The sequence below is a fragment of the Rhinolophus ferrumequinum genome, chromosome 27, assembly GCF_004115265.2.
Source record: "Rhinolophus ferrumequinum isolate MPI-CBG mRhiFer1 chromosome 27, mRhiFer1_v1.p, whole genome shotgun sequence".
NCBI classification, from domain to species: Eukaryota; Metazoa; Chordata; class Mammalia; order Chiroptera; family Rhinolophidae; genus Rhinolophus; species Rhinolophus ferrumequinum.
The window spans coordinates 25810026-25934392 of NC_046310.1; the positions used below are offsets into that span (position 1 = coordinate 25810026).

General features: G+C 42.5%; 2 protein-coding genes across 10 annotated transcripts; one reads left to right on the forward strand and one right to left on the reverse strand.

Annotated features, from left to right (window-relative positions):
• Window positions 1-11066: 11066 nt before the first annotated feature.
• Window positions 11067-29969, reverse strand: ARV1 (ARV1 homolog, fatty acid homeostasis modulator). Of its 2 annotated transcripts, none has more exons than XM_033099903.1 (6): window positions 29732-29969; window positions 23379-23498; window positions 16002-16155; window positions 13948-14172; window positions 13072-13218; window positions 11067-11658 (listed from the first exon to the last, which is right to left on the reverse strand). In XM_033099903.1, exons 1-5 carry the CDS (start codon window positions 29939-29941, stop codon window positions 13076-13078), a joined length of 852 nt encoding a protein of 283 aa, XP_032955794.1. In that variant the 5' UTR covers window positions 29942-29969; the 3' UTR covers window positions 11067-11658; window positions 13072-13075. The 2 variants fall into 2 exon arrangements, 1 of the variants encoding a protein (XP_032955794.1); XR_004422297.1 differs by lacking the exon at window positions 11067-11658 and adding an exon at window positions 14424-14520 and having other exon boundaries at window positions 13085-13218.
• A 177-nt stretch (window positions 29970-30146) lies between these two features.
• TTC13 (tetratricopeptide repeat domain 13) lies at window positions 30147-100360 on the forward strand. 8 transcript variants are annotated; one of them, XM_033099648.1, is made up of 24 exons: window positions 30147-30493; window positions 44364-44458; window positions 48097-48172; window positions 51353-51423; window positions 59926-59991; window positions 61489-61581; window positions 64291-64407; window positions 65354-65464; window positions 67907-67933; window positions 71003-71085; window positions 72533-72674; window positions 72927-73101; window positions 74926-75082; window positions 79993-80123; window positions 81524-81656; window positions 82238-82330; window positions 84532-84615; window positions 85441-85525; window positions 92129-92235; window positions 93534-93669; window positions 95652-95731; window positions 97753-97831; window positions 97978-98057; window positions 99623-100360. In XM_033099648.1, exons 1-24 carry the CDS (start codon window positions 30214-30216, stop codon window positions 99735-99737), a joined length of 2616 nt encoding a protein of 871 aa, XP_032955539.1. In that variant the 5' UTR covers window positions 30147-30213; the 3' UTR covers window positions 99738-100360. The 8 variants fall into 8 exon arrangements, with proteins under 8 accessions (XP_032955539.1, XP_032955538.1, XP_032955541.1 ...); XM_033099647.1 differs by having other exon boundaries at window positions 92126-92235; window positions 99623-100352; XM_033099650.1 differs by lacking the exon at window positions 67907-67933.
• Window positions 100361-124367: the final 24007 nt, after the last annotated feature.

Consider the following 124367-nt stretch of genomic DNA (forward strand, 5'->3'; position numbering starts at 1 on the left):
GTGTGACTTCACTCAGTATAATACATTCTCTGTCCATCCATGTTATTGCAGATGGCAAGATTTTATTCTTTTTTATGGCTGAGTAATATTCCATTATGTATATGTACCACCTCCTCTTTATCCATTCATCCATTGATGAACACCCAGGCTGCCTCCATATCTTGGCTATTGTAAATAACGCGGCAATGAACATATGGGTGCACATGTACCTTCAAAGTAGTATTTTGGGTTTCTTCAGATAAATATCCAGAAGTGGGATTACTGGGTCCTTCTTGGTCTCTTGTTATAGCCTTTGTTTTAAAGTCTATTTTGTCTAGTGTAAGTATTGTTACCCCAGCTTTTTTTGTTCTTTGTTTCCATTTTCATGAAATATCTTTTCTCTGTCCCTTTACTTTCAGTCTATGTGTATCTTTCGATCTGAAGTGGGTCTCTTGTAGATAGCATATGTAAGGATTTTGTTTTGTTATCCATTTAGCCACCCTATGTCTTTTTTTTTTTTTAAATAGGCAACAGATTTGTTTTGTTGTTTTTAATTTTATTGGGTAACAGTGTGTTTTTCCAGGACCCATCAGCTCCAAGTCAAGTCGTTGTCCTTCAATCTAGTTGTGGAGGGCGCAGCTCACTGGCCCATGTGGGAATAGAACCGGCAACCCTGTTGTTAAGAGCACGCACTCTAACCAACTGAGCTAACCCGCCGTCCCCACCCTATGTCTTTTGATTGGAGCATTTAATCCATTTACATTTAACATAATTGTTGACATGTAGTTATTGACATTTTATTATGTATATTCCTCTTCTTCTTCTTCTTGTTCCTCTTCCTCTTCCTGTTCTTCTTCTTTTTCTTCTTGTTCATCCCTTTAACATTTTGTGTAATACTGGTTTAGTGGTGATGAATCTTTTAGCTTTTTCCTGTCTGGGAAGCTCTTTTTCTGTCCTTCAATTCTAAATGATAGCCTTGCTGGGTAGAATAACCTTGGTTGTAGGTCGTTGCTTTACATCACGTTGAATATTTTGTGCCAATCCCTTCCAGTCTTTGAAGTTTCTGTTGAGAAATCAGCTGGCAATCTTATAGGAGCTCCCTTGTAAGTCATTAAATGCTTTTCTCTTGCTGCTTTAAGATTCTCTCTTTGTCTTTAATTTTTGGCATTTTAATTATGATGTGTCTTTGGGTTCATCTTGATTGGGACTATTTGTGCTTCGTGGCCTTGTGTGTTTATTTCCTTTGCCAAGTTAGGAAAGTTTTTAGTCATTATTTCTTCAAATAGGTTTTCAATTCCTTGCTCTCTCTCTTCTCCTTCTGGTACCCTTATGATGTGAATATTGAAATGCTTGATGTTATCCCAGAAGCCTTTTAAACTCTCCTCATTTGTTTGGATTCTTTTTTGTTTGTTTGTTTTTGCTGTTCTGACTGGGTGTTTTCTGCTACCTTATCTTCTAAATTGTTGATTCGATTCTCTGCTTCATCTAATCTACTGTTGATTTCCACTAATGTATTCTTCATTTCAATTATTGTATTCTTCATTTCTGACTGGTTCTTTTTTATGTTTTCTGTCTTCATTCTTATATTCTTATGATTCCCATCTCTTTGTTGAAGTTCTCCCTGAGTTCAGTGAGCATCCTCATAACCAGTGTTTTGAACTCTGCCTCTGGTAGATTGCTTGTCTACATTTTGTTTAATTCTTTTCTGGAGTTTTGTTCTCTTCTTTCATTTGGGACATGTTTCTTTGTCTCCCCATTTTGGCTGCCTCCTTGTGTTAGTTTCCATGTGCTATGTAGGGCTGCTGTCTCCCAATCTGAGTAGATTAGCCTTATGTAGTAGGTGTCCTGTGAAGCCCAGTGGTGCAGTCTCCCTGGTCACCTGAGTGGGGTGCTACAGGTATGTCCCTTGTGTGTGTTGTGTGTGTCCTCCTGTTGTAGTTGAGCCTTGGTTGCTGTTTGGAGGGATTGACCCTCAAAATTATTGGTTGTGAGGACTGGCCGTGACTACAGTTGAGGAGCTGTTGTGCAGGGGCTGACCCTACAGAGCAGGATTTGCTTTAGTGAGGCTCTGGTGCCTGTGAAGTCTGCCCTTTGGGTGTGTTGTTTGTGGAGGTGGTTGGGTGGTGCTCTGGTGTGGTCTGAAGCTGGTCACTGGGTGTACTGGTTCTGGGGCCTCTTGGGAGGGGCTCCATTGCAGGTCAAGATCAGTCACTGTCTGTGCCCTACCTGGGACCACTTGGAATGAGCTACAGAGTGGTCTGCAAGTGGTTGCCACTTGTGCTGGGCTTGGAGGTGGCTGGGAGAACTGCAAACTAAGGCCAGCTGCCACCAATGCCCTGCAAGAGGTACAGGGCATGCTGAGGCCTGATGCTGCTTGTTTGGGTTTTGTGAACCTTTGAGATATTTTAGGAAAGTCTGCAGCATGAGTCAAGACAGGCCATTTGTATGTAAAAGCCTGGGAGCGGCTTGGGTGGGCCCACAAGTTGGATAGGGCAGCATCTCAGAGAATCACCAGGGAGGGGCAAACGGTGTTAGCCAGGTTGATGGAGACTCAGATATGGTGGCCTCTCATGTCTGCATGCTGGGAGTGTGGAGGGGTGAGGTTGAGGGCTCAAAACAGGAACAAAATGGAGCCTGCCCAGACAGAGCTGCCCCTCTAGCCCTTGTCCTGCAGCCAGACAACTCAGTTCCTCCCTGTGTGTCCCTAGTGCCTTTCGAGCTGCTTCCCCAGTGCTGGAGCTCAGAGTGAGTGTCAGTGAGTAAGTGTGTGCACTCACCCTTTAGAAGGAGCACCTGGGACTCCTGCCGCCCTACTTCTCAATCAGCCACAATCTCAACTGGTTTTCACAACCAGAACTTATGGGGACTTCTCTTCCCAACACTGAAACCCTGGGCCAGGGAGCCTGATGTGGGCCTGGGACCCCTCGTTCCTCAGGGGATTCTCCGCAGCTGAGATATCCCTTCTGTTTCTTAACTGTCACACGTGGGTGTGGGACCAGCCCACTCTGTCTCTGCCCCTCCTACCAGTCTCAATATGGCTTCTGTATGTCCTTAGCGGTAGGACTTCTGCTTAGCTAGATTTCAGGTGGTTCTCAGTGACAGTTGTTCTGTAGTTTAGTTGTAATTTTGATGTGGTCATGGGAGGAGGCGTGAGCACAGCGTTTACCTATTCTGCTTTCTTGACTAGAAGCCCAATTTGTTTTCTTATCCTGAAGAACTTAAAAGAAGCTTTTTTCCTCTATTGGCTTTTTTGGGAAGTGTTGCAGCCACAGTAGACGACCATTTACAGTGAACACTCCCGACCCCTAGTCCTCTTCTTATTAGCACCTATTTGGGGTCAGAGAGAGAGGAAGTAAACCTCACCTTCGTAGACCACCTGTTGACGGCCTGTTGTCTACCTGACTCTTTGCCAGAAACTGGGGTGAGGTGCCTAGAAGGAAGAGCACTCCTGCTTATTTCCTGTTTTGAAAGTAGTTGTTAAATGAGGCGTAGCAGTAAGTTGCCTTCATCGTGTTCGGGGGGGGGGGGGGACAAGAAAATTGAAAGTGATAAGACCAAGTAAAGTCTGGTCACCTAATCTGCAGGAACCTGCTCCTCCAAGGTTGGGCCGCTGCTTAACTATGAGTTGAACCTTAGGTGAGCTGTCTCAACCCTGATCACATTAGCACCACTTGGGGGTTTTTTAGAAAAATGTGCAGCTTGGCTCAGGACTGCCCCATACTCCTCCTGATTCTTAGGAAGGAGTGGGGCCTGGGCCTGGGTGTGGTTATAGAAGTCCCCCGGGTGATTCTAATGCAGATCTAATTGAGATCCAGCATTCAAAATGTGGTCCATGGAGCAGGTCACCGGAAACATTAGAGATGCACAGTCTCTGCCCCAACTAACCTACCAAAGTCAGGCCCTGCATCTTGAGAAGATGCCGCCGATGAGTCTTTTGCACCGAGTTCAGCAAGCACAGCTTTATGTCAGCCCAGCGCCAACGCTGCAGCGTGTCCTGGCAGCACTGAAGAACTTCCTGGCCTGCCCCAGCCGCTAGCACACCGGTCCCTGGCCCCTGGCGATGGCCAGGAGACCCAGTCCTCTCCGAATGGGCTAACAATCTCAGGGCATAGAGCTTGCGCTGGCTCAGGTTGAAGGAGCCCTCTAGTTAACAGGGCATGGCCCCCTGGGTTTGCGTCCCTGGCTCTTTGGAATCATGATGATTCATACCCTTTGGTTTCTGGGCTCTCGTGTCCTTCCTGCTGGAAAGTCTGTCGGAGTCAGAAGTGGAGGCAAGGAGGGCCTCACCGTACATGGCTCACTCCGACAGAGAAGTGGCACCTATCATAAACCACTGCAGTTTTTAATACACCATTTGAAGTATATGTAAATCACCCCAAACTTTGTCTTACTGCAAGCATAGTGTACTGTTGTAAATAGAGCTTGGCAAGGAATATTAAAATTTACCAAACCATAAAATGTTTTTTAAAATACACTCCTTACAAAGGTTCCACAGATGATTAGAAAATAAATTCAACTGGTGTCTCTTGTTGTTATGTGGCATCAGTCATTACCTGTAGGTTCAGACTGGGACTCTCTCCCTCCTCAGTGGCCAGCAGAGTGCTCGGCAAGCAGAAAGGCTGAAGAAAACATGCTTAACTCTGTCAGGCAACCTGCATGGTCATTAAAGAAAAGCCCCTTTAGCTTTCTAATAGTCAGTTAACCAACCTGACTCCTCGCGTTCTTTTATCTGTAACTGAGGGGGATGTTCACTCAGCCAACATTCATTAGCACTTTTCTGGGTCCTGCGGAGCCAGGCACAGAGAACACAAGATAAATTGCAGGAAGAGTCTGGCGGATGTGACAGTTCCCCAAACAGCCTAACACACGTGGTTAAGTATTGTGATTGGGAAGGTGCCATGGGCCACGGAGGCCTTGAAGGAGACTCAGCAAACACTTGGGATGTTGGCAGAGATGACATCTGAGCTGGTCTGATGGGAGAATAAGTTCTTCACGAGGAAAAGAGAAGGCAAGTGTAACGGCATAAACAGAGTCTCCAGAATCTGTTCTGTGTAGTGTGCGGTTTCATAAAACTTTTTATTTCTATAATTAAAACACATGTTCAATGATTTGCCGAAAGTCACAGCTGAATGACAGCAGCACGAGTTCTCAGATGCGGTTTGTGCTTTATCTGCGTTTAAGGCACAATCCGGTGCTGGGGTAATGTTACACCCAAAGACATTGTCTGGTGCAGCCCCTTAATCCTACAGCACAGTGCTTTATGATTTAGTGGTTTATTGTGCAGTATTTCCTACTGGATCTTGGTCTGACTTCTACGTGCATCGTCCTAATTACTTTCAGAGCCTGTATTGTAAATATCTGCCAAGTGTATGGGTGACAGAAGGCTCTACAGCCACCAACGGCCCTTCGCTATAGGTGTGCTGGCTATTCAGTTTCATCTTTCTGCCTGAAGAACCTTTACTGCTGGTAAAGCCCAAGCACATCTTTTCGGTTCAGAGGTTTGTATCCGAGCCCACTCTGTATGGAGGTGGTAAAACTTATATTGGATGATAACATTGGAGCTTACACCTGAAGGACAGCTGACACCTGCTGCATTATAATTTCATGGGTGAAAATGCTATAGGATGTGTGAGCCTCCTGACCACCTAGAGTGGGTTTTGGAGAAAGTGTTAACGGCTCACCTGGTGCCTTTGTTCTAACTGTGATGGGAGTATGTGACCTTTCCACCTCACTTCTCTGGCCAACTGGGGACAGGTCCCTAGATACCCCGTTTCCTGTCTGGTTCTCTTGGCCCCCTAAAGAACTTGCACAAGTAAGCTTAGCATCTACAGAATATTGAGTAAAACCTTTATTAAGTACACTCACAAAGCAATATTAGCAAAAGAAAAGCATGAGACAGGAAGATTTATAGCCCAGAAAGGCAGACCCCTGGGAGAAGACAGGATGGGAGATGCCAACAGGATAATCATGCACTGCCCGCCTCAGGCAGCAGCTCCCAGGCCCCCTCATCCCATCCTATCTCCAAGATGGAGAAGCTCTAATGAAAGTAAGTGATGAATGGGAACAGGGCCCCGGGAATACAGACACCACTGTTACTGGGGTCGTTGATTTTGGTAGGAGGAGCACTGGAATTAGAAATAAACATAGTTAAAGCCACAGTCACCCTTCGACCTGAGACCATGTCCCATTTCTATGAGGGCACAGCCTCATAGAAGTTAGGACTTCACTCAGCTTTGTTGTGGAACTTAGGGAACAGAGCACCTGACCCTTCGTTCTCTTCCTTTCTCCTGCCATCAGGATGTTAAGATGCCAGCATGGGGCTCCGGAGGACAGAGTGAAAGGAGACCATTTAAGATGGCCTAGAGAACATGCTTTGTTAGAGATGAGAAAGCCCCTCTGAAATGCCCAGGCCCGCACAGGTGGGAAAGCCATGGGATCTGAGGCTGAAGGGCAGGCTGGTAATAGAGCCACTTGTCTGGTGTGTGTCGAAGCATAGGTGCCTCCGAGCAGATGGAGATGAGTTGGGAGAACGAGGAGGCACCCCTCCCTGGACCCAACCAGCAGGTACTCTTCACCATCTGCCAGCAACATCCCCTCAGAACACTGGTCCTGTTTGTCTGACCCCCACCAGCCTTTCTGGCAGAAATACTAGGGGAGACAAGCGCACGTCAATCCCCTGTCGGCATGGGGATTTGAAGCATGGGTGTCCTCTCCACAGTCTTCTGTCGGACATTCCCTAGTGGCTGTCTCATTGCTCATTAGCCTGCGGAGGCTCAGGCACCCCCTGCAGCATTTCCCCTGAGCTGGGACCTCACGTTGGAAGAGGCCCAACCAAAGACCTCGAAGTCGAATTTATCTCCCGTGCTGCCGAAGAAAGAATGGAAGGAAGCCCACCCCATGGCAGTACAGAGAGGGCCTGCTCACACAGTTATTTATTTTAAGTGGGCTGGTGTGATTTATGTACTACCTTTGTTCCAAAAATGATTTAAGGCTGCTTTGTAAAAATTCACACAACACAGTAAGATGCAATTCTTTTTAAAAGTGGGTTAGGGAACCAGCACAAAGGGAATGCCTGGGCAGGGCAGCCCTGACAAAGACAAGTGTGAAATCAGCACATGAGGTGTCTGCTGTGAGGAAAACTCAGCCATGTGCTCGCAGAACACGGCACATTCTGACCCTGAGTTCAAAGTAAGGCCACAGATGGACAGTAACTGCTCAGCACCAGAATAGGTGTTTGCCTCAGTGTCTCCCTGCCAGATGTGTCCCAGCGAGCTGACTTCTGGAAAACGTGGGAGGAGTGACAATGGCAGGCTTTGGGTGTTGCAAGGGAATCTTAAGGCTTCCTGGAATCCCCTCCCAGCCAGCGCAAGGCGGCGTCCATCACGCACGTCCAGTCATGGAGGTCTGCTCCACCAGCTCCACCAGCTCCAGCAGCAGCTGGGTGTGGCAAGGGGCCCTTCAGAGAGCACTTTGCAGCCCTGAACTCTGCCTCCCTGTGACTTCACAGGACAGTCCTGCTCCAATTTGGGAGGGTGTGTATTTGTGTGTGTGTTGGGGGGGGGCTGGTGTTAGCGAGGTGATTTTGTGGTCGGTTGAAAAATGCTACCTCCCCCCCAAGATATCTGGGCCAAAGATATGGTCGCTGGAATGTATAAATATTACCTTATTTGGAAAAACGGTCTTTACAGATGTGATTAAGTTAAGGTTCTTGAGATCACCAGAGTATCCCGCATTATCCAAGTGGGTCCTAAATGCCATCACAAATGTCTTAGTAAGTGGGGCTGAGGTAGATTCGACACCCACAGAGGAGGAGGTGCTGTGAATATGGAACAGAGATCGATGTGGCTACAAGCCAAGGAATGGCAGCAGCCACCAAAGCTGGAAGAGGTGAAGAATGGATTCTCTCCTCGGGCCTCCGGAGGGAGTGTGGCCCTGCCCACACCTTCCCCTGGGCCCAGGGAGACTAACTGTGGACTGCCTGCCTCCAGAACTGGGAGAGAATAGATGTGTTGTTTTAAACTACCATTTGCAACTTGTTACAGCCTCCATAGGAAACTGGTACAGATTTGTACGCACCTGCGTGTTCTTCCTCCCTTAGCTGTTTAGCTGTGTCACAATGGGACATCATCATGCAGTCTGCTGGCCGACTACAAGGTGCTAACCCTTCCGACATACAGTACTCAGGATACATTTCCCGATGGGCTCTTGGAGTCAACTTGAGTCAACAGGCATCTTCCAGGATTATTATGAGGATTAAATGAGTTAATAATTATAGAGCCCTTACAATAGTGCCTGGCACCGGTAATCATGTATATAATTACTGTCAAGTAGGAAAAAATAAATAGAATTCGGTTTGGGTACTGAGTCTCTTGCTTTTGTGATGCTTTTCCTCTGTTGCCTCATCAGGACCCAGAGAACATTTTAAATTCAGTCTTGGGTTAAGAACAGTTAAGAAAGTTCCCGATCTTATAATCAAAGGTTAGGGTTAGATGTGTTAGATGTCAGAGGATACAACACAACTCTTAAGGATCACAGCTGTCCCACCAAGGAAAGAATATAATAAATTGTTAATTTTCTTCCATAGCTTCTTCACTTGGAGACAAAGGACTAATATTTAAATCTGCTTCTAGTCATTTGAGTTCCCTATTTATTTAAAACTCTCTTGTGCTTTATTCCTAACCTTATTTGAAGAACAGTAAATTATCCTTTTCTTAACAAAGGAAGAGAGACCCGGGATCCCTAATTAGACTAGGAGTAGAGGCCAAGGTTTAAGTCCCAATTCTGTCACTATACACTTGTGTGACCTGTAGCAAATCCTTTAACCATTCTAAGCTTCAATTTCTTCTTATGATTTTTAAAATATCTTTTTAATTTTTTATTCATTTTTGTCTTCTTGTAAATATCTGAAAGTACTCTTTCTTTGGCGCGTATACACACCATGATGCTTTCCTCCCAATTTAGCTCAAAGGGCTTCAAACCCTCTCATAGAAAATCTTTTAACAAAAGACCCCTTGTCTGTTTCTCTTGTGCCTTATTAGTCTATACTGTGCTCTCACAAGTTGAGTGCTTCTGGTTCTTGGCTGTGTTGAAAACGGAACAGCCGGCAGTGGGCTGTCAGTGGTCACTGTGTGATGGTAAGTGACCCATGACTGATTATGAAGTGGGTTTTGTAGGATGGCCGAGTGTATGTGCTTGTTAATCAAAATGGGGATTTCTAAAGGTGACTTAATTTTTATCAAGTAGATTTTCATACAGATCCCGCTGTTGTCACACATCTCGATGTAGGGGGACGGGTGGCTGGGAGAGCAGACATCACCCTAAGCGCCTGATGACTTCCCAGTGCAATTCTGCTGCCTCAGAATCGCACTGAAACTTCAAAACGAGGGCAGGGCAAAATCGAACAATTAGAAAATCTAGGTGGTGGATATGTTTTCACTGTACCGTTTTCTACTTTTTTGTATCCTTGAAATTCTTCATGAATACTGTTGGGACTGTAGGGCCACGGACACCACAGAGAAGATGCAGAGCCTGGGCTGGGCAGGGGCACAGTCGCTCTCCACGTGTACCTGCTGCCAGCCCTCGGCCTTATCCTGGAGCCTGGCCCTGTGTGTTCTCCCTCCAGGCAGTGATGGGGTAACTAATACCCTGAATGGAGTCTAAGATCAGAGATGGGTCAGACAGGTTTCCTCTGTCGTCCGGCATATCCTTCAGCCCTGAGCTGACTGCCTCCCACGGACACCTCACTGCCACCAAGGGCAGAGGTTTCTAAAACTTGATTAAAAAAAATCAACAAATACCTTTATGATGATCAAGACTAGGGATGTGTTGAGTATGAATTTCTAAATGGGTGATGTGCTTCTTCACTTACCTGGGTTAACAGATCAAAGATTTGAAAGTTATGATCAGTGTATTACATTTTTGTTGTTTTCTTCTAATACCTGTTTTTTTTTTTAATTTATTGGGGTGACAATTGTTAGTAAAATTACATAGATTTCAGGTGTGCAATTCTGTATCACATCATCCATAAATCACACTGTGTGTTCACCACCCGGAGTCAGTTCCCCTTCCATCACCATATTTTGATCCCCCTCACCCTCATCCCCCACCCCCCAACCCCCTTACCCTCTGGTAACCACCAAATTACGTTCCCCAGATTAATTTTCAAACCCGTGGCCATCCTGTGGTCACCAACTGCCCTCCAATCCCCTCACCCTCCCCCCCACCCCCCAACCCTCCCGCCCATCTAGCAACCCTCAGTTTTTCCTCTTTGTCTCCAAAACTGTTTCTGATTAGTTCATTCACTTATTCTTTTCTTTAGAATCCGCAAATAAGTGAGATCATATGCTAATACCTGTTTTTTAACCGACCCTTTCCTTTTGGTTGGATGCCTTTGAGTCCTGTTTTTCTCCCTCCCTCAGCATTGATGGGCTCCATCTGGTGGTCAACATCCGCCATCCTTCGGCTGTTCTGTGATGTCCTAATTGGATTTGTTCTCCTCTTTTTTTAAGGATTTACGAGTATGCTGGTTCATTGTCCTCAGGATAAATTACGACTCACAAGGCCATTCATAATCCAACCTTGACGTGACTTCCTTGTGTCATTTGTAAAACTCCCATTGCCCACGCCCCACCCAGTTGTGCTGTACACTCTCAGTTCCCTGCACACACGCGTTACATACCCTCTGCCCTCTAGGACTTTGCATGTGTTGTCATTCTCTCTACCAGGGATACTGGAAAGTTCCTTTCCTTTCCCTCTCTTCTTGGAAGACCTTCTCAACCTCTAGGACTGGAATATGTGTTCCTGCTCCGTATTTCCCTAGTCCCCCTACTGCCCCCTTTACAGCACTTATCACGCTGTACTCATATTTCTAAATCCATCACTACTCCGGAAGCTTTAAGAGGCCATGTCTTTTCACTACTGTACCCATAGTATCTGACACATAGTAGGTGCTCAGTAGTTATCTGTTAAATGAATGAATAAACAATGAGAGAATAAATGAATGAAAAAGGGAGAAAAAGGGAACGGTAATGCTTATCTATTTATTTAATAAAAGCTTTATTGAGATATAATTACCCCTATAAAGTGTATAATTCAGATGTTTTTAGTTATTTCTGGGTCAGCTAATTTTAAAGAGTAACTTAGTTACAGGGAAAGATACTGAATTGAAAATTTACAAAAGCTCAGTTTATTCTGATTTTATTAAAATTGTTTCTGTTGTAACAACACAAAATATTATTTTAAATACATTATTTAAAGCCTTTGACATTTAAATTAGGGAAGATACAAACATTCCAAGGAATGAAACATAGATCTTTTATTATGTGTGAATCATGAATTTATGTTCCTCTTTTAATTTATATGTTTAGCTGAAGTAGTCTATAATGTATAAACCCTCACTTTTTGCGACATGGGTCCCTGGGCAACACCCCTCGTGTGTGTGTGTTTGTGTGTGTGTGTGTCTGTGGGATCTGCATGTGGTTTAGTGTTTCCTGTATGTGGGAGAGGGGTCTGTGGTGTCACAGGGCTGGTTTCAAATGCCATAACCATTGATTTCTTTTTCAGGAAGTATATCCAAATCTTTGCTTCATTTTACGCAACAGGAATGAGGAGCTGGTTTGTATTTTTTGTCTTCTCTTTTACAGATGCAGCTGGTCATGCCACAAACAGTAAAGAATAAAACTGTGGATAATAAAAGAAGTAATTAGAATGGCTCGTTCTGCTGAAATCAAATCAACAGCTACTCATTAGGGTAGGCCCTGTACGATGGAAGACACAGAGCAACCTCAGGCATGGTCTCTCTTGGCACCGCACTACCCAGTCTGTCAGGCATAAATGAACATGAGGAATTTTAATATAAGACATGGACAAGTATAAAATGTGAAATAACAAAGGAGGATAATGGTTTGCAAATGACAGGTGGTTTGTTAAAGACAGGTGACCGTATTTTCTTCACCAGAAATCCTAATGGATAGCATGACAAGTAGAAGCACTTGTGGAAGTGGGGCACAGTATGTGGACAGTCTGGGAAGATCCAGGACAAATGCTGTGGTTTGGGCACTAGGCTGGGTACTGGGCACCAGGCTCTGGGTGCTGGGCATTGGACTAGGTGCTGGACACTAGGTACTAGGTGCTGAATACTAGGCGCTGGGTGCTGGGTAATAGGGGCTGGGCAGGTATTGGATGCTGGGTGCTGGGCACTAGGCTCTGGGTACTGGGCTCTGGGTGCTGGGCAGTAGATGCTGGGTGCTAGGTGCTGGGCACTGGGTGCTGGGCAGTAGATGCTGGGTGCTAGGTGCTGGGCACTGGGTGCTGGGCACTAGGCTCTGGGTACTGGGCTCTGGGCACTAGGCTCTGGGTACGGGGCACTGAGTGCTGGGCACTAGGCTCTGGGTACTGGGCACTAGGTGCTGGGCACTAGGCTCTGGGAACTGGGCACTGGGTGCTGGGCACTAGGCTCTGGGTACTGGGCTCTGGGTGCTGGGCACTAGGCTCTGGGAACTGGGCACTGGGTGCTGGGCAGTAGATGCTGGGTGCTAGGTGCTGGGCACTGGGCAGTAGGCGCTGGGTACTGGGCACTGGGTGCTGGGCAGCAGGCGCTGGGTACTGGGCACTGGGTGCTGGGCAGTAGGCGCTGGGTACTGGGCACTGGGTGCTGGGCAGTAGGCGCTGGGTACTGGGCACTGGGTGCTGGGCACTAGGCGCTGGGTACTGGGCACTGGGTGCTGGGCACTAGGCTCTGGGCACTGGGCAGTAGATGCTGGGTGCTAGGTGCTGGGCAGTAGGCGCTGGGTACGGGGCACTGGGTGCTGGGCAGTAGGCGCTGGGTACTGGGCACTGGGTGCTAGGCACTAGGCTCTGGGCATTGGGTGCTGGGCACTAGGCGCTGGGTACTGGGCACTGGGTGCTGGGCACTAGGCTCTGGGCACTGGGTGCTAGGCACTAGGCTCTGGGTACTGGGCACTGGGTGCTGGGCACTAGGCTCTGGGCACTGGGCTCTGGGCACTGCTGGGTATGTAAGGGCCCTAATTACGGTCCGCGGCTTCTGTCTAACCGGAGAAGGAGACCTGTCTGAACGCAGGAACACTCCTGTACCTCCTCAGAAGTCTTGAGACGTATAGATGGCACAGTCACTCCCAACGTCCCATTCCATCCTCTGGAGGAGATAGACCACGGTGCTTTCCAGCAGTAAGCCACTCAAGATGGCCAGAAAGGAGAGCTTCCGGCTGGCGTTCAGGGTCACTGCACAGGAGGCAACTGGTAAGTTCCTCAGAGTTTAGTTATGTTATATTGTAATTATTAAATGATATGTACATTATGGGGCAGTATGAATGGAACTGTTTTGTGAAGCTGTTTTAGAAAATCTCTATTTGTTCCTATTAATCTATGCTGTTACTTTCTCCCACTTTTCCACTTTGGAGAGAACCAAAGTATCTGCTTGTAACAAAAATATTCTTAAAGTCAAGACACAGACTTCCATTAATATTAAAAGGGAAAATAAAAAAGAATAACAGAAAAAATTGATACTCTTGGCTTTACAGTTGACAAGACGATAAGCATCATGATAAAAAGTATCAGGTAACTGAACAGCTCACTTAAAATAGCACTTGTCACGACGTGCGGGGAAATGAAGACGCACCGCGTGGCTTCTCCCTTCCTTTGCACAGTAGGAAGGGTTCTGGCTTGACCACGGCCAGACCACAGAAATGCGGACCATTCATTCACGAGTGGAGGTAAGAATAGCTGCCCCGCGATCCCCTCAGGATAAAGATAATGCATATGAAAGCGTTTGGAAAACTAAATAGCGCCACGTGGTTACACTGACAGCGCGCTCCCTGTAAGGCACAAGAGCAATGTTAGGCCTTGGCATTGTTCTATGAAGATTTCCAATGTTTAACAGGTTATCTAGCAATAAACCGGGAAGCTTCTGCCTGGTTGAAGGCTGAGAAGACAGAAGCAAACACAACGTGCCTCTGATTGCCTGAAAATTGGACGTGAGAACGAAGACTTTAATGAGCCGCAGGCACAGCGCCGTGTAGTCATGCTCCCAGATGACAGCCGGGATCAGCAAGAGTTTCCCATAGCTCGACAATAACAAGGCTTTCAGCAGCAAAAGCAAGTCGGGGTGCTTTTCTTCTGCGATGGGTCGCTCTACCCACAGGAAAGTGAAAATGCCAATAAAAAAGGCAGCTTGTTCTGAGGAGGAAGCAGGACAAAAATATGAATGTCCTTATCCCAACTGTATCCCCTGCAAACAAACAAACCACAATCCCAAATACAGCTCATCAGCTGACTTCATCAAGAGACTCTTTATCAAGACCAAATTTTCTTGTTTCCCTCTCTCTCTCTCTCTCTATTTAATAAACTCCTGCCTTTTGTGGCAAATCTTGCTGGTATGACATCAGAAATATTTCAACAATTCTTTCATGAAGTATTTCATCACTCACTGAAGAAAAGGTAACTCCACCAGAACTGTCATCATCCGTTTTCTGAAGTTCCTTCTTGGAAGTAAGATTCTGTTTAAATGTCTTTGGTGCTGGAGATCTCCATGTAGAGAACACAGAACAGAGACTTTTCAGTCTGGAAGACGGGGCCCAACCTAAGGGCTACACGGGAAGACGTTTTCCTTTGTTTATTCTTCCACTATTTATTGAGTGCCAATTATCTACAGGATTTTGAATACCTAAATCAAAAACTTCCTTTTCCAACTTTAACAAACTGAATGCAACGCCTCATCGTCCCAGGGAGTCATTCACAGACGAGTAGAGGCACTGGTTCCTCTGGTGTCCCACGGTCAGAACAGAGACAGTGCGCCCTGTTCCCACTAACTAGCAATGGGACATTTCTTTTCACTGCGTTATTATTTGTATTAAGTGGTTAGTCCTCTGATTACCCAGCTGTATATGTTTTGAGTGGCCTGTCCCATAAGCTGTGTTACTTAGGTTTCTGCAGAATCAGATTTTTTCTGGAACACATACATCACATTATAGGAGAAACATCTGGATTCTTCAGAAAATGTTTTATAGTAGGTTGGTGCAAAAGTAATTGTAGTTTTTGCAATTATTAACCTTTTAAACCACCATTACTTTTGCACCAACCTAATAACTGAATATAGTCAAACTAAAGAGGTTCCAAATAGAGGTTAAAAGGCTTTGCTTTATGGTTTAAAATTATATTAGGTTCTAGTTCCTGGCCTAGGGGATGTATTCAAAGATATTTTTAATATTATTCTGTACATTTGGAAATTCTCAGCATATACATGAATTTTAAAACCACAGGATGGGGATGAGAGGACCAAAGGAGTGGGGTCAGATAGAGAAGGGGACAAAAGAGGACACATAGGGCAGAAATATGACACTGGAGTGGACTGGAGACTTAATACTACTAGAATAATGTTCCATTATAATCAAAGAATTTTAGAAGCAGAGAAGCATGAAAACCAGTAAGTAATACAAGTCACAGAAATTAATTCAACACAATTCTGACCTAAGTCAAAAATTCAAATACTGAAGAAAAACAATTCCTGAACTTAAGGAATTTGGGGGAGTAGCCAGCATCCCCGCACACAGTCAGATAAGCAATACTATTAAATACATCACGTAGGTACGAGGCCATTAGCACAATATGTTGGCTAATGCCTGGCAGTTATAATCTGTTTGAATAAAGATGGGACCTCAGTCATCTTCTGATTGGATAATTAGAAATCCCATTTAAGAATTTTACCAACAATATTATGTCTCAAAATATTTTATGAAACTCTCTAATCTGATAACATCCATCAGACGGATAAAGACCCTCTGATCTGATGGTATTTCCGTACCATACTTGTGGTAACAAATGAAAAAAATAACAAAGCAGATAATTTAGACAAACTCTCCTAGCAGGTTAGTGGTAGAGCTGAAAACTTAGGCTCAACTCCTGTACAAACTAGCTCCTCTTACCAACCATCAAGGCCACGTGCCTTAAGTTTAACCACAAGAGTAAATACGGGTTAGCTCAGAACAGAAAGCATGGCTTGTTCCTACCTAGAGAAGCAACTGCAAACAGTCTGTAGAAATCCCACTCCTTAGCATATCGGATGAAATCGTCAGGGTCGGGCTTCTGGGTTGAGTCTTGGAGCTGCCACCATCTCAGGTATGCTTCACAAAGCAAACAAAACATGCAGAGCTTTCCATGCAGCTGGTGGTCAGAGAGACAGTGCCATTCAGTTAGGTGAAGACTAGGCAATCGTCCTTAAGACCAACAGGCACAGACATATGAGGGATGTAGTTTGTGCCGTACACAGCATCAAGCACAGAATTTATGTGACTCGTGGATAGGTGGAAATAGCAATAAGAGAACAATTTAATCTGACGATTCCGTGATAAGAAACTATTAGACGGAACAGGAATTTTTTTTAAAATGCCCCTAGGCTGAACGAGTTATAAATTAATACATTGAAAGACAGCAAGTAAAACGTGCAAATCAGCTGGAAATTCTAGAGTCTAAAATTTTGGCAAAACAGAAAATACCAGTCACCAAGAACTGGCTTTTTCCTATCGTTTCTCCTACGGCTTGAACTTTATCGATACAAAGTGGGAACTATAAAGCCAGTGCAGTCCAGGGATGGGTCTCAGTATGGGCTTCTGAGCTCCTCCAGCTGCACAATGGGGCGCCTGGCTGCGTGTGAACCCCCTGGGGACTTTTCCGAAATACTGATGCCTGGATCCCATCCCCATTGAGTCTGATTTAATTGGTTTTGGTTGAGGCTTTGCCGCCCTCTTTCCCAGGCAAAGTTTGATAATCAATGCTCTAGTAATTTAAAAACTGCCCTGGTTCTTAACTTGGGGTGGGGGTGGGGGGCACAGGGATAAATAAATTGCATGGCTACTGTCTGTGTTAGCTTAAACTGAGGCTTGCCAGATTTAGCAAGTAAAAATACAGGACACCCAGTTAAATACGAGTTTCAGCTAAACAACAAAGAATTTTTTTGTATATGTAGGTTCCATGTAATATTTGGGACATATACTAAAAACAATTATTTGTTGTTTACTTGATTTTTTTAATTTAATTGGGTGTCCTGTATTTTCTGTCAACCCGAGCCGAATTATTAAAGAGTTCAAAATCCAATACACTAAGTGTGTATTCTGAAAATTCCACTTTTACAAGTTAGGACTTTTCTGATTAGGCTCAATGTTGTCATTCATCTCAGGCATTCTCTCAAGAGCAAAGGATAAAACGCAATGACTTTGTTTTTCAATATTTTTCTTCTAATGTTTGCTTCTTTTGGGTGTAATTCTCCCCCTACCTGGATATATTTAACTTTTATTCTATTAAAAATAATTGATGTCTGTTTCAAAAGGTAACCTTCTAGATATCATAGGAATGGCGGCAGCGGGGCGCACTTTCTGAGTTCTCCTCCAGATCTTATTACAAACGGGACCTATAACCCATCAAAGAACTCTTTGCTCATCACACAGAACAGCTAAGAGACTCGGGGAACGATCACTTGAAGGTGCGCTAATTGGGTGAGCAGGGGGATCCCAGGGTGGAACGGAGAGCACAGAGACCAGGAGGACCCAGCTTAAGAGGCACAAGATTCCACATATCCAGAGGCCAACTCCAGACCAAACCAGAGTACTACTGGGTTTGACCTACAAGTCACACACCCAGAGGGAATTCTCTGCAGGCACTAGAGCCCATAGAGGCCAAACCACATTTAAGTGGTCAACCCTCACGCAGCAGAACGCCTTGCGGTGGGCAGAGCCAAGTCTCACAACGAGTCAGCCTAGGAGTTAACCCCACCTACTCACAAGCAAAAAGCAATTAAAGATCTTCTTGAACAGGACAATATACACAACACAAGAGTCACCTTTGGAGCACACGCAGAGGAGAAGAACGAAGTAGTGCAAGTCAAATATAAAGGACACATACCACATAAGATAACCTAGCAAGAACTAAGAACTCTAGGGGGTCTACCTAATACATCAAAGCAAACACAGAGAGTCAGCCAGAATGGGGAAACAGATACACGTCCCAAATAAAAGAACAGAAGAAACCTCCACAACTGGAACCAAATGAAGCAGAGGTAACCAACCTTTCAGAGACAGAGTTCAGAACACTGGTGATAAGAATGTTTAAGGAGCTTAGAGAAGACATAAAGAAGGATGTAGAAATCATAACGAACAACCAGTTAGAACTAAAGAACACAATTACCGAAATTAAGAACTCACTTGAAGGAATTACCAGCAGGTTAGATGAAGCAGAGGATCGAATCAGCGACTTAGAAGACAAGGTAGCAGAGATCACCCAAACAGAACAACACAAAGAAAAAAGAATAAAAAACAATGAGGATGGCTTAAGAGACCTCTGGGATAACATCAAGCGCAACAACATGCGCATCATAGGAATACCAGAAGGTGAAGAGAGGAAGCAAGGGATTGAGAACATATTTGAAGTAATAATGTCCGAAAACTTCCCCAACCTGATGAAGGAAACCAACATACAAGCCCAGGAAGTGCAGAGAGTTCCAACCAGGATAAACCCAAACAGGTCCACACCAAGACACATTATAGTTAAAATGGCAAAGCTTAAAGACAAAGAGAGAATCCTAAAAGCAGCAAGAGAAAGACAGAGGGTTACATACAAGGGAACTCCCATAAGACTATCAAATGACTTTTCTACAGAAACATTGAAGGCCAGGAGGGAGTGGCAGGAGATACTCAACGTGATGGAAAACAAAGGCCTACAACCTAGATTGCTTTATCCAGCAAGGCTATCATTTAAAGTTGATGGAGCGATAAAGAGCTTTCCAGAAAAAAATAAGCTAAAGGAATTTATTACCACCAAGCCAGCATTGCAAGAAATACTAAAAGGACTTCTGTAAATAGAAGAAAGATCAAAACAATCTAACTACAAATTTAAAAATGGCAATAACTATGTACCTATCAATAATCACTTTAAATGTAAACGGATTAAATGCTCCAATCAAGAGACATAGGGTGGCTGACTGGATAAGAAAGCAAGACCCTTGTATATGCTGTATACAAGAGACTCACCTCAGAACAAAAGACACACACAGGCTGAAAGTGAAGGGTTGGAGTAAGATATTTCATGCAAATGGAAATGAGAAAAAAGCTGGAGTTGCAATACTTATATCTGACAAAATAGACTTTAAAATGAAGAACATTAAAAGACAAAGATGGGCACTATATAATAATAAAGGGATCGATCCGACAAGAGGACATAACCCTAGTAAACATCTATGCACCCAACATAGGAGCACCTAAATATATAAAACAGGTACTGACTGACATAAAGACAGAGATCAACAGTAACACTATCATAGTAGGGGACTTCAACACACTTCTGACAAGAAGGGACAGGTCTTCCAGACAGAAAATCAATATGGAAACAACAGCTTTAAATGATACATTGGGCCACTTGGATTTAATCGATATTTTCAGAGCATTTCACCCCAATGCTGCAAAATACACGTTTTTCTCAAGCGCACATGGAACATTTTCCAAGATAGACCATATGTTAGGCCACAAAACAAGTCTTGATAAATTTAAGAAAATTGAAATCATACCAATTGTCTTCTCTGATCACAATGCTATGAAATTAGAAATGAACTACAGGAAAAAAACTGGAAGACACACCAATTCATGGAGGCTGAATAACTTATTACTAAATAATGAATGGGTCAAGCAGGAGATCAAGGAAGAAATCAAAAGATATCTCGAGACAAACGAAAATGAAAACACGACGACCCAAAATCTATGGGATGCCGCGAAAGCAGTCCTAAGAGGGAAATTCATAGCATTGCAGGCCTACCTAAAGAAACAAGAAACATCACTAATCAACAGTTTATCTTCACACTTAAGGGATCTGGAAAAAGAACAGCAAAATAAGCCCAAAGGGAGCACAAGGAAGGAGATAATAAAGATCAGAGCAGAAATAAATGAAATAGAAACCAGAAAAACAATACAAAAGATCAGTGAATCCAAGAGTTGGTTCTTAGAGAAGATAAACAAAATTGACAAACCTTTAGCCAGACTCATTAAAAAAAAGAGAGAGAGGACCCAAATTAATAAAATCAGAAATGAAAGAGGAGAAGTGACAACGGACACCGCAGAAATACAAAAAGTTTTAAGAAATTACTATGAGCAACTATATGCCAACAAATTTGACAATCTGGAAGAAATGTACAATTTTCTAGAGGCGTACAACCTTCCAAGGCTAACTCAAGAAGAAACAGAAAACCTGAATAGACTGATTACCACCAGGGAAATTGAATCAGTAATCAACAGTCTCCCAACAAGCAAAAGCCCTGGACCAGATGGCTTTACAGGTGAATTTTACAAAACGTTCAAAAAAGAATTATCACCTATTCTCCTCAAGCTCTTCCAAAAAATCCAGAAGGAGGGAAGACTCCCAAACACTTTTTACGAAGCCACTATCACCCTGATCCCAAAATCAGACAAAGACACCACAAAAAAAGAAAACTACAGGCCGATATCTCTAATGAACATAGATGCAAAAGTCCTCAACAAAATATTAGCGAACAGAATTCAGCAATACAAGTGGGATTCATCCCTGGTATGCAAGGGTGGTTCAACATCCGCAAATCAATTAATGTGATACACCACATTAACAAAATGAAAAATAAAAATCACATGATCATATCAATAGATGCAGAAAAAGCATTTGATAAAATCCAACAGCTATTTATGATAAAAACCCTTAAGAAAGTGGGACTAAAGGGATCATATCTCAACATAATAAAGGCCATATATGACAAACCCACAGCTAACATCATACTCAATGGGGAAAAGCTAAAACCATTCCCCCTAAGATCAGGAACAAGGCAAGGTTGCCCACTATCTCCGCTTCTATTCAACATAGTGCTGGAAGTTCTAGCCACAGCAATCAGACAAGAAAAAGAAATAAAAGGCATCCAAATTGGTAAGGAGGAAGTAAAATTATCATTATATGCAGATGATATGATACTATATATAGAGAACCCTAAAGACTCCACCAAGAAGCTATTACAGCTGATAGATGAATTTAGTAAAGTAGCAGGATACAAAATTAATATTCAGAAATCAGTTGCATTTGTATATACCAATAATAAAACATCAGAAGGAGAAATTAAAAAAACAATCCCATTTACAATTGCTCCAAAGACTATAAAATACCTGGGAATAAATGTAACCAAAGAAGTAAAGGATCTGTACTCAGAAAATTATAAGACACTGAAGAAAGGAATGAAAGAAGATATAAATAGATGGAAACACATATCATGTTCATGGATAGGAAGAATTAATATAGTTAAAATGTCCATACTGCCTAAGGCAATATACATATTCAACGCAATTCCTATCAAACTACCAACGACGTTTTTCACAGAAATAGAACATATAATCCTAAAATTTATATGGGACTATAAAAGACCCTGTATAACTTCAGCAATCTTGAGAAATAAGAACAAAGTGGGAGGTATAACAATACCTGACTTCAAATTATATTACAAGGCTACAGTAATCAAAACAGCATGGTACTGGCATAAAAACAGACACATAGATCAATGGAACAGAATAGAGAGTCCAGAAATAAATCCATGCCTATATGGCTATTTAATCTACGACAATGGAAGCAAGAATGTACGATGGGGTAAAGACAGTCTATTCAATAAATGGTGCTGGGAAACCTGGACAGATGCATGCAAAAAAATGAAGCTGGACCACCTCCTTACACCATATACAAAAATAAATTCAAAATGGCTTAAAGACTTAAATGTAAGATCTGAAACAATAAAACACCTAGAAGGAAATATAGGAAGAAACTTCACAGACATTACCCAGAGTAAGATTTTTAGTGATATATCCCCTCGCGCGAGGGAAGTAAGAGAAAAAATAAACATGTGGGATTATATCAAACTAAAAAGTTTTTTCACAGCAAAGGAAACCATCAATAAAACAAAAAGGGATCCTACTGAATGGGAAAAGATATTTGCCAATGATATATCTGATAAGGGATTAATATCACAAATCTATAAAAAACTCACTCAACTCAACTCCAAAAAAGCAAACGACCCAATTAAAAAATGGGCAGAGGACTTGAAGAGACATTTTTTCTAAAAAGGACATACAGATGGCAAACAGAGATATGAAGAAATGCTCAACCTCACTAACCATCAGAGAAATGCAAATAAAAACCACAATGAGATACCACCTCACCCCAGTCAAAATGGCTATCATCAATAAATCAACAAACAACAAGTGCTGGCGCGGATGTGGAGAAAAGGGAACGCTTGTGCACTGTTGGTGGGATTGCAGATTGGTGCAGCCACTGTGGAAAACAGTATGGAGGTATCTCAAAAATCTGAAAATGGAACTACCCTATGATCCAGTAATTCCACTCCTAGGTATCTATCCGGAGAAATCCAAAACTCCAATTCAAAAATCTTTATTCACTCCTATGTTTATTGCAGCACTATACACAATAGCCAAGACATGGAAACAACCGAAATGCCCATCGGTAGATGACTGGATTAAGAAAATGTGGTACATTTATACAATGGAGTATTACGCAGCCATAAAGAGGAAAGAAATCTTACCGTTTGCAACAACATGGATGGACCTAGAGAACATTATGTTAAGTGAAATAAGTCAGACAGAGAAAGATAAGTACCATATGATCTCACTTATATGCAGAATCTAAAGAAAAGAATAAGTGAATTAACTAATCAGAAACAGTTTTGGAGACAAAGAGGAAAAACTGAGGGTTGCTAGATGGGCGGGGGGGGTGGGGGTAAGGGGGAAGGTGAGGGGATTAGAAAACAATCAGTAACCACAAGACGGCCACGGGGTTTTGAAAATTAATCTGGGGAACATAATTTAGTGGTTACCAGAGGGTTAAGGGGGTTGGGGGGTGGGAGATGAGGGTAAAGGGGATCAAATATATGGTGATGGAAGGAGAACTGACTCTGGGTGGTGAACACACAATGTAATTTATAGATGATGTGATACAGAATTGTACACCTGAAATCTATGTAATTTTACTAACAATTGTCACCCCAATAAATTAAAAAAAAAAAAAAAAAAAGGTAACCTTCTAAAAGGCAGCGATCCAGGTTATGGTTTGTTAGTTTCCTACCAGTGACCACATTCTTAAATATTCACTAAACATTGTACACTTAAAAAACAAAAATTAATGCCTGCTATTTCTAGAAACTTACATATATTGTCAAGATAAAAGAACCACCTTCATTAGAATTTTTTAAAAATAATGTTCTTTAATTCTGTTCAAAATTATTATTTTAAAATGCAAAAACATCAGGTAAAATTAGAAATTATTCTTTTAAAATGCAAATACATCATCAAGCAAAATTAGAAAATAAAAAAATTATCACAACTTACGTTTATTTCAGTATTGAAAAGAATATGCCTGTAGGCCTGGGCTTTGCATAAAATAGCATTAATCAAGATTATAACGGGATCATACTCGACATATTTGTCTACAGGTTTCTGGCAAGACTTCTGAAATAATGAAAGATAATATTAGAACAAGCAAATTAAAGGGCTTCAAAACAGCAGAGTCTATTTTAGGCTTGTATAGTAATAAAGCCATATCAGCATTTACTTAAATAAACTCCCATTCAGACACAGACTGTTCATCTATTTAAGACCTGATTTTAGAAATGACTAAATATAATCTTCTAGGCTAGAAACATTAATCTTTTAATCTCATATTTAAATCTAAAGACATATTTGATTTAAAATCTGATTTTAGGCAGAAAAGTATTCCAGAAAAGTCTAATTTGAAGGCATCGTCATAAAATAAATTTCTAGTGTACTTTCATTGATAAATTGTTGTCTGTTGGCTAGATGGCCTCCAACTTTGTGTCCTTGAAGCATGAACTGGAGAAAAGTAACCTGTACCCAGAGCTTCTGAGAGTTCCAAGCAGTAATGAATTTGGCAGTGCCAACAATCCAGGGGTGGCATTTACCAAGAGAAGCCTGTTTCTTCTCCAAAACATTGAGAATATGGAAAGAAAGTGGTCCTTCTCTGTTCCAGTAGAGACACTAGAGAATGCCGGCTGTGTGCAAGGAGCTGGCTTGTGCAGTGGTTTTAGGTTACCCAAACCAAGCCTCTCTGGGCTCTCAGCAATTCCTATGAAATGTTTTTTTTATTTTTTGGACACAAGTGATTACAATGTTATCAAATCCCAACACCATTAGAACATGTAAAATGTAGGTGTACAAGAAAGAGCAAGCTCTTTAGAAAAGAGACACTTGAAACTGTTAGTTACAAAGTTACATCACTGTGTAAACTAGTGGCTACAATTCAAACACAAAACGTTTTGAAACTGGGAGAGGATGAAAGCAATAGAAATGATGGATATGCGAACATTCTAGGACAGCCTTTAATTACATGGAAATGCAGGAGAAACAAGAAGTGCACCCAAGAGCACTAACCCTGCACCCCAAATAGAAGGCCAGCTCAGATTCACTTCCCTTTTATGCAGTTTCCCCACCTCATTCACATCATTCCGAGAAATGACTATGTTTGTCCAGTCATCAAGTGAACCAATGAAGGGATATGTGCCAGGGCCTCAAATTGAAACCCTAATAATAAAACTGAGGCAGAAGAGGTTCATAATTCTGCAGCCTTTTTGCTGAGCAAAGAGTAAGCCAGTGTGTCTAAACAGAAGCCACAGAATCGGAAATTCTACGTTCATGACAAGAGCTGTTTTCTAGATCCCGTTGCTGAGCTCCCCACATGGAGAATACCTCCTCTCTTCATAGGAACAAGAGTGGAAGACCAGAAATGAATGCTACGTGCTACTTCATTTTAAAATGAAACCGCGGGCTGGTCACCTCTCTGTCCTTTAAAAGTTCTCTAAAACCCACCTTCAGACAGCATCACAAGTCTAAGATAGGATCTGGAATTTTAAGGAGGTAGGCAGAAACCAGCAGCAGGAGACACAGCCATCACTTGTCTGACAAACGTTTTGCAGTGGCTGATACACTCCTAACGACAGCTCTCTTTACCTGGCCATTTCTATGGATCAGGCACTTCCAAGGTGTACGATATTCATCTTGAGACCTACGTATCTTTCCTCAAGGACCTCACATTTTACAAGGGAAGGCAGATAAACATGCCACTGTAGGTGCTACCGTGGCATGAGCCCAGGGTGACATGAACCCAAAGGCAAGCAGCAGCTTCTGGTATCATGTGCTATGCTCTGTGCTGGACCCATCTCCACTTCTTAGCATTCTGAGGATTTCATAAACATTGAGAATTCTTCAAGTCTGCTCGTTCCCTCCCCAGTAGTGTAGGCCTAATTTTTCCTTCTTCTGCCTCTATTATTTACCTTTCCCTGAATGCTTCCTTCACCTTGAATGTAAGAAGTAAAACCATACACACAAAAAACAAATGTAGTAAAACATTCTATTGAGAGATAGCTAAATTTAGTCAGTACTTTTTTTTCTTTTTACATTGGCAAAATTGTTTCATTCCACATCATTTACTACTTAACAGGCAGTGTCCTGAAAGATAAACTTGTCCTGTAATTGCTACAGCACAGGGACCAAGCACATCCTGGGGAATCAAACGCCTCCACCGCGGGTATCTTAACATGTACAACTTACTTTATGCTGCTGTGGTCTCCAACTCCCTAGCGAATCACATCTCTTGCAGAGTGTAAACTGGCCAATTTCCTCATGACCACTCTTGCTGCTGCTTCCTTCCCATCACGTCTAGGACGACTCCCTTCCCCATTCATTCTCAAATCTGTTTAATTTTAGCTCCATAATAAGCAAACATTTATCTTAAAAGTGGAACCCACTAGAATTTAAGCTCAAGGCCAGGGCTGTTTCTTATTCTTCTTTGAACCCAACATGTAGGGGTGGAAGTTGGATACTGTAGTTGAATGGGGCCGACACTTATGAGAATCTCAAAGGAGTCTTGTTTTGTTTTGTTATCATATAAATTTATCAAATATCTGAGCACTTAAAATAGGCCAGGCACTACAGGATATTAAAAGCACTATATCTTTAAGCATAATTATAATAAACTGTGAAATGCTGAAACACAAGGAGTGGCTAAAAGCAAGAGACGTGGATGGAGGAAAATTAGGGAAACACAGAAAGGCAAGCTGGGAGGACCGGCAACAGTAAGACAAGAAGAGCACAGGGAAGGGAGATTAGGATGAAAAGTACAGGGAGGAGATCAGGCTGACCCCACACACAGAGGGACGAGACTGAAGTATGTGTGAGTTACTGGCTGTAAGACCACTTAGAAACTGGATAGTTTTTCACAACAAATAGCCTGATATCTAAAAACTTTTTACTTTTTAATCTCAGGACTTGGAGAGCCTTTAAAACATTATTTATTTTGTGGTATAAGTTTTGAGTCTAGCATCAACTAAACGATCTTTCCCGGGTTATGCTGTTTTGCCTATTAATACGCATTAGCATGATAAAATTGAGGACATTACACACTCTATCTCATTAGGAAATGACTGTATATGGTAATGAATCCACAATGTACTGTATGACCATTCAACATTCCAAATATAACGCTAAAATCTGTCTCCTGGGTGACAGAGTGCAATGTTTGACAAGGGCAGTGGGCGTGGGCGTAGCTGTTTACCTAAACCGCTATCCAATAATTATTTTGTCTTTCCATAAATAAAGGTATAGAGAAGCTGATGAATAGGAAAGGGATTTTGTTGTTTAGCGGACTCCCGATAATTGAGAAAAAAAGATTATTTTATATTATTAAAGATTACTAACTAAAGTGCATAGACAGATACTAGCTTTCTTTGGACAAAAGACTATATTCACTATTATATGGATGCCATCCTTCAGAGGGCTCATTTAACTGGACCAGTCCAAAAGTCATTTAAACCACATATGTAATAACTTACTGTTCTCTACCTCGTACGAGAATTGCCAAGGATATGATCCTCTAAAAAGCTAGAAATGGTTCATGCATTCAACAAATATTTATTGAGTACCTGCTATGTGTCAGGCACTGTCGTGGGTGACCCAGCTACATTACTGAATAACACATACATAATCTCTGTCCTTGTGTAGCTTACATTCCAGTGGGAGAAGATACGTAAGTCAATTATATAGAACGTCAGAAAATGATAGGTGCTCTGGCGAAAGAGCAGGGAAGCGTGACAAGGTGTGCCAGACTTAGGAAGGGATCACAATTTAATAGGGTGGTCAGAGTAGGCCTCTCTGAGATGTTAAAACAAGAAACACTTGAAGGAGGCGAGGGAATCAGCCCGGGAGACAGCTGAGAGAAAAGTGTCGCAGGCAGAGTGCAAAGGCCCTGCAGAAAGAACTCGGCGGGTTTAAGAAGTCCTGGGCGGCCAGTGGGACTGCAGTGGGATGAGGGATGGAGAAAGTAGCAGGAGCTGGTGGAAGGCCTTCCTAAGTCAGAGCGAGGATTCCGACCCGAACTCTAGTGCAATGGAAACACTGCAAGATTTGACCAAGGAATGGTGTCACCTATTTGAAAGTTGCATTTTCAAAGCATCAGTCTGGCTGCTGTGCAAAGAGACTGAAGAGGTGCAAGGGTGACACAGGGAGTCAGTTTAGAGTTATGCTAACAGTCCAGGTGAGACATGGTGGTGACATGGACCATCATGGTAGCGGCAGAGGTAGTGGAACTGGAATGTAATTTGAACGTAGAGCTAACAGGATTTGCTGAGCAACTAAATAAGGAATGTGAGAGAAAGAGAAAACTCAAGCATGACTCCAAGGTTTTTTGGTCTTAGGAACTAAAATGGTATAGTTTCCATTAACTGTGCAAGTTTGAGATGACTACTGAAATCCAAGTGGAGAAGTCCAGTAGGCAGCTGGATGTTTGAGCCTGGAGTCCAAGGGAGGGGTTCAGGTGGAAGTCGACCACAATTTGGGAACTGTCAAAATTTAGATAGAATCTAAGGCCATGAGTCAGAATGGGCTCTCTAAAGGTAAGCGTGTAAACAGAGGCCCAAGAACCGGGCCTTAGGATTAGAACGTAAGGGAGGTTAGGCCGAATCAGAAAGGGTGAGTGGAAATAGCCAGTTAGCTAAGGAGAAAACTAACTACAAGACATGATGTCGTGGCAAGTGCTCACGGTATTTCCACGAAGAGGACGTAATGAGGTCAAATCCTGCTGATAGGTAACTGAGAATGGATTAGCCCAAGTGGAAGTCAGTGGTGATCTTAACAAGAACAGTTTCTAGTGAAATGGTGGGTAGAAAGAAAGCCTGAAGTAGATTCAAGAGAAACTAAGAGAGGAAATAAACATGTTAAGTACAAACATCTCTTAAAGGATTTCTGCTGTCAAAGGGAGGAGAAAAACAGCATGAGCTAAAGGAAGAAGTAGGGTCCAGAATTTTTTTTTTAATGGAAGAAATAGTGGTGTTTATGTTTGTGGGAGTGATCCAGCAGAGAGCAGAAGGGTATTTCAGGGATGTCCTTAAGTAAATGGAAGAGGACGGCATCCAGTGCACAGGGGGAGGCAGTGCCTTTAGACAGCTATGCCAACAGTTGCGCCTCAGTGACCGAAGGGAAGATGGAGCACGTGGATAACGAATGCTAGAACTCCTGGGTTTATGCCAAGGACATGGAAAGCTTGTGGAAGCTTGTTGCAATATTTGTGGAAGGTCTCAAAGCAGGAGAGGACATATGGGCATCTTGAGGACAGAGAAGGAATGTGATGATTGTTCCGAACCATTGGAATGTGAATGGCTAGTGAAACATAAGGTGATGGCCAGATGGCATCAAGAGCCCACATGAGGTTAGTGGTTATGAATTTAAGGTACGTTTCACCAGCAACATACAGTACATGCAGTATAGCTGTAGGGGTGTAGGGACAGATCAGGGAATATGTTGGATTTAACCAGGGTTGACATTTTGCCAAGTGAGGGAAACCCTTTGAGAAAGGAACAGAAATTGACGGTGCATGCACCAGAGTGATTGTACCCGTTGACAACAGATTAAATAGGTACATGTTCACACTTTGTCTACTCCCTTGTATATTCCTACAGGTCATGTTTTTCTAATTTATCAGAAAATCATCTGATCAGAAATGGGATAATGTATTGACTGCCTGTCATGTGACAGGTTCTTTGCTAGTGCCCTCAAAAGAACCTCCAAATTTGTGATTTTTTAAACATAAGATCGTTCCCTATAAATAGACTGAACGCCTTGAAAACAGAATTTTTACTTTCTCTTTTGGTTTTCATATTCCAACGTCTAGCATAGTGCTTTGTACACCATACAATAACCACAATGGACGAAACCTGAAAAAGAAGTATTTCAGGAGAATTTAATACGGGTTATGGAGTGTAAGGATGGTAACACTTATCTATCAAGGGGAGAATACCTAAGAATGAATTAGCTTTGGCGTGAACCCAAATGTCAACATTATCTGATCTTTGAATTTGTCTGCACAAAACCTACATCTATCTCCGCCCGAGGATCCGTTCGCCCGGTTAGGTCTCACCCACAAACATGACCGATATGAACAAAGCAGTGTACGGTAGTGAGTTCTCTATCACCACAGGTATTCATGCACAGGTTAGACAGACAGACCTCGAACGGGTATGGCAAGCATCGGACTGAATGAACACTGTATATTAGAGGATCCTCAAACTTGATTTTCATCACCCTAAAAAGCTACTACAGATTCCACTGTTTCTCACGGTCCCCAAATCTCGCCGCGCCATTTTCTTTCCAAGGACACCCCACACCTGACAACTCACGCAGATGGTTATCTTCAGCACGCCGTGTTTATAGTCTCTGTACAACTCCTTGGCCTCCTGGTTGCATTCGATGCACCTGTACTGGCAGGACGCCAAGGCATCAGTGGCAGCAGGAGTCGCCGTCAGCCCCTCCGTGCTCCCCTTGCCCGCTGTCTCCCCTTCCGGAGTCCCATTGCCGGGCCGTAGCCCACCACGCCCACCAGTGCCCATTTCCACGCCACCCGGGCCCAGAACTTCCGATCCAGTGGCGGGGAAGACGTCAGACGCCGAACCGGAAAGCCTGCGCCGCGCGATGCCTGCTGGGATTCGTAGTCCTGGCACCAGAACCGAGCCCCAAGGCTAGCCCAGCCGGGACTACAACTCCTAGCAGGCAATGCCAACCCCTTCCCGCCCCCTTTCCACGGCCCACCTGCCCGCCGAGGGTGAGGGCTGGGCGGCCGCTGCGCGCGGCGGGGGCCGCCGCACATGCGCCTTGAGGGAAGATGGCACCTGCCCGCTGCTGCTGCTGCTGCTGCTGCTGCTGCTGCTGCTGGGGAGGCGCTGTGGCCGCCGCGAGCGCCGTGGGGCGCGTCCTGGTGCTGCTGCTGCTGGGGGTCCTGTACGCCGGGCCGCGCCCGGGCGTCCTGGCCAGCGAGCACTATACGCCGCTGTCCCTGCTGAAGCAGGAGCTGCAGCACCGGCAGCAGCAGGAGGCCCCGGCAGGCGGCGGCTGCAGCCCGCAGTCTGGGGACTGGGGGGACCAGTACTCGGCTGAGTGCGGCGGTGAGTGGGCGGCAGCGGGCGGGCGTCCGGGTCGCCGCGGGGCCGGACAAGCCGTGGGGGCTGCGCGCCCGGGGCCGACGTGCCGGCAGCCCGGGCCTCTCCGACGCCGCCGTGGCGTGTGTGCCTGGGCGAGCCGGCTCTGGGAGGTGTCACGCCGCGGCCGCTTCCCGCCGCTCGCACCCTCGCCGCTGCGCGCCCTCGTCCCGTAGCCGCCTAGGGGAGGGAGGTGAATAGAGAAAAGAGCTGGCAGCATGCTCCGGGGCCCTCGCTACTGTTGACAGGGTGGACGAGGAGAGCCAGGCGGCGGGGGCAGCCCCGTACCCGCTCCGGACCCGCGCGTGCCGTGGGAGCGAGGGAGGGACCGACGGACTTAGGAGGACGCGGGCCCTGCGGCGGGGCCGCGCCCGGAGCGGGGACGCCTGGCCCGCGTAGGCCTGGAAATCAGGTTTCCTGACTTCCCCGGCTGATGTATTAAATACAGTCGCTGAAAATTCGATCGCTGGAAGAAAGAAGAACAAAAGAGCAAGCCCGTTTTATCTGCTCGTTGACATCTTGCTTCCAATTGTTAACGATTGACCTGTGATCTGTCAGGTGTCTCCCCGAGGGTAAAGGGGCCCCGCAGGCCTTGAGCCTGTGTCAGCTGCGCGCGTCTGGGAACTGGGCCGGCTCATTCATTGAGATGCGGCGCTGTTGGCCTCAGTTTAGTAAGTTATGGCAGACGCGTCAGGAGCAAAACACATGTGTGCGCTTTTTATTCTGACGTGCTGTACTGGGTGTTTTCACCCTGCTGGCCACTCTTTTTCACTTTCGCTGTGTGAGTTGCCTTACTTGCTTTTGGAAGGTCTGGGCCCACCTGACTCAGGTTTTATGAGGTGACTTTTATGGCCTGACAGCAGTGTTCTTTAGCATCCTGTACCTGGGAAGACAATAAGTATTTTTTTGGTTGAGATGACATGTCAAGATTAGCACGCTCTGATTGCCTTTTAGCACAATCTGGCTTCCTTGAGGAAGTCTCACTCACGGAGGGGTATGTTACATCGTATAGCAGGCCTTCGCTAGTAACAGCCTCGATAACATGGCCAGCCTAGCATAGTGGAAAAAGAACGGCTCTTACCTCTGTCACCTTCTGTGACTCCCAACAAGTTAATTGCCTGTCTTGGCAAAATTGCCTCCTCTGTAAATAGAAGACACTATTACCTGATTACAGGATTTTATTTTCTTCACAAGTGTGCTGGGAGGAAAATGAGAAACAGCTAACATGTCTGGAGTGCTTGCTGTCCGCCCGGTGCTGTGGTAAGAGCTTGAGGGCAGTTCGCCTCTGAGTCTCTCAGAACACCCGAAACTGCCTCATGGGATGGCCTCCCCTTTGCTCAGATGAGGAAACAGAGGCACAGTGAAATCATCACTTTCCTGAGATCCCACAGCTGTGAAGGGAGGAGCCCAGGTGGTTAGGCTCCAGATAAAGCTTTGTCTTACACACTAAGTGGTAGTAGTAGGAAAACACACCTCTAGTACTTACTAGTACGTGTTGTGTAAATCTTCATTTCCTCTCTCCTCGCTCATGTAGTCACGTGATGCTCACTGGCGAAAGGAGACCCATATTCTAGGCAATGAAGATAGAAATCCACTTATATTATGGAACCAATAGGTGTTTTTGATCTAGGTGGCTCATTTCACGTCTGGCTGTTCCCTGTAACTTTACTGGCCGCAGCATGTAACTGTGGTAGAGACTCTGAGGATGTCTCTCATTCTCCCTCCTTTATCCTAGACAAGTAGGAGGAAGCTGGACCCTCCGAAACCTGGCCCAGCTCCTCTCTGACCTGAGAAGGACAGATTCACCGCTAACCGTGCGCAGCCTGAGGAGCTCGTGCTCTGTGTCCAGAGCCCCCATGGGATCACCGTAAGGGTCTGGATAAGTGCCAGGGTCCAGAACTAATTAGTTCTTCAGAACCAGACTGACCTGACCTATCCAACTATTAATCATGTCATCGTCACTTGCTGGCCGATCCAACCCCAGACCTGTCCATACCAGGCCAGTCCCTGTAGAGAGGGCAGACGCAGCAGCCTAGCCACTTTTCAGAAGCCTTCCCACAGCTTTCAGATTCAGATGGATGAGCTGATGGCAGTTTGGGTCAAAATCTGCACACCTGCTGGTGAGCTGTATATACATTCTCTTAAGACGGAACCCCGGTGATTGTAGGGCCCGAGACAAGGGCTGGTGGGAGCCCTGGCTCTGAATAGCGCACTGGCAGTGGCTGACGGCACAGTGCGGACCACCATCCAATGGCCCAGGGAGCAGCCGGATGTCAGTGGGCCGGCCCCCTACCCCTCTGCAGGTCGAGCTGCAGAGATGACAAGCATGGATGATCCCTGGTGCTACAGGCTTAGCCTGAGCTTTACTGTCCCCTTCTGCTCGGTCTCTTCCAGCACATTTTCACATGTCACTTTTTATTTGAAAAGCATGTATAAGCACAAACTTCTGACTGTCTGTTTTCCTGTGGTGAAAAGAACTTTTTACTCTTTTAAAAAATGAAAACAAATGTACATATTTTTCAAATAAAAATAAATTTTTCTTGTTACCTCTGCGCTGTTTTTAGTTTGGAATTGTGGGAAGAAATAATGAACAGAAGATTTCCCCCAGTTCTTACACTCAGTTTTAAACTTGTAAACACTGTGTACATTCTTATTTAATCCTCCTGACACTGAAGTACGTACTGTTTTCTATCGCCATTTTATCTACTGTGAAACTGAGACAGAGAAGGTAGGAGAGGTTACACAGTAAGCAGTAGAGTCACGATTTGAACTAGGCCGCCCAACTGACTGTGCCTTTTCTCCTCAGTAATATTTGCATATTAGTATAATATCTTACTAATATTAATGATAAAGTCCTATACCCTGAAGCATGTTTGTTGAAGGTTATATTCTTAAATAACTTCTAGAATTTTGTATTTACGTATGTGCCAGGATGCTTCACTGAACCTAACATTTTGACGCCTAGAGCCAGAATGGATCTGTTCTTTCTCTGAAAGCGATTTGTGTGCCTACTAGATGCTATGCAAGTGTCCTGGACCCTGGGCACACAGCACAGCTGGCTGAGCTCTTGGAGGGGAGCCTGTGCTCTGGTCGGGGAGGACGGCGGTGTACAGCAGGGGTGTGGGGACGCTACTGTGGGAGGTGGCCAGCGAAGGCCCCTGGTCAGGTGACATGAGCAGGGACCTGGCTAGAGTGAGGTTTGGCGAGATCTTAGCGATATCTTAATGCGACCCTGACATTACAGAGTGATAAAGTGTAAATAAATTGTAACTGTCCACTGATTTAAGAATTCAGGTTCTCTGCTCTTCCTGCCAAGTTTAACTACACTTTATTCAAACGTGGCATTCGTCTGTATTAAACATATCTTTATGTTTTTAAGATTGTCTAAGACGTATTTTAGGAGTTCAAACATGCATTTCTAGTAAAACTTTTGTTTCTCCTTTGAAATGTAGTATTAACAAGAACAATGAATTTATGTGATTTTTTTTCCCTCTTTATTACCTTCTTGAGACTTTTTTGTCTGTTCCTAAGTAAGGTAGTCTTGTACTTGATGTCTTAATGGTGGTTTTCAAATACCCACCATCTTCTAACTGGTGACTATGCTTAATGCCTCAGTCAAGTGCAGTGTAATTTACAACCTGAAGTCGTTTTCTTTAGTTTGTTGGAATGAAGAATCCCAGAGTCGAGTTTATTTTCCCTTAGTTCTTTGTGGAGAAAAGAGCATTCGTATCTGTCTCATTTGGGAGTTAACTGCCAAAGAAAAAATGAGGAAGTAGCTCTCAGCCTGGCTCTGTTTTTGACCACGCCAGTGAAACTTCAAGATTGCCAGTGTGCGTGGTATGTTCATCGTTGAGGAATCAGCCGTTTACACACGTGACCGCGGTCTCCCTGCTCTCTGCACTGACGTCGGTGCTGGGCCTCAGGTGAGAAGGAAGCAGGAGGGGGAATTTGTATAATGAGAGCTATTTCCTTTTTTGTTCTGGCTGAGGAAATGAAGAACCACATTTTATGCTCAGTCATGGCCAAGTGCGCTTACTCTGTCTGTTGCTATATTTGCTCAATCCTTTTGTGCCGTGGCCCTGATTTTCTGATTGTCATCGCATACAGTTTTGTGGCACTTCTCTTCTGACCTTCTTTCAGGCACGCACGAGCACATGAGCCAGTGTAGAGTGGGTAGCAGAGACCAGGCTTAGAGTCACGGACGGCCTCCTATGTCGTTCTCCCGCCCGCCCTGGCCGCGGTGGCGTCTCCGGGAGCCGTCTGCCTCTCTCAGAAAGTCCCTGTTGAGGAGTCGCTCCCCCTGGCCTGAGCCCGAGGAGGTGCTCGCCCAGGGTGTTTGCCCACCCCGTGGCTCTTCCATGTGGATCGATTGTTAAGAACCAAATCTACCTCTCCTAAGGTCCATGTGCTCGTATTCGTGTTCAGCTCCTGGTGATGAGGGTCCATTTTCTCTCCCCTCTGGATGAGAGTCTGGGTTTTAGAATCTACCCTACGTGGACCATGACACAGGAAGTGGCAGGGCACGTTCTGTACAAAACCTTTTCAGGAAGTCTGCTATGGTGTGTAGACACAGCTTGACTTCATTGTACTTAATACTCGGCTGACTGAACGACTGACTTTTAAAGCTTCCCCTTTTCACAATGTGATGTTTTAAAGAGGGCATCTTACCTTTTAGTTTGGTCTCGTTTTCTTGCAGGTAGAATATATACAGCACTTATTGAAGTACCATAGCAGGACTTTAGTACTTTTCACTGTGGGTTAGTGTTTTCCTTCTTTCATCTTTTTCCTTTTTATTGAAATAGGACATATGTGCAGAAAAATCTACATATTACAAGTATATAGCTCCATGGATTTTCACAAACTGAACAACTTGTGTCAACGGAAGTCACCCTAAATCAGTGTGGCATCTGTTTTTAAGCTTGCTAAGGACGTCTCCTTGCCTGTTTCCCTAGCTTCTTTGGGAAGCGCTTGGTGTGGCTTTGTCTGATTCAGGACCCAGTACAGTGGACTTCCTCTGTGTGTGTGGGGGCTGGCGTTCCTCAGACACTCAGGAAGCCGGTGTCAGTCACATGGGCCACCCTTTCCCTCATGAAAGACCAGTTAGTGTCCCTTGGGACTGTTTCTGCCTGTTTGGGGTTTTCGGAGTGACTCTCTGTTCCCTGGTCACTGATGTGGCCTCATCACTGCCCAGCTGCTTCAGCTGTCCCAGGAGAGCTGACATTTGACAGTACGTGTGGGTTTATGAGAAAGTCTTCAGCTCTTAAAGGTATACGCCGCTCGGAGCACCTGACACGTCTTCAGTCCCGCGTCTGACCCCAAGCTAGGTGAGCAGCCTCCGTGAGTCGGCCAGCTGCCCAGTTTTTGGCCACCCTCCATCCCGTTCGGTGAAGCCACTTAACTTGCTTCCTCACCCCTTTTCCATCTGTGCCACTGACCAACTCGTTTCTTGTGATTTTATACATTCTTTACATGTGTTAATACTTTTATGTAGGTTAATACAGCTTTGGTCAGATTACATTCATACTTTGTTAAAAAGCCATTCTGTCTCTTTCAGGGGGCTTTACAGATCCTTCTTCTAATGGATGAATGATATATTGATTTTATAATCTAATTCTCAGTAGGCAACCTCTATTTTCTGATTGTTTTATGGTAACTTACATATCCCCAAAGCCGATGAATAATATTTTATTAGAATAAAAGAAGTATATACTTCTTCAGGGGAGAATTTTTCCTGTTATTACTTTCCTGTTATTGCATTCTAAAAGAAATTCACCACTGGGCCCATGGGACAATATAACATACAGTGTCTTAAACAGTGGTTGTCTTACAAACGCAGAAATTGGTGAAAGCAAAAGGCACTGCAGGTTGATGGTGGCTGCTTGGCCTTTAGGGAGCCCCCCTAGGGTTGCTGTCTGCTCTTCGCAGGTTACCCTCCACCTAGGGCTAGAATTGTCAGTAACTACCTGGCACCTGGCTTCTGAGTTCTGGCCTGTCTCTGAGAACAGCTCGGTCATCCTTGTTCTCAGGTGAACTGGGCACACTGTCTGTTACAACGAGCACGAGGTGGTCATGTGATGACCGCAGCCCAGCAGCTGTTGAATTCCTTATAAAATGTTTTCCTTCAGGGATTGGCCATGGGTTTGCTATTTGCAAGCTTTCGTTCAGTTTTCCTTTGCAGACGTGGATTTGTGACGAATACATGCTACTTCCAGTGCCACCTTCTCTAATCACTAGGAGGGAATGCCCTCCTCTTAACTGATTGAGAAAGAAGCAACCAGAAGAGAACTTGCTCCCCACCACCCCAGCCTCAGCCTGCCTCAGCTTCTGCCTTCACTTCTCTCTCCTTCTGGCGGGATGTGCCCCCTCTCGTCTCCCATCAGCATACAAATGGTTGTAACAGCGCCCCCTACCCTTGAAAAAACAAGTAACAAAGACAGGGCCTCATCGCTCTGCTTCCTGTTTCCACAGAATTCCTCCAGATGTTTATGTGTGCTGCCTCCATGCCTCCAGTTCTCTCTTGAACCTACCTAGTCAGCTCTGTCGGGGAGGAAAAAGTTCTCCTCTACCCTTCTAGGTTCTTCTGGCTGGTCTAAGTTAAACTGACATGAGACAGATTCACAGGAGAAAAACCAAGTTTTCGTATGTAAGGGGGTTCCATAAGAATATGAAGCCCACAGGCCGTCAGCAGTGGAGGCTTATGTGCCATCATGAGTGAGGAGAAAGGAGCAGAGGTCTGGGACTTCAAAGCGGAAGGAGACAGTTGACAGGGAGATGGGAAAAGCAAATGTTTGTCATGCCATGCAGAGACAAAGGGACACAGGACTGAACCAGCACATCTTGGCTAAGTTTCTCCCTCAGCTCACTCTTTGTAGCGATCTCTGGTGAGAGCTCCCTTCCTGCTATAGGCCCTCCATCTAAATTCTTTGAGGCAGTAAAGGGAGAGGTAAAGAAAAACTTCCTCAGTCTCTGGTTCTCAAAAATAATTAGCCTAAAATAATCCTCATGCCAAAGAGACTCATTTGGGGTGGCAAATTTTGCTCCCCTCTATCTCCACCCAACAGCCCTTCCAGTCAGCTGTGTGAGGGTTAGAGGAGAGGGGAGAAGTGTGGTGGCCTTGCTGTGCCTAAACCGCTTCCTGCGAGGACCCAGCATTGTCAGAGGGAGTGGTGGCAAGTGTGCCATGGACCTCGATTGGTGCAGAGACCTAGAGCACAGATGTGGCAAGTCTCGGCTCTCTGTTTCTTTGTGACCTTGAACATGTTCATTAACACTGAGCTGATTTCCACGTGTGTACAGTGAGCCTAAGTAAGGTATGTTCTACCTAGTTGAGATGAGGATGGAGGACTGAGAGAAATCATGTTTGTGAAAGCATTTATTAGGTTGGTGCAAAAGTAATTGCAATTTGAAAGGTTAAAAAGAATTGCAAAACTGCAATTACTTTTGCACCAACCTAATAGCAAGCTGTAGTACTGTGGAGACCAAAGTAAACTTAAGGAAAGCAGGAGGAAGAAATTCGCAGGAAAAAACCAGCAGTTTTAGCCTAGGTGTGTATACTGACACTTAGCAGTCGCTTTCTGTGAACTGCGGCCTTAGGTCGTTCCTCACACTAGCCCGACGGGTAGGTGCTGGTAGTTAATGTGCCTGTGCCGTGAGGAACCCGAGGCCAAGCGACATAAGGACTTGCCCAAAGTCAAATAAGCCGGTTACGCTTCTGATCCAAGTCTTTCTGTCCCCACAGCCTGGCTCTGAACAACTCTATTACTTTGCCTCCAAACTAATTAATTAACTTTGAAGTCAGGGAAAGAGTAGATTTAAACATAAGAGTTGATTCTCTGAAAATACTGGTTATGTTTAGACAGTGATCTATTAAGACTAATCAAGAAAAATGAGAAGAAACAAATATTTGACTTTAGGGATAAAGGAGTATAATGAAAAATGAAAATGATAACTTCGTAACTTTATGGCAAAGATGTAGAACAATTCAAAGAGTTGGCTCGTTCTTTAGGAAAAGGTAAATGACCAAGTTGATTCTCCCTCTGCCTCTTAAATATCTTGTCCCCACCAGATCAGCTCTTTTCTTTCATTAAACTTCAGCTTCCTAAGCTTTCTCAGAGACTCTACCAACATTCCCTGCTTAATCATCCACCGTAAGATAATGGTTATCAAGTTCATACGGGCGGCTCTTGTCTCTGTCTGGAACATCCCAGCTATGTGCGAGACAGCATCTCACAAGCTCTTGACTGAATCCCAAAGGTAGCTCTTCCCTCTGAAACCGTTCTTCCTCTTAAATCTCCATTTCAATTAATGGCACCAATTGTCTTCTAGCTGCACAAACCAGATACCGGTAGCTTTTCCCCCTTCCCAGGCCTTGCTTTTCTCAAAGCCTTCTTTTTTACTTCATATATCTTTATAGGCTATGAACATCCATTTCAACCGAGTGGCCTCTGCCTTCGTTTGGACGTTTCCCACTTTTTAATTGGCCACGGCCTCCCACCTGGCCTCCCTGTCCTTCTCTTCTCACACAGCTGTCTGTGCTCTTTCTTCCTGTGTAAGCCTTCTGTGACTTCTTAGTATTAAAGAAGAAAGGGAATAGATGATACATGGACTGGATACTAGAGAAACATGAAGAGGAAGTAAAAGAAATCAGAAGGATTATACAGAACCAACCCAGAATAAATGAATTAGAAACAGAGCAACAATAGAATTCATACAGAGATCCAAGAATTGGTTCTTGCAGAAGATTAAACAGACAAACCTGGGAAGGCTGTCGCGTGAGCCAAGCAAATGTACATCATGAATGACGGGATGTGTGCAATGGAGGCCATTAGAATGAAGACAAAATTAGGAATCTCTGCTAACAAGGTTAAAAATAGGAAGCAATAAAGAAGTGTCCAGGAAGATGATGTAGCAGAAAAACATGAGATTTTGTAATGTGCTTTGAGAATATTTCTGCACCATTAAATTTTACTTGTATGACCTAAGCAAGGAGGAAAACAGGCTTTTCCTAATTCCATGGAAATTACACCATTTAAATACAGTTTGTTGGGTTATTGTTGTAAAATAACTGAAACTATAGTGAGTTAAATATTTGTATGTTGAAGAACAGATTTAACTTTCTGTTCTAGACAGCGCTAATTACAACTGTACTAAGCTATGTCTCTATGGCACACCTTCCCAAACCCAGGAGGAAAACTGATGCTATCATCTAATACAGGTGGGCAGAAAGAAGCTAGAACATAGTTACAAAAATCCTAAGTAAAATACTGGTAAACTGAAGCCAGCAAGCAACTAAAAGAATAATCTGCCTTGATCAATTAGCTTGTTCTAGAACCATAAAAATGGTTCAACTTTTTTTTCCATTCAATTTCTAAAAAAATGGAATTAATCACCTTAATAAGTCAAAGGAGAAAAATCATGTGGTTATCTTAAAGAAATACCCCAAAGCACTTGATAAAGCCCGCGTTCCTGATTTGAAATTTTTGTAAAACAAAGGTGAGTCTTTCTTTTATATAGTAAAATGCATCAATCTCTGCCTATAGCTCATACAGCAGCTTCCCCCTGGGGGTTTGTAAATGTTAAATGAACAGGTTATCATCAGAAGCTGTGGAAATCCCAGGTCATTAAAGGAAATATGAATGTCAGGAGTAAGCATGAGTGCCTTTTATCGCTAGTGTCATCGAGCACCTTTTTGGAGGTTTGATCCAGTACAGTAAGATGCTAAATGAGTATAAATATTAAAAAGACCTGGATGTAATTACATTTGGTGATACAGTTCTTCACTGAATAAATGGAGACATTGACAGCTGTTACAGAGCTCACTCAGCCATGTAGGCAGATGAAATAGTAAGCCAGCCAGTTAAGAAAAAGATTTACAGGGCTCTGTTCTTCAGCCTGCACCACTCCCTGGTCCTGCCAGCCTCCCACGGACCTTCCTGCAGATTTCCACTCTGGTTCGTGACCGTTCGTGGCACAGGCTCCAGAACCAGACTGCCTGGGCCCAAATCCACCTCACTGCTTGGCCAGAGTGAGTGAGGCTTTGGCAAATTACTTAGTCTGTCTGCCTCATTTTCCTTGTCTTTAAAATGGGGATTGGCAGGGTGTGCAAACATGGTCATGATGATACCAGTATTAGTAGATGTTGTTTTTCAGGCCCAGAAGCTTCACCAAGCAGGGCACTTCTCCCCATGATGCTCAGACGCAGCTGTGATTTTGCATCTGTGTGTGACTGGTTGCTGGTGGTTTCCCCACTGAACCATACTTTATATATACAAGGCTGGGTCATTTCCGGTTTCAGCAAACATTGAGGGTAGGCCAGTGCCTGGGACACAGCCGATGCTCAGCTGTGTGTATTCAGTCATTAACCAGTTGTTAAAAATCACAACTAACCTGAGTTGTGTAAATTCTATATAAAATTTCACATGGGTTAATAAAAGACTTGAATAAGTAGATTAAATTTTGTAAAGAAGTCAAGTATTCCTCCCCTCTTTAATCTACAATTTTAATACATTTCCAGTAAAAGTCACAGGGGGATTTTTATTTTTAGGAACCTTAACAACGTGACTGAAGTTTATCTGAAGGAAAAATGTTTATCCAAATCGACAAGAAGTTTTTGAGAAGAAAATTGATGAGGCTTTGCTTTACATTGAGATGTGTGTGTTTATTGTAAGACTACAATAATCGAAACTGTGTGACACCAAAGTCAGAACAAGCATCACTGTGAGGGATTAGAAAGTCTAGAAACAACAACATGCATAATTATTTTAGAGAAGAGAAATTTTATAATATATCAAAAGTGACATATAATCTCACCAAGTTTAACTACTGTAGCAGGATTAACGATGTGGGAAAGTGTTAGGTTAAATTGTTAAGCTGAAAGAGCATGATACAAAACAATTCAGTGCGCACAACCTAATGATAAGAGTAGCAAACACGTTTTGAGGACCTTATTTGTGCCAGAAACAGTACCACTTACTTTACTTATGTTTCCTTATTTAAATCTCACAATCACTCCTGTGAAGTAGATGCTCTTCTTAACCCTGTTTTACAAATAAAGAAACTGAAGATTGAGAAGGCTAAATCAGTGGCCGAGAACTAGTAAGTAGTGGCAGAGAGAAGGAATTCAAAACGGCTGTCTGATTTCAGAATTGTCACTTGGAAGTAGACACCAAAATTTTCACAATGGTTCTCAAAGCAACATCGTATCCTAAATGGCTTTTATTTATGTTTTGTGATTTTTCTGTATTTTCTGCAATGAACATGAATTATTACTATAATTTTTTAGAAGTAAGTGTCCATGTGGAGATTGGACCGTCGTCTGTCAGAGCTTTTGCAGAAGATGAATAAATGTAAATCTCAAAGATTCCTTTTTTAAAAAAATCTATAAACACCCCAGTGCCTATAATGTATTGTGAAGGTGGCATTCAAATTGGTAATTTAATAAGTGGTGCTGGGATAACAAGCGAACCATTTGGAAAATAATTAGAAATTCTCTATCTCTTCTGCCAAAATAGATTCAGATGACTTAAAAATGAGCAAAGGATATAAGCAGTTTACAAAAGAAGAGATGCAAATGGCCAATAAACCAAAAGTTTAATCTTATTAGTACTATTTCAGATTGGGAAAAATAAGAGTGGCGGTCCTCTGAGTGGCAGGAAATAGACGGTCTCGGACATTGCTTGTGGGAACAGAATCGTCAGTACATACTGGGAGGGAAATGGAGCAGCATATATAAAAGATCTTAAAAATTGTTTATACAGAGGCTAAAAATTGTTAGCCTCCGCAATTATATCTGTTAGAGTTTAGTTTAATTGCCTAAGTTGGTAAATTTGCAAAAATATAGGTCAAGGATGCTTACTGAAACACATATCTTAAGGAAAAAAGAAAGGCCGTCCTAATTCCCCAGTGGTTGGAATGTGGGTTAGTTCCATGCAGGGGAATGCTGGACAGCCATTGAAAATTATGTAGGTCTTTACTGAAAGGGAAATGAATTCCACAAAGTAGGATTGCTGGACTAGAATTAGGCAGGGTGTATGCAGTGCTGAACACAGGGTATGTTCTCCAGTGTTAGCTTTTGTAAAAGCAGAAGCAGGTTATAAATTGATGTACTTCCAAAATGTCTTTCATCAAGTCATTATCCTCCGACTACCATTACTGTTTCTTCTTTCCTGTCGGTCTCAGCCTTTCTCTTGAGTCCAGGACTTCCCAGTCTGACTTCTCACCTTCCACCCACACTTTTTCTTTTCAGCACCATCCTCCAGCTGGGGTTGCCACTCACTGCCCCTCTGCCTTGTCTTGCCTTTGTAACATGTGCATGACGCGTGGTAACATGGAGTACCGTTCCCTCTTGTAGCCCGTCCATCCGTCTAAACCCTGCTCGTGCCTTGTGACATTTAACATTCCAGCTTCAGTAACTGCTCACCACTCAGGGCTCCCATGATAGATCATGTCCTGATTCCTGTTGTTAAGGTATATGCACGTGAGAATTTAGCTCAGTTGGTTCACGTGGTTCCTTGAGCGTAATTTCTTGCTGTTTAATGACTGCTGAATTAGAGCGAATCTTTTAGAATAATTTATTGAGGCAAAATTCACATAATATGAAATTAAGTGTTTTTAAGTGAACAATTCAGTACATTCAATATTGTACAATCACCCCAAACGTTCCCATCACCCCAAAGTAGACCCCCGTGCCTGTTAAGCACTTCCTCCGTATTTTCTCCTTCAACCACCGGTGAGCATTCTGTTTCTGGATATGCCCGTTCTGGACATTTCCTATCAGTCGGATTGGACAACGTGTGACCTTTGTGTCTGACTTCTTTCACTTTTTGTTTGGAGGTGTCAGTACTTCATTCTCTCTTAAGGCTGAACAATATTCCAACGTGTGTACTACAGTTTATGTATATCTGTTGATGAACATTTGGGTTCCTCCGTTTGCCTCCATCGTCAGTGCTGCTGTGACCGCATGGTCACGCTGTTGTTTGCGTCCCCATTTTCAGTTCTTTGGGGGTGTATGTATCCTAATAGTGGAATGGTGGGATCATATAGTTATTCTGTCGAACTTTTCGAGAAACTGTCAAACTGTTTTCCAGTGTTCACACCATTTTACATTCCCACCAGCAACACACAAGAGTTCCAATTTCTGTCCCTCCTTGCCAACACTTGTGATTTTCCATTTCCAAAAAAGTTACAGCAATCCGAGTGAGTACGAAGTGGTTTGGTTTGCAATCCCTGGTTAGTAGTGATGTAGAACTTCTTTTCGTGTACACAGTGGCTGTTTTTATATTTCCTTTGGAAAATTGCCTGCTCAAGTCCTTTGCCCATTTTTTAATTGGCTTGTCTTTTTCTTGTTGAATTTTAGGAGTTATTTATATATTACAGATCATAGGCCCTTAGTGCATACCTTTTAACATTAGGTCCCCCTGGTTTGGTTTTGCTGTCCCTTTGGGATTTTCTTTTAACCTGTGGTAAATGCTGCAGATAGGAGGGGTCTAATGAAAGGATCTTACAACTAAACCAATTCCATATGTGCTGTGAGACTAGTATTAGACTAGTACTATTTTTGCCCTGTTGCCTTTAGATAAGTTTCAACCTACCTTAACCTCCTTTCTCTATCCGGGAAGTCTAACTGCTTTGACCGTTTCCAGAATGGTTGTGAGGACAGTCCTCATGGGAGTGCACAATACAGGAAACTAAAACATTGCACAGTTGTAAAGGTGGGAGATGAGATGCCCTTTTGTCCTTATTTTGGTTTTGTGGATTCTTAACATTCCAATGCCTCCTTAAGCAAGTAAGAGCCATCAGCTGAAGGTGAGGAGAATAACAAGGCGTGTTTGCTTTTCAGAGCCCTCCTTCTTGAACTTCCATGACTCGGACTGCGAGCCCAGAGGATCCCCACCCTGTGACTCGCTGCTTTCCCTCAACACCGAAAAGATCCTGGTACGCATCTGCTCTCCGTGCCTTCTGTGCTGGGACGGTGATACTAGTTCCAAAAGGTGGAGGTCACCTCTGTTTATCACCTGGGAGTCGAGCCCAGTGGTGCTACGTGCATAAGATAAACATAGGTCATCTGGCACTTGGTCACATTGAATTATTGTGACTTATGAATTGGATGGTAGATCATTCTGGGCCCTGGAACATTTCACGTTTAAATTCTAAGGGATAAAGGGGGATCGTGGCTGAGTCTTATTTCTAGAAGACTTATGTACTTGAAAGTATGGTATACGAGGTGTGATAAAAAAATATGGTGAATGTTTATTTAAATAAACTTTATTACAGTAAAAGACATTACCATTAATCCCTCTCAAAATGTTCCACCCTCTTGTTTCGAACACACTTATCCCATTGTTCTTGCCACTTTCTGAAGTAGTTCTGGAAGTCCTCTTTCATGAGTGTCTAATTCATCCTCCAATTCATCTCCATCATGACGACACTCCGTGTCACACATCGCTTCTGATATATGGCAATCTGTGTCAAATAAAAACTTTACAGTGTGCCCTCATCCACCTTAGTCACCGGATCTGGTACCTTGCGACTTCTGGCTCTTACCCAAGGTCAAAATGATTCAGGACGTCGAGGCAGCCATGACAGCACAACTAAAGACACTCACGAAAGAGGACTTCCAGAACTGCTTCAGGAAGTACTGCTTGCAGAAAGTACTGCGAGGGAGAGTACTTTGAGGGGGATTAATGGCAATGTGTCTTCTACTATAATAAATTTTTTTAATTTAAACATTCACCGTATTTTGTGATCATACCTCGTCATCTTATTTCCCCAGACTTTGATTGTGTGGGTCCCTTTTATGTTTGTATTTTTTCTTCAGTGGGGTGCGCGAGCGCCTGGCACTGGCACCTTCTGCTTCCACCTGTCCGCGTTGGCACACGTGCTCCTCTAGCCTCACTGCCTGAAGGGGCTCTGCTTGCGGTTCACACTTAATTCTATGAAGCTGAGTTATTCTCTTAGTGCCCAAGGTTATAGTGTTTTCCTCCAGGCCTCTTCTTTCAACATTCATATAGATGTTTTCTTCTTTTGTTTAAAATTCCGCTTCAGGTTACTCTTTCTTTTCCAAACAAAGCTTTCCGTTTTCCTCTAAAAACTACTGAAAGTAGATAGGAATTGCAAACTAGAGAATGATCAGCTAATTTTACCTAACTCGTTGCATAGCTGCCAACTTGATATGTGGAAACACTTTTGAATTAGACTTGTCACAAACCGGACTGAACTATCTTACATCACAGAGAGTTGGCCATCACTGAAACAACTGGTAGAGATTGGATAACCCCCACCTTGGAGTGGCAATTACAATCTCAGAGTTATGAGGGAGCTTCTGACTGATAGTAATTCCAATCTTTTCTACCAGTGGCATTTCCAGTTTAAGATGGCAGTAGTAACCAATGGAGAAAGCTCACCAATCTTGTCCTTTCGTTTTCCCTAGGTTAAAACTATGGGAGTTAGGCAATTCATTCCTTCATTCATTCTCCACGTATTTATTTTGCACCTGTTATGTGGCAGGCATTTCGCTAACAGGTGCTGGGGATACAGCGGTGAGCCCGATAGCCTCAGTGCCTGCAGCCGCTAACTGAATGATTATACAAATAACATGGAAGTACAATTGTGCGAATCGTGTGAAGGGAGAGCCAAGGGTCAATATGATCTTTAAATGAGGGGCCCCAGGCAAGACAGCTTTCAGGAACTGAGACGGAAGCAGGGACCTGATGGTGGATTGGAATTGGCCTCCTGGCGATGTGGGGACCACTGCCTAGCCCCGCTGCCCACAGAGGTGCAGTATTGGAAAAGGGAGGGTCTCGCTGATCAAGCAGCAAGTGTGTCCTACTATACTTTTCCTGCCCCTGCTGTTACAGATTTTATTTCTAATGTAATCAAAACAGTTTTAAACTAGATACATTCTCCGGTATACTCTTGATGTTGCCTGGTACGTGATTTCTGCTTTTAATGGGATTTCACGTCTCTTCTCTTCCTATATCTTTCTGCACAAAGCCTTGGAAAAATGGTAGCCTGTCACTGAGTACTGGATGAAATAATAAGACTTTTTAAGTATTAAAAAAATTATTTATAGACTCCTTGTCTTGGCTCTTAGCAATTTATGAAGCAGAAGAAACTTTTGTATCTGAGTGCTTGTCCTTGAGTCAGCTGACAAAGAGGAAGGACTCGTGTCTGATCACACAGCGCCATGGAGCTGTCACGTGTTGTCAAATGTGCCGCTTCTGAAGAAGCCTTACGAGGTTCCGGTGTGTGGAAGCTCCCAGCCAGAGAGCAAAACGAGGGAGCGGGTTGAGCTTTTGCCTGGTTAGCCAGGTTTCCCCGGAGGAAATAGTGTCAAACCTTCCAATAGTAGAATTCTCACATGATTCATGCTGCCCAGAGTCCTGAAGTGAAGTAAGAACTGTGACTCTTGAGCTGGCATGCCCTCTGACCTGTATGTTTTTACCTGTGTTTTAACCAGAGGTAGCTTATTCTTGAGCTGTCTTATAAGCAAAGCGCATAGCACTCTGTCTGCATCATGAGTATCTAATGGTGCTTCACGGCTGATGGCTAAGTAGCAGACCCATCAGTCAGAAGAGTGTCCCATTGTGCTCGCTTCGGCAGCACATATACTGAGAAGAGTATCCCACGTGAAATTACCTGGCTGTTATCTCTGCCTATAGGCATCTGGGATATGGCTTTAAAACAAGAGGAATTCAATGAGGTTCTAATCCTGTAGTTTTGCCAACAGTGACAGACTGTCTTAGCTTTTCCTATCTCTGTGTGTGTGTACGAGTGTTAATTCCATCTTGGGTGAATCTGGTGTGAAGTTCCTGTGTTAATGTGGATTCTGTAGGCTCAGTGTATCACAGCTCAGCGTCGGCAGCCTAACCTTCTGGGAAGTAGCGGCTGTTCCTTTACCTGACACGACTTGTCTCCAAAACACAGTGGAGCCGTGATTTTGTACGGTGGACAAGCCTGCCTGTGAAATCATTCCAGCTACTAAGCTAACGTGTATAGATTATGTTTTCCTATTCCCGCTGCAGTCTTAGCTCCCCTGCCAGATGTGCGTGTGTGTCTGCATGGTTTCTTCAGGAGTGAATCTGCTGCGTTGTACGGATGCTCGTGTTACCCTTGCTGTGCGTTACTCAACAGACTGTCTTGTTTCTTGGCCAGATTTTGTTGGTCTTTTTATGGTGTCATCTCCGTACAACTTATAGGAAATATTTCTAAAATATTCTTGAGATTTAAAAACAGTCACATTGAAGAAGTGACTGTGATCTTTGCAACATAACTGAGGTCATTAAATCGTCCGTGAAAATGTGGAGGGCTTTGAAGCTGCCGACCAGATGAATCCCTGTGGAGGTAAAAAGATGCTGGTTCTTGGGAAGGGAGTCCTGAGTGACAGGGAGACGAAGCAAGTCGGTTACGCACAGCACTGCCCCTGGACACGAACTGGATGTAACTTCAAGTGAATATTTTCTTGCTTCCATAGAAATCAAATGTAGCTTTAATTTTTCAAATTACAGGTTTTCATTATGTTTTCTCTTCATTTGTGATAAGCAAAAATGTATATTTGTCTTGTTTTATTTCAGAGCCAGGCCAAGTCCATTGCTGAACAGAAGAGATTCCCATTTGCTACTGATAATGACAGCACAAATGAAGAGTTAGGTGAGACTGGAACCCGGGGACACCCCTGTGGTATTTGCCTTGAATTATGATTAGACGCAGAGTAGGTTGGCAGGACGGTGAGGTAGAGAGAGCGCAGAGACCAGCTCGGCTATAGTGAGAGCCCGTGGATTATACGTATGTCACAAATCAAAGGTTTGGATGGAAAGTTCAGGAAGGACTGTTTCATCTGTGTGTTTCTATGGACATGAGTAATTCGGTAATGAGTTCTTATGAGCTGTTACTCACTAAAAGGTTATTTGTGTGCTGTCATCAACAACAAGCAATATAGAAGTGGAAGCAGAAGAAAAGCACCCTTTAATTTGCTGTGTAATAAAATAGCTAATAAAATAGCTAGATTTAGGTTACTTTTACTCCTGAGGACAATCGGTTACTGTGGGGTCTAAGAACGTGGCTGTAGAAAAGTTGAGTTCGTCCAGATCTGCTAATGTGTCGTGTAGTTTGGCTTGTTCCTGGCATGTTTTGAAACAGGCTGGTTCTGCCGTCTATGCCTGACGTGCTTTGGGTACGTCTCCTCCTTTCCTGGTCAGTTCACACTTGAAGGGGTGGAAACGAAAATGAATACAGGACTGAACAGTGCAGCTGGACAGACTTCATGTGGGCACGGGCTTCCGCGGGGGGCCGGGTAGGGACGCACCTGCAGAAAAGCATTTCTGTCTGATTTATACGTAATCATTTTATCCTTTCTGCAGCCATATGCATTTTATATTAAGAGTGAGTGCTTCTGGAATCGGTGCTTTTTCTCTGTTAGTGAGGATAATTGAGAGCTGAGTATTTTGAAAGTATTAATGACTTTTTGGTGATATTCTTTGAGTAGGCTTTGAAAATTAACTGCCTGTTAAGGCGTCAGATTTGCTCTTTTCTGAAGACCTTGGATTCTGTTCAGCCTCGTATTCATTTATTTGAGAATAAATAATGGCTCGTTCTGTGCTGCAGGAATAATCCTCGCAGAGTCTGGGGTAGCACAGGCTGCCTGCCTTGGGGCCTTTTGACCACAGTATTTGTGTTCTTGGAAAAAAAAAGTGCCAGGAGATGTGGAATTGCTGGTTAGTAAGGATTTCTCTGAGAATTCCAGCCATGCCCATTGTTTTCTTTGTCTTTGGACTCCACAACAAACTGTAGTTCCTAACAGTTATTTATATTTGTGCAAGATTTAGATTATTCTTTTTAATGGATACTTTCGGGTTTTTCTCCAAACATGTTTACTTTTAGATGGAAAGATTTGAGAGCTGCATTTGGTTTTATTTGAGTGGAATTGAACACCTAGCCGTGGAGACCAGTTTGAACATGTTGCTAAGTACAATATTTATCCCCTAAAACTGTACTTGTTTTTGTGGGTCACTTATTCATTGTTCATCCAACAGATATTTACTGATTATGGGAAGATAGACAGGAAATGCAAAAAGTTTAGATCTGCAAGGAATCTAAGAACATTTCTACAGGCTTGTGAAGCAAGACGCAGAGAGTAGTGAGAAGTGCTGAGGGCCCGCAATCACACGGCCAGTGAGTGGCCGGGCCAGAATCCCAGCCCAGACCTGGGCTTTCCAGGATAGCATCACCTTCCTGTGTTCAGAAACGTGCACGTTTATGTTTCAGTGCCCGTGTAGTAACCGTCGAGGGGTTCGGCCCGTCCGCAGTAGTTGTGGCCCAGCCTCCCTGTATCTCAGGGCAGCCCGTCAGGGGAGGGTGGGGCCTGAAGCCCCGCAGCAGGCAGAGGACTCACTGCATGTTGTCTTTGCACAGTTGTTTAACTGCTCTGTGCTTCATTTCCGTGCCTGCACATGGGGGTAATGAGCGTACCTTCCTCACTGCAGTTAAGCAGTAAGTGAGTTCCTATGGATAAATGCGTATGATGGTGTCTGGCACGTGTAAAATACAATACACTCACCTGTTATTATTATTGTTTGTTGTTTTTACTACTAAAACTGGTTTCGCCCCCACCAAAGATGTCTCTGATTTTCTCGCTGTTTGATACAACTATCTGAATAGTATCTATTCTTATTGTTCTGAATATGAGTTTGATCTTGATATATCTTTTCAAAGAAATAAGGATAAAAATAACCCTCTTTTTATTTTGAAGAATGCCCCCCAAAAGTGCTTGTATTATTATGATGCTCAGTGTTTTTGAACTTTACTTTTCTCAGGTTAGTTATAAAGATTCTCTAAATCTCTTTCTGCATTTAATGTTTCTACTGCACTTAATTTTATTGCTACTTTTAACTGTCAGGAAGTTTAAGCTCTTAATGACAGTAAAAGTTTTAGTTGCCCATCTTCTTGAACATCTATTAGATCCTAGAATTAGAGAGTTGCAGTACAGCTTGTTTACAAAGAAATGTGATCAAGCTAGTATTATATTGAATGAGGAATATATTTTTTCAGGTATATTAGGGGATTTAGGGAGTTGGGCAAATACAGATGAAAGTGTAATCTGGAAGATTAAAATTGATTGTTCTTTTGGATAGATGAAAAAGTTTAGTCAAAATATTGTCATGTTTTAAGAGATTGTCAGGTCTCTAATTTCAAAATACCACTTACCTTAATGTTTGGATCAAGAACTATTCATTCACCTTTAGTGTATATTGTGAGTAGTGTTTTGACAATATTTTTAATACAAGAGGTAGAAAAAAGACTACCAATGCGTTGCAGTGGTGTGAATTATCTATAGTGAAGCATTATATTAATATATATTAATTTGAGCCTCTGTTTTTGTTCTCACTAGGTAATTGGCAGTAAATTCAGCACCCCCAGGAATCGAGATTTGTGATGCTATTTGGGTATTTGTCATAACTTTACAGTAAAATCACGTTGCCATGTTATGTGGATATTATTCAGGCTTATTACTAGCTCTTGATATATAGATGGAAACATTATAAAGGTTATTTAGTACTGAAAGAGACTGATGGGCTTAGAAAAAGATAATTACTTCTTCTAGGCACATGTTTTACAGATGGCTTTAATAATTAAAATCCAGATAGAACTAGAAGACTGATGAGCAAGTGCAGAGTGGTAGAAGAATTTAATTACGTCTTAATAACTTCTAGGTCTTCTTTAACTGCTTCTAGTCCTTGGAGCTGCCTTTTAAGATTCAGTAAGAATTTAGTTATTGATTCTAATCCGAGACCCTTTATTCTTTCTTTAACATTTTTGTATTTTGTTTCCTAGCCATCGCTTATGTGCTGATTGGCAGTGGCCTCTATGATGAAGCAATAAGACATTTTTCAACAATGCTGCAGGTAAATTTTCTCCTTAATCATGGAACTTCAAGTTTATAGTCATGACAAAAATATGGACTTATGCATAACTTAAGTGCTGCAATAAAACATCTTTATAAAGATTCTATAAGAAAGTAGAGTCAATCAGGCCTGACTGAGCACGTTCTTGGTGCAGGCCTTGTAACACGCCCTCGTTTATCTTTGCAGTATTACTGTAAACGAGGAAATGTGATCTAAGGAGCTCAAGCAATTGGCTTAGAGTCTCCCCATCATCAGGTGCAGACGTGGGGTTCAAATGCAACCTCACAAAAGACAATTATTAGCTTCAGTTTACTTTCCTCTCTACCACGATATCTCCCATGAGATGTGGGCCCCGGAAATTCTCGGCGTTCCAGATGTTTACTTTTTACGCAGACATTGATTTCCATGGTTAACTGAAGTTCCACTCACAGATTTGTTTCTCGCCTTGAAGTATAATTACAAGACTCTTCAGTGGAAGTATTGGGCCTTTGTGGATTGATAGCTGCATTAAAATCAGCTGGTTAATATAAAATGCTTATCTCCATGGGTGAGAGTTGCCGAGGAGACCCTGACTGCAGCCTAACATTGTGGGCCTTCTATCTGCTGTCGTTATTTAACTGGGTTTTTGTAGCTACTTGGCCATTGTCGATGGTGTGTCTGTCCAGTGAAGGAAACACAGGCTTTAGGATTAGAGCTGCCTGAGTTCTAATCCACTCCGCTGCTTCCTCCTGGCTTGTGGGGATGATAATAACTACCTCCAAAAGCACTCTTGTTATGTTTAGATGAAACATCCTATAAAGCCCTTCGTACCCAGCGCCTGGCGTGTGGTAAGCGCTCAGTAAGTCGAGCAGCTCACCGCCTCTCTGGCCTGTGTGTCATAGCTTATCTTCATTTTGAGCTGTTAATTTGAAATTTTTCCTGTGTTTCGTTTTCTCTTTTTAAACATAGCTTCAGTTATGTTGATAATTCTGTCTTTGGTCTCAAAAATCGCTGAGGTAGTCCTACTTCTTACCTAGGTCCTCAGACCCAGGCAGCTGGCTCCGTGTGTTGGGAGGTTTTACAGAACAATGTTCTTTGGTGGGGTTTAAAGTACAAAAGGGTAGATTATAAATAGTGTTTAAAATCACCTTTCTGTTTAGCATTGCAATATTAAAAAACGTAAGGAAGCACTTTTACAGTTAACCCTGGTTTGAAAGGGAGATTTTGATACTTTCATAGGAGCAAATGACAATTAGCTATGGTGACCAACCGCAGAAAACTCTGCGAGCTTTCAGATGTATTACCAGTTCATTCAACTTTGTGAAAAATATGATTGCCATTGTAGTTGAAGGCAATATCACAATGTTAAAGAAAAAACTTTAAATAGTGAAAAGTTTCCTAATTCTGCTATTCTTCCATCATTCGTTTTTTATGACCTTTTCAAAGTATGCATTTGTGTTTTATAATCTAAATAGTTTGTATTACGTTTTTGTATAATCTGTACTATTTTGTGTTACTTTTCTACTTAATTTTATACTGTATTTCTCTACAATCTTATGATTGTAATAGCTGTATAATATGCCCTGTGTTGTCCATTTATTGTTGTAAAACATATTTCTCTTGCAGTTGTGTTCAGAAATTAGATCAGAGTTTCTCTCTTTGTGCCAAAAAAAGATATTAATATATTGAAATTTGATATAACACTTTCATCAACCTGTGATACAATGGGTTGCTTTCAACTGGGAAATTTTTCCTTGAGAATGTGTGGATTATAAAGTTAGACTGCTTCTCTGGTGATTCAGGCAATTGATGGGGCAGGAGTGGGGGCTGGGGGGGCAGCAATAAGATCAGACACTGCTGGCCCACAGAAGAAAGAGCTGAGTGGTCACTCAATACATTTTGACGTGGAGCAAGAGTGCCTTGGGCTCTCCCACTGGCGCTTTTCTTGGTGGTTTCTCTCTTCTTACCTTTCGTTTCGATGCTTCCCAGCTTTTCCAAGTCATGACACACATGGCAGATCCTGTATGCATGGCACACTAGAGTAAACAGAAGCACATATGAAGGTGTTAGGGTAGAGCTTGGTGAATATTCATCACATTGTCCTTACGTGATATAAAGACAAAATGCAAAAATTTATTATTAAATGCCAATCTTTTCAAACATTTTAATAAGAAACTTGATCCTGCTTTTCTATGCCAAACTTTTTGTGTGTTGGGCTTTCTGTTTGAAAGTGATGCACACAATTCCTATTTAAGAGTTTTTCGTTTCCTTCAAGCTCTTGACAGCCCGTGTCATCAAGAAACTGTACAAATAGGTGGAAGCAAGTGTGCAAAGAATAGTTGTTGCTTCTTCTCCAGTTGACTCCAAGTCCGTTTCTCACTGTGAATCAGAATTTGCATAAATCAGCCTCCTTAAATTGTATTTTAAAAGTATGGCTGTTCTCTAACTGCTCTTCCTTTTCTTTCATTGGCAAATGCACTGATAGTCTTTCTTGGAGTAATGAAATTGGTTTTTATCCCAACATTACCTCGTCATGCCCGGTATTCAGAACAGCGGTGATGTGTTCCTTCCAGCGTGCTTGGATGACGCTGTTAAAATCAGGCCCAAACTAAGTATTGCAGGAGAATCATTGTCACCGCATGCTATAGATGTCCACCTGTTCCTTGGGGGACCTTCACAGGTGCCAGAACTCCATTTTTAAGCCAATTAATGGCCTTTAACAAATCTGCAGTAAGAACTGTTCACACACAAACTTTTCGGGTTGAGTTCATTAACTCCTGATAAGCGTTTTCTTGGATAGCCCGTGAACTCCAGTGTGAAGCGGCAGAGAATGGAATCTGATTCCATTAATAGAAAGCTGAGAACAAATGGGACCACAGGGGCTTAGATTTTATTAGAGTCATCATTTTTATAAGATCGTTTAATATGAAGTTTGAGTCTATGCATGAGGGCTAATTAAAATTCCAGAATGAGCTTTTGATGTAAAGTTTTTGTACCTTCCTGCTGTTTTAGCTGCACAATCATGGAACAAACTTATAAGAAATTTCCTTAATCTTTGTTGTTTCAAAGTGTTCATTTGAATGTTTATCCAAATATGGTTTGTTTGGTGCATCTATAAAGGAAAAAAATGTTCTTGGAGCATCAGGGTTTCATCTGAGTAGTTTCCAAGCTGAGTAGATTTGGTAGTCTTCCTAGAAAACGCTTGCTTTTAAGGGCTTATGAAAATGAGTAATCTCTACATTGATGCCCTTATGTCACTTCCACATGTGTCAGTGCATTGATGATAGTGTTCTTGAAAAGTGGAACCATTTCCTGATTTCTGTGCTTCTTTAGTCCCCATGCAGGGCTGGGAAACATAAGTGCTGTGCCATCTTTATGAGGCAGTTGGCAAATTGCTTAATTGTGTGACCTTGAGCTCACCTGATTCTGATCTGATTCTGGTGGAACTGAATTCATGAAAGAACATCGTGTCTTATTTTTCATTAGCAGACAACATTTAAATATTCCTCTGCACGTGATGTTTTAAACATCCTTAATGCAATTATACATGTGTGTCTGCCACTTAGGCAAAGCTTAGTCCTCATTGCATTGCTGTGTAGTTACTTTTTGTTTGCTTTGATTCACTGACTTTAGAGTTTTAATAAAAAAGCCAGCTTTGTGGTGGAAAAATAAATATTTGTAAAATTTTAAGTCACTATAATATAATGAGAATAGTAAATTATACCTTTATGGATTTTTTAAAAAATCAGATTTTTGAGTTGAGACATCTAAGTGGACGTGACTGCAATAAAGGAGCTTATCTTACTCTGCCATGACTTTGCATTGGCATAAAGTAAGTAATATTGGAAGATGGAAATAGTAGTTTCCATGTAATTCATTTGAAATTCTGAAAACTATATAAAATACAAATATTAGACTTGTATATTCAAAAATACTTTGAAAACTTGATTTTCTGAGCCCAGTTAGGTTGTAGAAATAAATACTAGTTTTTATTTGAAAAAAAAATTTATTATGACATTTCATAAAGAAAAACTTTGACTTACTGTTAACATCTAAAGCCAATGATTGATAAAATAATAAAGCTGTATCAATAAAAAAACTAATAAAGCTATTATTTAATTTAGGAACCCTGTAACAATGATAAAAACCACGGTAGTTATAGATCTTTCCATACTGTTGGAAAAAAAAATTCTAGACAGAATATGCATTGAATAGACCCATTCAATTTACTCTTTTTAGAATTTTTCTAAAAAATGTAAAATCCCAAGAGACAAAAGAATGATGCCTGAATTCAGGAAGTTGCCAGTGTTTAGATATTTCAACTGTTTTAGACTTTTGAATGGCTGTATTTTAAAGGATTAAAAATTTTTATAGCCATAAAAATGTAACAGCTGTGATAGCTGGGGGCCCACCGGAAGCCATTCTCCACGGCTGAGCTGTCTTATGACTTTGCCTTACTGAGCCCCACATCTGGCTTTTTTCTTCCATCGGCTGCACCCAGTTGTCACTAACCATGCCATCCTGCTGGCTTCCCCACGGGGAGAACAGGCCAGGCAGAGCTGACTTGGATCTGCTAACCTTTACTATTCGTTAAGGTTTTCTAGCTGCACATTTGGCCAGCGTTTGTTGCTAATAATAACTGCTATGTATTAAGACTTAGCATGTGCCAGGTACTGTGCTAGGTGCCACAAACCCAAACATGAAAAGACATACCCTTGAGGATATGGTATTCCAGTGGGGTGACAAACATGCAAATGCAAAATAATGATGTAGTAAAAGAATTAATTTAATGAAATTATATCCACTTGGAAGTCTGAAAGACATCTTCGACTCAAAAGTTCCAAACCGACCACATGTGCGTCCTCGATCCGCCCATGTGCACCCTCCCACAACTAAAAAGAACCCAGCTGGTTGTATCCCAGAGTCGCCCAGCTCAGTGAATGGCCTCCCTGGAGTCACATGAATCCACATACTCCACACACCCAATTCTATGTATAGGCCTCCTAAGGATCTCCTGTGTCCATCTGCTTCTCCTGGTTCTGTTCAAACCACAGCCAAGCCTACCATCTGCCAATGACTGATGGGGCCATAATATCCCCACACACGCATGCACGTATCCCCGTGCACGTGCACGCACACACACAGCATATATATACGTGCACTTTAAACACACACATATTTTGCTGTTGCTTTTAGGTTAAAGGTAAAAATCCTTAATAGGGTTTCTACTTACCTCTCCAGCCTCATCGTGGGACACATGCCATGTTCCCTGTCTCCCTCGGGGCCTTGGCACACTTGGCTCTCTGCCTGGCCCAGCAGTCACTCTGGGATTCCCCGCCCCTCTAGGTCTCAGGTACCTGTTCCATAGGAAGCACTTCCCAATCTCGTCTAGGTTTTCATGCATTTTCTGAAAGCACCATTTACTCTCTAGCACTTATTGAAGATGTAACTACATTTATAGTTTGCTTCTTTGGCTCTGCTTCAAGAAAGCAAGACTCTTTCGCCTTCTGTGTTGGTTTTTGCTTACGGTGGTATTTTTGGCACATGGAACCAGACATGGCTGAGAGCATGCCATGAGTAAATATTTGTTGAATGAATGACTAACGTCCATATGACATTTAGTAGGAACCAAGGAGAAGGAGCATATTTATTTTCCAGGGGAGGTTGTGAGGGGTCAGAGTAGCTGGAGCGTTTGAGCTGAGACTGAAGTGCTTTCATGGGCACAGAGGCAGTGGGTGTGCCCTGTTTCAGGAGGGAGGGCAGCGTTTCACGTGCCCTGAGCTCTGGGGGCGTGTTGCATGTAAGGAACTGTCCAGAGTGCTGAGTCTAGAGTAGCAGTCGGGAGTGGGGGAGTGGACGAGACAGGGCTGGACAGGAAGGCAGGAAAAGGATCAGTAGTTTTTGCAAAGGCATTTAGATGTTACCTCATTATTTTTCAAATTGTGAGTTGCTACCCTTTAGTAGGACCTGAAATTAACTGGTGAGTCAAAACTAGCGCTGTTTTAAAAATGAAATACATTAAACTAGAAAAATGTTACATTACAGCATGTTTGGTAAGGCTACATATGACTTAGTGGCACTTTTGTTTCTGATAACGTGTGTGTATGTGTGTATGTTATGTATGTGTATACTGGGTTGCAATGTAAAAAGTATTTCTTATTATGGGTTAGAGCAGAAATGTGTTTGAATGTCTCTGTTGTAGATATTGGGGAGCTAATGAATAACTTCAGCCAGAGCAGTGACAGACTTTAGTGTTCGACAGGTGACCTTAGTGTGAGTCTGGAGTTGAGATGGAAAGACACAGGAAAATGTAACAACTGCTGCAATGGCCTATGCGAGAGAGGAAGGCGGCAGTAGGGCAGTGCGATGCCTGGGGAAGGACAGGCACCAGATTTCCCAGGAGGTGAAACTGCCAGGACTTCATGGGTAGATACGTTGGTTGGGGAGATGGGGGTGACTCTGGAGTGGCTGGGTATGTGGAGATGACAGTCATGTCAGTGGAATAACTATTTAAATACACCTTTTCCTGATTCATGTCATGATCACCTGACATAACATTTTTCTCAGTTTCAGGATAAAAGCCTCTTAGATAGTATCTTTTGAGATGTTACAAATCTGAGAGTGGGTTTTCCTCTGACTGGAGAATGTCGTCCTGGGATAAGCTGTGTGGGCTCTCTGCACCCTGCCCAGTCTGGCCGAGATGCTGTTCTGTTCAGTGTCCCATCTTCTGGCTAGGGTTGTTGCTATGGAAAACAGGAAGACAGCCTGACTTGCATTCCTCAGTGGGTGACTGTTTTTCCTGCTCCTCCTCTCCGCCTATACCTGCGTCCCTCTTCTGCCTTCCTTTAAGCAGGAAGGATATTTAAATGTTTCGAGTGTTAACCTCTGAGTGGCAGGATGAGAGGGTGCCTTCTCCTTTCTCTTTGTGCTTTTCTTCATTTTCTAAATTTATAAGAAATTTATTGACCATTCAATAAAATTTTTTATTTATAATAAAATTATCTGTTTTCTATATTCCTTGAAACTGTTAGTGTTTGGAGAGCTTTCTTCTGTGCACACACTGCCCTACACGATCATATATCCGTGTTACTTGTAGCTGCCGTTCCTTTGGAGTTCTGTCACTTGTACTGTTTTTCCACTTAGCAAATAGCATGCCCGTTACACATAAGTTGTAAATCACAAGTACAGAACGATAGGGGAGCCAGGGGAGTGACCTAAGTGAGCAAAGTGCGTTGATGTTCGGCGGACGGGCTTGCGGTAAACTGACAAATACACACCCTTCATCTGAAGAGGCAGCCAGGACTTAGTGCCAGTTACTTCTTGTCATGTGAGAGAGAATGCCAAAATGTGGGTCTGTCTTCATTGAATTTTCCAAGAGAAGCTAGAAACCTGTAATTGTTTACTTGACTTTCCCCAATTTTCCACACACTGTGAGGCCAGTCTGCTAGCTGGCAGTGAGGCAGCAAGTGGTCACTTGATGTACCTCCTTCAGTTTAAAGTAGCTTTTTTTTCCCCCAATGCATGGCATCTTCTCCCACGTGCTCATCCTTAAAGTTGATGTGTCTTTTTTTCCCAATACTGCCAAACACCCTCTCTCAGATTTGAACTGAACCGTAGATCAGCCTGTAAGATGCCTCATCTGGTACAGTTCTGATAAATTCTTTAGCTGTGTCAAGAGTTTCACCCAGGGCCTTATAGCCAGAGGCTGTTTACTCCTTTCCTCAATGTTCAGGGAAGGATCCAGAGATGAGGTCAAAACTGCAGAGGCTAAGTGGAGTCGGGAGGCGTTTCACTCAGTGAGTGGGGCAGCTCAGACCTCTGACCTGGGTGCAGGGCCTGGCGGGGGCAGCAGGCGCTGCCCTTGGTCCTGAAGGTTTTGTGTCTGGTCCATCGGAGAGGAGGTTGCAGAAAGGGTCTGGTTTTTATTCTGACCCATTAGCATAAGGACTGTGTTACCCCCCAGCAGACTGTGGAGCCGACTCGTGTCTTCGTTTCTCACTGTGCTGGCACTGAGGGGTCCTTTCCTGCTCAGATTATGTCATGAGTGTATGAAAGGAGACAAAGTAGGAAGAGACATTACTACCCAGTCCTTTGCTCATATCTGTTTACTTCTTGAGCCTCTACTGTCTCTGTAAGACATGCTTGCTGGTGCTGCCAGTCATAGAGTTGTCCAGGGGATTACATTTTAAATGAGATGACTGTGTGAAAGAAACTAGGAAGAGATCAGTATGGTTCTCCCTATTTTAGTGTGTGTGTATGTATATATATACATACACACACACTAAAATTTTATTTTATATATATATACACACTAATATTTTAATGCAAAACTCTTACTGCATGTCTCATTTAAATGAGCTTTAAGATCACAGACTTTCCTGGTTGGGGACTGAATATGGACTTACGAGTGTGGTAGCATAAAGTACAGCTGTCACTTGTGGCATTAACATGCTTTAAGCAGAAACTGATTTTTGTTTTGTTTTGTTTATGGTTTTTGACGTGTTTCTGTTTTGGTCTGACTAGGAGGAGCCTGATCTGGTTAGTGCAATTTATGGCCGAGGGATAGCCTATGGAAAGAAGGGCCTACATGTGAGTATGGAATAGTGACGCTTGCCGTAGTGCCTACCTGACCTGACGCGGACGAGGGTTTGATGGAACTACTCACTGTCCATTCAGCTCTGATGGAACATGCAGTGTGTCGTTCCACTTCACTAATGAGCAAAGGTCCATAGAGGGTTTTCGCAGGATCAAATGGCCAGGAAACGGGGCCTGGGAAGTTGTACCGAGGTCTTCTGAAGTCAGTTTGGCCATACTTTCTGGTCCACAAGGACAGCCTTTGCCAGCCTAAACTTTACCTCATGATGAAGTGGACATAGATCAAGAAAAGCACGAGACCCTGACTGAGTCCCTAAGAAACATTCCTTAGTAGAAGTGGAGACAAGGCACCAGTTATCCAGCGGGACTCAGAGTTTGAGTTCCGTTCATGATGCTTCAAGGGTGAATAGAAGAACAAAAGTTTTTTTGTAAAATTTATTTTTATTTGTTATCATATATTATACTTCCCCCAGATAGGTGTATCTCTGGAGTCTTATTCCCCTTTTTTCTCTGAGGAATGCAGGAAGAGGGTTATAAGAAGTCTATTTTGCTCAACAGAGGCACCATGGTATAAAAATAAAGCCTTTCCTAAGATTATATAGTAAATAAGGAAATGGTCTAAGATTCAGATCTCCACAGTTTCAGTCTAGAACTTTCTACATAAACTTTTTCTGTTGTCTTATTGTGTATTAAAAGTACTCAAGTGAAATTATGCTTTGAGGGAGAAACATCACTTTTGTATCTTTGCCAATTAAAAAAATTGTACTAATTGGTGCTGGCCTATTGGATAAATTTTATGTAATATTTGTATACTTCTGAGACATAGACGACTGAGAATGAACTCAGGTTTGGGAATGGTGGGGGTGCTTAGGAAGGTAGCAGGGCATCAATAAATGACCAAATTGCCCTAGTGGAAGCCAGAGATAAGCAACGTCTTCCTAACTCTCATCTGTTTTAATTTTATATCTTGACGTGAAATTTGCTTGTATCTTTAATGCATTTTTAATATAAAAATAACATGCTCATATAATTTTAATGTAAAAGTAACTTGCAAATTTTAAAGAGAACTTACCTAGACTTGTTACAGTGGAGGTGTGTGGGCTCAGGGCTTTGCTTGACACTGATTGGCCCCTTCGGTACCCATATTGCCGTCAGTCAGCATCATTTTGCATGCTGGTATCCACCTTCTCACCCCTTGCATTCGTTGATTCAGTGTTTAAATCGGGTAAATGTAGAAACTATCCTGCCATCTGTGGAGCGTGGTATAGGTAGTCAGGCCCATCATGCTGTTGCTGGGTAGGGAAAGTTGAGTAAGTTAAACAAGGGTAACGTAACTTATTTAACTTGGCAGACCTGTCGTCAGAAGCTAAATTCATATTTATTGCTAAATAATTAGTTATATGGTTACTAAATTATGAGTTATTTCAGAAAATCTATTCAAGCCGGTTCTGAGTAACAGTGGATCTCATACTAAGCTAATGCCTTTTCAAGGACATTAAGAATGCCGAGCTCGCTCTGTTTGAACTGAGCCGAGTAATTTCCCTGGAACCAGACCGTCCAGAGGTGTTTGAGCAGCGAGCAGAAGTGAGTGTGGTTTTCTTTCTCCCTCTGTCCTTATTGGATTAGTTGAAATTCAGATTTTTTCCCCTGTTATTACTTGTAAATTTTAAAGCTCCCTTATACCTATTGTATTTTCTTCCTCAGTACTTCATGCTTTTAAAAATGGTTTAAATTACTAGAAAACTATGGGCCAAGTGATACTTCTGATTTAACATATAATACTAATACTTGGCATTAGAATATGCATTTATGATGTGTACTATCAGTGTTCATTGAAAAATATATCACACATGACATTTATTGTATATATACATACTTTAGCAAGACTTAATATGACAGTGTGGTCAAAACGAAATGTATAGCCTTTAGAAATAGGTGTGTGTGTGTGTGTGTGTGTGTGTGTGTGTGTGTACACGTGCGTGCTTATATAAAATATTCATAAAACATATCCATCTGCATAGAGACACAGATCAGGTAAGGCTGACTATAACCAGACCTTCAAGAAACTTCTAACTTGAGCTGGGGACAGATCAGTAACTTGGTGAGAATTCCACGAATTCCAGGTAATTCTTGTGAGAGGAGACACTAAGAGGAGGTGCTTCTCCAGGAAAGGGGTGGCCTGCCGGAAAGGCGTGGCCTGCCGGGAAGGCGTGGCCTGCCGGGAAGGCGTGGCCTGCTGGAGTTCCCAGCGAGTTTGTCCAGGGTGTTGAGGTGTCCGCAGAGTCCTCACTGAGGAGGTGACAGGAGAGCCCATCAGATCCCACGTCCTGGGGGACAAGGTCATTCGGAAGGGTGTGCAGATCAGAGAAAAGAATGTGTGCAAAGGCACTCCTTTTAATGTTTTTAAATGAAAACATTGCTGTTTTCATAAAATAATAGTAAGCTATCCAGGTTTCATGTTGTATTTATTTTACTGCACATTTAGCCATGTTAAATGCTTTAGAGTTTATGTTAATGTGTTTAACCTGAATAAAACTTAACTTTTAACCATCTGATCTGGTGGGATTTCATAGTTGAACTAAAGAGGAAAAATTACTTCTTTTTCCTCTTTTGGGAGAGAAAACTTAGCAAGTAAAGGAAACATTAAGTGTTTTAGTAATTTAAAACTATTTGTGATGTTTTGTTCTCAAAATTATAGGGTCTCAAATTATATAGTTCAGTTTCTGAAAGTGAATTTTATGTTTTATTGGGGATTTGGCTTTCTCAATAAAATTCTTCCTGAATTCATAGTATTATACTTCATGACCTCTGGTCTGTGTCGGACGGTAACTGCAGCGGAGCCTGGCTGGCGCTTCATGCGAGCATTTGGTGGCCAATTGGTCATCATCTGCGGGGGCGGGGGATGAGACTTTTTCTCTCTGTTATTCTGATGTTATGGTAAAATGTTATGATAAAGCATGAATTTAATTTCTAAGTTTTCTTAGAAAAATGACTTAGTAGGCAGATTTAAAAATTTTGTATGTCTAATAAAAAGCTCATTGTGTATCCAAAATAATATTGGTAATTAGAAAAGTAATTTTCATTTATCTTAAAAATACATAGTAATATCCCCCTTTTGCAACGTTATTGGGTAATAATGCCCCTACATAGTGATTTTTCCAGCTAAATTATAGCATACCATTTATATATGTCAGAAATTATTTTATGAGAAATCTTTCACTTTCATACTTTCCGAAATAGTCTATATTTGATGAACATAATTACACATTCTTAGTTACTCAGGTCATTTTTCTGCGTATTGATGACTGTGCTGGGCTGTCATAATTCAGTTATGTACCTAGGGGTTAATAAACTAGGTGGGGATGTTTTTCCTTCCAAAACATAACCCCGACCACTATGCTTTTGAATTCTCAGGCAGCCTTTCGTCTCTTTCCTCTTTCTTACCATTCTTGCTACTGGTAATGTGCCTGCCTGAATCCTCTCTCTTGCTGGTTTTAAGTTCCTGCAGAGTAGGAACCAGGTAGTAAAACTTGACAAAAAAAGACCTATATTATAAGAACAAAATAAACCCTAACTTAAGGACAATTGTTCAGGATAAAATGCTTGAGCTTGGTTGCATGAATGCTGATACCCATGTTGGATTTCCTCATGTCTTTTCGGTGTGCTTTTGTGTTCTGAACTGTCTTCTATATTGTCATGTTGCCTGAACATAACTGATGCTGGATCAAAAGAGCTCTCCAAGCAGGCTTACAGATGTTTTTTCTCCTACTTTGCAGATCATGACTGAAGAGTTAAGACTTGTTAGCACACAGGACTTACAAAACACCTGGAATCTTAGAAATTGTCATTTAGCACTTACTATCTCAGAGGACATAGCTGAAGGTCATGGAGGACACTATCTGTGTTCAACAGTTTCTCTATTTTAATCATTCAAAGTTTTTTTTCAGACTGACTTTGACATGCCAAATTTTGATCTGAAAGAGAAATTATAGGTTGAGAAACAAAAGGTCACATTTCAGGAAAAGCAACATGTGTGATAACCCAGAACATGAAACAATCACAAGGCACTTGCTGCAGTCATGTACTTCATCAGCCTCCCATGGCTGGATGGGCTAGTGGTCCCTCAGCTTGCTGACCTTGAACCTCACTGCTTAGTACGTGGGGTCTAGTCTGCTGAGAGGGTCACACTGAGAGTGGAGAATGTTGAAGTGTAATTGAAAAGTCAAAAACATTGGCAGTTTTAGGGTTGATAATTGGAAGTGTTCTTCCCTAATTACATTTTTGGGTTTATAGATTCTGTCCCCTCTGGGACGAATTAATGAAGCAGTGAATGACCTCACTAAAGCTATCCAACTTCAGCCCTCAGCACGGCTGTACAGACACCGGGGGACCCTGTACTTCATATCAGAGGTGAGTAACTTTTGCCTTGAAACATTTCCTTTCGTGATGGTAAAGATTTCACTTTCCCTTCTACTTCAGAAAGCTACTGTAGATTTGGGTTTGGGGCTGTGTAGTAATATGTTTCTGATACAAGACAGTTATAAGAGCATTTTCTTTAGCTGAAGGTGAAGCCATACAGAAATAATAAGTACCAAGAACACATTTTCTTGCTTGAGGTGTTGGCAATAACTAATTCTGGACTAAGGGGAAGAAAGAAAGAGAGAGAAACAAGAAGTTTGGTTCACAGGTATTGCTTCAGCCTTTCCTGGAGGTGTCAGCATAGGGAAGCAGGTATGCCTGTTATTAGTGTGATAAATTTAGAGGTACAATTTATGTTCTTTGGGTACCACAACCCAAGAACCATCACCTGAACTGATATGGCTTCCGAGACTGTATGTAGCTTCTGTAAGTGACCCAAATCTGAGAAGATTATCTCTTATCATCATAGTGATATTTATGATTGCCACAATTATTTTTGGATTTATAGTAATTTTCATAAGTTTTTAATGCAAAAGAAAATTATTTTTAAAATCTCAGCATAATACATTTTAGGGTTGATCTATGCATGATTATTTTAGAAGTATTCAGTATAATGTTAGTACAGAAAATAATTTTTAAAGTTTCTCTAACAGATTATGACTTCAATAGCAGTTAAAATGGTATTCTTTTTATAACTGAAACAGTATGCTTAAATTAAACCTTTGTGAATTTGTCCCATCAATTTCCTAAGAAAATCAACTATTTCAATAAACAGTATAAGCATTCAACTTATAACATTTATGGTCATGAAATGTTTCCTTTAAAGCCAAAAAGGGCACAGAAGGAATTGGGATTTTTTTCTTACCAATCAAAAATAGGAAATGTCCAAATATCTAATGAATACTACTTTATTTTTTTTCCACTCTCCTTTTTATAGGACTATGCAACAGCCCATGAAGACTTTCAGCAGTCCTTAGAGCTGAACAAAAACCAGCCTATAGCTATGCTATACAAAGGTTTAACTTTCTTTCACAGAGGACTTTTGAAGGTGAAAGTGTTGTGCAGTATGTGTACTGTAGAATGATTCTGCTTTTATTTTGCGGGTGGGAAGAATTTAATTCGGTGTGTTTTAAAATGATATTTAGTATATCTATCTAATTAGTTTCTTTCAGAAGGTAGTTTGAATCAACGTGTTTATTGAGCTCCTACAATTGGGAAGTACTTGGAGGAGAGTCCACAAGGAGAGAGGATAAAATGTTAGTAAGAGGGGGAAATAACGCTTTACACTTACAAAAGATACAATTCTTTCCACATATAATTTATCATATGGTAAATACACTAAAGAAAGTAACATAAGCTATGCACTAAAGAAAGTAAAAGAAACAAAGTGCTTTAGAAACAGAGATAAGAAAGATTCCTTTAAGCTACGGAGTTAGAGAAAGTTCCACAGAACAGGTAGACTTCGTCCGGGGCCTTGCAGGCAGAGAGTGGGATTAGGTGGGGGAAGAAAAGCACTGCAGGCAGAGAGGAAAGCGTTGGTGATGACAGACATGGACATACAGCCCATGGGTGGGACAGGAAGTCAGCGTGAATGTGAGGGAGACGGGCTGGCGGTGGTGGAGGGGAGGGTCTAACGTGCCTCAGCACGATGCTGAGCATTTCACTTTAATTTGTAGGCCCAGGGGAGCTCTAAAATCTAGATCTGGGGAGAAATACATGGTTCGGACCAAATCTGTCATTTAGGAAGTGGACTCTGACACGGCAGTGGCCAAGAGGTTAGGGACAGAGGGACTGACAGGAGACTTGGCTGGCGCCCCAGGTCAGAGGTCATGAAATGACCTGGGCTCCTCCGGAGGCGGTGGAAGCAGGTGGGGGGCATCTCTGAGGTGCATCCAGCACACACTGTCCCCTGAAGACTGCTGTGGGGGGCAGTGAGGGACATAGGAAGGCGTGATCTTAGCGGACTCCACATGTGGGAGAAGTGTCACCTCCAGCCTGTCCCTTCCTCCTGCCCTGGGTTCTGCAATCTCTGAGCACATGTTGAGAACACTGTGCATCAGGCTTATGTTCTGCCAGGAGTGGGCAGGCCGGAGCTGGGGCTGAGACCAGAGCCCTGGGTCCCTCACCTTGGCCCTCTGTGCCCGAGGCCTGGCCCACATACAGTCAGTGCTCTAATGCAGGATACATCAGAACTGCCCAACTGAAGACCTGCAGGCCTACGAGCCCAACACAGGCAGTCTAGACAGGTGGAAAACACATCATTCTGACTCAGACATCAGGAGAGCTTCACAGGGAAGATTGCAAGCTGTGGCGAATTTCCGTAGCATGTGGCAGGGGAGGGTGCACTGGAAGAGAGAACAGCATTTTATTGTTGGAAAGAGCCCTGAGGATTCACACACACACACACACACACACACACAGGGGTGGGGTACCTTTAAAAAAGCCACATGTAAACCTCAGTGTGACGGACACAGCCTGTCACATAGTAGCTGCTCAATAAGCATTAGTGGAATAAACGGATTTCAGGAAGAAAGCTTTGCATTTGGACGCAGAGCTCTCGCTCTGAGTCCTATTAACTACCTGGACAAGTTACCTAAACTCTTTCAGCCTCTCCTTCCACATCTGTCAAGTAGAGATGATTCTACTCTCTGCCTCTTGAAGCGATTGTGAGAATAAAGTAAAATAACGTATGAAAAGTACTTTATAAGGTATAAACATGAATCAGGTATTAATTATTATAGATTATTTTACATGTGAAAATTTAATCTATATTTCATAGACTCTGAAAAACTTAACTCCCGTCCACTAAAAATCAAACCAAAAAGAAGCTTGTAGACTTTACTCCATACACCTCGTACCTTTTTCGCAAGTGTGTGGCAGGCAGTCGTGACCAGGTCTGTCCCTCAGGGCTGAGTCACAGCCGCAGGTGGCTGTTCAGAATGCACCGGGAGCAGCTGCCAGATGCGCCTCTAGGAATTCTGCATGTGCCTGTACTCTTCTCATCCTCTCCCAGTCGCCATCTATTGAAAAATTCAAGGCCACAGTTCTGTGTTCAGAGTATTCCCCTCAAATGTCTGTCTCATGGAGGGGAAAAGATTTGAATACAAAAAAATACCGACTATTAGTATTAAGAGGTTAAAAGCATTTTTTTAAGCAAACAAATGCAAACACATGATTGTATTATAACTGTAAAGCCAGGTTTAGGCATGTGGGCAGGGCTGTCTGTGGTTTTTTCAAAATCAGAACTTTTCAGAAAAGAGCTACAACAGAGACACTAACTACCAATTGGACAAGGACTAAAATTCGTTTTGGTTTATTCCAAATCCACGCAATGAGATCCTAGAAATGGTGCTTTGGTTCCCCAGCGTTAGAAGCCCCTCAGTAAGCCAGGCTTACCAAAATGATGCGATCCTTTCTCCTTTCACCATGCTCATAAACACAGCATTCAATGTGTGTAATAGATGGGAACTTTTTCTTTGCATTTTTATAGATCTGCTGTCCGAGGCGGTCAGAGTGTGTACGTATTGTCTCGTTCGTCCCAACGGCATTCCCATGAAGTATATAGAAGGAGCAGAGGGTGTCCCGTTACACAGATTGGAAAACTGAGACAGCGGTGAAATGCCTTACTTAAATTCATCAACGTAGTTTAGCTCTATCTCTGTTTCTCTTGTTAACTAGACACGAGGTATTAAATGGACCGATGAGTCTGAGCTGTCTTTATGTCCTGAAGGGGTCTCTCCAGGTCAACCGCAATTAAGAAATTAATTAAGTGGGTAATGCCTTATTCGCTTTACGATATACATTAGAAATATATTAGGCAATATTACATGACAAATTTCACAGCTGCCCAATTCAGTAGACATATCAGACATCTTGGATATTCCTAGGGGGAAAAAACCAGCAAGCATTTTTCTATTGAATTCTCTGTTTTATCTGTGTTGCAAGGATATTTCAGAAATGATGCATTCCGAGCACGTTTTCATCACCTTTATTGTGAGAGTTGCCTGAGACGGTTCTAGTTACAGTGAACAGCCTGGGTGGGTGCTGGCCGCCCCAAAACCAGTAAGGAAGACGGAGACTTGAAAGTGGTGCTGAGGGCATTCGCTACACAAACGAATTCAGAGCCAGTTCTTATGCTTAGAGATTGATTCATTCAAACGTAGTTTCTTTGTTCCCAATGGCTTAAAATCTTGATTCTGCTATGTCCCCTCTTTGGCAGAATGAGGTAGAGAGCTGTGCAGTGATTAGACAGGAACCCTGAAACCAAAGCCTCTTAAAAGCTGAAGAGAAATCAGACTGAAGAGCTGTGCGTCCGAGCGTGCTGTAAGTGCCGTGGGCAGCAGGTGTCCCCAGGCATCTCCGCTGGGTGTCCACAGACACTCCAGACTACCGCGCCCGGCGGCACTCATGACCCCTGCCACCCCTCCCACCCACCTGGTCGCCGTCCTTCGTGCTGTCCTTCCTTCTGTTGGTTCGCACTCTCGCCCCCACCCAGGCTCCTCAGCTCCAAAGCACCCCCCTCCGTCTCCCCCTCCCCCCCAAACAGCCACCAGGTTCTGTCTCAGTCTGCCTTTCCAGATGTCTCCTGAATCAGACCCTTTCTCTCCCGAGACACTGTCTCCATTTGAGCTTTCATTATCTCTTGTCTGGACACTGCTGTCACCTCCTCCTTGGTCCCCATTCTCCCCCCTCCAATCTGCCTTCTCTGTTGTTGCCAGCAGAATCCTATAGAGGACATTTAGTGGAGTCGCACACCTACCCACAGCCCCCAGGCCTCGTTGCCTGAGGGGCCGGGCCGGACTGCAGAGCGTGGCAGACGCCCTTCCCTCTCAGGTCCCAGCTGACGCACTGCTGCAGCCCCTGTCTTATGCACTGGTGTGCCCCCCATCTTTTCCCTCTCCACCACTCCCACCGTGCACCCCACACACCTGCCGCCCACGTTGCCCACCGATCCTGAGCCCCGTGCCACTGGCCATACCACTTCCTCTGTGCAAGAGGCCCTCTCTCTTTACCCAGTTCCCTCTCGTTCTCCAAGACCCAATTCAGTCGTCACTTCCTCTCTGCAGCCTGTCCTGGTGTCCCCAGGTTCAGTTAGCTGTTTCTTTCCCTGTATTCCCAAGACTTTGAGTCATGTCTCCACTGTAGTTCTTAGTTTGTGTTCTAATAACCTGGTTATATAGCTTTCTAACTAGACTGAGTTCCCAGAGGACAGAGATAATGACCTGCTCATCTCTGTGGCCCCTGTTCCTCACCCTGCCTGGGCACATAGTAGGCGCTCAATACATGTTTGTTGAATTAAAAATATAGTAGTGAATTTTTTAAAAAATCAAGACTATGCCACAACAGGAAGCCTAATTAACAGTGGTCTTTAACATTTCTGAAATATTAAAATTTGTCTGTTCTCATCTTTCTAACAAACAGTAGATATTCAGCTCGTTTCCTTCACAGTTTGTTGTCCCATTGTTGCCTTTGAAGCATTTTAGAAAGCCAGCCTCTCTTGCCCTGCTGCCCTCTCACCCCCCACCCCGCCACCCAGAGAAACAAGAAGCAGAGAACGAATGACTTTTTGAAAAGACTTAGGATTGTTATCGCTTTTGCAAACCAATTTTGTGTGCCTACCAAATCATTAAATATTTATTGAGTGCCTACCATGTGCAAGGCATGTGATATCTTTAGTAGTTTTCTGCAATGAGTTATCTAATCAGGTACGACATGATTATCACAGAAGTTTTAAAGTCTCTCACGGTACTTTATTGCTGTTAAGATACATCTTTTCTTTGGGAAATGTGTAAAATGTCTTCATAATTTTTTATAATAGTAAATAATCAAATTGTAATAAAAAATACATTCGAGACCAGCTTAAGGCCAGGGTGTTTGTTCTGAAACAAATCGGTACATTTTGTTAACCGTTTTCACAAGGAGAGCCCACGGCAGCCAGGCGCACTGTGTTTCCCAGGGGCTCGTCCCCAACGCAGAGTGCCCGGTGGCCTAAGCCGCAGCCCGGGACTTGTGCCGACAGACGCTCGGCCTCAAGTGCCCCAAGTGTGAGGCATCTGTTTTATTTTGTTTTACTGTGTCTTTCTCCTGGTAGATCATAGGAACACTTCTGATCGCCAATCTAGGAGCCTTTTTACTTATTTTACAAACAATCTCACATTGGGCTTGCTTTTCTCCCTCTTTTGTTGGTATAGTCTCAACGTGCTATCCATAGTTATGATCATTTTGCTTTATTTCACACAGCTGTCAGGCTTGCTTCTGTTCCACGGGGCTTTGATTAACTCAGGAAATGACCCTCATCTGCTGGTGCTGCCGTTAGACTGAGACAGACAGTGAGAAGCCAGGGAGAGGCTCCAGGCTTTGCTGTTGTTCACAGTTCCGTTCATGCGTTTGTCTCCTACTGAAATCCAGTCCTCCTGACCCATAGTTTATTGTACTTTCTATCTCCTTTTTTTAAAAAGTCCTCCTATTAAAAAAAAAATCACTGAGAGACAATGTATAATACATGTTTTAAGTCCTTTAGTGATTTAAGTGAAGTTCAATTTTAACAGTTATGCAAATGAAATAATTCTCTGTATACTTTTTACAGGAAGCTATTGAATCCTTCAAAGAAGCTTTGAAGCAGAAAGTTGATTTTATTGATGCATATAAAAGTTTGGGGCAGGCCTATAGGTAAGTAAAGTAATAACAGTTGGGGATGAGGGAGAGTGTAGAGTGGGGAAACAACATAGCCTCATATAATAGTGACGCATTTTTTAACCAGAAGAAACTGTCATTCTGAATTGCACAGGCATTTTACACACTTGTTGAGCTCTTCTCTGGAATATAAAAGGAACCATGTGTCAGAGGGTATCATGATGCATGTTGTTATATCTTAACACCACCTTGGGCTGTATGTATCAGTCTACAAAACGTTAGTTCTTCACGGGCTATCGTTTTGAACAGTGGCATTAAAGCTATTGCGTTAACCTAGATGCTGCTGTTTTTTAGGCCACAACTAAAGCTGGTACCCACATCACTGTGATCTGTTTGAGGATTCCTAGAATAAGAGAGGCTTGGAGACGTTGCAGTCATGATGCGTCTGTCAGAAATGAAACACTGTGCTGGGCCCTGGCTTCTGACTCCACGCACTGGCATGACCAGGAGAGCAGTTCTGTCTTTGGCTCTGAAAAAAATTATACGCTCTGACTTATGCAAAAGTACTATAAAAGTTAGAACAGAAAGACGCTAATGGAAATCCCCTTCAAAATTCTGTTAGGTACCTCATTCAGGAAAGATTAAATTCAAGAACTTATGTGCTGTGCTACTTGTAGAAGCTCTCTTATCCTGACCTGAAGCAAGTGTGTTTGGAGTCGTTTGAGGTTTAAGGGATGATATTTATCCTTCCTGCCCCACGGAGTTGTTGGGGACATAAGTTAAAAAACAGATTTGAAAGCGCCTAGTAAGTAATGAAGTGCTGTGTAAATGTAAGCAGGTGTTACATTTTTTAAAGTGTTCATTATTTATAGAAAATGATGTATGGGATATTTGGAAGGTACTTCTATTATTTGTAAAAATGTTAATATATTAAAGAAGGTTGGTCAGTAATAACCATTTCCACTCTGAAGAGATCACATTCTAAAATACACTTCTTTTTTCAGAATTTTAAATGATATAACAATATACTAGACTTTAAGTAACTTCAGTGACAGAAAAATACACAATTTTAAGTCTATAAATTTGATTCAGAATTGCTAACCCTCTGTATGATTAAAACCTACATACCTTTTTTTTCCAAAGGAGAAACATATGTTTCTATCCAAATACTAAAATGTATACACAGTGTTTTAGGGGTTGGAGCTCATCATGAATTAGGGAAAGGGATTTGAGTAAGCTATACATTAATTTTCCCCAAAGAATTTCCAGAACTCTGTGGTTATCCTATAATCAGGTAAGATTGAGAAAAAGTAAACGAGCTGTGATGTGTCCAAGGCCACAGAGCTGTAAAGTGGAAACGTTAACAAGGGCCCGCCCACATCAAGGTATCTTGTTGCAGACCAGACCTTAATTCGGAGGGTAACCTCCTTTGTGTTTGCTGACGTGCCTGTGCGGTGTTCAGAACCATTGTTAAATTCCCTAGGGAACTGGGCAATTTTGAGGCAGCCACTGAGAGCTTTCAGAAGGCCCTGCTGCTCAACCAGAACCACGTCCAGACCCTCCAGCTGCGCGGGATGATGCTGTATCACCACGGCAGCTTACAGGAAGCCCTGAAGAACTTCAAGGTGAGACCCTGCATCTCACTGTCACTTCTCGGGTTATTCTTCAACCAAGTCAGTGCAATGAATGGGGCGGGGTGGCATCAAAAAGAAAGAAGCACCAGTGCCTTGTCCTACAGACTAAGTCACAGAGCATGTGTCGGGTGTGATTTAACCTGGAGGAAAACCTCTCTAGTCCCGGACTGAGGAATAAAGCACTTGAACATTTTCTTGAACTGTGTTGATGCTAATATGGCATTTTCTCCTCTAATGCCTCAGCGGTGTCTGCAACTAGAGCCATATAACGAAGTGTGCCAGTATATGAAAGGACTCAGCCATGTTGCAATGGGACAGTTTTATGAAGGGATAAAAGCACAAACGAAAGTTATGCTGAACGATCCTCTCCCAGGCCAGAAGGCCAGCCCAGAGTATCTAAAAGTGAAATATCTCCGAGGTAAGTCAGAAAACTGCAGACTCATTGAAATTTAATTCTCGAAGCTATACAAATCCTGTTGCTTGTCTCTCCTGTGTCCCTATGTCACAGAAGCTCAGTGACTTGCGCGCAGCCACCCCTTGCTGGTGGTGGGATCTGGTCTAGGTGGAGTTCATGTCTGCTAAATACCTGGTCAGTGCTCCTCTCCTCTTCCTACCGTGTTTCCCCGAAAATAAGACGCACCCAGACCTTCAGCTCTAATGCATCTTTTGGAGCAAAAATTAATATAAGATCCAGTATATATTATATTATATATATTATATTATATTATTATATTATAGACCCAGTCTTATACTAAAATAAGACCGAATCTTATATAATTTTTGCTCCAAAAGATGCATTAGAGCTGATGGTCCGGCTAGGTCTTATTTTCAGGGAAATAAAGTACATATTTTCTTTCTAAAGTTAAAAAAAATTTTACTTAAGTAAGAAAATGTAGTTTGAACTAAATGTGGGTATTCATGTCTCATTGTATCCCATCCACAGATTCAGAATGACAGGGAGGTAACCTTTTATGAGGTTTTCACTGCTAAATGGAAACATGGTTTCTTTGCTCTGTCATTCCCTTCTATCACAATTCTCACATAGTTTGGAGAAATTAAATTGGGATAAGGAGGAAAGCACAGTTTTGATTATCCTTTTATTACAATATGGTCATAGTCATACTCACCTTTTCACAGCTGCACATAAACATATTTTTGTTTTTCATATAAAGCCCAAGTTTTTACTTTGGTTTCTTCTTTTTCTTTTGTTGTCATTAGCCAACCAAAAAAAAATTGCAAGCCACATATGTGATTCTAAATTTCTAAAAAAATTGCAAGCCACATATGTGATTCTAAATTTCGATTAGCCATGGTAAAAAAGTAAAAACAAACAGGTGCAATTAATTTTAATAATACATTTTATTTAATTCAACATATATTCACAATAGTAGTTCAACACATAACTAATACGAAAACACTATTCATTAAATATTTTACTTCTTTTGTACTAAGTCTTTGAAATCTGGTGTATATTACAATATATCTCAATTTGGATACTGAATTTTCATTGGAAATATTTGATCTAAATTTAGATGTTATAAAATTTAAAGTTGAAAAAGTAGATTCATATGTGCAAGTTGTGCCCAACATACTGAAGTTTTCTAATAATTGAATCAAATATCAGTTTTTAAGTTTCAATTAATTCAAATTAAATAAAAAATTTAAATTCAGTTTCTCAGGCAGCCTAGCCACATTTTAAGTCCTCAAAAGCCAGGTGGTTAAAGGCTACTTATTGGGCAGCACAGCTATTTACTCTAAATTACAATTCCCTTTTTTTCCTGGTTTAGGAGGACTTGGGAGGCGCGCTCCATCTTGAGGGATTTTTCTACACAGCTTTATAGAGATAAGCAGCAGTTGGTCAGGCAGTTGATGAAATTGTATACGAAGTCGGTTGCTCTTTCAGTTAACCAGACTCTGGCTCTATCAGAGAACCAGACTCAATCTGACACTGAACTTGGACTCTCATACTCTGGAATTGAAAAGTGAGAATTTGGTGGTGTTCACGGAAAGGTGGTTAAAATTTAGCCTAGGTGGACCAGATTGACTTGCTTGTATTTCACCCTGGTAACTCAAGTCAGTAAAATTGTCATATAATAATAGTGACTTACTGAAATTTGGAATCTCCATTTAGAATTCTTATAATAAATAATAGTTTGTTATAAAGTATTTGTATGGCAGCTAGCTACAAAAAATGTTTCCTTAGCAGTATTTGGGTGTGTCAGGTCTCACTTTCTGTCTGCAGAGTATTCTCGGTATCTTCATGCACACCTTGATACTCCCCTTACGGAATATAACATTGATATGGACCTACCTGGAAGCTTTAAGGACCACTGGGCCAAAAGTCTGCCTTTCCTCATAGAAGACTATGAAGAACAGCCAGGGTTGCAACCCCACATAAAGTAAGTGCTTTAAATGAGGGTTTTGGGTTTTTTTTTTTTCTTTTTCAAGCCTGAACTATGAAGTTCATCATATCTCTTAATTGATAAATAGCTTTCTATCCATGTTTTTGATGGATTTATTTTTGGATTTGACATGTCTGCAAATACTTCTTTTAGTTTATAAAGTACCTTGAAACTTATCAGAGGATATCATTTTTCCTTCTAGCCTGATCTTCCCTGCTAATTTTGGGCAACCTTCAAACTTCTGATGTACTTATTGGCAGTCTTTGATATGCATTATTCTTGTGGCATGTTAATTTTTTTTTAAAATTATTTCACATCTTGGAGGTTTTAAATTACTGGCCAACTACTGCTGCAACGTGGTAAAATGGGCATGCTAAAAGACTATCCCATTACCAGTTAGATCTAGAATAGATATTAATTCCTGGGAATCTAGCAGTGCCTTAAATATTAAGAAAAATCTGTAAAGCAACCCCCCACTTCTCTAAATAGAAAGAAGAGGGGAGATTCAAACTAGAGTGGCGAATGGTAAGCACATTTAAAAGGGAGAAAGTTTCCTGGGGGTAAGTGCATCTAACAACTACTGCAATAGAATGCCTTGAGCCATACGCAAGATGAGTTTCCTGAACTTTAAAGGGTAAAGGGATCCTGTATTGGAGGCATTCCCAGGATCTCAACAGAAGCAAATGCAAATCCTTTCTAGGAAGAAACTAGTGCCACTTTGGTTCCCAAGTACTTCTACAGACTAAGGTTGTTAGTATAAGAATCAAAAATCAATATTATCAAAACTATTTGTGAAAAAAAAATGTGTGAGAATCAACAGAAGCAACAAACAACAGATTTAGACCGTCAAGGACTTCAGATATTGGAATTGTTGGATACAGACTCTAAAATAACTCCAAATGAAACATTTAAATAAATTATGAAGAAATCACAAACATGGACAAGGAGATTATGAAAAATGACCAGACAGATTATAAAAATAATTGGAAACTTTAGGAATAGAAAATACAATCATTGAAATGAAGGATCAGTATGTAAGCTAAACAGCAGATTAGACAGGTGTAGCTGAGAGAAAATTGCAGAATTGGAAAAGAGAGCATTAGGAATTATCCAGAGTGTAGCACAGAGAGTCAAGGAGTTAAGTAGAAAACATGAAAGACAGATAGAAGATGTGAAAGATGTAAGAAGGTCTAACATATGTCTAATTGAAATCTCAGCAGGAGAGAATGGGGGGGAGGCAGTTTTTGAAGAAATAATGACTAAGGATTTTCCAGAAGTGAGGAAACACATAAATCCACAGATATTTTAAAAATCAGAGTAAATGAAAAGAAATCCATATCCAGACATATTGGAAGTAACTGGAGAACACTGAAGATAGGGAGGAAAATCTTAAAAACAGGAAAGTTATGTCACCTACTTAGGGTCAATAACTGCACTGACTATAAACCTCTCAACATCAACAAGGACAGCTTGAAGATAATGGAGTAATATCTTCAAAGTGCTGAAAGAAAATAACTTTCAGCCTAGAATTCTATACCCAGAAAAACTGTCTTTTAAGATTAAAGACCAAATAAATGTGTATTTAGAAATTCAAAAACTGAATTAACCACCAACTGGCTTTCACTAAAGGAACTTCTAAACGTAGTTAAGGAACAAGGCAGTTGACCCAAGGAGTAAGATTTGAGATAAAGAAGTAACAATGAGGAAAAAATAATGGTAAGCATGGTAAATTAGTGAATCTAAGTAAGCATTGTTTATGTAAAATAACATCTAATTTGGGGACTTATAAAATGAAATACTGGACAAAAATAGCAAGTAAAGTGAGGGATAATAAGAAAGTATTGTAAGTGAATGTGGGTTAAGTACTATGTTAGGGCATTGTTACTTATAAATATTTAAAATGTCTAGGGTAAGTACTAAAAGTTAGAAACAGAGTGTACAACTTCCATATTAGAGAAGTAAAAAATAAAATGAAAAAAAAAACCCACAAAAAATCAAATCCAAAATCAACCAGAAAAGAGGGTGAATGGGTGGAGGGAGGCATAAAAATTTGGGACAAACAGAAAAAAAAATAAGAATAGTTTGAAATGAATCCAGATATATCAATAATGACAATAAATATAAAGGACTAAACATCAGTTAAAAGACAGACATAATTGGACTGGAATTTTTTAAAAATCCAGTTATATGCTTTTTACAAGAGGCACCTAAACATATAAGGACACAGAAGGATTGAAAGTAAAGGAGTGGAAAAAGTGACACTAGGGAAACACTAACTGCAAAGAATCCTGGTGTGGCTGTGTTAATATTAGTGGATTTAAAGTTAAAAAGCATTGCTAGGAATAAAGATTATTACTACATAATGGCAAAGGTTTAAATCACTAGGAAGATATAAATCTAAACTTATATATGCCTAATAAAATAACTTCAGAAATTGACAGAAATACACAGAGAAATCAACAAATTCAGTATCATACTGAGAGGTTCTAATTTTTGATAGATCAAACACCAAAAATCCAGTCAAGATTTAGATTATTTGAACAATATAATTAACAAACTTGACTTACCAGCATGCTATAGAGTTGTGTACCCAATAATTTAAAAATACATATTCTTTTCAAATATACTTAGATCATTTATAAAGACTGACCACTTATGATGCATATTTCAAATAACTGGTATCATATCTGACCAATTATGAATAAAAATATATATAAGAAAAAATCCCCATTGTTTAGAAATTAAAAAGCATACATATTGAAATATAGATTAAAGATGAAATCACAATGGAAATTTGAATATACACCTTAAAAATGAACAAAAATAAAAATGCCACATACCAACACTTGTGGAATGCTGTGAAATGAATATTGTGAAAAACATTAATATCCTTAAATGTTTTACTAGGGGAAAAAGAAGCAAATTAATAGTTAAGTATAAAAATTAAGAAGTAGGTAAAACAACAAAGAAAGCAGGAGAAATAAAGCTAAAGAGAGAAATTAATGAAAACTGTGCAACAGAGAGTTTTGTGAAAATCAAAGTTTTGTCTTTTTTACTAACAAATTTCTGGTGAGGTTGATTTTTTTTAATGCAGAAACCTGAAAAACTCAAACTATTACAAATGATAAAAAGAGATACTACCACAGATCAGCAGGTATTAAAATACTAAGGAGGGACAGCCGGTGGCTCAAGTGGTTGGAGGACCGTGTTCCTAATACTGAGGTCGCCGGTTCGATTCCCACATGGGCCAGTGAGCTGCGCCCTCTACAGCTAAGATTGCAAACAACAGCTCTCTCTGGATCTGGGCTGCCCGTGAGCAGCTGGAGGTTGGCGTGAGCTGCCGCCATGACTGCTGTGAGATAACACGGGCTGCTGAGTGCTGCCATGGGCTACCATGTGCAGCCGTGAGCAGCTGGCAGCCGGTGAGAACTGCTGTGAACTGCGGTGAGCTGCTGTGAGCGGCCAACCTACGACTGGCGACCAACTGCCTCAGCCAGGGGAAGCGCAAGGCTCATAATACCCGCATCAGCCAGGGAGCTGTGTCCTACACAACTGGACTGAGAAACAAGGGCTTGAACCGAAGTGGGGGTGTGGAAGAAGGGGAGGGAGGAAGAAAAAAAATGCTAAGGAGAATGCTATAAAAACTTGTATGCAAATATATTTAAACAAAGAATAAATGGACTAATATCTAGAAAATCACAGTTTACCAAACCGACTTGAGAAGAAATAAAAAGCCTGAATACACCACACCAAAATCACCAAGCCCAAATGATATTACAGGAGTACCATATCAGACTTTCAAAAGAATAGAAGGTAATATTCCCAAAACATTTTGTGAGACCAATATAAAATGATACCAAAACCAGACAAGCATTATACATGACAAGAAAATTAGAGGCCTTTCTCACTTATAAGTGTGAATGTAAGAATCCTAAACAAAATATTGGTAAACCCAAGTCATCTCTGTAGAAGCAAGATAATGTCATACCAAATTGGATTGTTTCCAGGAATAGAAAGGTGATCTAACTTTAGAAAATGTATAATTGCCAGTTAACAGATTAAAGAATTAAAAACACATAATTATGTCAATAGATACAGACAAACAACTAGAAAAAAAACAATTTACGCTTTACAAAAGATAAAAACTTAGCAAACTAGAAAAACTAAAGTATTTTCTTGGCCTGATAAATGGTAACTATTAGAAACCTATAGCAAACATCCTTTTAACTAATGAAGTGTTAGATGCATTCACATTAAAATCACGAGCAAGACAAAAAGAGCCTAAAATCGTTGCTTCTCTTCAGCAGTGAACTAGAAGTCCTAGAAATGCACAGAGGGGGAAAAAGAAATCAAAGTTACGTGGATTAGAAAGGCAGACAGACATCTATCATTACTTGCAGATCACATGATCCCCCACCCCACAAAAAACGAGAAGATCTACAAATTATAAGAAATGCTGGGTTTATCAAGGTAGTTGGTTATAGTCAATATGCAAGAATCATTTGCATTTGTATATACCAGCAACAAACAAAAATACTGATTATAACAGAAATAAGTACTTAGGAATATATCTTACAAAAGATGTGCAAAATCTGTTTGGTTGCTGTTGAAAAAGGCAACCCATGCAGGTTACGTATTCTGGAGTTTACAAGCCACGGTTGGGGTGCCTTCTGAACTGCAAACTAGTTGTCAGTATTACCAACAAGCATGTGATAGTCACGGTGTACACACTCTTGTAAAGACCCTTTTAATTTGTGTATAGTTGGGTGCAGAGCACTGGAGTAAAAATTGTGTGGCCATAGATTTCTTGATTAGCTTTCCAGTGGAGGAAGTGACTGCTTCAGGTGAGACTGGATTACCTGATGTCTGTTGCAAAAGTCCTTATCACGTCCATATGTTTCTTCCAGAGATGTGCTACATCAGAATTTTGAGAGTTATAAGCCTGAGGTACAAGACCTGATTTGTGTAGCTGATCGTTTGGGATCACTGATGCAATATGAAACACCTGGTTTCCTGCCAAACAAGAGAATACATAGAGGTATTTTGGAAATATTTCTGACAAAAGGGCAAGGATCGCTAAACCGTGTGCTTTTATAAAAAATCATGTATTGTGCTTACTCAGAATCTTGGTGTGGTCATAGCAAATGTATCGCTTCATTCATCTGAATGTGCAGGGAAGACGGCTTCCAGCCTTTGCTTGTGTGCTGTTGTCATGCTGTAGATGTAGAATGTAGGTCTGAGGTCATTACCACCGGCCAGACAGCTCACCGAAGGAGCCGTCTCCCTGCTGAGGCGGGAATAGGAGCTTGGACCTCCAGGCGCTTCAGTAGGCAGCAGAGCTGGGAGGGGACGACTTTGGGGGTATCTCCTCTGGGAGATTATAATTTCAGTGGGGCCATCGTGACTGTAATGTGTCCCCCATCTTGTTAAATTACCAATACTTGTGATTCTTTCTTTATACAGCTGACCCTTAAACAATACAGATTTGAACTGTGCGGGTCCACTTATACATGGGTTCTTTTCAATAAATATATTGGGAAATTTTCTGGAGATGTCTTGGTACTGTGACACAATCATATTGATTACACTAGGCTGCCATAAAGCAACCACATTGTCGCTTCTTCGTTACCAACACATGAATTCTTGTACCTGTAAATAAATATGACTTTCTTTTTTTCATTAGCTTCTCATTTTTTATTTCTACCAGTAGTGTTAGTAGTACGTATATCGTCTACACGACAATATTTATGTAGGTGCTGACAGATGATTTGTCTTGTAAACAGATGACAAATGTACTATATTGATAAATACACACAGTACTGTAAATGTATTTTCTCTTCCTGATGATTTCCTTAATAATACTTTCTTTTCCCCAGCTTACTTTATTGTATAAGTACAGCATATAATACATATAACATACAAGCTATGTGTTAATCGACTTCATGTTTGGTAAGACCTTTGGTCAACAGTAGGCCGTTAGCCTGTTTCCCCGAAAACAAGACTTAGCCAGGCAGTCAGCTCTAATGCGTCTCTTGGAGCAAAACTTAATATAAGACCTGCTATTATATTATATTATATTATATTATATTATATTATATTATATTATATTATATTACATTACATTACATTACATTACATTATATTATATAAGACTGGGTCTTATAGTAAAATAAGACCAGGTCTATATTAATTTTTGCTCCAAAAGATGCATTAGAGCTGATTGTCCGGCTAGGTCAATCAGGGAAACACAGTAGTGGTTCATTTTGGGGGGACTCAAAAGTTATACTTGGAGTTCTGACTGCACGGGGGTCGGCACCCCTAACACCGCATTGTTTAGGGTCAACTATAATGACTGTGGCGTTATCACTGAACTGGGTGAGAATCAGCCTGTGTCAGGTGCACTAACAGACTCTGTTTCTCAATCCTTCCTCCTTCCAGCCATGGGCCTGGCAGCGCTGGAAGTCATGCAAGCTGTCCAGCGTACGTGGACCAACGCCAAGGTCCGCATGAATGGGAAGACGCGGCTGATGCAATGGAGGGACATGTTTGACCTCGCAGTGAAGTGGAGACGGTAACTGTGTTTAAGGGAGAGTAAACTGCAAGTCCAGTCATTGCAAAGTAATGCAAGTCGCCTCCAGTTCACGGGTTTCGAATCCTGTTTTATTTACTACCAGTAGGCCTTATAAGTTGTTTTCCTCTTTAAAGTTTATCAGGAATTTCTGGTATCGTTACTCTTTGAAATACAACCAACCAGTATTTTTGAAAAAGGAAATTAATGGTTATGCTTCCACACACATTTTTCATGAAGTTTTAGAAAGAGCAGTCTCATTGGAAGAGCATGCGTGAACATCAGCGTATGTCCCTTTATAGTTGAAGTGTGTGTCTGGCCGACCAGCCACAGTTTAGAGGGGGAAGCATTGATTCATTTTCATGAGAAAACTGCTCTGTTAGTAAACCTCCACTGACGTTTTCCTCGGCTCTGTCGGGACATCTGTGGAATTTGTGGGTTTATGTTTCCTATTTGCAGATGTAATGGTCTGAGCAGTTCCTTTCTTCCCATCTTTGCCAAGACTCCTACGGGTTTTGTTTTTAATGCTTTGAACATTTCTAGGTTGTATAAGACCTTCATCTTTAACGAGCTCTGTTTTATAGGATTGCCGACCCAGACCAGCCAGTGCTCTGGTTAGATCAGATGCCAGCACGAAGTCTTAGCAGAGGTTTTAACAACCACATCAACTTAATCAGGTATGAACCTTCTGTGCGTCTTTCCTGTTTTCATCGGCATTTATTCTAAATAGACAGGTCATGGAGACATGAGCGACCCAGTGCTTCTTTCCTGGTGACTTTCTACGAGGGCCTACACGGGTTAGCTCTGGACCTGCAACGTCCTGCCTGGTCCAGTTGTAGAGAGAAGTACATACCCACCATGCTCCTTCTCCAGGCACGTTTTCTGATGGAGAGCTCAAGTGAGGCGTGGGCTGCAGAGTCCTGCCTACGACGTCAATCTTTCATGGGCCCTGATGCGTCACAGAAGGTGGTTAGATGGAGAACATTGCATTCGCCATAAGATCCTGATGACATTGCTTGGCTAAAGGATTGACACGTCTGTTGTGGTGGCAGAAAAGCTCCCCATCCAACCCCCCAGCACACCAGGGCTTTGGGTCAGTTACACCAGCTGGTCCCTAAGCGGCCTGCGGGGGGCAAGGGCCTGGGAGTGGGGGAGCTAGGGTGACTGGAGGACTTTTCTTTTGTCCAGAGGCTCCACAAGTTAGGGACGTGGGTGAAGCGCTCCGCTCTGTACCCCTCCCATCACGTACCCTCTAAATAAATGATGAACAAATATGAAAGAATATCAGCTTCAAGGGGACCCACAGAATTTAATTTTAGATAAGATTTGTAAATGTGTTAGCTATGTCACATCCAATATGCTTCTAGTTCCAGAAACCTGAATCAAGACAGTATTATTCTATATACCTTTGATGTTTAAGTTTAACGGAAATGTCATTTATATACTTTTTTTAATTTCTAGAAAATAAATTTCCCTGTGACTTGTACATTTCTGTTTCTTCTGGAGTAATTTGTGGCATTTATAGATAGACTCAAGTACCTGGAGTTGAAGGCCAGGGTCAGTGTGCTGCATGGTGGTGATAAAGAAGTGTCAGTAAGTGCCGGCCTCAGAAAGCTGTCAGCGTACTACAGAAGACAGACCAGTGAACAACTCAGTGGTGTTAGGATATGGTGGCCGTGTGTGCAGCATGCTGGGGGGACACGGAAAAGGAGCTGCCTGAGCTGTTAGGGAAGGTGGAAAGCAGAGAGGTGGGTGAGGCATGGCCACAAGGGAGTCAGGCTTGGTCAGGAAGGGACAACTAATTCCTGGTGACTGGTGACTAGTTTGCAGTTAAGGTGTACCAGCAACCAAGCCTCAAAAGGCAGGCAGAGACCAAAATGCAAATAACGTGTTTGTTCCCAAAGATAACTAACTTTCTATTCCATGGTAAAGCACTTTTCCCCTGAAGATGCTGGTGAGCTATTCAGAGATTATAAGGAGAGAAGTGACATGAGCACATTTGCACGACCAGATAACCACTTTGGCTGCAGGTGGCAGAACAGGTTAGAGAGGGCAGTGACCTTGATGGCAAAGGAAGCAGTTAGAAAGTGGTGTCCTAACTGAGGTGAATAAGGAGCGAGGTCTGGAAAGGTGTGTGAGCATGAGTTGGAGGGAGGGACGAGAAGGGTATTGAGTAGGTAGGATGAGGAGCGTTGGTGGGTTAGACACGAGAGAGCGTGGGGCCACAGGGAACTGTCCTGTCTCCGCTCATGGGTGTCACAATAAGCCATGTAGCAATGGAACAAGAAGTGGGCGGCTGTGTTTGGGGTGGAGCTAGGCGCGTGCACAGGAGTGGTTTCCTGTGTGATAGTTAGGAACTTGAGGTTGGGGGTAGTCCAGCGAGTAGCTGGACGTGTGCATCAGCGTGTTGGCTGTCTGTGACCTGCTGGGAGAGTGGACCTAGGAACGTGAGGAAAATGATATTTAGGGTGGGTAGTGGAGATGCAAACTGCTGGTCAGCTAGACAGCAGGAAGGAGGATTAGCAGAGAGTGCTGTCGGGAGAACCACGGGAAAGGGGACTTGTGGCTGCCAAAAAAGCCAAGGGATCCATACAGAGGAAGAAACTGGCATCAACGCTGCGCCTCGTGTGAGGCTTTTTGTCCCCATGAGGCATCTCTGGGGCTGAGTGGTCCTTTCCCACAAGATAAGCGCCAGGGCCGAATGAGCACTCTGGCTACAACAGTTCTCTATTCAATTGGTTGCAAACAAGTGAATTTCCCAAACTTTCTTGCTCTGTTATTCTCAGTTCTCCTACTGTTCCTTTGCGTTAACTCGGAAATCAGGTATTGTTCAGAATGTGCTCCTTTGTGAAGACTCTTAATTTCTGTTTTCTTGCAGGGGTCAAGTCATTAACATGAGGTACCTGGAATATTTTGAGAAAATTCTTCATTTTATTAAAGACAGAATTCTTGTTTATCATGGGTAAGCCTTTAACCGTCCATAGTCGTGGGTAGATTTCACCTCTTGTACGTCAGTTACAGTTATGAAACTTGAAAACCAAGCTTATTGACAGGCTAAACAAAGTGTATCAAATTTTTAAATCGTGTTTTAATCATAATGCTTTTCATAATCATGGATCAGTCTTCCTATTAACAGCTTCACAAAATCCGTGGGCCTCAGTGGGTGTGTTTTGTCTTACGCACAATATTGTGACTCTTCTATTCTGTTTCTTCTAAAAGGCAGGATGTGTCTTTGAATTTCTTTATGAGGGATTTCAGCTTTAATATCCATCCTCCCTCACCTGAAAGGCAGCATGGTGTAGGTAACAGTGAACAGAACACTGGAGCAAAATGAATTCTGAATGGTTATCATCAAGGAAATGTAAAACTGGTATAAAATCCTAGCAGGGTCCTTCCGTTTGAGCAAATTTAGAAAGACACACCGTTTCCTTCTGATTCCAGAGTTGGAATAGGAGAGTCAGGTTTGAGGACCAAACCCAGGCCCGTACATCTATACACAGACACTGGCTGTCCACCTGCTCTGCTCTTCCCTACCGACCTTCTGGGGGGGCTGCTGTCTGTTTCCCTAATTCTCATCTGTAGCCCAAAACTGATTAGGATTAAACCATCCCATTATTTAGAAACTTAAGTTGTAGGCCACCATTTTGAATATTGAGCTATTCTTAATTAAGGGCAATTAAGTTAGAGGAAATGGCATAATTATTACATTTTTGTATTTATTTTAGTCTCTTTCTCTCTCTCTCTTTCACTCTCTCTCTCTCTTTCCCTCCTTCTCTCTCTTTCTCAGGGCTAATAATCCTAAAGGATTGTTGGAAGTTAGAGAAGCTCTGGAAAAGGTACACAAAGTAGAAGACCTTCTTCCAATTATGAAGGTAAATTTATCATCAAAATCGCACTACATGTTTTTAGGAAAAAAAACTACAGCACTGTTTTAGTTATTAAATGCCATGTTTATTAATATTATGCTATAAATGTTTTAAAATTTATAAAGCATGCTACCTAAAAACAATAGCATACACACACTCAGTAATAGCCAAAGTGAAATAAGACAGGCATCAGACTCAAACATAAAAGCAAATCTGTAACGAAGCGGTGGATATAGGAAACAGGAAAACTTAAAAATGCATACAGTTGAAACATGTTTCTGGCCAAACAGAGTGCCTGGTACTTGATTGCCCTTCCACCTCATGACAGTAATAAAACCGGACAAAATATAAGGCAGCTATTTTCAGGGTTTGGACAAGACTTGAGACATTCTCGAGAGAAGCGAAACATGAGGTGAGCCATGCTTACGCCAGCTTTCTGCCTGGGATTATTTACTAGAGCGCTGAACAGGTACGTGGAGCCACGCAGAGTATTGCTGAGCTCAGGAGGGTGGGTCTGGCTGGAAGCAGAGTGGGCAGTGCCCAGAGGCCACCCGTGACTGAGAGCTGGCTGTGCACATGCAGTGAGACTGAGTCTCCCCGAGCAGTGTCTGCTGTGGGGATGAGCTGACGAGAGCTGTCAGAGGTTTCACAGCACAGATTGATGCTGGAGTTCTGGCCTCGCCAGGATGGAGGCATCCTGTGAGCCCTTTGGGCATTTAGTTAAGACCCCAGAAAGGACACACTGTAGATATAAGAGCACACTAGAGTAAGGTCCGTATCCTAGGGCAATTTCTAAATAGGTCACCCTACCAAGAAATAAAACCAAGCCTAAAAGGATTAAATGGATCTGCTAGTGATTTGACTGCCTGCTAAAACACAGTTCAGTACCCTGTAAAGGAAGGCAGTGTAATCTAGATTCCTTAATTATTAGATAAGTGAAGAAGCAGGAAAATGTGACTCATAACCAAGAAAAACAAAAGCAGTTAACAGGAACAGGTGCTGAGATGATCCAGACGTTGGAATTAGCTCTTCGAAAGTTTTGTCTGCTTCATAAATGTGTTCGAGAACTTAAAAGAAGGCATGAACACACAATGTGATTTATGGATGATGTGATACAGAATTGCACACCTGAAATCTATGTAATTTTACTAACAATTGTCACCCCAATAAATTAAAAATAAATTAAAAAAAAAAAAAGAAGGCATGAACACAATGATGGAGAATCTCAGCAGAGATAGGGAAACTATAAAAAGAATCAAAAAATTCTGGGACTGAAGTCACAGGTCTCACATTCAGATTGGTAATCAACTCACTAGACACGTTGTCTTTAGCTTAACAATAGGCTTACGCAGTAGGATGCTGGACAGAGAACAAGTCTGTGCAGTGTCCTCAGTGTCATCGTGAGGCCCAGGAAGGACCCAGATGGGGCTTTCTAGCACCCTGCCCCTTTCTTTGCATGGTGAGATGGAGTCAGAGTAGGTGCCCACACTCACAGAGAAGTCACCTCACAGCTCTCCTGGTCCAGAGGCTGTCTTCCAGATCAGGGGCTTTCACAAAGATCTGTCGTTTCTAGGGGAGGCTGGCAATGCAGCTCTACTCAGTCATAGAAAGGAAGAGGAAGACTGCCTCCCACAGCAACAGGGGTGAACCCCAGAGACATTATGCTGAGCAAAGGAAGCCAGACACAACAGAGTGTGATTCCATTTATAAGGAGCCTTGACTGATCCACAGGGTGTTGGAGCAGTGACCGCTCATGAGGAGTGGGCTTTACCTGAAAGGGGCAGGGGAGCTTTCCAGAATGATATAAATACACGCTATCTTTATGGTAGTGGTGGGCGTATATACATCAACTCTACCTGTGCAGTTCATCGCATATAAATTTACTTTAATAAAAAGTACATAATTTAAAAACAAACAGCTGATGAGTTCATTAACAGACACCAAAGCTTCCTCAGATCTTAAAAAAGAAAACTCAGTTGTCACCAGAAAGCCATTAAAAAGTCAAGTAGAATAAAATAGCCATAAAAAAAGTTCTCAGTCAATGTTATTCATTTGCCATAAATAAATGTTACTTATGTGTACTTAAAAAAAAGTATATAATTTAATTTCCTGAGAGATTTGAGCCAGTATAAGATAGATAGATAGAAGCAATAGAAAAGAAATAATCAGAACTCTTATAATTTAAAAAAAAATCTCAGCTAGACTAGCAGATTGAAGACAGCTGAATATCAAATATATGAGCTGGAGGTTCAAACTAATGAATTCTCCCAGAATGGAGTATAAAAGGACAAAGAAATATAAACTACAAGAGAAGATGAAGAATGGACCTGTCTGATAGACGTTTAGGAAGAAGAGAAGATAAAGAAGCAGAGGAGTTCACTGACAAAACAAAAAACAGAAGGCAAGGCTATAGAGAGACGAAAAGATTAGCGTAGGGCCTGCTGAATGTTCAGCAGGGTGAATGTTCCAATACTGATACTAGACACATTCTGATACAATTTGGGGACTACGAGGTTAAAGAGAGTTTTTTTAAAAAAAAAAAAACTATGCATAGAATTGGCACATGATCCAGTAATTCCTCTTCTAGGTATATATCCAAAAGGATTGAAAGCAGGGACTCGGGACATGTTTGTACACCCATGTTCACAGCAGTATTAATCACAGTAGCCAAGAGATGGAGACAACCTAGATGTCCATTGATGGATGAATAAATAGGCAAAATGTGGCCCATCTGTACATTGGAATATCATTCAGCCTTAAAACGTTAGGAAATTCTGACACAGGCTACAACATGGATGAACGTTGAAGACATGCTAAGTGAAATAAGCAGTCACAAAAGCCACTCACAAAAGGACAATTCCTGTATACTGTATAATTCCACTTACACGATGTACCTAGTGTAGTCAAATTCATAGAGACAGAAAGTAGAAGGGTAGGTGCCAGGGGCTCGGAAAGGGGAGAATGGGTACGGAGTCTCTATCTGGTACGACGAAAAAGTGCTGCGGATGGATGGTGGTGATGGTTGCACAACAGTGCAAATGTACTTAATGCCACTGAGTTGTACAGTGATAGTGGTTAAAATGGCAAACTTTGTATTGTGTGTATTTTAATAGAGAGAGAGAGAATATAAAGAGAACATCTTAAAGCTTCCAGAAAAAGGAAAAAAAGTTAAATCCTGAGAAAGGAGAATCCCACTGATGTTTGACTTCCACCCGCAACAGTGGATTCTAGAAGACAGTGAAGGGAAATTCATTTACACCAACTGTACCAATGTTCAGGTGTGAGGGTGAAATGAAAACTATTTTAAACACAGAATTATTCAGAAATTTCATCAAGCCTAGATCCTCTTTGTCAGAATGATTCAAGGACATAAGTACTTTCATAAAATGAACCCAGAAAAGAAAACACAAGATATTAGAAATAGTGGTGAACAAATAAGCCAAGGAAATGAACTGTTAATCTATAACGTTAAAAAAATATATAAATGTTGTCTGAAATTAAAATATCAGATAATGTCAATATCAGACATTGATTAAAGTAGAGAACAGAAATAAAAATGTTACTAAGGTATTTGTTTGTTTTTCCAGTGAGCAAATGTAATCACTGACTGACCCCCCCCGATATTGACAGAAAAATACAAGTTTAAATATCTATATTAAAAATTAAAGAATAGAGATGAGATGTATAATCTGCTAAACCCCAAGAAGGTAGGAAAATGGAATAAAGAAAACAAAGTTCAAATAAGCACTTACAAAAAGAGGAGTGGTAAAAATAACGTACATAGGAAATGTATTAATGGCAATAACAAGTCTCAATATGACAGTAATAATCAATCCCCTTATTGAAAGACTGAGGCTCTCATGTTGTCTTTCAAAGTCCAGCTGTATTCTGCTTACAGGAGACCTAACAGAATGGCATTTAAGAAGTTGCAGGGGAAAGTGTACCAGGCAAATGGTGATGAAAGGAAAAGTGGGTGTGGCAATGTTAATGTCAGAAACGTTTGGCTTCAAGGAAATAGACACTTCGGGACAGAATTATATTGTTTAAAAGTACAATCCATTAAGAATTTATCATTTGATGAGGCTTTTTTCTACCTAGGAATATATAACTACCCAAAAATATGCCAATAGCAGGTAGATTTGATTTTTTCAATTAACGGTTTGAACTTTGATGTAAAACCTGAATATGTAGTTCTTGTAGTTATAGTAGATAAGATTGATTTATAGCAAATAAAATTTAAGAAACTTATCTTACTGACCAGTGCTTACCCATTTCTGAGGAATAAGCAGGAATCATGTTGTGAACACCAGGGTCCACACCTGTCTCGGGGGCTTGGGCCCTGGCTCCTGTCTGCTGAGGGGCAGTGATTCTGCAGACCCACCTCGGGGGTCATTGCGAGGGTCTGGTGAACTGACGAATGGCTCTCAGTCTCCTCAGGCTCACTATAGGAACGCAGTAAACGTGTTCCGATGCTCCCTTTACTGCACTAAGCAATTCCTAGAGAATATATCCCACTTAGAAAACTTTAAGAAGTCGACACAGTGCCATGAAAGGAGTTCTACAGCGTACTTTGTTGATAATAGAGCAGCGTGGGTCTCCATTCAGTCTCATCCCCGTGAGGCGCCCTGAGAGCCAGCCAGTGCTTGTACCTGTGTTGAAATTATGGTGAATGTGGCAGCGGCAAGTGCAGCCCGGCCCTGTGCTACCTGGTGTCGCGCGTAAGATGAACCACTATGTCATCAGTGACGTGGCTTTCTGGAATGGTAAACCACGCTTAGTAAAGTTCCAAGCAGTGTATAACACGCTTTCCTTAATGTATGTGCTTTTTGCATTCCCAGAAAGTTCAGTGTACATTAAAACTATGTAACAAATATTTACTGTATAAGTGTAAAAATCTGGTTCCAGGCAATTATTAAGTTATAAACAGATTCTTCGCCTGCATGAAAGCCCAGTGGCGTGGGGAGTCACGCATAATGTGAGACTGCCCTACACTGTGCAGCGTCCAGGAGTCTTGGCCCCCACCTTCCTAATCCCTGCGGCCACCAGACTCTCCCATAAATTCCTCAGACGCCCCGCAGGGGGCACAGTGGCACCAGTGAGAGCTGCTGTCTCAGTGTTTAATCTGTAGCTTTCCTGTGGGTATTTTAGGCATTTGAATTTACTGTACTGAGCAGGATACAAAATCAGCGTAGGGAGATTTTAATATTATATGTATGTCTTTGTTTAAAAAGAAAAGCACAATGGACCACAGTCATTCGGTGCAGCTGAGCAGGAGCATTGCCCGCCCGCTGCCCGCCTCCCTGTGTGGAGTCGCTGCCTGGCTGTGCTGTCTGCAAGTGACCCCCACTGCAGCACTGTATGCCTCGCTGTCCCCCACGATTAGGGATAAATTGGTATTTTTGAAGGCACGCATAGAAGTATATAAAAAAGAACCTTGTGTTTAAAGTGCTCAGTGAAACATGGTGCCATGGCAGCGTCCACTGAAATATACAATATACTTCTAGTGAAAAACCAAGTTAAAATCTCCCTCAGCTCCCCTTGAGTCAGCTTATTAGCAAACAGTGTGGACTGGAGGTCATGAAGGCCTGGCCTTGTATCCCTACTCTGCCCTCTTGCTAACTGTCCGGACCTCGCCAGGTGGGTTTCCTCTGTGAGGTTGAGACCATGAGCATTAAACGAGAATTGGCTGAGTGTAAGTTCCCACACTGCTTCCTCTAGAAGTCCCTTCTTCCTGGAAGCTACCGCCCATCCGGTTCCTGCTGCTGGCTCTGTCCACCTGTGCTGTCCAGTGCCGGTGCAGTCACCCCATTGCCCCCGGACTTCAGTGGACACTGCTGGGCTCAGACAACCCCAGCATCTCGTGGGAAGCACGACCGCCTCGTTTGGCGGCTGCTTCTCTCATTCAAGAATGTCAATCCTAAAAAGACTTGGCAACACTACATAACTGAATCTGGGGGAGCTTTTTCTGGAGTAGTGACAAAACCTGCTTATTGGCATTTTGATTTTGTCAAAAATGTTTTAAACAGAAAGCTGACATCCGAAACTGCCTTCATGCTTGTCACCCCTGAGGGTCATTCTTAGCTCTGTAATTCCCGTAGCCTCCTTTTCTGTGTTCTGCAGAGTTGGAGAGTACGTGCATGCGTGTGTGTGTGTGTATGTGTGTGTGTGAAATTCTCCAGTTGGTGTATAATTCTGAGTACTTTTTAGAAAAATCAGACTCCGCTTTGAAGGAGCACGCATGAATACAAGGTGCTTTTCTGAGTTATAGGGTATTGGGACAACTCTTCTGCTAAGAACCCTGGTTGCTGCCCATGAGATAACAGCAGAAGAACCCCGGAGAGAGCTCGTGGAGGCCAGCAGTACCACTGGCTGGTGAAGGGAGCCTGTGAGCCACGTGCCCAAGCTCTCTGCTAGTCTCCCTTAGACGCCACACGGAATGTAACGGCAGGCAGCAGTGTCCTCTGTCACTAATTGCCGGGTGTCTTCATTAGGGACTTCTGTGACCCTTCCTAAAGGCGTGGAATTTGGAGTCAGCACTCAGAGTAGCCTTTGGGAGTTCACGGTGACTTATACACTGGTAACGTGAATTTTCTTTTTCCCTGAAAGCAGTTTAATACTAAAACGAAGGATGGGTTCACCGTGAATACCAAAGTCCCGAGCCTCAAAGATCAAGGGAAGGAATATGACGGGTTCACGATCACGATCACAGGAGACAAGTACGTAAGCTTCCTGCGTGCGGCTGCGGACGCCGGCGGGCTGGGGTCCATGCCTGCGCTGCTACCGGGGGTCTGCCACCCGGGCTCTCACTTGGTCTGGGAGTGAAAATGACGATGGCCCCGTGCGTAGCTTTGCCCATTTTCAGCGTGTCATTTGGAGTATTACACCACAGATACCTGTTCTGGCGTGCTAAATTGAGTACCTTTCTGGACATGAAGTGTACGGTCTAATATGGTTTGTGGAAAATCGTCTTCAGAGTTCTTGGAGTTCGTTGTGGGGAAGGCTTTTCCTCCGCTGTCCGTCTGTTTTATCCCAAGCCCTGCCCTCTTGTCTGGGCCTCTAACCCCTCATGTAGACTCAGGCTGGGTGTCCACTGCCCATCTCCTGGTGCCTTCCCAGGGCTCACTCCACTGGGCACTCCCCTGGCTCCAAAAATCACTGCAGTCCAAACCTGCCTTTGCCTGTGGATACTGAAACCGGCGCCCCTGCCAAGCACCCGAGGCCTTCCAGAATGTGGGCTTGAACGATGGTGCCTTCTCTCGCTGAACTTTTGCTCTCGGAGCCTGGCCTGCTTGTTCCCTTATCTTATCTCCCACCTCCTGTCTCTGAGCCTGTCATTCCATCCTGATGTCCACAACCCAAATTCAGACCCTTTCTTCCAAGAAGCTTTTCTTGTTTTCTTCCACGTCTTCCAACTTAGATCTGACCTCCTCGTGAACCGCAATGAACTGTGTTCCGGCCCTGAGATAGTCTCAGCTATTTGTGGCCTCGTTTCCACCTCCTTCCCCGATAAAGCAGCTGTGCTGTGTTCTTTACAGGGCCTAAGACTGCTCAGCGTTTTGGCTGCTGGTGTTGTACAATACCTGTTACCTCGAATTTATATCCTCCACAGAGCCTCGCATGGAGCTCAGCAGGCAGCAAACGCTTAAAACTAAAACGGAGTTCCTGAACTTTCTTTCTGCACTTAGTTCTCTCCTGATCTCCGATCATAACAGTGTGGCTGTCTGATCAGATACTGACCGGCATTTAAATGCATTCTTTTCTATGTGGTTTCTGCCTGTCTTCACTTAAGCTCATATAATGAGTACATGTAGTTAGACTGAGCAAATGTCCTATTTTGTGAAGAAATTGCATCCTTATGAACCATGCTTCGTCTGTCTGTGGTCAGAAACGTGGCATCTGTCCTCAGGCATATCCTCTGCCACATCAGCAGCTCTTTGCTTCACTTTTCACTTTCTGTGTTTGGCTATTTGAATTGTATAACACATGCCTTTGACGCACGTTCTTGTAATTTTAGGATTGGAAATATATTATTTTCTGTGGAAACTCAAACCACAGAAGAAAGAACGCAGTTATATCACGCTGAAATAGACGCACTGTATAAAGATCTAACAGCGAAAGGGAAAATCCTCATCCTGTCATCGGAATTTGGGGTAAGCTTTGTTTGTTTCCGTCTTATCTGTGCTTTCTGTGTTTCCTTTGTAAACTGCAAAGCCTCTGCCCTTTCATTGAAATTATATCTTTTATGCTTAAATCAGCTTTAAGTGACCTATAAATATTTCTTTTTTTAATACTCTTATAGAAACAATTCCCATATTTAGTAACTACAGTCATGGAGGAGGGGAAATGATAAATTTATTATTTACTATATACAGAGGGTGCCAAAAAAATGTACACACATTTTAAGGAAGGAAAAACTGTATTAAAATTGTAACACTCGAGGCGGCCGGATGGCTCAGCTGGTTAGAGCGTGAGCTCTGAACAACAGGGTTGCTGGTTTGATTCCCACATGGGCCAGTGAGCTGCTTCCTCCACAACTAGATTGAAGACAACGAGCTGCTGCTGAGCTTCCGGAGGGGTGGTCAGATGGCTCAGTTGGTTACAGCACGAGCTCTCAACAACAAGGTTGCCGGTTCAATTCCCACATGGGATGGTGGGCTGTGACCCATGCAACTGAAATTGAAAACCACGACTGGACTTGGAGCTGAGCTGCGCCCCCCACAACTAGATTGAACTTGGAGCTGCGCCCTCCACCACTAGATTGAAGGGCAATGACTTGGAGCTGATGGGCCCTGGAGAAACACACTGTCTCCTAATATTCCCCAATAAAATTTTTAAAAAATGGGTAGAAGTCTGCAAATGTATAGTATGGAAATAATTTTTTTAATTGTAATACTCAATATATACCTATAACAAAAGATGAATGCAAGTCACGTTTGACTTCTACAATTACAAGAGGTGCTCAAAGTGGTTCCCGTCAGTGTCCAGACACTTCTGATTATGGTGAACTACTGTTGCGCAACGTTGACCAGTGTCCACATATATCACTGCGCACGCCATTTAAATTTCTTCCCAAAGTGCAGCCACAGTCACAAATGTGTGCAGTTGTTAGGCTGGAGGATCTGCTGCACACTCACACCTCCATTGTTGTACTACCACAACATTCTCGAATTTCAAACACCAGTTCAAACTGGTCTTGCGCCCCCTCGAATGACGACTGCGTTTCCGCCATTTTCTTTTACTATCCTGCCTGTTGCGTGGTGACACTAGCATTCATTTGATCAACGCCATCTTTTGAGCGGACATCATACTACACATTGTAATTCAGTTCAACTTCGAAAGGTAATACATGGATAACATCTCATAAAATGTGTCTACGTTTTTTGGGCACCCCAGTATTATCCTAAGTTTGGGCTCTGTCATGATTTAAGTGGAAAATTTGGTCTGAATTGAAAATGGCCTGCGCGGCACTTAGCAGCCTTCCCTGGTCCGTGACCCTTGCCCTCCATTGCGCACCCCGACTCAAGGGGCCTCCTTGGAGGCAGGCTCTAACATGTCACCTTGGTGGCTGCAGTTGCCACTAAGACACAAGTGTGGTGGGCACTCCTGCGTTCTGGAGTGGATGCCTGTGGCCCAGAAATCAACTCATTTCTCTTGCATTTGATCAGTTCTTACATATTTTTAAGCATCTAAGTTTTTACACATATTTGAGCATATTTATCACCTAAATCTCAGTGCAGAGCAGGGCTTCTCAGAATCTTTTAGGGTAGAGAGGCTTGTAGAAAGCATATTCCATATTAACGAGTGCTTTGTTTTATCTTAATCTCAATATATATTTTGACATTACAAGTAACATTAAAGGAGACTGAAATTTTTATATTTATTAGAAAAGTTGGCACTTTTAAAAACAGCTGGGAAAATATTCCTCTAAATTGGACTGTGTGTATACCCTTTCATTAGAAAAAATGATGGAAATATAAAATATTCAAGAATGTGAGAAGTAGGTTCTTATAGGAGAGGAATGAAATAATCCTTTTCCTGATGTATATGATTCATATTTGTCTTGTCACCTAATAAAAACCTAGTTTGTAATCTAGGATTGAAGTTCATGAGCACGTGTTTTCTTTTTTTCCAGGAGGCTGATGCTGTTTGTAATTTAATCTTATCCTTAGTTTATTACTTTTATAATTTAATGCCACTCTCTCGAGGATCCAGGTGAGCGATACCCAATAATTCAAAAGTTTTTCCATTGAAAAGCATGTTTTTTGCTTATACTTCCTGTTGTGGATGTGGGTACAAAAGTAACCCAAGCAATGACAGGAAGCCACGTTTTGGTTTTTCAAAGTCGTCCCAGGAATTCTGTCCCTAATCTAGCACACCATCAGAGGAATTAAGGAAGATGTTTCTAACGTAGTGTGCTTGCCTATTACATGCTTGGGGGTCATTCATTCAACAAAGATGTATTGAAGGCCTACTGTGCGCAGGCATCATACTCTCTGTGTTTTAATTTTCATGTTCACCCAGACTGTTACCCTGCCCTCTTCCTGTTTCTCCAATTTCTGGCCATTTCTTGACCTTCAGCCCTAATGTTTTATACTTCTGAGTCGTCAATCCTTCCATACTATTTTTGTTATTGTGAAAAAAATTATTTCTTCTTATGCACCCATCAGTTTTTTAGATGTCATTAAAACAAGGGCGGTATTTGTAGAATTTTCTTTCTATTCCTTTTTACCTGGTACTGTGTGCAGTAAATCCCATTGATGGCGTATGCTGTGTCTAGCACATATTTGAATTTAAGATTTTTTGGCTAAAATAATGTACTTGAATGTCATCTTTGATTAATACTTTAAAAGTAAAACTCTCCTAAATGTGGTAGCAAATATTGTTATATTAAAAAGGCATAGAAACAAAATAGGAGCATAAATATTGGAATACCAGCTTAATTCCTGTTAGTTGTGTGCACCAAGTCTGTGAGCCCCAGACCTGCACACACCACCTTTTATGCAGCCCTTCCACGGGCTTGTGCAGGCCCCCAGCTCGTCCTCACAGCTCGGTGGCTCCTGTGTGACGTGCGATGGAAGGTCCAGCTGCAGTCCTCTCCGACTCAGGCCCTCGGTCCCTACTTCTCTTCAATCCCTAAATCCTGTTGATTCTGCCTCCCAACCCTCTTTCTCTCTTCCTTATACTCATAGCTACTGCCTAGTTCAGACCCTAGTCACCTCCTGACACAAGCTTTCTAACTGGTGGCCCTGTTTCCAGGCTTTCCTCCCTCTCCTCTCTGTGCTCCAGTTCTGTAGACGTCTTGGCCTAAGTGCAGACTCGGCGGCATCATGCACCGTGCCAGTCCCTACCCTGCCGTGGTTTACCTTGGTTTGGGCACCTCCCTCCTGTATCGGCCCTACCTCTACCCTGTGGAACTTCTGAGGATCCCCCCGTGGGCCCTCTCCTCACACCTTCATGTCCCACACGTGCTTCCCTCCGTCCAGCGCATTTCCCAGCCTCCTGTGCTTCCTGTGACGCAGCACTCGGCCTCTGTGAGGTCTTCCCTGCCAGGCCACCCCAGGAATGACTCACTCTCTTTGGCGTCTGCCAGCATGTGCTGTTGTCTCCTCAGCCAGGCTGCTACCTCTCAGAGGCCAGGCCTGGTCTTCGTTATCTTGGTCCTGGGGCACCTCGCGTGGGGGCGCACAGTCAGTGTGTGATGCAGGTGTCAGAATCCAGAGTGAGTCTGTTCTGTGCCAGGAAGGAAACTGATACAACATATCGGTTTTCAAACCAGTCTGTTAGTGCCTTCTGGACATGTGTTCTGCTTTTCTTTGGGGGCCAAATTTTTAGTGCGTCAACAATAAGATTAATATGTTTGTATTTACAAAGTATGTTGTATATGCATTTTAAAGCCAAGCCTCATGAAGTTGTGAAACACATAAGCAGACACATTTCCTAATTCATTTCACAAGAATCAAAAACCAAGTGGAAAGAAATGTCCAAATTAAAAGAAGCAGTTTTTTTCCTGAGAAAAAGAATATTCTTAGTCACTTTTTTTTTCAGAAATCAGTAAATATTTTTATTAGTAGTAAATACTTTTTAAAGCAAAAGAAAATATTCTTATGTTTAATGCCGAAAGAATGCATAAAAGAAATAAAATGTCACCTTATATGGTGAGAAATCCATGGTGAGCTCTAACATGGTAACTGTTTGTACATGGGCTAATGTGTAATTGTTCTTTATTTAAATAGTGTGATAGCTTACTCGGTGATCGTGGGAGCGTTGATGGCAAGTGGAAAAGAAGTAGCAGGAAAAATTCCCAAAGGGAAGGTACGTTGGAACTGAAAGGGAAAACAGTTGGTTTTCTTTAAATTCCAATCAGGGGTTTTTGGGTTAAGATCCATGAGTTAAATAATCTCAAAGTGAATTTTTCTCCTCCTTATTTAATCACATTCCTAAATTTCTTTCTTTTACAGTTAGTTGACTTTGAAGCTATGACAGCCCCTGGTTCAGAGGCCTTTAGCAAAATAGCTAAAAGCTGGATGAACTTGAAAAGGTAACTACTTGATGGGGGTCAACAAGGATATTACCACTAAAGAGGGAGGAAAGAGACTTCCTGTTCATTTTGGAGCTATTTGAAACTGGCACTGTACTCATTTCTTTGAGTTACTAGTGTACAATAAATTTAATCAAAATTTTCAAAGTTAAAATTGTTGTGTAAGATAACTTACAGGGTGAGTATATGGGTAGAAATGAATAATAAATAAAAAATAAGAAGCTAGTTTGTGAAAGTTGCAGATGTCGTATAGGTTGATGAAAAAGTAATTGCAGTTTAAAAGGTTAAAAATAATTGTAAAACCCACGATTACTTTCGCACCAACCTAATATTTATATAATCAGATAGTCATTTCTCTTGGCTAATTTGCCCTTTATTCCAAGCTCTTAGGTTCAATATGCAGGAGTAAACTAGAAAACTGTGAGTGAGCCAAACCCATTTCAGACTTACTGTGCATGGTAGCACTTTGTTCAGCTGCATTTTACTGCACTCTAGGTTCTGAGAAAGTGGTACTGGGTCCTAATTTAGGTGGAGAATACATGTGAGTCAGTGAACATTAAATGAAATGACCCCTGACGGATCCTGGGTGAGGAGTCTGGCAGACTCTGATCTTTCCTGGCTCTTGTTTCCAGAAGCATTTCAGAGGAATGTGTAAATTTGGGATGAAACTAAGCTCACAGACATTATTAACTTTTATAGTTAATAAAGAGTAAGCACATTTCACTATTTGGCTTTGTTTATTCTTGTTCCTTCTCCATGTTATTTTTTACATTATAACCACCAGTTTTGCCTTTCACATCTATTTGACATAGCAACAGCTCCCAGAATTGCTGGGTAATTTGCACTGTGTTTAAAATGGAGAAATTCATGTCTGTAGTAGACTCTTGTTCAAGCTGTAACTATACCATTAGCTTTGTAATGAAAACTTTTTCCAGTGTATTCCTCTTTTAGGTTTACTACTTTACACACGTTTTAGTAACACGAACATAAAGTCAGAGATCTTGCTTCTGTTTTTCTGATTAACCCTGATTACAGTGTTAATCTTTCAACAGTCCTCTAAGGAAAGAATAACAACAACTTACCTCGTGCCGTCACCATTTCACAGCGTACTTTGACGTGTGTTACCTCATTCCACACTCATGGTGACTCTGTCAGTTGCTACAGACAAGGCGAGTGGAGCCTAGAGAGGTGACTGAAGCTAATAAAGAGTGAGGCAGGACCCGAAACCTGTGTCTTCTGATTCCAAGATTGGTGTGCACATCAGTGGGACATGGAACGCCTAACAGTCATGTGTAAATCAGAGTTTAATTTTTTTTCCCAAAGACTCTGGTTTTACTTCTAAACAGCACATCAGATGAGTCTGCTGATACCCCAGTCCATTGCTTAGAAGGATCTGTTCTGTTCCCACCTCCTCCTTGCTTTTGTAATAATTGTCTGACATTATGTATCTATACAGGCTATTCCAAAGTGAGCATTATAATAGGAATAAATACAATATAAGTTTTGCCCTTGTTTCATAAAATTGTGCTACTATTCACACCCCTTCTTTGTGTTTTCTTTTTCAGTATTTCACCTTCTTATAAAACTCTTCCGTCAGTATCCGAGACGTTCCCGACGTTAAGATCGATGATTGAGGTGCTAAACACTGACTCCTCTCCACGCTGTCTTAAGAAACTCTAGTTATGCTGTGGTATTTACACAAGTAAAGGGCCGGACCTCTTGCTTCTTAAGTTATTTTTTAAAACATGGAATTATAAAGAAAGTAGGTCCTTTATTACTTTTGATACCAATTTTTGATAGGAATTGAATACTTGAAATCATTTTCTTTACTTTCTGAACCATAACAGAAATCATGAAAGAGGGTTTTCGGGGGACACAAGCTGTAATGTCAGGGAGAGAAAGCGTACGTATTTGCCAGTGGCCTGTTGGTTTCCACTTACAACATCATACAGCTCCTTCCGCTAAAAAAGTTTACTTAAAAAACCAAAAATTAGTAATTAAAAGGAACAAAACCAACAACAAAACAGGAGTGTTTTCATTCCTTTAAAGATGTGTGTATTTTCAAAGACTTTATTTTTATGCACATTGTGAGAGAGTGTCTTGTCTTCGTGTGTGGTTGTCCACTTTATTTGAACTATGAGAGAGTCACGAGCCATCAGCGTGCCGCAGAGCCCACAGCCAGGGACACTGCTGAATGACACAGACAGTATTGGCTGAATTGTCAAACCGAGTTTTTTTTTTTTTCTTTTTGTTGGAACAAATAAACGGGTGATTTCTCTAAATCACCAGTTTTTGACACTGGATTATGTATGTTTTTATTTTGTGAATTAGTTTCACTTTCAGGTATAAGAACATTCAGAAAATTACTGATTTTTTTTTCAGACAGGGTAAATGTCCGTGAGTAAAATTGGTTCATTAAACTATTGCCATTTACAAATCGTTTTCATTTTTCTTTGATTCTTGTTAAAGAGGTAAACTGTTTACCGCTCTCTCTTACTTAATTCTTGTCTGTGTTTTGTAAGAGTAGCGCAGCACGCCTCAAGGTGTCTGCTGGTGGGTGGGGGTGTAATAACGATGGACGTTACTGATTATCTGCAAGGCTCGGTGGCCGTTCGATCAGGTGGGATTTGCCCTTTGGACATATGCCGTTCTGGGCCCTGACACAGGCTCCAAAACAGCTACCGAGATGTGACTCGGGCTCTCATCTCATCTGAAGGAGAAGCGGAGAATAGCACTTTCTGCCATGATGGAAATGCTCTGTGTCTGCCCTGCAGACAGAGACAGTCCCCTCCATGCTTCTGTGTCCGACAGAAATTAGATTGGGAGCCTGTGCTTTTTAAGTAAGAGGCTAGGTTTTGAGGGGTTTCGCGTAAAAATCACAGTTTGATGGCAGCACAGGGAGACAAATGGGAAGGAAAGAAAAATCTCCAGGAGCAGCTTGAGAAGTTTCCATCTATTACAGATTGCAGGGGTCTGGGGCTAGGCCTGGGGTCCGCATTTTCACCAGGACCCAGGTGATTCACACACAGGTAGTCTAGGAACTACACCTGCGAAACGTCAAACTAGGATATCATGAAAGTCTACCTCGCTGCCCTGCGGGTTTTCCCCCTGACATTGTGAAACCAAGGACATTCCTGAATAATATGTTAGTTTTGATTAGAACTGGGGTAGTCCTTTTTCCTTCAACCTGTGTTCCCATGAATATAAAAATCACTTTAGTTCTACAGTTTACAAGTCCAAATTTGGTCAGTTCTAACAGTCCACAAAAGTTGGGTATGCGAATATATATGAAACTAATAATATTTCTCTGAATATAATTTAGTTCACAAGCTCCAATTTCTACTGGAAATAGATCATTTCACCTGTGCCAGTGCTAGGTGATTCGGACATTTCCAAGTTTCAGACAGGCCCCCTTTGCCTCCCAGGGGACACAGCCCGATTCCCTGAGCCACCCCGGTCGGCCCTGCCGAGGGTCAGCCCCGTCCTGGCACAGCATCTTCTGCTGCTGGCTTCCTCGGCCTGGTGGGGACGCAGGGCAACAGCGAGACACCTCCTGTTCTGTCGCCTCTTCCCAGGCCACTGGCCTGTCAACACGGCAGGGCCTGCTGAGCTGCCCGGTCACTGCGGAGGCCCCCTGTCAGCCGTTGCCCGGTTCTCGGGCGCCAGGCCGCGCTGGGGCCTTCTCTGTGAGGCGTGCTGCCATCTTTCCTAGGAGGACCATAACCAGAGGCTTCCCTCTCCGGGGGCGGGGCCCTTGTGGAGCTCATTCATTCTGAGAACTTATGGTTGGCATTTTTCCAAGTGGCATTATCCACTATGCGCTCATTTAATCCTCTCAGGAGCCCTGCGAGGTAAGCACTGGTGTCACCTCCACTTGGGTGACTCACACGGGGTAGAGACCCACTCGCCGGGCACAGCTCTGAATGCTTCCCCAGGGCTGGCCAGGTAGAAGGAAGCACTCAGCGCAGAGTGGGGTGTTGGGCGGGTGGAGACTGGCTCCAGCAGCCTGGGCCTTAAGCCATCAGTGGACTTCCACTTCCCCAGTACTAAGTGAACTGGACAAACAGAGCCTGTGGGAAAGCAGACTGACTGCCCCAGCCATCTGCCAGGCAGAAATGTGGCCATGTTACTAGAGGGTCCCCAGCAGTCATCTATCAGGGACTGTAAAGCATTGGCTTGTTCCTTAATGCAACTCTAGAGATGACTTAAGAATGAATAAATTTGTCAAAACTTGTAAACTCAACTAAGAATTGTCACATATTAGGATCAGAATTTTAAAAATTACCTCTCTGTCCAGAGATAGATTCAGAATCAATAAATCATTGAATTAGTGGGTCTAGAAAAAATTTTACATGCAAACTCCTGAATTACCACTTTGGTGTGGAAATAATTTCTGAGGTGAATATAGCACCTTCTGCTTGGTGTAAATACACGTGTTAACTATCCATCCCATTTCATGAAGGTTTAAAGTAACGTATAAAAATACACACAACACCAAAGAATAATATGAGCGGGGGAACCAGTTACTGCTATTCAAATGTACACCTGAGCATGTTTTATATACATGACTTTCAATGCCTATAGCACTTTAGAACATAAAGGCTTCTTAGATCATCTGGGCGAGCTCCTACAATTTGTAATAGAAGAAACCGGACCTAAAGAGATGAGCAGATTCCCAAGGTCACACAGGTGGGGCTGACAGGACTGTGATGGGCCTCAGTAACGAGGGCCGTCATTGATCCTAGTGCACAAAATCTCCTGACAACTGCCCCGCAGGCCTTCCTTTTTTCAGGCTAAATAGCCCCTTCCTCGTCATTCTTCTTGAAATGAAACATTCATGCATAAAAATCATAGTCAGATGTGATCTGGCCGGTGCAGAGTGTAAAGGAACTATCCTCTTTAAAAACTGCTTTATTGAACATACATACAAAAAACATACAAGTGTACACATTGATAAATTGTCTCAAGCCAAAGCACCTTTATAAACAGCATCTAGATGATGAGAGAACATTACCAGCACCCAGAAGTTTATAGAAATATATGTATATATGTATACATAAATATGTATCAAATTTTATGTCACTATAACAAAGACTACAGTAGTTCTTTAAGACCGAAGTCAACTAAAACCCTGTACCCTAAGTCTTCCATAGCTGTGACGATGTCTGATAAAGCTTTACCCTTGACCTTTTTATCTCCATCAAGCATCATTTGTTAATATTGGTCCATTCTTTCTTAGAACTGTTTTTCTCTTTTTTTTCATTATATTACAAAGTCTGGTTATTATCCAATATACTATCTACTCCTTTAGTTTTGTGTCAGCAATAAGTGATTTCTGATTTGGATTAATCCAATAAGAGATACAATATATTATCTCAGGCTTATTCTAGCCTTTATACCTCCAAACACTTTTTTTTCAAAAATTCTTCTATCATAATGATATTATGTTCGTAATTTTAAAAATGTATTGTCTATGAACACCTGTATCGTAAGTGCCTTTACTTACGAGTAAAATCATGACTTTTGTAATTCATTCGGTATCAGAAACATTTTCATGAAAACAGTCTTCATCTATCCCGGTGCTACTTGACCCCTCTGAGATCCCTTCTGTATCTCCCTCCTGTTCTGCCTTTGGGTCAGTGTATCCAGCACCCTAAGATAGGGAACACGTGTGCATGGTCGCACAGCCCCAGCTCACCTGGGGAGACTCAGACCGGTTCTGCCTGAGTAGTCCCAAGCTTCCTAACATCCTGTGACACATCATGAGACGAGGACGGAGTGAGATTACAGTGCATTTCTCCTAAAAAAAAATTTGAGCAATCCAAATGATAACAGAGAAATTAAAAAGACACCAGAGAAAAAGTATCTTGTCAAATCCTCACACTCACATAGTATGAGTGCAATGGAGTCTTACACAGGGAGGTGTCTTTTCCCGGTGGTGCCAGGTGTTCTTTTACCTGCATTGTGTCCTATTCCAGAGGTTCCATGAACTGGAGTGGCGTATGAACAGCTGCATATGGTAACTCTGAAGAGAGATCTAGGCACAACCTGCATGGAGCAGGACAACAGTTCTTTACACTGGCAACTAGGTGGACATTGAATGCTGGAGTTGCAAATAATTTTTATATTTAAAATTGAATTATATTTTAAAACTGAAAAATTCAGCTTCTTGCAGTTTGATTGTAAATTATTTTTGAACTTTTTATTAGTTTGATGTGTACAAAACATAATGATTAAGACATTTACACACCTCACAAAGTGATAACTCTGACAATTGAGTTTAAATATTTATAAATTATAATTTATATATTGCCTTTGATTTTATTAGATAATGTTGACTATTATCTAATAGAAGAAAAAACTTTTAAAAACAAGTAATTTAGAACAATTTTTACATTTACTTTATATTTTGTGAAAATATAATTCAAATTTTGTATATGTTGACTGCAATTACATCTTATTTTTTAATCCTTTGGATCATTACTAGTGCACAAATTAAGTGAAAATCCTGAATGTAACATTAGTGATTTTGCTGAAATGAAGGCAAGAAGGATAATTTAATGGAATTATCCTTAGTTCCATAAAATTGAATCATGTATGTTTTTATTACTCAGGCAGACTTCAGAGCCTATGGGAAGACCAGATATGTGTGACGATGATTACATTGAGTTACCATTGGTATTTTACCAACTATGGAGTGTATAAAACCTGTAGCCTTACCCACATTTATCCATTTTTTGTGTTGAACAGTATTAAGATAGGATAGAATATATTCTACTTGACAACAGATTTATAACTTCTGAATATTTGGACATACAAGTATGATATGTGGGCATCCTTTTGTACTCTTGCTCCTGGCCCTAGGATTAGGGCTGGGCTGGAAGGGGCGTCTCTGGCGCTCACTTCCGCTCTTCTTGCTGTCTGCATGCCCACGCTCCCAACTTGATGGGTACAAGATTAGCACAGCACTAAGTTCTGCATCTGAAACCCAAAGACAGGCCACCACTCTCAGTTTTAGTCCCAGGACCTCTGGGAAAGGACTCTGATTGGGCCAGCTTAGGTCAGGTGACCACTTAGACCCACCAATCTTCACGTGATAACCTTGCAGCAACAATGAAAAGGGGATGGACAGTTCTGGGCTAATGGTGGATACCCAACTTGGCCAATACATTTTCATAGAATGTGATTGTTTTGTTCAGCAAATCTCTCAGTGGTTTCAATTCTTACGTTTATTTACCATATATAGATATAATATATATATTATATATATTATATATATATATTATATATATTTATATATATAATATATATATAGTCTATATATAATATATATATATATATATAATTGAGCATAATTTCTAGAGGTAAACTTTCCAGCCTAGGTTACAAGAAGGATGGCCATATACCTGGGTTTGCTCAGAAAAGTCTCAACTTATGCCTGCTGTCTCACTCTAATTATTAAAAGTGTCCCTTTTCATTCAAAGATGTTCTGGTTTAAATGACAGTTCACATGGTGCTCCTGATTATAAGTGGCCTTTTATTTGGTGAGTGTGAAAATTAATTGATATTCCTGTTTGGCCCACGTGGCATTGTCACTGCAGACCCAGCCAGCCATCTTTTGATACCAGCAACTCCTAGAGGCCAAGCAGTGTTCAGGAGACACAGTGGAATAAGACAGAAACCCTGTCCTGAAGGAGAGAACACCAGTTAGGCCATCATAATACAGCCTGTTATAGATGGGAATGGGGAAGGGGGCACGGGTGGCTCTGCCTGGGGAAACTGAGGAAGACCCCCTGGATGATGAAACACCCATGTGGGATTAGGTAGCATGAACCTGAGAACTGCTGACTTTGGCATATTAAAACATACCTCTTACTTTTATTAACTACGGAATCCAACTGAGAAATTCATCATCACACAGATGATTGCTGACGTGGGAGAAACACCCAGGATGGCTTTCTGACAATGAAATTGGCACCTCATTCCCAAGGTCAGTTCTGGAGTAAGTGTCTCAGGTGTATGTAGCCAGGGGAAGAGAGTGGGACGTGCCTGTGTCACACAGGAACACCAGAATGTCCTCAAGTCCCATCCATTCAACCAACATTTGTTTATGGAGAACCCATCATAAGTGCCAGGCTCTGAGCTAGTAAATGCTGGGAAACAAAAACAGGAAAGACAGTCTGCCCACTCATAGGCTAGTTCAGGATGTAGACAAGTGAATAATAATGATAACAGAGGAGCGGTGAGCAGTTGCTATTTGCCAAGTACTGTGCCAAGCACTTGTATTATCTCGTTCCGTTCTTGGGTGAGACACATCAAGTGGGAAATAAAATAGCACCTACAGGAAAATGGAGGAGGAGAAAACATAAGGAACTTCCCTAAGGTCACACAGCCAGCAGTGGGGGAAGCTGGGATGTGAACCTAGACAGTGTGTTCCAGAGGCGATGTCTCACCAGCTTCGACAGCTGTCTCCGGAAGAAGTCAGGAATTAGGATCAAGGGAGAGTTGAGCTGTGCGGGGCTGAGAGGTGCCACTGACTTCTGAAGTGCTTCCTGGGAACAGGCTTGGCACTGAGGTTCACCCAGATGCCTCTTCTCTCCAGTGCAGACAAACGATGCTGGCCACGCCCTGATGGAAACTTCTAGCATCAATTTATTTGCTTTCATTAATTTGATGGTGGACCATTATAAATAAGCTAGTTTTAAGGCCTGGGAAAAGGCACCCACCAACTTGCTAATTTTGGACGACAGAGAGCTTCCCTGTTTGTAAAATGGGGGTGGTTTCTTGCCAGGTGTCAGTTGGCAGATACCCGAGGGGCTAATGAGCTGCAGAGGAACTTTGTTTTTCTGTAAATAAAGAATTTGTTTAATTAATTTTTTTTTTGATTTTTTTAAGGATTTTTATTAAAATATAGCTAACATACAATATTATAATTAGTTTCAGGTATACATCATAGGTATTCAACAGTATCCACCTGGCACTATTCAGGGTTATTACCACATTATTGATTATATTCCCTATGCTAACGAAGTGATTACCATGGTAAGTCCAGTAACCATCTAACACTGTAGCGCGTTATCACAGTATTATTGATCTTTTCCCCCTTTTTAAAATTTTCAATTACAGTTGACATTCAATATCATTTATATTAGTTTCAAGTGTGTAGCATAGATGTTAGACATGTATATAATGTAGGAAGTGATCCCCTAACGAGTACCACCTGGCACTATACATAGTTATTACCATATTATTGATTATGTTCCCTATACTTTACATCTCCATGACTATTTTTTTACTACCAATTTGTATTTCTTAATCCCTTCACCTTTTTCACACTGCCACCAACACCCCTCCCATTTATTACCCCGATAGATTTAGTACCCATCTGACACCATACATAGTAATTACAACATTACTGACTATATTCCTTATGCTATACTCTACATCCCCATGACTGCTGTGTAACAGCAATTTTTTTTTTTTTCAAGAGTTTATTGGGGAAGGGGAACAGGACTTTATCGGGGAACAGTGTACTTCTGGGACTTTTTTCCAACTCAACTTGTTGTCCTTTTCAATCTTAGTTGTGGAGGGTGCAGCTCAGCTCCAAGTCCAGTTGCTGTTGTTAGTTGCAGGGGGCGCAGCCCACCATCCCTTGCAGGAGTCAAGGAGTGGAACTGGCAATGTTGTGATTGAGAACCCACGCTCCAACCAACTGAGCCATCCAGGAGCTCAATGGCAGCTCAGCTCAAGGTGCCGTTGTACCAATAAAATTTGTACTTCTTAACCCCTTCTCTTTTTCACCTCCCCAACCTCCCTTCCATCTGGCAACCATCAAAATGTTCTATGAGTTTGTTTCTGTTTCATTTGTTTGTTTATTTTATTCTTTAGATTCCCCTTATAAGTGAAATCATATGACATTTGCCTTTTGCTGTCTGACTTACTACACAGCACAATACCCTCTAGGTCCATCCATGTTGTCAGAGATGGCAAGATTACCTTCTTGTTGACAGCTGAGTAATATTCATTGTATATATATACCACCTCCTCTTTACCCATTCATCCATTCAGGGACAACAAGGTTGCCTCCATATCTTGGCTTGTGTAAATAATGCTGCAATGAATATATGGATGCACAAATCCCCTCGAAGTAGCATTTTCGGTTTGTTCAGATAAATACCCAGAAGTGGGATTACTCTTTGTCTTGTTATAGTCTTTGTTTTAAAGTCTATTTTGTCTGATGTAAGTATTGCTACCCCAGCTTTTTGTTTGCTTGTTTATTTCCATTTTCATGAAATATCTTTTCCTATCCCTTTATTTCCAGTCTGTGTGTTTTTCCATCTGAACGTCTCTTGTAGGCAGCATATGTAGAAGTCTTGTTATCTTATCCGTTGAGCCCCCCTGTCTTTTGATTGGAGCATTTAATCCATTCACACTGACAGTAATTGTTGATAGGTATGTAGTTATTGCCATTTTATTATTTATATATTTTATTTTATTTTATTTGTCTTAAAGAAGTCCCTTTAAGATTCCTTGTTTGGTGGGATGAACTTTAGCTATTTCTTGTCTGGGAAACTCTTTATCTTTCCTTCGATTCTAAATGATAGCTTTGCTGGGTAGAGTAATCTTGGTTGTAGGTCATTGCTTTTAATCACGTTGAATATTTTGTGCCAATCCCTTCTGGCCTGCAAAATCAGCTGATAGTCTTATGGGGGCTCCCTTGTAGGTAACTAACTGCTTTTCTCTTGTTGCTTTTAATATTCTCTCTTTGTCTTTAACCTTTGGCATTTTAATTATGTCTTGGTATTGACCTCTTTGGGTTCATCTTGTTTGGTACTCTGCACTTCCTGGGTTATATATCTATTTCCTTAACCAGGTTAGGGAAGTATTCTGTCATTATTTCTTCAGACAAGTTTTCAATTTCTTGCTCTCTTTCTTCTTCTGGTACCCCTATAATGCGAATGATGGTACACTTGATGTTGTCCCAGAGGTCCCTTAAGCTCTATTAATTTTTTGGATTCTTTTTTCTTTTTTCTGTTCTGACTGGGTGTTTTCTGCTACCTTATCTTCTACATTGCTGGTTTGATCCCCTGCTTCATCTAATCTACTATCGATTCCCTGTAATGTAGTCTTCATTTCTGTTATTGTATTCTTTATTTCTGATTGGTTCTTTTTCACGTTTTCTATCTCCATTTTTATGTTTCCTATCTCTTTGTTGAAGTTCTCCCTGAGATCATTGAGCATCCTTATAACCAGTGTTTGGAACTCCTGCATCTGGTAGATTGCTTGTCTGCATTTTGTTTAGTTCTTTTTCTGGAGCTTTGTTCTGTTTTTTTATTTGGGACATGTTTCTTTGTCTCCCCATTTTGGCTGCCTCTCTATATTTGTTCTATATTTTTGTTAGGGCTGTTATGTCTTCTGCTGTTGGTAGGGTGACCTTATGTAGTAGGTGTGATGTGGGGCCCAGTGATGCAGTTTTCTTGGTCACTTGAGCCATACACTCTAGGTGTATCCCTTGTGTGGGTTGTGTGTGCCCTCCTCTTGTAGTTGAGCCTTGGTTGCTATTTGCACATCGTTGGAAGGGATTGACCTCGGGCTCATTGGGTATGAGGACTGCCCGTGACTACAGTAAAGGAGTTGTGGTGCAGGGGCTGACTCTACAGAGCAGGATCTGCCTCAGCAGGACTCTGGTGCCTGCTCAATCTGCCCTTTGGGTGTGTCATTCTTGGAGGTGGCTGGGTGATGCTCCAGCTCATTTCAAAGTTGGCCACTGGGGGTACCAGTCCCAGGACCACCTTGGAGGGGATCCACTGCAGATCAAGTTCAGCCGAAGCCTGTGCCCCACCTGGGGCCACCCAGCAGGAGCCACAAAGAAATTCATAGATGGCAGCCACCTATGCCATGCTTGGAAGTGGCTTGAGAGGCCAAGCTGCGATCCAAGGTAGTTGCCACTAATGCCGGACTTAGGGCTGCTCAGCCAGAGGTATAGGACACGCTGAAGCCAGGTGCTGCTTGTCTGGGTTCCGTGAACCTTCAAGAGACCCTAGGAAAGTCTGCAGCATGAGCAAAGGCAGGTGGTTTGTATGAAAAAGCCACTGGAAGTGGCTTGGGTGTGACCGAAAGTTGGGCGGGGTGTAGTCTCGAATCACCAGCGTGTAGGGAATGATTGGCATTAGTCAGCTGGAGAGAGACTCAGATATGTCTGCAGCCTGCGTCTGCACACCGGGAAGAGGGAGGGCTCAGCAAAGAAGCAACAGCTTCCACCAGCTCCTCTGTTTAGGAGAAAGCTGCCCCTCTAGCCCTCATCCTGACAACTAAGTTACCCCCTGTATGTCCCTGCTGCCTCTCCAGCTGCTGCCCCAGTGCTGGAGCTGAGAGCTAGTGATGCTGTTGGTGGGGAAGTCCTTGGATGGTCCCTTTAAGAGGAGCACCTGGGACTCCAGCAGTTCTCCATCTCACTCAGTCACAATCTCTGCTGGTTTTCACAACCAGAAATTATGGGGGCTTCTCTCCCCGGCACAAGAACCCTGGGCTGGGGAGGGGCCAGGACCTCTCGCTCCTCCAAAGCCAAGATATCCCTCCCAATTTTTAATGGTCACACGTGGGTGTGGGTCTAGCCCATTCTGTGTCTGTGCCCCTCCTACCAGTCTCGAGGTGGCTTCTTCTGCATCCTTAGTTATAGGGCTTCAGTTCAGCAAGATTTTAGGTGATTCTCGGTGATGGTTGTTTTGTATTTTAATTGTAATTTTGATGTGGTTGTGAGAGAAGATAAGCAGAGCGTTTACCTACTGTGCCATCGTAACCGGAACCAGAATCTGTTTAATTTTAAAGTAAATATTCATTTAAAGAGATATTCTGAAAGAAATGAGCAAGTATCAAAGGGAAATAGGAATGAGCAATGAAAATTATGTAAGTAAAATACAGAATACTTGGTATTAAACATCTAAAAGTAGAAGTGAATGCTGGACTTATGGGGGGACCACTACGTGGGTCATAAAAATGTCTGGCCACTGTGCTAACTAATGATGTTGAATGTTGTCTATAATTGAAAAATTAGGAAAAAAAAAAAAGGAACTTCTTTTGAAAGGAATGTGAGGAAAGCAGCCTGAGTTTTGTGGCCCAGCCAGACCCATATTAGGCACAAGAAGTTCTGCCCTCGTCTTTCTTTCCTTTGCCTGGGCGTAAAGTCAGAGTGTCCAGCTACTAAACCAACAGCCAGTTAGAAGTCATGAGAAGCCACAGGGCAAGTTAACAAATGAGCAAGTCATGGAAGGTCTGAGCATGAGGAGTGGGGAACAGTGGAGTAATAACATCTGTAGTCCATACTGTGGGTGTGGCTTTACAGAAGCTCACCTCAGCTTTATTGTGTGTCGAGCTTGTCTGGAGAGACCCTGTACCAGGAAGTGAGGGTTTAACATTTAGTGCTGAAATGAGCTTAGGGAACAGCAACAGACCCCCGAGTTTTCTGCCTCTTGGCAAATGGGCTTGGATTACTGCAATTTACAGGAACAGTTAGTTCTCTGTTTTAAATTAGTCGGGAAAATTTTCCTAGCCTCAGCTTCTGAAGAGGAAAATTCCACTTGTACTCTGAGTCCTGTGCCTACGCGCGCCGGCCCTGATTACAGCGTGTACCCTATAAACACAAGTTAGGTTCCGTTGATGCCTTGCAAATGGATGTGCTTGCCTCATTCCCTTCGATAGCTCTTAATATTAAATGCAAACTGGTTTCCTGGAAAGATCTATATCCAGTAAAGAGCCTCTGTATCAAAATTCAAGGGACTTACAATGTAGGTGTGACTTTTCTGGAGGAAAGCCTTGTAATGTGAATTGAACTCCTTAAAAACGTTTACTCCTTTATCATTATGTAGAAGTCTTTGGGTGGCAAGAACCAGGAACCTATTCAAGCTAACAGGCAAAAGAAGAGATTTTCCTACAAAGGCACAGGCCCGTCCTCTTGCTTCCTGCAGCCAGGCCTCAGGAAAGGACCGGAATTGAGGGGGTGGCCATAGAGAAGCCAGGAGGTTTGGGTTCTCTCCCTCACAAGCACGTTTTGAAAGACTAGGATTTTCTCTCTCCTTTCAATTGCTGCTGCCCAGAGATTGTCTGACCTGCGTCTCCTCCCAGCTTCAGGTTCCTAAGTAGAGCTCACTGAGTGGCGCTGCCCTGTTGTCAGGGAGACAGAGTCACAGGTCCCAGACCCAGCATACCCACTGGGGCAGAGGGAAGTATGGTTCCAAGAAAAGTGAATTTTCCTACGGACCTTTCTTCTGCCATTTATAAAAGTCCCAACATACTTGAACAAATTATGTATTCCCTTATTTTGGAATACTGTATGACCATTAAAATCATGTTTAGAATATTTAACAAAATTAGAAAAATGTTCATAATATGGTTGAGTGAAAGGGACAAGTTACAAAGTAACATTTATTTTTTTTATTGTATAATAATAACAATAACTTTATTATATAATGAAATTATTTTACTATTATTTTTAGTATGTATATATATATGCATAGAGAGAAGACCAGTGTATAAAATGAATGTTCACCTAGTTACATTGTGTGGCTGTGTTTTCTCTATTTTTTCAAATATTTTTATGTGGACATTTATTACTTTTATGATCAAAGTTAATTTTTTAAATTAATTGACAAATTAAATAAATAAAATTACCTGAGATGGAAAAAAAAACCTCATATATTCTGAGTCAGATATTTTATAATTTCTAAAATAATAAATAAATGCAATAAAGGTTACCTAAAAAGAATTAAGTGGCTCTTTTTGGAAATAATTTGGGGAAATAACTGCTCTAAAATTTTGTAATGTTCTATTTAAATGCTTCATTTAAAGGTCCTGGCCTGAACTCTTTAGTATTCAATGCATAATTTAAACATTTCATGCAATTTAGGAATAACTATTCTAGTAATAAGTGTGATTACTAGAAAAATGTAGACAAGTCAGAAAGAGAAAGATATTTGAGGGAAAATGACAGTCACATCATTCCACATAAGCAACTGGTTTTTCTTTATAATGAAGTGAGTTAGCGGAGGAGAGACTAACATCCAGAGGGAATTTCTCAGTTGAGAAGCACTGATGGAAAGGTCGGGGTAGAGTACTTTCTCCCTTTACTTAACTAGCACCTGAATGTTCAAAAAGAGAATAGAGCCATTGATGGGAACATCCTGTAAGGGGTTTGCATACAGGTTTTACTAGGAGTCTTGGAGATGTGATCAAATCTGGGAAAGTCAGGAAATGCATCAAGATGAGTTAGAAAAGAATGTCATCAAATCTTCGGAGAGATCAGTGAGTCACCGACACCATGAGGGAGAGCTTCTGGAAGGTCAGGGAGGGCTCTAAGTAGCCTTTCCCACCAGCTACATACCTGTGACTCAAAGTCCAACTTCCGCTGCTTGTTCCCAGGTCTACTGGTTCTAGACTGTGTCCCGGCACCACCTCCAGGTGGTCCCTCTGTTCTATCTTAGCTTCTGGTTTGAGACCTTCTCACTCCGTCCACAAGCCCAGCATTGCCCTGGCATCGGCTTTCTTGCTGGGTGCCTTCCCTTGCTTCCTGAGTCTGGGTTGTTTGATCTCGGGCATGATTCAGAAAGAAGACATAAAGAACAATACAAAATGACTATGAAAGAACAACAGAAAAAGTGCTGTGGGAAAACCAAAAGGACCTAATTATTTCTGCCTGAAGTGGATCTCTGGGAGATGGCTACCCAGAGGAGGTGATGAGTGTGCTGGACCCTAGAGGACAAATAGGAAATCACCAGGTAGGACAGAAAACCTTCTCAGCAGAGGCAAAACGGGGGGGAAATAATCAGAGATGTGAAAGTGCATGGCACGCTTGCGGTGGCTATAGTTGAGGCTGGAAAGGTCATGTGGAGCTGAAGGCGTCGGGTCTTGCAGTTGTACTAAGAAATTGGGACTTCATTCTCTGAAGATAGGTTTTAAAGCATGGGGACCACTTGATTAAATTTGTTTAGAAAGATCATGGCTGGAAGAGGGCAGGTCATCCTCCGCGTCCCACTCACTCGCCTCAGCTGAATCCTTCACAGGGAGTGCGTTCTACAGTTCTGCCCGAGGCCTTGTCTTGTCCTTACTGCTCTTCACTGACCATGTCTCTTCTTATGATTTCAACCTCTATTCAATTCAATTTCTATTCAGTTTCTAGCACTGACCTCCCTGCCAACTCTAGCCATGCATTTCCAGTTGCCTACTAACACTTCATACCTGTGTGAGCTCCTAAGCTCAACTTGTGTGCAGCCAAACTTCAAAATCCTTCCCCCATCCACTAGTTCTTGCCCCTGAGCCCTCATTTCTGCCCTTTGTCTCGTCATTCTCCAAGTTACACAAGCTTAAAACTTACTGCTACCTCTTCCTTTTCTTTGTCCCTCATGTTGAGCCCATTTCCAATTCTGTCAAGTATTTCTTCGTGATTTCTGAAAGCTGTGCCTTCCCAGTCCTCCTGCAGCCATCCTTCTTGTCCCCCCACCCCCATTCTGTTATAGCAACAACAGCTTCCTAACTGGTCTTCCAAGTCTCCAGTCATTCTCCTGAGTTATCTCATTCTGGTATAGTTCCTAAAAATCTGCCGATTCTAAAGGGCTACATACAAGGTAAATATTGAGCATAGTCCAGATTACCCTTAAAAGTCCCTTACACCTCAATTTTTTTTTAAGTCCCTTAGGAAGATGCTATACTGAAGTTTGACAAACCATCCCTACAAAAATTCAATAACAAAACATACTTTTTTCTTCCAGTATGGGAATACATTGTGCTTTCTCCTGCCCAGCACTATATGTAATGTAGATGGATTGCATTTAGAAGCCACTTGTGGAGGTGGGGGGGGGATGTATTTTTAAATACTTCATCCATGAAAGGCAAACAAGAAAGAATTAGAACTGTAGGGGAGGAAAAATAATTTTTCCTCTACCCTTCTGAGTTCTTGGCTGAGACCCACTCACTGCAATAAAAGATTAACAGGAGAAAAACAAACAGAAGTTCATTAACATATATATACCTCATGTATATTGAGAGATATCCAGGGAAAAGTGAGTAACTCTCTGAGGTGGCTTAGAATTCTGGCTTGAATATCACCTTCAGCTAAAGACAAAAGAAAGAAAGGTGTGGGGGAGGAGAGTCCTGGGTGGTCACCAGGAAAAGCACAGTAAACAAGAGTAAGGTTGTTGTAAGGATTTAAGTCCCTGCCTTCTCCTTGATAGGGTCTAGTGTTATCCCAGGGGATTAGCCTTTGTCTTTCCTGGCAGGGAGGGGAGGAGGAACACGTTTGTAAATTTATGTCCTGCTTTTAGGCAAATAGGGGAGGGCAGGGAACTTTTCTTATATCTGTTTCTTCTCAATTGCCTTCAGCTGAAAATAATCCTTATGCATATTTTGGGGTGGCATTATCTGCCACCCTCCAAGTCTAACTGATAGCACAGCAGATTCATCTCTTCCTCTCTCCTGCTTGTCCAGACACGAGCTTTTAGAAAAGATGGCGTATGAGGTCTGACAGTTAAGTTCGAGAACTTGTTGCAACAATGTTGCTAATCTTTTTTGATATCAGAGGGATTATTCATTATGAATTTGTACCAACTGGACAGTTAACCAAATTTACTATTTGGAAGTGCTAAAGAGGCTTCGTGAAACAGACAACCTGAACTTTTCACCAACAATTCATGGCTCTTGCATCATGACACAGCACTGTCTGTGTGGGAGTTTTTAGCCAGTAAACAAATAACTGTATCGGAACACCCTCCCTACTCACCTGATCTGGCCCCCAACGACTTCTTTCTTCACCCAAAGATAAAGGAAATATTGAAAGGAAGACATTTTGATGACATTCAGGACATCAAGGGTAATACGAGGACAGCTCTGACGGCCATTCCAGAAAAAGAATTCCAGAATTGTTTTGAACGGTGGACTAGGCACTGGCATCGGTGCATAGCTTCCCAAGGGGAGTACTTTGAAGGTGACTGTAGTGGTATTCAGCAATGAGGTGTGTAGCACTTTTTCTAAGATGAGTTCGCAAACTTACTTGTCCAACCTTGTATAATATCACCCGTACTGCCTCTCTGCTTTAAGTTTTTTAAACATTTTTTGCTAAGTATAATTCAATTAATTAATCTATAATTAAACACAGATTTTGCTGACGTGGTCCAGGTGGATGGGCTGGGGTGTCCACGTGCCTGCACATGAGGCCCCTTGCAGTGCCAGTCAGAGCTGGGTGGGCAGAGAAGGTACCTGGGCTTCACCACCCTGAGCCACCAATTCAGGTGGAACTCCAAGGATTCTGAAATTTTTAAATTTAAACATGGTCTTCTAGGTCTTTATGAAGGTGCATTTTCAAGTTGGGAAGCTGTGGTATATAATTTTTTAAGAATTTGTGACTCTAATTTATAACTTTTTTCTGTATAAACATGGCATATGACTTTCTACCAGCGCTCCTGCTCTGGCCCCACGAGTGTTAGGGTGGCTGGCTGTATATGTAACACGTTTTCCTGAACTGGAGGGAAAAGCACACAAGCACACAACCACACAGCACAAACATCTTCAAATTGTGGTTGGGAAGCCCCGTGGCTACTCTCACCACCTCCCCGCCACATCTTCCGGGGTCCCCTGTCTCCCTCTTCTAGACTCTCTCACGCTGCAAGGAAAGCCCAGATGCTCCTTACTTTACTTGGGAGAGAATTTTGGTTTCTGCATGGCACTCTGCTCTTTAGACCTTTGCTACTAAAATGTGGTTCCCAGGTCCTCAGTGTCAGTGTCACCTGGAAGCTTGGGGGCCATGCAGACTCTCCTAACAGCATTATACTCCTCGGAGCCCAAGGGACACATTTGAGAGATGCCAACAGGGGGGCAGTGGATGCTGTAAGTGATGCTGAAGCAGGGAAGATGAGAGAAGACCGGGCTTGGCCTTGGGGAAGAAGACAGAGAAGGAATGGGGAGCAAAGCAGGAAAAGATCCAGGACAGCAGGCCTTTCCCTCAGGGGACCAGAGCCACGAGACTTCTGTCTCTCATTCAGCAGAGGACATGGGAGGGCGAGGCCCAGAGGGAGCCCCGAGGCTCAGCCCTTAAGGGCAGAGTGTAACAGCCAGCGGTGTGGAGGGAGGCCTTGGCCTGTAGGGGCAGAGAGCAGGACAGGATGACGAGAATCTGCAAGTGGTGAGAAAATGGAGCGAAGCAAATAATGGAATGGAGAGGAGTTCAGTCCACTTGTAAGAGACGAGAGGTAACAGGTAGGAAATGGTCCACACACATTTGAATGATAAAGGGACCACCGTGCCCACCCAGTGCCTGTGCTTTTCGGGATGCATAGAAGGGTCCTGAGCTGTGTCCAAGAAAAACCAGAGCCAGGCAGCAAAGTGGTGAAAACAGATTTTATTTAAGACTATTGCAGTGGGGTGGTGGGGAGACACCTCAGTATAGAAAAGGGCTCAGTTCTGAACACAGCCTGGGCAAGTGGGAATTTACAGGCAGGGGCAGGGTGGGGGACAGCAGATGGAAAATTACTAAGAGAAAACATCAGGATAAGGGAGGGTCTGGCTAAGCAGATTTAACAGAATTCTTGCTGAAGACAGGCCAGAGTGGTGAAATGTCACCTGGGGGATGGTGGGGACTGAGGAACCCAGTCAGATATCAAGGTGACCAGAAATTGAAAGGTAGGGGGTTCTGGTTAAAATGACTTAGCAGGGTTCTTGCTAAAATTGGATTTTACAAGGAAATACACAGATGGGCCTGTGAGAACTTTTAGGAGCCTGACTAAAGTTTGGTCAAGCAAAGCTTTGTCACCTGGAGACAGAGGGATACCGTTGGTCCCTCACAAGTTGTGAATGCCTGTCTCTCCTAGAATAATCCTTACACCCCTTCTCAGCTTTCCCCACATCAGGCTCCCACGGCCACAGCAAGCATCTGTCACCCTGGGCCCGGCCCCCCGAGACTTCAGATGTGCCCCCAGATAAGCCACGAAGGGCCTGTGACATCAGGGAGCGTGACCCCATTCACTTTGTTCTTTCTCAAGATTTCTTTGGCTATCTGGGTCTTTTGTGGTTCCATATAAAGTTTAGGATTCGTTGTTCTACTTCTGAAAAGAATGCCATTGGTATTTTAATAGGGGCTGCATAGAATCTGTATGTTGCTTGGAGCAGTGAGGACATTTTAACATTAATCCTTCCGGTCCATGGATACCGCAGCTTTCCAGTTATGAACACGGACACAGACGGCTTCGCTGCTGCTTTTTCCGACTCTGGTTTACAGGAGAGGGTAGACATTGCTCAATATAGTTGGTTCCACCTAGCTATTGGTTATGGATATAGGAACAGAACTAATATTTCTGAAATGTAGCTTTCTTGACCCCTCGGGTCTGCATTGTATGATGTTTTCAAAACAACTTAATCAGCTGTCCATGTATGGGGTTCTAGCCCAAGAGAGGCGCCATAGGGAATCCACACTGGCTTTGTGGAGGGTGACAGCCTGTGGGTGCTACACCAACAGGGAGAAGGGACGGGGCAAGGCAGGTGGGACGCTCTCTCCCTCAGTGGCTCTCCGCCCACAGATGGGCATGCAGCCGCCGTGTAAGCAGTGTGGCCGCCTTGCAGTTGCTCAGCTGTGTTTGGACCCCCCTTGACTATTGTCCTTATGCAGCAGTGTGGTTTCTGCTGCAGCCACCACAGTTCAAAGGAGAGGGGATGCAGTGAAGGTCAGCAGGACAGCATTTAAACCCAACTTGTAAGAACCAGTGGAATTTGGATAGGTGGACGTGAGGAAGAACGGCTTTCTAACCAGACAGAAGGACATACAGCTCATGCCTGTCCCAGGCTTTGGTGACGGACTGGGAGGGAGGGTGGAAGGCCAGAGAAGGCCCGAGAGAGCTTAGGCCTAACGTGGTAACAGAAAGGGAGACACCCAACTGGAGGGCTTGTGGAGGAAGAGGAGGCTGGCCGGGTGTGCAGGGCGGTTTGGAAGGACTGGCTTGAGGTCGACAGGGGTCAATTCAGTGACACCAACACTCATGTGGCATCTTTGCAGTGTTTGGGAGCATCTCACTCTCTGTTTGGAAATGTGAATGGCTCACGGCACTAGGTCACTTTAAGGTATCTATTACACAAACGATACTTTCAAGGAAATTGAAAAGTAAAATTCAATTCCAGAAACTTAACAGACAACTGTTTTCATTTATGCATAATTGTTTGCATCCTTCTTAGCATCTTGGTATTTTGATGGTATTTCAGGTTAAAACGATTCAAGAACATAGATTAAATCCAAGCAGTAACAGTAGAGTGAAAAATATTGTGACTCCCGAAAGTCAGGCTTTAGAAAGAACTTCATGGTTTTACCCACGTCCCTGAGCTTGGTGAATGACAGAGGTGAAGGAACAGATTCCAGTGTATCCCCCTAAACGCCCTGAGTTAGCCGGGTGACCACCACAGATCTCATGGGGTGACATTCACAAGCCAGGAGCCCGTGTAACAAATGTCTGAGTAGCCTGCAGAGAAGAGCAGAGGGAAGAGGCCGCGTTCCACATCTGGGAGTGTTTAGAAGTCGAGAACAGACAGTTTGGAGGCGAGAATTCCCTTATATCTCAATCAGTAAATCATTGCCACATACTTTCATGCCCTCTGCCCCATTGGACATTTTTATGTCCCTCATTCTTTCTCTAAATACATTTATACACTCTTATTAAACCACAGATTTTACATGAATCTGAAGCCATTTCTGTACTGTTTAAGCTGCTATAACAATAATACCACAGACTGGGGCTGAAACAACAAACATTTATTACTCACAGTTCTGGAAACTGGAAAGTCCAAGATGGAGGTGCTGGTAGGTCCAAGTCTGAAGAAGGCCACTTCCTGGTTTGCAGGCGGCCACCTTCTCTGGTGTCCTCACAGAAGCTGTCTCCTGTCTTTTCATCAGGGTTTCATCATGGGGGTTCCACCCTTATGATCCATCACCTCCCACAGGCCGTCACACTGGGGAGTAGGGCTTCATCACATGGACACAATATGGCATCCATAACACACATGAAGAATGCCCCACATGCTGGCACTGTTCTTCCCAGGACACCAGAGTCTAAGATCAAGCTGTAAAGGAGGCGGTCTGTCTCGTTTGGGCCGACCTACCTACTTCCTTTCAGGTACATGTGACTTTGAGGACTTCACCTCACCGGATGGGGTTTCTACAGTGGGTAGGAATTTCAGGTAAGGGGGGAAATAAACAACCGCTTCTGGAGTTGTTTACATTTTTACAGAGGACTGAAAATCTCAGAGGCTTTTCTAAATGTAAAACTTCAGGCAGCTAGACGATTTTTGTTGTTTCCAAGAGGTCTTTTAGCATTTTTCACAGAGCGGCTAAGCCAGTTATCTTTGCTCCATAAAGTATGAGGTCAGTGGAGAGAAGGGCCCAGTTTTGAGCCTCAGGTGGGTCACGTGGCTTTGTGCAGAGAAGGTGATTCTGTACCTGTGGGCGCAGGGAGTGCCCCATACCTGCCCGAACTTGGTGACAGACCATGGTTGTCTCAAGAAAAGCTCTCCCTACAATTGGAAAAGTGACCCAACCCCTCAAAATATTCAAAGCATATTTTCTGCCAACAGTAGATTTGTAAAATCACCTTGTGTTTGCCTTGGTCAGTGAATGCTGCCCTCCAGTCTCACCGTGGACCAGCTGGTCCCTGCCGTCCATCGCCTGTCCTTTTCTGGGCGTGGTGTTGGGGGCAGAGCAGACACCGGTCAAGGCAGCACCTGGAATAACCAGTAATAGACGTGGAGATGAGTCATGGTCCTTGGGGCCGCCTACCTCCTAGCAGAGCGGCCAAGGCAGGCTTATCCACCAGCAGACTGCCCTGCCATGTCACCAAACAACTGCCTTCCCGAAACTGTCATCCGTTTGCCACAGTGCCTGGAATTTCACCAGAACTTCCAGCAACCAGCTTGCAAAGGGTTCGAGCTGGTCACCGGCTCTGAGAAGCAGACTGGAACGCCTGTCCTAGGTTTTCCATGATCTCACAGGGTATCTCCATGGGGAGGGGGCTCACAAACTGGGACAACAAATGCATTCAGCAGACATTTGTACTAAGTCTATTCGACATTCAGCTGTGTCGTAGGCACTTTGGGATGGGCAGCCGGAGACAGGAAAGGGCCCGGCCCTGTCTTCAACTAAGAGGAGTCCTGAAATAGCCATTCATAAACACCAAGAGACTTTGCATGTAGGTAAACACAACAAATACGGGTCTCCAGAAGTGTCCAGGGCATCCTTCAACCATGGGGATGGCCTTGCTGTTTGTGTCTCTCTCAGTAGTTTTTCAAAAATGGGGCTGACCCAGAGAGAGGGGTTCCAGGGCAGCAGACGTGTAAGGGACGTCTTATTAATACCAGTAATTAACCTTAGACACATAAATTAATGGGAGAGATGTAACAAAAGGTGAAGAAACCTGTTTTATGAATCTCAATTCCATCTCAGGCTATTAGGGGCAGTGGGGGATAATCGCAAGTGAGTTTTTTCCTGTGATGCCTCAGTTTCCTGATTGTGAAGAGGCGATAATAATACAAACTCTGTAACATCATTCATTTATTCATTCATAATTCATTCAAAAAATAGTCATTGAGCCCTTACTCTGCATCAGTCATTCTTGTTCCCAAGAGTAGACAAGGCAGATAAGGTTCTCCCTATTGTGGAATTTGCATTCTGCCGGGAACTCGAGGACACGTCTGAGAAAAATAATGGAAATGGCACTTGCAAAGGCAGAACGCCCCAGTTCAAGACACCAGAGACAGTTTCATCCTTCCTTAAAGCACTTGTTGCTGTGTCTCCTTAACTTCCCAGAAAAGCATTTCAGGAATGAATGCCACTTTCAGGTCCGGAGAGCTGACCTTTCATGGAACACCAATCACCCAGCACCAACAGCTCGAGAAAGAACAAGCCTGTATTCTGTCTCACACCCTTTTCTCTTCTCCCCATGGTAGTAAAGGCCTCAGTGAAATGTTGGTGAATAAGGGAAGGCTCCTTGGACCACTGCAAGGTTTTAAAACATTTCAGAGTCAGGGATCACGTGCTAGTTAGTCTCTTCATTTTCTGAACAGAGTTCACTGGCTAAATCCAAGAATTTGGCTGCCTCCATCCAAATTCTTGCTTAGGAAGATGCTACGAACCTAAAAATAAAAGGCCACTGTGAGAGGTAACAAGCGTTTATTTGAGATCTAAAAGAATATCTGTTCAGGAAGTTCTGATTCAGGCAGAACCTCAAATAGTGTTCCAATTAGGTGAAGGCAAGGGGTGTTTATGAGAAGGGGAGGGGACAACGACATCCACAGAAGGAAAGCGTTTCTATTGGAGCAGATAAGCTGACACAGTGATGCTAATTCTAAAGAATGTTCTTAATTTCCAGTGCAATAGTCATATCTGCTTTCTTGTTACCCTTGCAAACAGTTGTTTGGGGGGGTAGAGTGTTTCTTCGGGCCCAGTCCAAAAGTTATTCTGTCCAGTTTTAACATCCCAAAGGTTGGAGGAGTAAGATGTCCAAGGCAGTTCATCTGGGATGGCAGCTCCAACTGGGTTTTAAAGTGGCTCTGTTTATATTGTTTACAATGCTTAGCACAAGAGCCATCCCACTATTTACCTTATTACATATTTCGAACTTGTCTATTTTTATTTGTTCCCAGGAGTGTGTGAACACACAAATCTCCCCCTCCTCCAAACCCCCAATTTCAGCCAAGTCATTTGTTAGACATTTAATTCCTGAGTTTCTTCTTATAATCTGGAGGTCGTTTTCTCTTAGTTACCCCTTATCCAGATCATGGCCTTTACATACTTGGCTGCTGTCCCTGAATTATTTCATACCATATTTACACTGTGACTCCTCTGGCAATAAATGATATTTGATCTGAAACACTTTATCAGGATGTGCTTTTTTGAAAGCAACACTTGTTTTTGGCACCCGCTTTGAAAACCACACGGGAACAAGTTTCTAATAGCACAGAACCTCTCCTATGTGAACTATGAAGCAAGCTTGAAGATGTTAATTAGGTTTCAAGAATACATGTTTAAACATCACCCACGTTACTAAGAAGAACTGGGGGGTAGAAATCAGTGGGACTCAGGTTAGTGTACTGGGCCTACCTAGCAACTTAAATAGAGAATAACAATACCCCAAACTCCTCTCAACCTCATGGCTCAAACACAGTCCTTTCCATACTGTAATCCAGGCTACTCTGGTGGCTTTTCCCACTGCTCCAGGATACCAGGCTGATCACATTGTTGTGATAGCAATATCTTTTACTGCGGAGCTTGTCAAACTCATGACATTCCAAAAATATTTTCTTAGGATCTCTGGGCAGGAAGATAAGGCCACTTCACATTTCAAACAGAACTTTGTGAGTTAGTTCTACTGTTGTGTTCAGGATTCTCCAAATGTTACTTGGATGCAAAGACAGGCAAAGTAACAGCTGAAATGCAGTGTTTTTTTTAAGAACAGACACTTATTCTCATCTGACACCTGTCACAATCTTGTTCAAATCAGCCAGATGGTAAAGCGCATAAGGGCTCCGTATAATTTTAGTGTTCTGGGGCACACTTCAAAATGACCACCCTGGACCCCACTGTTGGGATGTCGCTTTTATGTCTGAAACTTGCCGCCTGTCTTCATTTTACAAACTTCTAGCTGCTGAGAGTTCTTCTGATTGCTGAGATTCCAAAATAAATCTTGTCATTTCATTTGTGGTATCAGAGAAAGCAAAGGCCTCGTGGCGACTTGGGGAAAACCTCTTCGTGCGCAGTGGCAAAACGCAGTACAGGTGTGCCGGCCCTGCGGCCCCGAACTCCCTTCTACAGGGACAGCATTTTGAGCTCCCCCATACTTCATTTTACTCCTGTCTCTTTAGGAGGAGAGGGAACTAATTTCCTTTTAACATCTCAGTCCAGTCCCCACAGGTCATCCCTTCGGCCTCCTTGCTGCTCCCTGCTCAGGGCGCCAGGACCTGGGCCCAGTGTGGTGAGACAGCTCAAAGAAAGCGAAATGGTTCATCAAGGATAGGGACAGGAGAGGAATAAGGCGGCCGGCTACTCGGTCCTGAGAGGGCCGGTTGCTTTAGGCACATTACAGAAAAAAGTTTCCTTTGTCAAACAAGTGACCACGTGGCGCTATGGCGGTCACCACCAGCAATCCCGTCAAACCGCCGGGCGCTGACTTGGGGACGCGCCAGCCATCTTCTGAGCTGGCCAAGGGGAGCCTCGAGTAATGGGGGCACCGCAGGAACCCACAAGGGCAGACCCGTAGGACTCCAAGAGCCGCAGGGACGTCGCAAAGGGGATAGGTG

Coding starts and splice junctions, on each gene's coding strand:
- ARV1 (XM_033099903.1), bottom strand. CDS start 29,941: ATGGGCACTGGTGGGCGTGGTGGGCTACGGCCCGGCAATGGGACTCCG. Junction 16,156..23,378: donor TTTTCAATACTGAAATAAAC/GTAAGTTGTGAT, acceptor TCTGACCACCAG/CTGCATGGAAAGCTCTGCAT. Junction 14,173..16,001: donor GTTTGCAGTTGCTTCTCTAG/GTAGGAACAAGC, acceptor CTTCCTCCTCAG/AACAAGCTGCCTTTTTTATT.
- TTC13 (XM_033099647.1), top strand. CDS start 30,214: ATGGCACCTGCCCGCTGCTGCTGCTGCTGCTGCTGCTGCTGCTGCTGC. Junction 44,459..48,096: donor TCAACACCGAAAAGATCCTG/GTACGCATCTGC, acceptor GTTTTATTTCAG/AGCCAGGCCAAGTCCATTGC. Junction 73,102..74,925: donor AAAAGTGAAATATCTCCGAG/GTAAGTCAGAAA, acceptor TTCTGTCTGCAG/AGTATTCTCGGTATCTTCAT.